Here is a 105,066-nt window from a genome sequence, read left to right on the forward strand (position 1 = left end):
CAACATAATCGTCGATATATAAAAGGTGTTAGATTCTTCTTCGGGCTGAGTAGTAGGTGAGTACCTCTACCGGAATTCTTCAACGACTTCGGTATAAATTGATAAAACCACTTCCTTCCCTTTTGTTTTTTAAAAAGAAACGGTGACTCAAGTGGCACAGCTCAGAAATGGATTGAATTTTAGCCAAAGTGGTGAATCGCGAAATTATCAAACTTGAGAGTTGAAAGAATTCGTTGTTTGATATTTGAACGAAACAGCATTAAGCTCTACGTGAAACAAAGTTACAAGATCCCTTATTGTCAACGCCTGTAGCAGCATCATGAGGACCATAAGGATCATTGAAGATTCGGGAATTCTTCCAGGACATTAAATTCTGTTCGGAAGATTCGGATTAGAAAAAGTTATCAGGATTTGACTTAGAGGCTTTACCCAAGATTCAAATTCGCATTTGTTACAAATTTTTCGAGCGACAGGAAAAAGGAGTAGAAAAAAGTTAAAGAACGAACCATCCTACCGAACACGCTTTAAACGTTCCGTAATAAGATTGACGTTTGCTTTGCAAAAGTCGTTTAAAAATTCTTTAAGAATCGAAACGATTTGACTGCAGCATCTGGAAGGCTTTCGGTAAGGTACTCGATAAGTCCTAACTGACAGTAAGGGACGTCGGTCCTTAACTCCGGCGTCTTTTCCCTGGCCGTGGAATAACAAAATTTTTATGAATATCTTTATATTTAATGAGACGTTGCGAACGAAACGGTTCAAAGGACATGGTCTTGAGCATTTAATATGGTATAATTAATTGCAAACAAGAGGACTTGCGGAAGAAAAGCAGGAAGGTGGTTTGGGTGGGGCAGGGAGGAATGGCGGTGGCGGAAATGCGAAAGCAAATGTTGACTGGCAAAAGAGCAAACCAAGGCGGAGAGAGCCGAGACGAGTTACCGCGGAGAAGGAGACTGGGTTGTGTACCAACGGCATTAAGCCCAACCTTCTCTCTCTCTCTCTCTCTCCGTCATGCTTTGTCCTCCTTTCTCCCCCTTGGAGTACCCACGGAGCTTGCCGCTGCCTCATCTCACCACAGGTGGACCGAACCACTTTCAATCTGCGCTCCAAAAGCCGCGCAACAACCCTGTTTTCCTACAGATATAAACCAACGGGCACAGAGTAAACCCTCCTCCCTTGTCCCCTGCTTTCATTAAAAATCAATTTCATAAACCTCGAAATCGTTGCCGCGGAAACGTTCCCTTTTCCTTCATAAGTCGGTTCAAAGGTAGATGAAAAATTTCGGAGGATTATTAAACCGTTTGATTCACTCTGTTTTCGTCATCGTGTCATTCGAACTGGATCCATAATAAATTTTGTACCTTCGTCAAGGGATGGTGGAGGTATGGGGCTGAAAATCGAGGTAGAAATTCTGATGTTCTATTAAAAAATGTCATCATGACGTTGGAGCTTGGTTTTTACCGACATTTTATCACCGGATAACCTAATATTTTAGTTTTAATAGAGGTAAATAGTAATTCTTGGGGTTTCAGCTTACTCGTGTAACATAAATTGATTCAACGTAATCAATAATATAACTGTTCTACTATCTACACGAGAAAAAACACGGCCAGCTGTCAGCCTGGTTGCATTAGTTTGATTTTTATCACCAGACAACGCATTGCAAAGTGAAAATCCCAATACTCAACGAATTGATAACCTTTGACTATCTACGAAAAGGATTAGGTGTTCAAGGACTGGCAGTAGGTACTAACGCCAGAAGGGTCAAAGACAGAAAAGGTAGTAAAGACCTTTTCTTTTGTCCTGGAGAATCCGTGCTGATGTTGGAAACTGAGTCGGAACGACAAATCATGTCGGCAGTATCTGGCATGGGTCTTGATGGTGTTTTGAAAGAAGCCATCATGCTGTTTTAGATATCTAACTCCGAGACTGCACGATGTCTGGTTATCATCGTACGAGCGTTCACGTTTCAGCGAAGGAACGAACACGAATGGTGATTTGAATTTTATGACAAAACCAAGTTGAACGCGGTTCAAGAAACAGACTCCAATGACGCAGCAGTCTTTATGACATTCGTGCATGGCAGACAGTTTCACGGAAATCATGATGACATATTGGACATTTTTGAGAGGCATTCAATATTCATTCAGACCCCTTGAAGACAGTACCCAATGGGATTTAACGGAGAACTGATTCGGTTCTAAGTATCCGTTTGGCAAATGGATTCTGGTAAATTGAGAAAAAGAGTGGCTACAAGACACTCCAAAAAATCAACCACCCACGACTTGACCTTTTTCAAACTGTTCCTGCACGCACTACGAACTCATCGACATTTAAATTCTTCGGTACTTTAAGCAGATTGTTTAGCGGTGGTGCTCGAGAACGAAATAGACCAAAGAACGACGTATGACACAGACGAAAGCATTTCAATCCCAGTTTTCTTTCCGTTGAAAAGTTTCGTCGTTCGGTTTAACTTTCTTTCTCTGGTCACTTCGAATTGGTCTTTGTCTATGGAATGGAATCCTAACCGAGTATGAGGTGGAAGCAGACGCGACGGATATCCTGGAGCGCAAGTATCGGTGCCTTTCTTTTCGCTTTCCTATTGCATTGCAGCTAGCGTTTGCACAGTCGAATTCGTAAAGGTTTTCTTCGCATGTTACATGTCCTCTGTGCAAATAGTATTCTTACGCACTGGAATGTGGTCAAATGCAGTTCGACTAAGTCCAATGCAGTTAGATCTAACAATAAGTTCAATGAAGTTAGATCTAAGTTCAATACAGTTATTTCCTGACATCCAGTCGAATTCGGTCATTAAATTCTGTATTCAAAATCAGCTGGCTTCGATTGAATTTGGCCGAATTTTGGCAACGGTGTAACAAGGTACCCGAAAAGTACGAGGGTCGTTTACGTTTCACCGAAATTAAAGCAAATCTATAAACCGAATAAACAATTCAGGAGTTGTTCAGCAGCCTGAATATAATTTCGAATCGTGTCGTCATTGACAATTATTTTCCCATACACGTGAGACGTGTATTATAAAATTTGAAGAAGCTTTCGTATTTAAATAATTCACAACGATAAAAACGAATTTGAAAGAGAAGTGATTGATATTACTGTTCTGAGATACCTTGAACGTACCGTCGCGTCATAAGAATTCCCGTATTGAGATTGAGCCGGACTCAATATTTCCTGGATAAAATCCTCAAGGGGAAACGAGAGTTTCATAACATAGAGAGCGTCGTAAATCCCCGGCGGTGACTGTACTCACTTCTTCCAGTAATATAAGAAAGGAATGCTGTAGCAGTAGAGGAAAAGAGTTTACAAAGAAATCCAAGAAAGCGTTGCAGCAGGAGGCTTCGACGTTTGTGCCTTGAGCTTGCGGGCGCATCTAGTCGCATAGAAAACCCTCAAAGAATTTCCTACACAAGTTTCCCGCGGTCTGCGTTATACACGCGTAGCGAAACCCGGCCGATACGGGGGAGAAAGAGAGGAAGATGGACAGATAGAGAAAGAGAGGGAGAAGGCAGTGCTTTTTCCACCCCGAAAGACGCAGAGACGACGACAAGTGTAACGGGGAAAATGGGGCGAAAACTGAGCGAGATAGATAGATAGATAGATAGACAAATATACTTATGTCCATAACAATTTTGGAAAATAAAGTCACAGATCGTTGCAATAAAAATAACCTTGTGACTAAAAGAGATATACGGTACAATATAATACAGTACTTAACTCTTTACGGCACAGCGTTTCATTGAAAAGGTTGAAAAAAAAAATATTAAATTAATAATTGAAGACGTGAAATTTTGAGCAAGAATACAAAAAGAATAGATAAAAATAATCAAAGATTAATTAGGGCTGGAAGATAGAAAAAAAAAAAAAAAAACAATTGGTCAGATGTGAAAATAAGAACATCGTTAGCGTACGATCAAAAGATGATATACAACTAGGTCATATACTGCAAGTATTTCAGAATCAAACTCAGGAAACATGAAAAAATGTACACACTGAGAGAAATTTTTAATTCCGGTTATCGCTCAGTTGTTAACTATTTTAATCTTTTACCACAATCGAAAAATATAGTTCTAGGTAGAAAATGAAAATTAGTTCCGTTACTATTCTTTCTCATTACGATCACTGTTGCTAGATTTTCTTGCGACTGTTGCGAAAATTTAATGCCTGTGCAAGAATAAATTGACGTTAAACCCTTATTTAACTAAAAAAAGTAGAGTAATGTAAATTTTTCTAGTTACTGTAACAAATGAAATTTTTCACAGTGCACGAGTGAATATATAGCTCAATTGTAAGTGAAGAAAACAAAAAAATAGATAAAAATAGCCAGGGCGAAAACGATCTCGTTCAATAATGAAGAGAGGACGAGTTAAGTAAAAAGTAACCCTGAACTGACTAGGATAAATTTAAAAAATAAAATAAAATAAACGTGAAACGAAGAGAGAGAGAGAGAGAGAGAGAGAGTGAAAAGAAGAGGTGCCAGATGGATAGATAAAGGCGAGGAAGAAGCGGCGGTAATTTTTCGCTTCGCTCGGCTGTCGCCGTTCGGCAAAAAGCTCTCCGTGAAACGAGCGCGCGCCGCGATCAGCGCTCGCCATGAGTGAGTGACGCTCCGGGAATCTAACTGTTTTAAGTTCTTGCCACGGCGCCACGCCGGACGGCGAGAGCTGTAACACCGGTTTTCTGTGCGTCGTAGGGAGTAGAGGAGAGCTTTCGGCGTTGCTTGAGAGCGAGAAATTAGGTAATTATACTCGCCAACTTCGTCCCTGCGAAACGCATTATTTTCTTGCGCGTTATTCGGAGACGATTTGGGCTCCGTCTCTTTACACCGCGTAGGGATTCGTTATCGACTCTGAAAAATGGGCGCGATTGTCAGGCGCGTGGTATTCAAATACGAATTTTATCAACCCCTGGTCCGCGACTAGTAAGAAATTTGCCAATTTTCCCGTGAAAGGAGAATAAAAAAGTTTACACAGATTTGAATCATATTTCATTTCGCATTAGTTTCTGATTAATATCGGCGCGCGGCCAGACGTTAAAAAAGCAAGTCCTCCATCCGTGATCTTAGACGTTTATCTTCACTGTCTCAACTGTTTCGTCTGATAAAGCGTTGAAGATAGTGGAAACGTTCTTACCGGTATTTGCGACAGCGGTTTATAAAACCCTTTGAATTTTCAGCCGGACTTTGTCTCGCCGAAGATCATCGTATCGAGGTAAAAATCAAATGGAATTAACAGAATATAGAACGGAGTTTCGTATACCGGGAATTGGATACAGGCTTTCGAATACCGTCAAACTTGTACGAAACTTTTGTAAATGTCAAAGGATTGATCTTCCAGGAATTGCTATGTCAGGAAAATTACATTTCGAAAGTAGGCGAGAGCAAGAAGAGGGTTCTTCGTAACGATTAATCAGTTCAATTAGCAAAATTATTCATTTTATCAGATATAATTGCTAAGAAGTGAATTTTTTACCTTTGATCTTCGCAAATTAAAGCTTGTTTTACTGTTCTTTCATTGCAAAACTTATTTGAATATTTGACAACTAAGATTCAGGTTATAATTTCGACAATTTTGTTTTAACAGAGACATGGTCTAACCTTTATCAAATATCCTGCCAACAATTGTAAAGACCTTTCACCAATTTAACGTAGGTATTTCCCTCTGTACGCACACCATAAATATTTATACACCGTATCAATCAATCAAATATAACTTTATGCATCGGGTTATATTTTAAGGGTTTCGGAAACAACGCCAGATAGACGAGTGTTAACGTAACGTGTATAATGTACCAAAAGTCGAAGTGATTCTAACGGTGAAAACATTTGAAATTTGAAAATAGATGGAAAGATTTTTGTTTTTCTCGTTTCTTAGAAATGTTTAAAGAATAATTTTGCAACAACTGGTGGATAAAGATACAGATCAAAAAATTAAATTAGAGAACACCGCATACGTTATGCAGAATAGTAATTTGTTGAAATAACTCGTTAAACTTCTAAATCTCACATTCGGAACACCGGTGAAAAAAAAAAAAAAAAAAAAAAAGACGAACGAATAAAAGATTCATAAGGGACAAGAAGATTTTACTCCTCGACCTTTTTTTTCGTTTTATTTCTTTTAAATATATTTCGCTTGCCGATTCTTTTTTTCTCATTCTCTCTATGCATATAACATAAAAAAAAACGTATGTATACGTTGTAAGTTATTCGTGCGTAAAATTGTTTGAGAAAAAAATAAATAAAAATAAATACGTAAATAATCCACATTCCGTTTAATTCCGGTGCTTCAGCTATTTATTATAACGTCAGGGTTAAAAACAATCCGAAAAAGACTTTTTCCCAACGATTTTGAAACGATTATGACCGCAGATTCAAAATATTTAAAGCATGTGTGACGAAAATTTTTCGTACCCAAAGATTTTTTCTTCGTTTATTCGTGCAACGATTAAAAAAAAATTATACACTGTATACGGAGAGATGCGGACAAATATTCGCTAATTAATAAGCTCATCAATTTTTTTCACGGGAATGTTTACGCAAGCTTTTATTTGAATTCCGCCCGAACCAGTACACGAAGTTATTATTTTCGTCCAATATTGAGGGCGAATTCTGATGTTAGCCGGTAACTGGACAAAGTAAAAAAACTGAACAACATGTTCGAAAGGATTTATTTTACGTCGATGTTGAAATTTGATGAAATGGGAATGAAATAAAAAATCGTCCAATTTGTAGGGATTTATGAATTTATTCACGTACTGTGAATTTGGTTTTCAATGTGTTTCACAGGGTGACCAACCGCAATCCGTGTGAAAGTAACATGTCATAAATAATCCGGACAAAAATAACCCAAGACAAAATTAACCTAAACAAAAATGAACCGAGTCAAAAATAATTTGAGATAAAAATAACCTAATAGAAAAATATCGTCAGATAAAAATAACGCAAGATAGAAATAACGCAAAAGAAAAATAACCCAAGACAGAGATAACTCGGGAAAAAAGTAACCCAGGGTAAAAATAACTCGAGACAAAAATAATTCAGTACAAAAATAACCCGTGAGAAAAAAATGATGAAAAAAAATTGCATTATATCGTACTAAATTAAATTAAATTTGGCATGCGTTATTTTCATCATGCGTTGTTTTGCGTGGGTTATTTTTGTGTGATTTATTATTTCTGGGTTATTCGGTGCTAGCACCGTTGCACGGATGAGCAAATCGTACATCGAGTCTCGGCGTTGTGCCGACGACGTATCAGAGTGCAAGAGGGAATCAACCATGCAGCTTTACATGTCGCCCATCACGGTGTAGTGGAGATGTTTCGAAACCGCGACAGAGTGCCGGTGCTGCAATGCCGTAATTCAAGCTGCGACCGGCTACCTTCACGGTTCAGAAAACCCGTGACCGTCATATATAGTCGATTACTTCATTCCCCAATATCTAAAATCATCGTTTGTAACGCGCCGCAAATTGAATAAATAATCAAAATATTCCCAAGCGTCAAGTGAGTACGAAAGATGATTTTCAGCAACTCATCGTTTAACGAATTCGACACTGAGAAATATTTTTCGATTGTAGTAAAAAATGAAAATAGTTAACAGGACTGAGCGTTAAACGGAACTAAAAATTTGTCTCGATGAACGAAATTCACAAATCCATGGAATACTCAAGATAAATTCAACTTACTTCGTCAAGTAAAAAAATACTTCTTTAAATCGGTGGACACGTGACTGGAAAGAAAAAAAAATAAGCTGAGCATCGAAGCAATTTTACATGAATTTTGATTGATTTCAGACGATTTAGACTTAATCTTCCAGCAATTGTGTTAATCGACTTTGATTCACGGGCAATGAAGTAAGTGGAAAGAAAAGAAACAACCGCAGGAAAGTTTCGCGAGAACAAAGTTTTCTCACCTATAAATCAACGCTGTTCAATAAATCGATCAATTGCAAACAGACTTCGAATTATTCTAATCACGGTGCAGCGATTAAGCGAAAAAACGATTAATTGAAACAGATATCTCAGATCTAAGATCACTTCAGATAATCGCAAAATTTATCACAAAATATGGTCGTTTCTTTTTTTTCTAAAGCATTTCAACCGCTATAAAATCATATTATTCAATTAATTATCAACTTGATTACATGGTTTTGTGGAAAAAAAAAAAAAAATTACACAATATTTTGTGACAAGTCTGTTATTTTCGTTGTTGATCTAAAAAAAAATGGTAAATTTTTCCACGATTTCAACTTTAATCTTGAATAACTTTTGAAAGAGTTTAGTTGTGAAAGAATGATGAGAAGACTATTTTTTACAGAGCATTAAATTCCCTACAAAAGTATGTGCATTTCCTCGTTACTGAGCTAAAAAATTTCAAAAATAACTAAAATCATTTTCTCGTGTTAATTAAATGGAAAATAGAACCATTAAATATTAATATTAAGGGGTAAAATTAAAACAGGCGTCTTATTTCCTCTTTCTGCAACTATCGAACATGTGACATTGAAAAAATGAAAGTAGTCGTTTTTTTTTAACCAGTCTAGTACATACACTGAGAGAAACTTTTAGTTCCGGTTACCGCTCAGTCCTTAACTATTTTCATTTTTTACCACAACCGAAAAATATAGTTCTAGGTAGAAAATGAAAATTAGTTTTCTAGCTTTTACCGGAAAGTCTAGTATCCGTTGCTATTCTTTCTCATTACGATCGCTGTTGCTAGATTTTCTTGCAACCGTTGTGAAAATTTAACGCTCGTGCGAGAATAAATTGACGTTAAAGCTTTGTTTAACTAAAAAAGTAGAGTAAACCTGACAAACTGATTTTGCGTTGCAATTACCGCAAAAGGATCGACAATAGCGCAAAATGTTTACGCGTACCTCGTTTATCGTAATTCCAACAATATTCAAACACTTTTTTTTAACCATACCGGTTTTACTGAATTTTTCTAGTTACTGCAAGAAATGACATTTTTCCCAGAACTTGTATTCGCACTGGTTTAAACTCGACGCACAAAGGCCGGGGGGGTTGGATGTTGAAAAATCGGTTCCCCTACGAAGCGTACAACCAAGGCACCCACACCATCACCCCCCATAAATAGTCGGGATACCTGCGCGTGGGAAGTGTGTGCGTATACATCACCGGGAGGCGGTAAGTGTTTTCTTACAATCTCACTTATGCCTGTCCCTCTTTCGTGCGAGAAAAGGGGGAGGAAACCGCCGCTTATATAGGACCTGCACCCCAAGCTCCGCTACTGAAAGGCAATTTCGTTTTTATCAAGTCACCAACGCGCCCCAGGCGATTCTGCGTTGTGTTGGCTCCGAGTTTCGCTTTCGCGAAATCGGGTATCCTGAAATCTAGTTTTAATTATGACGAAGCTTTTGCACTTCTAAAGTCACGTCGAAAATCCGTCGAATCAAAAATGTGACGAAACGAATGTTTAACAGGATTCGACCGAAACTGACCGAGTTGAATCTGGTTCAAGATAATCTCTGTGATCCAGAAAAAAATGTTTAATTACCGAATTTCAATTGTTAATACCTCGTTATTAACAATGGCAGAGAAATAACATCGTTTCACTGTTTTTTCACCGAAAAATCTGTACATATTTCGTCTGATGCTAATAAAAAATAGCTCGTTTTATTAGTAATTGAATTTCTTAGAAATTGTGTGAGACGGATTTTTTCTCGAGTCGGTCAGTTGGCAAAAATAAAAAATCCGATACGTAGAATCGTAATAATTTACAGATGTTAAACTTGTGATTCAACAAAACATACGTTGTTGTTAACACGACGTGACTTGGACGATCTGTGCGGAATTTATTTACGAATGAAATCAGCTATTGTTCGTTAGAATCACGTAACCAATATGGATTTTTACCGTGCAAAAATGGGATAACGATAAAATTTCTATGACATGGGTCAAATAATAAAGTGTTATAAACTTGAGTTTCAGTGCTTTAACATTTTCTCCTTTATCACGGAAACGTTCATTGTTGAATGTAACTAGATTGGTGATATAATCAAAAAAGAAGATATTGCTTTACGATTCTTAAATTTCCTTATAAAATCGTTCTACCAAAAATATCAATTATCCACCGATTTTTCAATTCTAAAATTTGAATTTCGACGTTATTATATACGACAGGACTTCAGTCCATAGGATATTATTCTGAATTATCTGAATTGCGATCTAAATCTTTAGATTTCACCCAAAAATTTCGTATCGCTGAAATAATTCCAAAGCCACCGTCGATGAGTTTTGAAAAATCGTAAAAATCAAAAAGAACGGTGGAAAAGCGAATTCCCTAAGATACTTCAATCGTCTTTGTCAAAAGTGGAAATTACCGCGTCACACGATTCTCTCGACGTTATCCCGCAGCCGTTGGAGATTAAGGGTGAAAAACCCAGGGTGGAAGAGGGTAAAACGCAAACACATAACGGCTGCATTTAAGTATAGTGTTACTAATGGACACCGGAGTACAAACAGGGTTGCCTGGATGGCTGGATGGCTGGTTCTCGCCTCCGGCAGCAAGCGTCGGCCCTTTTCACTGATAACTCGATTTCGCCTTCACTACTTTGCGAAGGTCCCGACAGAATTGCTCGTGAAAACGAGAACCCAGGGCTGCGCCTAATTACGTATTAATCGTAACTAGATTTTAACCAAAACGATCTCTCCTTCGGCGTCGCTTCGTTATACGGATAAACCGTTTTTTTATACGCCGAGCCAGCAATAATTGTTCGTAAAAATTTTTGGCATTTTTTTTTACGACGTTAATGAGAAAGAATAGTAAGGGATTCTAGACTTTCCGGCAACAGCTGTAAAACTAATTTTCATTGTGTAGCTAGAACTATATTTTTCGATTGTGGTAAAAAATGAAAATAGTTAAAGGGACTGAGCGGTAACCGAAACTAAAAATTTCTCTCATTCTCCGATTCAGAAACGAGATTTACTTGGACTTCCGATCGATAAACTTTAATCAGAAGCTCAATTCAGTGTTGATATTGAGATTCCATGATAAATATTTGAATAATTACGGAAACTTTGGTAGCTTGAAACTCTGCAAATAAGCTCGATCGATCAAAACTTCGAGTATATAAAGCGATATACGTAACATTGAGTGCTCGGCGTATCGAACATAGTCGGCTGGATAAAGTCGAAGTAACAAAGTATATCTTGCGAATTGTAATTAATCTTCTGAGATATTGTACAAAAACTAATGAAATAGGGATGTATAATAAAAATAGAAATCAGTGGAGCAATTTTTCAACGAATTAAAAGCTCACTTCGTATCAATAGAAATTATTTTACGGGCTGAATTCACGTTCGGTATTTATTAAATTGCAATACTTCGGAACTGAATATGTAATAAAAATAGAAATTAGTGGAGCAATTTTTCAACAAATTGAAAGCTCACTTCATATCACTGGAATTTTTTTTTCCGGGGCGAATTCGCGTTCGGTATTTATAAAAATTGCAATACCTCTGAACTGAATATGTAATAAAAATAGAAATTAGTGGAGGAATTCTTCAACGAATTAAAAGCTCACTTCGTATCACTGGAAATTATTTTACGAGGTAAATTTACGTCCAGTATTTATTAAACTGCTATATTTCTGTACTGAATATACACAATAAAAATAAAATTGACTGGTGAAATTTTTCAAAAAATTAAAAGCTCACTTCACGAAATTGTAAAATTTGCTAAACTTTGCCAGACTTGTCCAATTTCACTCTACGATCATGGCTAATTTTATTCGAAAGACTATTCTTGATAGATTTATTGTAATCGACTCAAAAAAAACTTTTTTTCTACCAAATCACTCGGTTATTTAATTAATATTAGACATGTTTTCGAACGTTATTCGAATAATATTCAGTCTTAAGTTCCTTACTCTCTCTGCTCTATTTCTCTTTGCATTTAGGTAAAAAAATCACACGTGCACGATATTCGTTTGAAAATTGCATTTCCGTAGTAACTTTCTGAGAGTAAAAACCCGAATTTTCAAACGTAACATACAAAAATTATTCAACGATTTCGTACAAAGGAATAAACTCGTTTTTTTATTTTACGTTATTTTATTTATTTTTTTCATTTCCGAATCGATTTCTGATAGTTTAAGAAAAAAAAAACTCACCCAACCTTCGCTACAGAGCTAAAGTTTCATGTATTTTCAATCAAAACGTTTTTGCATTCTTCGACAAAATTTTTCACCTCCCGTCCTTCTTCGTTAATTTTCCATTCATCTCTCACGTCACGAGGACGGATATCGCGTTGTGCGAAAATCCAATAAAAAGTACAAATTTCAAGACTATCCGTACGCGGAAGGAAATGCAATCCGATCCAACAAGCTCTATCGCGAAGCATCAATTCTATTCACTGACTTCACTTACCCTGGAAAATGTCTATAATATCTTCTCTTTCTTTTTCTCTCCTTTTCTCATCCCTCTCACGCTTCTTCCTCTGAATCTCGTTAGTAAGGCGATACTTTTTCCTTGACAAGGCATACAAGTCATCCTCTTGAAAATTTTTATCCTTCCATTTTTCACATTATTCCACTTTTCTCGCACTCTTTGCTCTCTCTCTCTCTCTGTCTCTCTCTCTCTCTGTCCCCATTTTTTCTTTCTAGTTGCCTTCCTCTCGCCGTATTTTAAATTAGGTATACGTATAAGGGTGCGCGTAGCTGTGTAGAAAGTGAGAGAGAGAGAGAGAGAGAGAGAGTCGAGTGACAGTGAGAGCTCTGAGTCTTCTTACTGTTTCTTGAAACGTGGAAGAAGAGGAAGGATTGAAGGAAGGAAGGAAGGTGGGCGTAGGTAATACGATCTCGCAAATTCCTTACGCTACCTAACACTTTGCGTATTGCTTGTCGTAACGCGGGAGCGACTCAGAACCCTTCTCGTTACAGCCACGCGTACCTCTAATTAACAATAAAGGAGAACCTGGATCAGCGGAGAAATTATTTCTGTCAAAACTCGGTGAAAAACTTTGGTATAATTATGAAGATGAGATTCGACGAGCGATTTCAGACTGGCCACCGGCCAGCCCTCGAGTTTCCACACTGAGAGAAATTTTTAGTTCCTATTAACTATTTTCATTTTTTTACCATAATCGAAAAATATAGTTCTAGGTAGAAAATGAAAATTAGTTTTCTAGCCGTTACCGGAAAGTCTGGTATCCGTTGCTATTTTTTCTCGTTACGATCGCTGCTGCTAGATTTTCTTGCAACCGTTGCGAAAATTTAACGCTTGTGCAAGAATAAATTGACGTTAAAGCCTTGTTTAGCTAAAAAAAGTAGAGCAAACCTCGCAAACTGACTTTGCGTTGCAATAACCAAAAACGGATCGACGATATCGCAAAATTTTTACGCGTGCCTCGTTTTTCGTAATTCCAACAATATTCAAACAGTTTTTTACAACGATACCTGTTTTACTCAATTTTTCTAGTTACCGTAACAAATGAAATTTTTCCCAGTGCAGACGGAATGTGAATTCGATTTTTCATCTCCGCATTTCCTTAATTACATTTTCTGACTTCTTCGCTCAGCTAAATCAACTATAAACGAAGATTGAAAATCGGAAGCGGAATGAAGACACTGCTATTTATAGGTATAATATATACACAATCTAGCGATATCTGTAATCGAATAAGCGGTTGCGTAATGCCGGGATTATCGATTATCGATTGCCGCCTCGAGTCTGAGCCTCCAAAGCTCCTCCGGCTTACAGGCGTTCCTGTAACTGCAATGTACACTAAACATACACCGTCAGATATATTATATATGTGCATAAATCCATGTATACATACGAATCCGGGTATCGCTTGGCGGCGATCAGCTGATTAGTGTAAATTTTTGTGTTTTTTTTTCATTTTTTTTTTTTTTTGCATCCCCGATGCGTCTGCGTTTTACTGCGCGTTTTTACGATCGATAATAAGAGCGTAAAACCGGGGTGGCAGTAATTTGGAACATATTTTTTCACTCTTACCCTCAACAAGCCAATAACCGTAAACCCGAATCGGGAAAACGATAAAACGATAAAAGATAAGGAAAAAATAACATTCTAAATTTCCTACCAAAGTTTATTGGTAAATTGATCGAAAAATTCCAAATTCGAAAATATTCGATACGAATAAAGCTGGAAACTATTGAAACGATTTGGTTTCATGTTGCTTCGAACAATTTTCGCTCTGACAATTTTCTTTTCAGTCGATTGCGTGATTTTGCCTTTTCCACATATATTTCGATTTCCGATAAGACAGAAATTTCGAAAGTGGTTAATTTATTTAATCGCAGAAACTTACCGACTGTTACAAAAGAAAAAAATTAACAAAAAAAAAAAAAATGGAATAACAACAGTTGGTTACCGGAAAAAATTGCACATTTTTTCACAACTGGATGAATAATGTTTATGAATTTTTTATACTGTGCTTTTGGAATACGAAAAATAATAAACCAATGAGTAAATGATCATTATTCTGTGTTTAACTTTTTTTTTTTAATCTAACAAAAGTACAACAATGCGTAAAAAAAATTTAATCAAATCAATCGTTATTTTATAAAAATAAAAAAAAAAAATGTATAAAGCGGGTGATTTTCTGGATGTGTTTCGAAAATTCGATAAATAACTCCAGACTCGAATTGGCCGTTAATTGAGTCACGGTATTCATTGCGATTCTTTCGCCAATTTTATTGCAAAAGATCAAAGTATGAGAAGCGTATACAGGACTTATATGGTGAGATATTCGCTGAGTTCATCAAAGAAATAACGTTTCGACGAATGCTCGATATTGCGTTGAGAAATGAAAAGCAAAAGACAGAAAGCGAAGAGAAAATGAAATCATCGAGCTGATTTTCAATTCTCCTAAACATTCGACGTTGAATTTCCAATTACAGGTTATAAGAGAAGAAAATGCGAGGACTGGATATCGAGTTTCAATTGCGCCAGGAAGAAACGCTTCATTTTTGACTGGGCTGAATGGCGAGCTGTGGAAAATTTGGAAAATTAATGCACCGCATTTTTGCGGGTTTGCAAAAATCGTTTTACCTGAATTTCGTCACTAGATTTTGGTCTTTTTGAGATATTTCACTCAGGAATGAGCGGAAATTGAATTTTGCACAAGCGGGTTTGTTTTAATCGATTTTTGAAGAACGATCTTTCATGACTAAATAACATAGACATTGAAAATGTAGGAATTAATAGTCGAACCTTAATATTCTGCATTTTCGAAAGAGGAAAGATGTAGATCGTTAAAGTGTGAAACAGTCGAAACATGCAGAATTCTCGAAATGTTAGAAATAAATGTAGATACGTAAACATTTCGAAGGTTTGAAATAGAATTTCCAAAAAAATACCAATAGTTACATGTATGTATAATTAGATAGAGTGAAAAAAAGAAAACAAATCGAATTATCATACGAAACTTTCGAACTTCAATTTTTATAAAAGATTTCGCGATGAAGGAGAAAATGTTAAAGCACTTAAGCTCAAGTTTATAACACTTTATTATTTCAACCATGTCATAGAAATTTTATCGTTATCCCATTTTTGCACGGTAAAAATCCATATTGGTTACGTGATTCTAACGAACAATAGCTGATTTCATTCGTAAATAAATTCCGCACAGATCGTCCAAGTCACGTCGTGTTAACAACAACGTATGTTTTGTTGAATCACAAGTTTAACATCTGTAAATTATTACGATTCTACGTATCGGATTTTTTATTTTTGCCAACTGACCGACTCGAGAAAAAATCCGTCTCACACAATTTCTAAGAAATTCAATTACTGATAAAACGAGCTATTTTTTATTAGCATCAGACGAAATATGTACAGATTTTTCGGTGAAAAAACAGTGAAACGATGTTATTTCTCTGCCGTTGTTAATAACGAGGTATTAACAATTGAAATTCGGTAATTAAACATTTTTTTCTGGATCACAGAGATTATCTTGAACCAGATTCAACTTGGTCAGTTTCGGTCGAATCCTGTTAAACATTCGTTTCGTCATATTTTTGATTCGACAGATTTTCGAGCCGACTTCGCGCGTACCAAACGTCCGTAAAATTTACCGGACGATCGGCCGGCCGATAAGAAGCCACGAATCCTGGGTCTTTCTAAAAAATTTCTTCAACGGGAAAAACGTAATATCCGCGAAGCGAAATAAATCCTGAAATTTACTCGCGCGGATTTCGGACTCGCGAAAGGACTCGAACGAGAGCCGCGGAGAGGAAATTCGGTCCGTTTTCGACGCGAGGAATATCGTCGTTTTATCCCCGAAACGAGGGAGCGGATCACCCGTCAAATCGTAAAATCTTATGGGATCGGAGGAATTTCTACTCGATGCGTGTGCGACTTCGGACGCTCACCGATTGCTGGACCACGGCTCTCTCTCTCTCTCTCTCTCTCTTTCGGATGCTGCAAGCCTGCCGAACCATCATCAGATCTCAAGATCGAACCGATCTGCAGGGTTTACGGCTAGAATGAAACGCGGGGTGTTCCCATATTCACCCTCGCCCTCTCGTATTATACATCCGATGGGGACTTTTTCATCTTTGATAGCTGTCAAATACCTTGGCAGAATCACCGAAATAGACCGGAATGCGAATGGTTCGTGGTTGATGCAATTTTTCATCTTTCGGACGATTAAATTCCGCGGAATAAGTGATTTTTTTACTAGCGAAATTTACTTTTTCTTTTTTTTTTCTTTTCTAACGATCTTCTTGAATTTCGATGATTTCGTAATCAGACGGAGAGACGTTTGCTTTGCCTTGGAATAATTATTCCCTCAAGTCCATTTTTCATTCTTAAATATTCCCCCAGTGAGGTGACAAATTTTTTTTTGCCCTGCAGATCGCAAAAGAATTGTTCATTTTTCCGCAAACTTTATACATTTATTGATGAATTGTAATCCTGAATTTGAACACCTATTTGTTAAATGAAAAAAAAAAAAGAAAACATGCACGTACCTTGAAGATGACTCTGCCATCAGCTGACATTCTGCAACTCTCATCGCTGATTGATTTCACTCTGATTTCACTGAACACACACAATTAATCACTGAATCAAATTTGAATGCACTATAATTTTTATTAAACTCGTTCAGTCAGTTCATAAGATAATTAATTTTACACAGAATTGGAATAATGCTTTTCGATTCAACGAAGAAAACTATGCCGAGGCAGATTTCAACATTTTTATTTTGTCACCCTGCCGATTGTCGATTGGAAACTAACTTTGCAGTGAACGAACGATATTCATCTGCAGTTGAAATTGCATGTGGCAAGAATAAACCGAATAAAGTATTCAATCGAATTATTACCACATTGCGAAAGGAATCTTTTTCTTCTTTTTATTTTTGTAGCTCAAAAAATTTTTCACCATCTATTCATCAACGTCACTGTTTAGACAACCGACGAAACACAAAATTCCTCACACTTTTGCAGTATCGAAAAGTTTTAATAATACTTCCGTAAGAAAACGTTCCTTCGAGTTTGGTGTCAAGTAATTTTTATTCCGTTAAACGAATTGAATTATTAGTTTATATACCGAGAAAATATCTTGAAAGTTTGCAGCCCGTCATCACCGACTCGGCATCAAACAAGTTCTTCATTTGTTTCTCGCAGGTTGGCCCACCCATTTTTAATTTCAAACTGTGAAAGATCGTAAAATTATTGCATCGACGACACAACGACGATTATGTTTCAATTTTATTTACTGGGCATTCATTGTCAAAACATAATCGTCGTCTTTGTCGATGCAATCATTTTACTGTCTTTCACACGTTAAAACTAAAGACGGGTTGGCCAGCCTGCGAGAAACAAACAGCCCCGAGTGGGTGCCGAGTCGGCTGAATTATCGAATAAAATGAAGAAGAAAAGATTCAATTTCTAGGCATGCAGGTTACTTTAAATCGTTCAATGAAACTCGCAACCCACCTCACTGTTTGAAAAGAAAACAAATATGTGCGTACGTGACGAAAGTTTACGATCCATTGAAGCCGATCATAACATTGACGCGAGTCTCGAAGGACGCAGCGATGTAAACACGCTCGAAATGTTGACCGATAATCGGTGCTTCTGATTCGAAATTCAGTGTTCGACTGAAGCTGGCTTCGAACGCATGTAGATACCGAAAATTATTCTCGTACTACGTGACTGTACAAAAACGGGCCAAGTGTATAAGCTCAACGATTTCTGTTACGTTGTATTACGTAATTGAAGGTGAATTTCGCGTCCCGAGTGTTAATTGTTTTGTGCAACTTCCTGTAAACCTGAGATGCTTCGAGAACTACTACATGTAAAAGTGTGGAGCAGCCCAGATTCCAGGTAACGATACTCACTTGATTTATTGATTGATAATTCGATGTCGTACATTTGAAGTCGAACTTTTGTTGCAGCGTGCAATGCGTCAATATTAAACTAGACAACGGTAATAATTGATTTGAAAACTGAAGAGCCAATATGCTAAATTAATCCGGGCCTCCTTCTTCGTTCCAACGTGCAACTACTTCAGGTCGTGGCGAATTGAATTCTCGACTCTCGGCGTCGCGTGTCGTTTGTTATTGTTTGTCCGGCCGACCTTCGGTGAGTGCGTAGCTGCATCGTTGGCAACTTCACTCACAATCAGTCCTTTGAGGCAAGCAGCTACGACGCGAAAATTGGAATCAAGTTTAATTATCACGCTGCAGATTTTTAGATTTTAGCTTTCCGAAGCTTGCCGAACAGGCTAACAACATATGGAAATTATTCTCGGGCAGACTTTTGACTCGTCAGAAGCGTTTTGTGACAACAAAATACTCGGATAATATTCCGTTGCGGTTTTCTTTCTAATATTCTGAAAAAAACGGGCCTTGCGGAAGGTAAGCTTCGTTTGACAATGAGTTCGTAATGCAATTGTAACGTATTTATCAGTGAGTGGTTCATTTCGGCGGCATTCTTTTTGTATAAAAATAAATTATCGGTTCGTCAACCGAATACGGAAGTGTGTTATTATTCACGCATGTGTAGCTGTGTCGTTACATGTTCGTCACTTCGGAGGTTTGTCTTTCGGTTGAACTTTATCGGTGTTCGGTCTTTGATTATGTTTTGTAAAAATGATCGCTAATTTTCAATAGCGCGTGTATTTATTTGGAACATGGAATACTAACAAAATTTTATCTCTTATCTGACTACAGGGACGGCCTACATTTCAGTGTGATTCACCAAATTTAGCAACGATCCAAAAGATTCGGCTGGATCGATTGATCTCTGGAGATAGGTGAAAACTAGACCATCCCCTACAGTGGATAAAACCGGAAGGTACGTAATAAATAGGATTCTTGATTACATTGTCGCTTTTGGTCGTAAATAGTAGTAGCTGTTACAGGCCTTACGCATGTATATTCGATACTTGTGTCTATTTAATTAACTTTCTGTTATTCATTTATGGAGTTCATTTATTAACACATCGGAAACCACTGAAATGTTGTGAAAAAAAAATTATTATTATTTTGACACACACAGTTTGTAGGGACATGAAATCTGAACCAAGTATGTTCAATGAGTAATATTCTGTTATATTCTTATCGCAGTGTAAAGAGTGCGTCGCTTCACCATTCGACCTGATTGTGAGATGCTACGCGACTACTACATTTCAAGTGTGGAGCAACCCAAAGGAGGTAAGAATACTCATTTTAATGGCCGTTTGATTGTTCAAGGTGGTACATTTGAAGCATAATTTTAACCCTTGCGTAATCTGTAAACAACGGTGATAATTAATTCGACAACTGACAATGCAGCTTTGTACATGAATTAATTCGGGCCTCCTTTTTTGCTTTTCCAGATTTAAGCAGAGACATCCGAGCAACTTCTCCATTACTCGGCAACGTCGGTGAGTTTGCACGTATTTAGGTTACGGGTATTTCCCTGGGATTCCCCTGTCACGTGGCGTGGCGGTAACAATTGTTACGCAAATCTTGGATTTCTTAGCTGCATGGATAGGCTCATTAGCGATCGCAACGTGCTTGACTTTTGGTCGGATAATTTTCGTTTCGCAATTTAATTAGCGGTAGCTCACTTGAAGTTAGAAATTTTACACGTTGCTAAAAGCGGAATGAGCATCGCGACAGGTAACCATCGCTTACTCGGCACTCGCGAGATCGAATTGCGTTTCGCAACTGATGTAATAATCCACGTTTGAATTTACCGACGATGTCCTTTAAGCGGTGGGTTCACCTGAGGTTTTAACGTATTCGAATATTCACATTATTGTTATATCGATCAAATTCCAAAGTCTGGTATAACGTAACGTAATCAAATTGCATCTTATATTATACGTCATTTTCAATATTTTAACATTCAACAAGTATCGATCAAATGCTTCTTTTTCTTAGCTCGCTTAGAAAAATGCTAATTGGCATACAGGATGTTTTTAATCAATTTTACAAAAGGTTGATGTACCGAAAGTCTGCCAATATTTGCTAAAACGATACATGCGATATTAGGGTTTGCGGGAAACAACCGCGATACTGTATTCTGAGTAGGCAGACTACGATACAAAAACATTTTGCTCCCGACAGGTAAACAACGAAATGTAAGTCAGTGACCACGGCGCGAATGACGAAGAATGACGTGTGTTGGAAAGAATGGAGAATCGTTTAGATCGAATATAGGTAACCGGGTAGGTAGGCGAACGTTTTGAGATCCGTCGCGGGGTTTGTGCGTGTGTGTGTGCGTCTCTCTTTTCCGTTGGGTGGTTTCGTTGGGAAACAGGCAAGGGTAGGAAGGTCGCGATGTACCGCGATGTTGCTAACTTTTGTAATCCACAGCGTCGAACGATCACGGAAATTTTGTTCCCAAAAGAATCGGTATTCGAGTCTCTCGACCGTTTGTAAGCGTTTGAATAATAACGAGATAGAATTTTCCATTTCTTGTCACTCTGCAACCATTTTTCCATTGTTGTTCAATTCAATCATTCAGTGATCACCGATCGTTATTCCATTCGATTGATTTCTGTGATCGTCCGAATGGGCAAAACGCATCTCTCGACCATCCATCGCGTTCCGTGGTACGCTGGATGGCGAGATGCTGAGCTCGAAGACTTCGCGTCGAAGAGGAACGCCGACCGTCACGCCACACAATATAGGTAAAATGCATGCCCTCCAACCTCCCTCCCGGACTTGACCCGCATCTCGGAAGAACAATCCGCATCGCGACGCGTCGGATTCGAAAAGACGCGGATGCGGATTGGCTTTCTGCAGAATTTTGCGACAAGTCCTAGATATTTAAGGTATTTTTACAGGTAAATCGGTCGCGCCCTTTTGCGCGTGTGAATTAATCACGGGAATCGGACGCGCCTTTTGCGCGATTATTAATAATCAGGGTGGCGACAAACCGGGAAAACCGGAAGTAGTCGGAGAATTTTGTCCATCGGGAAAAGTCGAGGAATTATGACGAACCATGGGAAAGAACGCACTTTTCTATAAATTGTTTTCAAACTTCAGCCGTGCTTTGTAAATTCAGCCAAGCTAACTGCCGGAAATAGAATTGTACAATTTCTAATTGTTCGTGTGAGACGAAGTAATATTATTTACGTTTTTTAGATCCAAATTAATATATTCAAGATGTACATTGTACAACTTCCGGAGCTGTAAGATCGTAAAAGCTGTTCAACAATATTCAAGTTTCGTGGGAAAACGTCAGGGAGTTCTGAATTTTTTTACGGGAAAAGTCAGGGAATTTTATTTGAGCACAATCGGCGCCATCCTGCAAATGATCCAATGATCCAGTGATCGAGGGATCGGTGGGATCCGGTAATCGACTCCATCCGGTGGTTAAGGTGTCCAAGGTGATCCCAGTGATCGAGTGATCGAGTGATCAAGTCCGGGAGGTAACGACAGATTTCGTTGCACAATTTTCGCGAGCTTCATTTTTTTTGTCCGAGTTATCCGTGTTACATACAACAGAGTAGCACGAACGTCTTCCAACGCGCCCCCACGACGGGGGTGGTACACGACGCTTACAATTACTGCAGAAAATGAGGAAAAAAATGCATGGCGGAATACGCGAAACTTATCGTAGGCATTAATTGAAACGTAAGAAGCTTAGAGAATATCGACGGTTGCGTAGAATAACCGGCTATCTCGAGTTAAGTTCAAAAACCGGCTATTTCGCGTTTGAAATTTTTTGGCCGCAAATTAAATTGGTAGCACTGTCGGGCTGAATACAAAATTCGTCAGCGCCTCACAAAATTCATACAAGCTCCGTTTTGTGAATGTAGGTATTATGTGTTTATCCACAGAATTATAAAGCAGTGATGAAAGTATAAAGCATCAGGCGTATGTTGAGATGAAATTAAAGATTATCATTTCGGCATAATGACGTTAAATTGATAGTGACATTAAATGTGTAAATACCTGCATTCACAAAACGGAGCTTGTATGAATTTTGTGAAGTGCTGGCGAATTTCGTATTCAGCCTGACAGTGCTATCAATTTTATTTGCGGCCAAAAAATTTCAAACGCGAAATAGCCGGTTTCTGAACTTAACTCGAGATAGCCGGTTATTCTACGCAACCGTCGATATTCTCTAAGCTTCTTATGTTTCAATTAATGCCTACGATAAATTTCGCGTATTCGGCAATACGTTTATTTTTTTCAATCTATTTTGCTGTAATTGTAACCCCGCCGCAACCCCCCGCCGTGAGGGTGATTTGACAGACGTTCGTATTAATATTATATGTTACACATTTAACTTAAAAAAGATGAAGCTTGCGAAAATGACCCGCAAATTTTTGACGCTGCCTCCGGGATTAATCGAGTGATCGAGTGATCCAGTGGCCCAAAAATGGATGATCCGGTGACCCGAGTGATCTGAGTTTCGATTCGAGTGAGCCAGTTGAATCGAGTGATCGAGTGATCTAGTGATCGAGCAGCGTGGTGAGAGACTTTTAAAACCGGGAAAAGTCAGGGAAATATGATCGACCAAATGGAGAAACGCACTTTTTTTTTCACAAAAATCGTTATCTATTAAATCTTGAACTATGCTTCATAAATTCAGTTAAACGGACCTTCGGAAATGTAATCGTTCAATTTCTAATTATTCGTCTCAAACGAAGCAGTGCTACGTGTTTTTTAGATCCAGCTTAATATATTCAAGTTGCACAACCTCTGGAGCTGTGAGGTCGTAAACGCTGCTCAATAATATTCAAGTTTCGTGGGAAAATGTCAAGGAATTCGGAATTTTTTCACGGGAAAAGTGAGGGAAAAGTCGAGGAATTATGCTTGAGCAAAATTGTCGCCACCCTGATAATGCGAATCGAACGATCGCGCGTTTTGCCTAGCGATTTCGTAAACGGTATATGAAAAAGTAAAGAACTCTCGATGTGTTAAGTCTGCAGCTCCTCGATCAATTTTTTTTTACCAAAAACTGAGTTTTCAAGCTTTAATTGACCGCGCCTTTTGCGCGTCGGCTTGGGGGGCATCCATTAATCACGTGATGCCTTTATAATTCATTTTAGACCCTCCCCACCCCTGCCCCTCCGTGATTACACATGAGGTTTTGGTGAACCCCCCCCCCCCCCCTTGCCCGTTATCACGTGATTTTTCAAGTACCCCTCCCCCCCCCCCCCATCGTGAGTCTCATGTGATCAATGGATGCCCCCTTGATAGTTCTTGGTTCTGAGAGAAAGCGCGGCGTTTCCAAGCCGGTGGTCAATTCACGGGGATAAAAATCGCGGAGTGTGTAGTGATGGTGAAGAATCTTGGCGTAAGTATTTATGAAATATAGCTGAAACATACAGAAACACTCGTTTAACCGATCGTATTATTTTCTGTTTCAGGGCAACAAAAGCAATTTGTTAACAGATGCACTGACAGTGGGAACTATGGAATGTTCAGTCAAAAAGGATATTCACTGTAATAACTTGAAGCACAAAGAGATGTCGATTCAAAAAATTTTGAATGTTTTTCGTTCATCGATACAATTAATAATCGAAGCCACGAATAATAAAGCGAATATCATGTTGGACTCGATCCATTTTTTGTCAGTGTATGGACTTACGTGATTGTGCTAACCATACCATCGGTTGTTTCAGGTAATAAAACTTTTGCTCATTTCAGATAATCATTTCTTCATCCTATTCAGCTGATCGAACCTTCATCTGTTTCAGCTAATAAAACCTTTGTCTGTTTCAGTTAACCAAATTTTTTATCTGTTTCAGCTAATCAAACTTTTCGTTTGTTTCAGCTAATCAAACGTTTTGTTTGTTTCAGCTAATCAAACTTTTCGTCTGTTTCTGCTAATCAAACCTTTTGTCTGTTTCAGCTAATCAAACTTTTCGTCTGTTTCTGCTAATTAAACCTTTTGTCTGTTTCAGCTAATCAAACTTTTCGTCTGTTTCAGTTAATCAAACATTTTGTATGTTTCAGCTAATCAAACTTTTCGTCTGTTTCAGCTAATCAAACCTCTTGCCTGTCTCAGCTAATCAAATTATCTGTCTGTTTCAACTAATTATTATGTCTATTTTTTTTTTTTTAATTATATATTTTTCACCTATCTAAGCTCGGTATATTTTTGTCTTTATCGACGTATGTCACTGATTATATTTTCCTCTGATCCAGGTGACTGAGTTTTATTGACTATGCTGAAAAATTAACGTTTCATTTTTTAGGTGGAAAAAAAAAAAAAAAAAAGAGTCATTTGCAATTTTTCGAAGAACGTAAGATCGATCTTGCAAGTATTCTCCGTGGACTAGGCCTACTGGGGAAACCACGTAAAAAAAAAAAACGCGCCGGGTGCTCCACCGCTTGCGGTGGTGTGGAAGCGAGCATAAGTGAACTTATTTTCACTGGTCAAATACTAACATATTGTAATTTTTCAAATAAAAATTTTATTCTTGCGTAAATTTAACACATTGTCAATAAAACTCGTGATTCGATAATGTGTAACGCATGTGGAAACGTAATACCTTAGGATTTTTTTAGTTTAGTCAGAGTGAATTTCACGTAAATACATTTTACTTTTTGCTAAATTTCGTTTCTTAATTAAAGTTTGGCAATTTAGAGTTAATCAATTCCAACATCTTTCTCCCCCGCTTGAACTTTCGCCGTCGACACAACTTGTTGCAATAAAACATTTATCTATATTTTTGAAAATTATTAAAAACTTTTCATCACAAATTTATACACGCGCCTGATTTCTAGATCACTCAACTGAATCTACCGTTGAATACTTTTTTCAAAAATTCATTACCGTCAGGTATATAAAAAGAAAGGCAATAATATGATAACTTGCATTTTATAACATTATTAATTGATTTCTGACTCGATTAAGAACCACAAGTTGACAAATGTTTTGTCACAGTATACATATAAATTTATTACTTTCGACAGAAAGGAAGTGATCCGTCAATAACGCAAATCGAAAATCAGTTGGAATAAAAAATATGACTATTTGAGTGGGAAAAATTTTCAACGGGTGATTATTGAACAATACTTGCAAGTTTAATTCCGTGGTAAGTTAGAGGCTTTTTTTTAGCGATTTATACACCCCAGAGATTTTCCATTCAATTTCTAAACGCGTTATTTACCGGCTTTGAATTCAATCGCCGCATGAATACGATCGACTTTTCGAATGCGTTATACGTACAGTGTCTCGGTGTGTTTGACGCGCATTTAATTAACGCACAAAATGCTGAGAAAATACTTACATAAATATTTTTAACCGTGAATCTAGCTCTTTAAAAAATCGTATCACATGAATATTTTCAATATTTCATTTTAGAATCGTAAACACGGTTTAATTCTGCATTGTTAATTTTTTTATTTTTTTTTTTGGAAAAACCAAATTGGAATAATTTTATAAACACACGTTACGACATAATATATACGATGGAATTTTTGATTGCGTTTAAAAAATTCATAATCTTTCAGTGAGATTTAATTTGCTGAAATCATTTTATTATATTTATCTGAAGTAAATTTATCTGTCACGCATAGAAACAGGAAGTGCTAAAATACGGCGATAAAAATAAGGAAGGGAAAAAGTAAACGAATCGAGTATAATCACAAGTTTGGTATAATATTTTCATGAATAAATTTTCATTTCAAATATCTAGAATAACAATCGGGACGACGAAGAGATTTCAGTGACACGTTTTCGCCGTGTAAAATTTTGCTCTCGCATTTTTCATACCTTCGCTTTTCAAACTTTGTCAGTTTTTAGGTTTATTCGTGTAGGTAAAATACAAATAAAACGAAACAGCCGAGGAAAGAGAGAAAGAGCGTAAGAGGAGAATTGGTGAATTTGTGTAGCAGGGTGGTTAGAACCTCAAGTCGAGGTGATAATCGTGTTCCACCGAATTGAAGTACCTTTATACCTTCGTTAAACTGAGGGTAGTTTTGCGGCGCGTGGTTCAATCTTCCTCTGGAAACGATCCTCGAATTTTCATCAGGCATAAAATTCACCGTAAATTTCATTTTATTCTGTCGTAAGAATTATTTCGTTTCACCAAGTCAAATCATCATCAATTCACCCGGACATTATGAACACAAGCAAAAAAAAGAATTTAATGCGAATGAAAAAAAAAAAGAAATGAAGACGAGATATTGACGACACGAGAAAACTACGAACAAAAACGGTTTTTGCATAATCACACAACATCAATTTCAACCACTGAGGTCAATATTTGCTATCTTTTAAAACGTTTGAATTCTTCCGAAAAGACTTGAAATTATTCGAAGTGAATACCAAAGAAATTTTCTTTTGCTCTGTTCACTGGTCAACCCAAAATACGTGAAAAATAAGAAAAGAAAAAAAAAAATCTCTGTATGTTTGGCCAGAATTTTTTTATCCTAAGTAGTTTTAGCGATTTGAATTATTCAAATTTTCTTTTTTCTATTTTGTGTTCGTAACTGAATTATTGAAGAAAAAAGAAACTATTTCACCAAAATTGCCCAGATGTCATCGATAAGTATAATATTTTTTTTTCTTAATTTGTTAGTCCGACTCTGTTTTCAACATATGAAGACATATTTAGATATAGAATTTTCCGCTCTGCACGATGATCAATTAATTTTTCATATGTCGATATCAGTCTTAGAGGGTCGAAAACCTTGATAGTAAAAAACGCCACCATATCGCGAATATTTTCAATTCAGACCTATTTTGACCGGACTACACTGAGAAAAATTTAATTTGTTACAGTAACTAGGAAAAATTGAGTAACACAGGTATCGTTAAAAGAAACTGTTTGAATATTGTTGGAATCACGAAAAACGAGGTACGCCCAACCATTTTGCGCTATTGTCGATCCTTTTTTGGTAATTGCAACGCAAAATCACTTTGTGAGGTTTACTCTGCTTTTTCAGTTCAACAAGGCTTTAACGTCAATTTATTCTTGCACAAGCATTACATTTTCGCAACGGTTGCAAGAAAATATAGCAACAGTAATGAGAAAGAATAGTAACGAATACTAAACTTTCCGGTAACAGCTAGAAAACTAATTTTTATTTTCCAACTAGAACTATATTTTTCGATTGCGGTAAAAAATGATAATAGTTAAGGACTGAACGGTAACTGGAACTAAAAATTTTTCTCAGTGTATACTTGTGTGTAGACTAGACGAAACGAGATATAAGGGTATATCTTGCAGGCGGTTGGAGGGTTGGTGGTTAAGTTGATATCACCGCAGCTCGCAGCTAGCGACGAGAGAGAGTGAGAGAGAGAGAGAGACAGAGGCCGAGAAAGGGGAAGAGAGTCTTGACTCCTGCAACAATAACAAAGTTGCTATCTTCGCGGAGCAGCACCAGCACCAGCACCAGCAGCATCTCGCCTCTCCCTCTTGTTCCCGAGGCTCAAGTTCGTCTTTCTCCTCCCCTCCTGCACCCTTCGCGTCCCTCGTTGTCCTTCCGGAATACGTGCGGGAACGGCCTTACGTGCAGGGGACGGGATATGGCGTATAAGGGAAGTGAAGACACCCCGCATCCACCAGAAAGCAGGAGTTACCGTTCTATCATCTGGTGTATGGGGACGATGAGCGGGCAATTACCTGCATCCAGACCATTCCGCAAAAGCGTTCCCTCCCTCTCTACCTATTTACCCACCTACTCAGAGGAAGTCTTGATTTGATATTTGTGTCGCTTCTTCGCGGTCAGAGACAAAATCTAGAACAGTAAAGTAATGGAACCCGTCAACGATATAAGTTTCTTCAAAAATTTAGGAGTTTATTATCAAACGAATACGTGCAACACAATTTTTTTATCTATTTTTTTTTTTTTTTATAAAATCGATTTTCACCCAGACTGATTCTAGATATTTCAGACAATTATTGCAATTTTTTTTTTTAGAGTTTCTCGAACCTCGTTTTCCAGGCTTCCGTCTCACAAGTTCAAATATCACGAATTCCTATATTCTTATTGTTTATTCCAGTTTAAAAATCACCGCCACTTTTCAGTACTGATCAATAACTCCGTCTATTTTCTAATTTTACAACATTTTTACATCCGTGTCTCGTACATAACTTTAGATCCGGAATAAATCATAAAGAGAATTATTTTCGTCGTTGAAATTTTTTCTCTCATTCCGCCATCTCTGTTTTGTTTTTTTTTTCGTCTCTTTGTTTTTACCTTGCATTTGTTCGACTTTTTTTTTAATATCTTTTTCTTTACTTTTATGCTGGCTGATGCTTTTTACACCGAAATTTTTTCATTCATATGCAGACGGAGATTAACGGTCGCCGTTTCGGGTTCAAACTTCTCCCCCACTTTCCCCTTCCGAGTGGTTTGATATATTGTTTTGACAAGCGGACACTCTTCTCCTGATGGTCGTACGGATATTATGTATATGTAATATAACGTAACACAGGTGCAAGTAGAACAGTAATTAATTTTGAGCTGAAAGTTTTGTCAGTATCTGTTTGCTCAATTATTTTCTTCGTTTTTGATAGCATGTTTTTTATTTTTATTATTCACAGTTGTTTCATAAATTTTTACCTATCTGATTATTACGTCTATTTGTAGAAAAAAAAGTCGTTCGGAGTTGGAAAAAATATGTGTGCCTGAAACGTCGAAGCATTCTTATGGCCCACTAATGTTAAACCAATCAGCAACTCTCCGTATTACATAGACGATCCTTTCTATACTACGAGCTAGTAAAACGGCAACTTTAGTGTTTCAGAGCCGCGAAAGTGTTGGGAGTGGGCCAGGCACTTGGTTCATAGGTATAAACGGTCGGATAGAGAAACTCTGAGCACGAGAAATAATTCTGAAAACTAATTTCGCAAGAGCGGGGCACCGCCAACGCTCCAGGGCAACAATATCCTCCTGGTGGTGTGGCACGCGGGTAATTCCAGGACTGGAAGTAAATGCCGGCTCGGTGAGAAGGAAGGAGGGAGTTACACAGCAGCCAGGCTATCCCACCGCTGCCACCAGAACTTCGCACCAAGTTTCAACGCCTAGTCGGAGAGACCAGAATCTTGTCTTACGGCCACCGGACGTATTGCCGGTCGCTTCTGTAGCTCGGAACATCGACTTGTTCGTACTTGGTAGATGCGATACGATTTCGAACACATTTGCGAAAAACATTAAAGTCTGATACGTGAAGGATTTTAGAATTAAAGGAACAGTTGTTATGGAAAGTGTGCTTCTAACGATAATAATCACCTGTATTATACCCTTATGTTATTGATGATGTGACAATTGCCAGATTGCTATTCGCCTTGTACTTTGGGAAGAGAATTATCTCAGCTAGATCAAAGCATAGCCGATGAAGACAGGAGGATGGTCTTATTATGAAAAGCTCGGGGATCCGAGTCCGTTCTTTGGCGTTCCAAGACAAGATGAAAGCACGTGGGACGTGGCAGTCGATCACATTCCTCTCAATGGGGTGTTCTTAGGGTGGGACTAATTCTCATCTCGTATTATTCGAGTGTCTGTCACCCAGGAAGGGGTACGAGTCGTAGGGTGTGACGACGCAACGCCTCGCTTCGCGTGTGTTTAGATTAGTTCCAGGTTTGCTTGTAATCAAGACCGCGAATACGAGAATCCTAGGTCGTAATTTCACCCACCCTAAGCAAAGCGTGTCTGTATACTCGGTGTGTTTCAACTTTCAATGACGCGTCACGCGTCCCACAACTCTCAGTGTTCGGATCTCGACGTACATATTCACGTAACATGCGCCTTGGTGTAGAACTTTTCTTTTGAAATTGTTCAAGACCTTCGAGTCTACTCCGAGCTGTAAGATCCTCAGTGTGTTCGTCGATTTTGATTATCGCTTCACAGTCGATGCGATCTTACCTTCATTTTTCTTCCAGCTGTTGTTTTCCTGGAGTGACAGATTCACTGACGCGATCAGCTGGACTGACATCAAGATCCATAAGTTTAACGAGAACCAAAACTCTCAAAAATGAATTCTGGAAAGGAAGCTGGTCTCCGTGAGACTGGTGGGAGTTTAGAGAGATTCACTGAAGGGGTCGAAAATGGGGGTTCAAGGGGCTCGGAAGACGAGCTTGGTCCAGACCAAGATCAAAATGATGGCGTACAGTATGCGGAGCATGAATATCCAGAGGAGAGTAGGGGCGAGTTCGATGAAGAACTGATAGGCGAACCCTACCCGATGGATGAAGGTGAAGATGAAAATGAAGATGAAGAAGGAGATTTGGAGGCTGACGAATATCTGGGGTATGAAGGTGAGCCGATTTTTTAACTTTGCATGATCGGTTGGATGTCGAAACTAACCCTTCCAACAATCGATCGAAGGCGAGTTTTCGGCTCTGGACTTGGCCGCGACTTCCCAAATGCCTGGGACAACACGTAGCGGAAAATCCATCTATGAACGAGGCTCCTTCCTTGGATCTATTCCATCTTTTGTCGAGGGTGGTTCATCCGAGTTTGAAATGAGCATGAAGAGGAATTACCGAAGGTCAACTGCATTGGTAAGTTGCATGGAATAAGCCGTTTTTAGTGTGATTCCTGTTATTTAGAGATCTCAGTCGGGCGTGTAGAGATGTTACCATAAAATTTCCTCTTCGGACTTTCGTAGCCCGAGAATAAATGTCAGAGGCTTTTACTTTTTTTAGGGTTTCGAGGGAATAGCTCGAATCGACTTGTCACCCCTGACGCAAAAAATCGTCGGCTGCGTTATCGGTGAAAACGTGACTACAGAGTATCCATGGATGTATGTGAAGAAGGAGATAATCGAGGACAACATTGACTTACATGACGAGAGCAGCGACTTCTTACCTATCAAGGACGCTGTTACCGAGTTTCCCGGTACAAAGATGCTGATCGGTTACGCACCTTCGAGCAGCGAGAAGGGCCAGTTTTACGTCTGCGTTACAGAGGAAGCTCAGGATGCGGTACTCGAGAACATAGAGGCGCTCAGAGCGGAGCAGGAAAACCGCGTGCGTAACGCAGTTTATAAAACTGTTCGAAAATGGACTTCACTCGGAAGTGAGATCGAGGTTGACAGCGAAATTGACAAGAAGACACGTCCACTTTATGAGATCGAGGTACGGTTCATCATACCATGTCAATGCTTACCCAGGTTCTTTCCATAGAAGTTCTTAGACTGGTTCGGAACAGTTTTTATCTTCTTCAGGTCGAGACGACTTCGGACCTGCTGAACCTGGGGATGAATTTCACGGACCGCGGGGTCGACGATCAGAGAGACGGTTACGTGGAGCTCGTCTCTGAGAGGGAGCACTTCGAGACAGTAACTCGCAACATCGTTGGACGTGGGGATCAGGTGAAACCCTACTTCAAGGACGTGGAAGCTCAAACTGACCCATCGATGCCGAACAACATGTGGACACAGTACGAGTACAAGTGTCCTGTTATAGATCCAGCCACTTTCGACGAGGAGAAAAGCACCGCGTTCACTGATTTTGTTGAGAAGTACAAGGAGGAGGTCTGCGATTACGTAAGAAAGTTTCCGAGATGTGAAAGGACATTAAAGCCTTAGCTAGACATATTGTAGGTGTCCATTGGTTGCCAACACTAAATGTTACTGACAGACAGCTTGAGCTATCTTGTAGGTGACGGTTAACGAGAATTGGGACGTCTACTACAATGACTACGTTAGTCTTGTCCGTAACAAGAGGGACACTCACCCTCCGGAAGTGATCAAGTATCTGGAACACCAAAGTTACTCGGCTGGGAAACTGTGCACGGATCGTGTGATCAACAGCCTCAATTGGCATCCACTCTGGACTGGAACAGTAGCTGCTGCCTACACCCATCATAGCAAAGTGGAAACTCTAAGTGGACCGGGAGATAGGGACGAAGTGAGATGACTCGATATTCCCATTCGTTAACGTCTCTTATATCTGCATAGTTGAAAATTTTGAAGAATGACTCGTGCACGTATCACGAAAGTTGCAATATTAACAAGTTGGTGTTTTTCTGAAAGTATGATGTGAATAACAAAATTTGAAAAAAGTTTTATCGATACTAAAACCAAAACTCAGAACCTCTGTACTCGGAATATCTGACCTCTGATACCAGCCTCGAAAACCAGGTGCGCCGGGCGTGCGAGGGCAACAACAAGGTGCTAATATGGTCCTTCACGGACTGCCTAACTCCCAAGTTGGTGCTCGACTCGCCACGAGAAGTGACGGCAATCTCGTTTTGTCCGTTAGACGGTAACGTTGTGGTCGGAGGATGTGCGAACGGCCAGGTGAGCAGATAAGTTTGGGGGTGGTAAGACAAAGGGAATTTCCCAAGAGTGTTCGCATGAGCAGGAAATACGTTAACTGTTCTATCAGGTGGCGATTTGGGATATAGCCGGTAAGATTGAGCAGGTGGAAACTGTTGAAGTCAGAACACCAGCTCAGGTTAAATATCGGGTCGCGATGCAGAGTCTCATGACGTGGATGAACGAAACCATGTCGTCATCCACCATCAGGCCAGCCGCCATGTCGAGTCTGCAGCATGGCCAGGTCGCCCCGATCACTGAAATTGTGTGGCTTCCGCCGTACAACAAGCTGGATAAAAACGGGCGGATTCAGAGTCTCCCGGCCGACACTGAAGTCTCCGAACTGACCTGGCAGTTCGCGACATCAAGTGAAGATGGGACTGTTGCCATATGGGATCTGAAGTAAAACCATTCAGCGGAATCGAGATACAGAACCAGTGTTTTACCGTTTTGACAGCCATCAACAATGTTCGTTTCAGGTACAAACCATCTGACGTTGGTGACGGCACGGCGAGGACCAAGGTTAAGAGGCAGGTACCCCGACCAGAGCCACTGGTCCAGGCGATTTCACCGTACAAACAGTTGGACCGAGTATTCAAGCCGGACTACAAGCTCTCGGTGAAGAGGGACGATGTTTTGGTTCCGCTTTCCACCGTCAACGTCTACTTCACTACATTTCCGACGATCCAGTTGACCGAGGAGGTATCTCGTATGGATATTACGACCAGGCGATATCACGAGCAAGTAATCCAAAAGCCGGATTACGAAATGGAGCCCTTTATGGTGGTTGGAACCACGGAGGGGGATCTCATGCGGATTACGTGGGATGGCTACGAGTTCTCCACTGGTATGATGGTCAATGATGAACCGGCCGTCATCGCCGCAAGGAACAAAATTCACGACGGTCCTGTCACCGTCGTTGCTAGGTCCAAATACCTCAGCCGGATCCTTATCACCATCGGTGGAAAAGTGTTTGCTCTATGGAGGGATGATTGCATGGATCCGATCATTTGGCGGAAGAGCAAGATCAAGTGAGCGTGGAAGTTTTACTTCAACGCGCTTTTCCCACTGCCATTAATTAACTCTAGTCAGTACTGTCTAACCCTAAACCGAGGCTTTGATCACCTGGACATTCTTGCTAATACTGTACAGTACTGATCTTTCAGTTTTTTTTTTAAATAGATTTCACCAGGTTTCACTCAGCTTCAAGTAACTTTCATCAGGTACACAGCCTGCTGCTGGGGTTCCTGCAGACCGACGTTGTTTCTCTTGGCACAGAGTGATGGTACAATTGAAGTATGGGACCTGCTGTGTCAGAGCGAGAAGCCAACGTTTACTCAGAGCGTTTCGGGCAGGAACATAACGGGGCTAGTCACGCACAGTCTCTACTTGAACCCTCGTTGCATCGCCTTTTCCGACTACAATGGCACCCTCAGAGTCTTCACAGCCCCTGACGTTTTGATGCACTTTGACGAGAGTGACATCAGGTGGCTGGAGCAATTCGTTGACCGAGAAGTCGACCGCATTAAAGAGTTCAAGGAGTGGCAGACTCGCTGGAGTGCTACCAACCTGGAGAACGTTGAGAGGAAGCGAAAACTCGCTGACATCGATGCCGAGAAACAACGACTTGCCGAGGATGATAAAAGAAAACGGGAAATGGAGGAGGCCGCCGTCCACATTCGCGAAAGTCGAGCTAAGAGAAACGTGAGTTTATTCATGTGGTCAGCATGCTACTCTCTTCATCTTAAAATCACTTGTGTACAAGGCATCGGGTCTCGTATTTGACATTTACTTACCAACTACAATTGATAATTTGGGTTTAAGAAATTGATATGTTTGTGTGCTAGAAGACGATTTTCTGTTACTTGAGAATTTCTGTCGCAGATACGAAGCAATCCTGAAGAGTTTCTGGCGCAAGCTCGAGAGCGTTGGAAAGCGATGGAGCTCCGTCGAATGCAGAGAGTGATACTTGACAAGAAGGGTCTTCGAAAAGACGAACTTGAGAAGCAACGAGCGCCGATGATGATGCTGAGGGAGGAGGTTCACCGGAAAAAGCGGAAGATAAAGAAGATCCTGCAAACCCAGGACAAGATATTCGAGGACTCGATAGCTTTCCTGTTTCCCGATCAGTACCGGGAGAGAAGGCCGACAGTTTCGTTGAAGCCACCGGCTGCTTCGCGCGAGAAATCCGTACCTGAAGAGGCCGATGAATTGGCGCAGCTGCTGAAGGACAAGGAGGCCCAGCCGCCCGTCACCCAGTTTCAGAGCCAGGAAGAAAAATTCATCTACGAGTTTCTCGAAACCCAAGCCGAAGCGCTTGAGATGATACGACGAAATCCGTACAAGCCGACGTTCGTGTGGAGGAAAGTACTCACCGAGGGAAAGTACAGACGGAAGGTTATGGACCTTCAACTCACTAGGCGCAACGGACATCGCAGGGACTACATGCATATGAAAAGCATCAAGGAAGCTGCCAGAGGCAACGCCAAGGCTGGAATTGTTTGGTTTACCTCTGAAATCAAACACTACGATACCGATGACCAGGAACAGGAACAGGATCAGGATCAGGATCAGGATCAGGATCAGGATCAGGATTCTATTGGTGAGTTACCTTTTGTTCATATCTCACGGTGCTGCGAGAAGAACAAGTCATCGTTTTTGGAATTGGGTATCTAGCCATGTGGTTTTTTACTGACGTTGTCAACCAACACGGATGAGTTCGCTCTGGACTCTTTTTTCCCACTTGAGGCTTTTCAAAATGTTTCGAACAAATTCAGGTAATCAGTTTCAGGTACGAACTTGATATTCCAATAGTTTGCACAATGAATCTTTCAATCAGTTCATTAGTAAAAATTGTTAAAGAATGGAAAGTTCCCGTGACATCGACAAGTGAGAAAGTCAGGGTGGACGATATCGTCCATGTTGGCTGGTGGAGGGTTAACTATCAATGCTTCAGGCGTACGATCTAAATGAAAAAGTTTCGAGAGAAAAGAAACGATGAAAAAAGAGTTTGAAAGCTAAGGCAGTTGTAAATGGAGTTTGAATCAGGTTGAAGGATATCTTTTTCGTGCTGGAAAGATTTTTAAAGTCCAAAATTGAAACTTCAGAAGTAAGAGTGATAATTATTCTCAATCGGTTTCACAATCCTATAATTTTTTTACATCAAAATCAAATGGTTTCTGAAAAACCTTAATAAATTATTGTTTATTTTCTTTTGCGATTGACTTTTTCCTTGGCTTCTTACAATCATCTGATCGAAGAAACTTTTCGTTAAGAATCGTTGTGGATGAGCTAACGATGTGATGAAATGGTATCGAAATTTGGAGAACGGAAAAAGATTTGATTCGTAAAAAATGAATAATCGCTAAGAAAATAGTATATAAAAACAAAAAAAAAATCAAATTCTGAGATTTAACGGAATATTCTTGATATGAATTTTGGGGTTTTTTTAATTGTTGTGAAATATTATTTTTTACAACAAACGAATACTCTTTTGATAAAATTCACCTCAACGAACTCCATTTCGACTTTCTGCGACCTGATTTCGTCATTTCTTTGTCGCGTCGATACCTTCTTTGACGAAACGCTTCGCGCGCAATCGATCACAAAATTTGCCTCAACTAGGTGAAAATGACGGGGATGAAGTCGACGAGACGGAGGAATAAATCGAACCCCATAGTATCGGGAAGGGAAAGAAGAACAAAAATACGGCGGAATAAACGCCTCCCAAGATCGACTCCACGGAAGGAAGAACGCGTGCATAAATTGGCGTCGCGTTTCTGTAATAATATATATAAACTTTGCGGAGTAATACGGTAAATAAATAATATCGTGTTACGCCGGGTCACATGGGTCACAGTTTTTCACGATTAAAACTATTTAAAACTCGCGTATAAATGAATTTGAAATTTTCCAACTAAGCTTTTCAACTCTCTCTCTCTCTATCTCTCTATCTCTCTCTTTCGACCCTCCCGCCCTTCTTCCTGCACCCAAACCGTAATACTGTTTTACTTTAGTACTATTTCTCCCACTGCATTACCGCATTATTATTAACATTGCTACTCGTTGCTCTCACGCTCCTTCTCTCAGACTGTCTCTCTCTCTCTCTCTCTCTCTCTCTCTCTCTGTCTGTCCCTCGCACTATATTCCAACGTCGTAAAATATGCCCCTTAGCCTCACCCCTTTCCGCCACCCCTCTCTGCCCGCAAAACTGCGCCGCCTCCCCACTGCCTCTCATTTCCCTCGAGTCACGTATTTTCCACCACCAGATTCCACGCCACCACCCCCAAACCATCCGATCCAACCCAACCCAAGCCAACCCAACACCATCGTGGCTTATATATTAAATGTCTCTACTCGTTTATCAGCCATAACACTGGATCGCCTACCTTTCCGCGTAAGGGTTTGTTCCTGACAACTTTTTTTCACGCATGTGTGTTACTTACACCGACCCCCAGTCGCAGGATTGATTCTATTATGCTTATTTAACAGCGCTATGAATATTATATGCACGCACTTATTTCCGGAATGTTTATCAACCCTTTGAGTCATAGTCGTGAATATCTTTACCACTTATTTTACATATACATTTTTTTTACGATTATGAGAAATTTTCAACATGTTTCTTTGCGGTTTTTTGCTAGTCATGATAGCATACTAAGAGGTTTTCAATATTCCAGAGTAATTATTGCGATATTATGTGAATCATTATTGTTAGAAATAAATTGATTGAAAAACATCGTGAAAATTGAAGGAATAATTCATTTTCGAGAAAGTTATTCCTCTACACGTATACATGTTTTTCATAAATTATAAGTTTTCGGGATAGCTGATTACGAATTTGAAATCTGATTTTGAAAATTCAAGGTGGCGGATCCAATATGATGGACGAAAATTTCAAATTCGATCAAATCCGGAGAAAAAACTTTGTCCAGGGGTTTTTGGGATCGCTGATTACGAATCTGAAGTCAGATTTCGAAAATTCAGTATGCAGAATCCGATCAACGACCCTAAAAACCCATGCATACAATTTTTTGATCGTATTCCATTAAATTAAAAATTTTTATCCACTAGATTGGATCCACCATCTTGAATTTTTAAAATCTGATTTGAGATTAGTAATCAGCTGCCCCAAAAACAATTAAAATTCAATATTTTTATTAAAGTTGACTCAGTACAATAATGTGTGACAAAAAGGGTTAAATCATTTTTGTATTACGGGCATGTGTTTTTACCATTTTCAATTTTTTTTTTCAGTCAAATTAATTTTTTTAACGTTAATTCTCGGATTAATTTTTATCGCTGTACCGATTTCACAATTACTGTACGAAAAACCAGAGGATTGCTAATTGAGCTTTAGAAGACTTTGAGCGAAATTTAATTTACACAATTTTATGATTCGCACAAATTATAGAATTTTTCTTCTGTTTTACTTTGTATGTTCGATCTTGCACCGAAATTCTTTACTACAACATTTCACATACCTGTCAAAACTTGATGATCAATATCTGTTCCTTTTTCCCGTTTAAGCTTGCATAAAAAAAAAAAAAAATTTTCCCCTGAAATAAAAAGCACAAAATTATGTCACATTCTTTTTTTCTCTCTTTTATTGTACGACGTTTTCTTAGATTTTTCCGTGTCTGAGTTAGCGTTAATAATTCTTCAGCGGGAGGTCCTGCGGTCAGGTTTCCCACCGTAATTGAAAGAGCCGATAGTGTTCTCGAAATATAGGTACCCACATATATAACGAAATACGAGAAACAGGGTGAGACGGTAGACCAAGCATGAGGCACATAAGTATGTTTCAAACTTGGGCAATAATGCCGCAGTCAGTTCCAGGAGTCCAAAAGTCCTGCGGAAGGACTCGTCGAAACGGCGAGGACGACCGGTTCTTGAGCGGTTCGAGGCCAAGAGAGAAAAAGAGAGAAAGAAAAAGAGAAAAAGAAAGAGAAAGAGAGAAGCGAGAGAGTTTGTCATTGTGTTTCTTGCCTCGAACGAGAGGCGTTTCTGTTATTTTTTCCCATCTTTTTTTTTTTTTATTTTTTTTTATTTTTTTTTTTTCCGTTGGGTAGTAGTATTGTTTTTTCACCCTTCCCCATCTGTTTCGTCTTCTCTTCTCTCATCCTCCTCCTCCTCCTCTTCCTCCTCCTCCTCCTCTTCTTCTTCTTCTAATTTTTTCTTTTCTTTTTTTTTGTTCTTTTTCTTTTTATAACTCGTTTATTCTTTTATTACGTGGACTTTTGTAACAGTCCCGAGGCGAGCTTCTACGCTTTATTTTTTCTCCTCGCACGCCGAGCCGGAGGACTGACGAAATTAGTACCGGGGGTAGTAGCTGTGAGTACGGGAAATGTTTTTTTTTTGGGGAGGGGGGGGGGGGGGGCATGAGAAAAGAAAATTAAGGAATGATGAAGATTGAAGAAAAATGGAAAAGAAAATACGGGAATAGAAACAAATTTCCTTATCGAATGAATATGTGGTGATGAACTGAAAATCAAATCAAGGACAAAATGTTGCTACTAATTTTGTTTAACTTATTATTTTAACTTATTGCATTATTTATTATTTATTGAGATGAAAAATTTTACGCAAGGTTTTCGATAGGATGTTTTGAAAATTCAACAAGTTATTTATTAACGTGAAAGCAGATTATATTGAATTATTTTTCGTTTCTTAATATATCAATTTTGTAAAACAATTATCAACAGCTGCGTGAAATTATTCTAATTATTGGAATAATTGTTGAAATTTTTTTTTATCTCTCATGATTAAGTACTTGACGGAAAAGTTATTTTCTATGCAACATAAATTATTCGCAAGTTAAGAGAAGTTGATTTTAATTTCTTTAATCATATTTTGTATGCAATCCATTTTTAATAGCTAGTTTCAATCATGAATTTAATCATTCATAATCACGAAACAACGGGTAATCAAATTGATGAGTTTCAGTTGTATTTTCACTTGATTCTTAATGACTTTCTTAAACTGGTTAATCGGATGGAAAATTAATTACAAATTTATAAAGTGAGGGGTAATCGAATTTTGTTACGGCTGAACTGCGATATTGCAAATATTGAGTTTCGCTGTCAGGAATGCAATTATTTACAACGAGTCTATCGGTTTCACCGCGATTTGATATCCTGCAATCGACATCCAATACAACTGGCGAAATATTAAACACAATTAAGTTAAAATATATAATGTATAGAATTTGATGTCTGGGAAATTAAGAATATGGCAAATTTTACTTTCAAATTTGATTGAGCTTTTTTTGAGGAATGGAAAAAAAAACAAATAAAGGAAACCGAGAATTTTTTTTTACGACGCTTTTGGACGGAATCCTTATCACGTAGAATTTAACGTCTGTAAAATTAGAAGGTTGGATAATTTTACTTTCAAATTTGATTTAGCCTTTTCATACAACGAAAGAAAACAAAAAAAAAGAATGGAAACCGAGAAAATTTTTCCAAGCCCTGTCATTACTCATTTCCGGCATGCGTCGAGAGCAGCGTGAAAACGAAGATGAGCTTGCGATTGCAGGAGTTGCGTAACGTTGGTCCGCAGTGCTGATACACGCGTGTCGAGTCAAAGAAGAAAAAGAGAGAATGACACACGTGAAGGTTAAAAGAGAAGAGAGAAGAAAGGGAGTGGAAGAAAAAAGCGAGCGAGCGAGCGAGCGAGAGAGAGAGAGTGAGAGAGAGAATAAAATAAAAAATATAAATAACTGAAAAGAAACTGGGGTAAAAAACCTGCGCTTCTTTCTCACTGCTCGCCCTGTGTAAAGACTGAAAAGGGCAGCTTTGATCGAGAGAGAGAGAGAGAGAGGGAGGGAGAAATTTTTCGTTTGCATTTAAATAACGCGAGTCGATCCACCCTTCTCTTCGTTCGGCGTACGTGGGTCGGCATGAAGAGGGTGGGAAGAAGGCGGGTATGTATATAATCGTAATTTAGTTGGAGGAAATGTAATTTTCCAGGACGATAATTCAATTTTACTCAACCTTCGCCTCACCGTCGTTCAATCTCCTTCTCCTCGCCTCTGCGCAAAACTAAGATTAATAATCGTCCTGATAATAAACTGGGGGAATATTTATTCAGGTATATCCAACGCCGAGGCATGTATGGAGGTATCTGTTATTTACAAACCGTATCGTATACAGAGTGTGTCTGTGTATGTATATATATACATATACATATATATACGTGTATTTGCTTTAACGTCGTTATGAAGTGATTAACTGCGGCCAAGGCTCTTTCTCAAGACAAGATATTATCTAATAATTAACAAGCGTGTCATTGTAATGCGAGCTGCAAAAATTTGACGCGAATAAAATGGACTACACTGAGAAAAATTTAATTTGTTACAGTAACTAGAAAAGTTGAGTAAAACAGGTATCGTTAAAAAAAACTGTTCGAATATTGTTGGAATTACGAAAAACGAGGTACGCCTAACCATTAACTATATTTTTCGATTGCGGTAAAAAATGAAAATAGTTAATAGGACTGAGCGGTAACCGGAACAAAAAATTTCTCTCAGTGTATAAAACGCGAATTTTGTTAAATTCGTTCCCACATTTATTGGAAACGGGTATTTGTAATGGTTTGAAATGAGTTACTAGCTACGGGAACAACAAGATACAAAATCGCGCGATTCTTTGTCCTGTAAAATCATCTAGCTTTATGAAATAAATTTAACCAGAGATATTGTTACACTGACATAGAAAAATTAACGCGTGAGAAACTTTAAAATTCTTATTCGCATGTAATATACATTTTTATTATTACCGTTTTTCTTATTTATCTTCAGAACTTATAAAATCTCCAACTTCCAATAATTTTGTTATCTTTTATAGCAACTTTCAGAATTATTTCAGATTTTAGAAATTGTTTTTTTTGCTCACAATCTTTTTGTTAATTATAGTTCAGATACTCTGTGTCAAGTAATCTTGATAAAAACTGCGATTACGTTTTTCGTCATGTACTTTGATACAAAAAATGATAAAGCTAATCTGAGACGTCGAAGTAGAATCTTGATCGAGATGTCACGGAATGCCCCGTATACACAAGTGGTTATATTTTTGATCCCGTTGATACATGTCTACCTTTCAAAAATCCTCACACGGTGCATCCAACCCGCGAGTTTACTCTACAGCGATGAGTTATCGCCCCGGTGAAAAGAGCCGAAAGGAGACGTCGATAAATTGGGGGGGTTTTGCAGGGGCGGATTAAGGGTGGGGGCCCTTGAGCAGCCCGGGGGACATTTTGAAAGGTTCGTTTGACAGATCCGCGGGCTGGTTATTCAGGCCGCGTAGCGGGTGTCGGCGGCTGGATATTGTTATTGTTGTTATATTATATCACGTTCATTATTATTTATACCTAGTCGTTATTGTTATCTTCGCTTTTCCCCTCGGGCCGCTCTCGTATTTCCGGTATCGCCTCTCCTCTCCTCTATCCATCCTCACCCCCGTTTTTCTCTCTGTAATTATAATAACAACCTCGGAGGGATGGCCAATCGTGCCTTGGATGACAATAATCGTTACTCCGTCTCACGGGTTGCTTCGGTACTCCGGAGGATACTGGTTAATAGGAGCGGGCAGAGACAGTGAAAGGAGTCATTAAATAAAATCATTATAAACGAAGAAAAGGAGAGCCCCGTGGTGTAACCATTATGATAATTATAAATCGTCCCGTCTCAGCCTCTAAACGCGACTCCTTCTTACCATCCTTTCTCTCACTCTTATACCCCCCCCTTCCCTTCCTACGGCAAAAAGCTCCAAGAATTATTGCCTCTTATATAAGCACCCATACTCGCCCAACTCGTATCCATTAACGAACCTGCGGATACCTCACCAGGAACTTATGTACAGGGTGTACGGTAACATTCACGTCTCTTCCCGTAACGTGAGAAATTTTAATACTTGTGATTATTGCAAGGGTCTTAAACCTTTCAGTCACAATGAGATGCTCAGCGTCCCGTCTGAAAAATTTCCATGTTTCTAGCCTTATCACAGTTCATTTACAACTTCAAACGATCCTTGTTACTTCATATAACCCTAGAAAACTTCGAGCAACAAGTTTCGACAAAAATCATGGAATTTTTATATTTTTTTCTGATTTTACATCGGCCATATTTGATCCGCCATCTTGGATTTGGAAATTATTATATTCAGACTTCAGATTCGTGATCAGCTACCCCCAAAATTTTCCCCGAGTATGAAGTTTCGGCCAGAATCATCGATTTTGATAATTTGTTTCGATCTTACATCCGCCATCTTGGATTTAATATTTAATCAATTCTGAATTCAGATTCGTGATCAGCGACTTCAAAAAGCCCCCGAGTATCAAAATTCAAGCCAAGATATCGAGTTAAAAAATGTGCGACCGAAAGAGTTGGAAACATTTTCATTTCTTGACATAGTAGAAAAATGTGCAGTTTTGGATTAAAATTTACTATTACTTTTTTTGTTGCGAACAGAATATTTAAAATTTATTACATTTATTACTCATATTCTTTTTGATTTCAATGTAGGCCACTTGTACTGGATTTTCCTGTAACTATAGATTCTGAAAATTTTCTCAGTGCACAAAGGACTGATTTTTCACACTCCTTTGGTGAAACCGATTAATATATACTGAAAAAATGAAATGATATTTTGACATACCTACGTTGGAAATACCGGTAAAAGATTTTTTATTCAAATTGTAAAAATTTGAATTGTATGATATAAAATGAGAAAAAAAAGACTCGAGCTCAAGTGGTAAAAATTTTTGCACAGTCTTCGCTGAATATAACATTTTTTTCAAAAGTATTTTTGCGTGCAGCTTAGGACTTTTTGTAAATAATTGAAATCATATAAATCGATCGACTCCTTTTCTTTTTGGTAAATTTGATAAATTCGCTATTTTTAAAAATACCATAAAAATTCCCGAGCATAGCTGTCAAAATATGTTCGCTTATTCCTTATTTTATCTTTTCTTGAAAATTTTTGAACACTCTGTATACATAGGCGTGAATATGAGTATATATACTTATTTTTTTATATAATGCATGTATATAAGCCCCACCCTCAACGCTGCTCAGCCAACGGTGGCTACCAGGGAAAATATAATTGTACAAAATGACGTCGCTTTATTTTCAGCCCTCAGTTTCCCTCGTTTTAGTTCTCTCTCTTGATGCCCTCATCCCTCTTACCTCGCACTGTTATCCCCTCGGGTTTCTCATCCTCCGCGAAGTAAAAGGATATACCTTAACACTCCTAATTCGCGGAGTCAACCTTCTACGGTACCTTATTCGTTTCGTTCACTGCGTTCGCAGGCAGTCGGTTAGTTGATACAAATTAGGTCTGATGCAGAGATGGTGTATCAAAAAATGATACCTGTGTAGTCAAAATTGGGAAGAATTTACGGACCTGTATGAATATATTGGATTCAGTGGCTGGTGATTGGCTGGGAATGGCAAATCTTTGATAGTTTAATCTGACAAAGGCTCTCCTGATACTTTGAAATACGGAAGAAATAATCAGATTTGTTGATTTTGAAATATTCGCGACTTATTTCACATCTGGTACGAAAGTGTAAATGAATGTTCCAAGGGAAGACGGTGGAATATTAAAATTGATTGAGAAACATGTTCCAGATAACACAAATTAAAAAAGAAAAAAAAAAACATGCCCAAAACTAACGAAATTAAATATCTGAAAATATCTAAATTTGACGTTGCATGCCTGAAAGAACGTATCAAAAATACGATGAGAAAAAAACATGCCCAAAACAAATATTCCATAATAAAAAGGTCGAAGCAGCGAAATATTTTTAGCTAGCAAAAATATTACAACTCGTTTACGCGTTGCTATTAAAACTCTCCTGAATTTTTCATTCACGAATATAATTTCAATCGGCTGACGGTCAAACTGAGCAGACGAACAAATCCGAACATGTAACGGAAAGCTCGCAGTTTGACGCGAGAGGCAAGCGACGATGATCCTCCAGCTCTTTGATCACTGATCATATTGAGCGAAGAGAATCCGGCTAACTTTTGGCAAAGACACAAGTGAATGCAGCAGCTGCCGGCGGCTTGTGTGAAGGTAGGAAAGAGGCGCGTTAACACGCTCGATTTGAGCATGAAGCAACGGCTGCATGCGAGCTCGGAGGTCAGAGGGAGTTTGGCGTTTTAACGAGCTTCACGAGCTTACGCCGCTCGTTTTCCGGGCGTCGAGTTTTGCCGGGCCTGAATATGGCGCAAGCACGCCTTCCACCACCAACGCGGAGGCTCCTCTGTTCCGGAAGTAGTTTACACGGATCAAAGGAAAAGTCTTTTCCACGCTCTGCCGACCCCATCATTTCCCTTCCACGCTTTGAGATTTTCGTAAACTATATTTTACTACTTATGTAGAGCTTTCGGGTCAGCAAAGTTCTTTTCCGTGCCTCGTAATCCGGGCTGCAAAGGCACAGCAATTACAGCTGTGCTTTGTTACGTCTCTACTTTTTTTTTTTTTTTTTTTTCAAGTAGCGAACGTTTGATCGGTATGAAATTTGACTGGGAAAAAATTCGTACGATCATTTCTCAATTTTCATTTGTACGTAGATGTACGTAGTGTTCTTGAAATACGTCTGGAATCGTATTTCCAATTATTATAGGTTCGTAATTCAAGCGAGTAGTTTTTTTTGTTCAAATTTTTGTTTCATATATTACGATGCAGAGAAGGAAACGGGAAAATTACTACTATGGATGAATTACTGCTTCCAGGTCCCTACACCCTCTGAATACCTTGAAAGTTTCACGTTGAAGTAATTTTTCAAGTAAGAAATAAAAATTACTGCCCGACGGCGAAATAATAATCGTATCATCGATACGTACGTATATAGGGAATCCCATGCTAACCCGACCAACCTCCGACCCTCGCCATTTATGGTTTTGTTTAAAAAAAAAATAATGTCTGCAATTTTTCCAATTCCGAAACGGTACCCTGAATTTTTTCAGATTTTTTACTCAACCGCTCGGTTATTTATAAATATATATAGTGATTTTGAAAACGACAATTTTTTCAAATTCTCGGACACTGTATTTTCTATTCCAAACGTTTCAAAACAGGGCCTATGAAGGAGCAATTTTTCTTCAACACTTTCAATTTTTTAGTCAACTGAAACATTTCTGAAACGGTATGAGAATTTCCGAAAAATTCTCAAGACTTCCATTTTTTTTCACTTGGAACATTTCGCGTGGAATCCCCCATACTTGAAAAAATTGACGAACATCGGTACTTTACATTTTTTTTTTTTGTCTTCAAATCTCCCGCGCGTAATAAACGCGTACGCTTACGGCAAAAAGGGCCTAAAATTCATTGGCACGGACGTCGTTATACGTGCGTATTTATGGGACCCATACGCGTATAGTCCATGTTATACAGAGGTGGGTGTGAGAAGACCGCACGTACACGGGGGTAAGCCCAAGTCGGACCATAAGTCAGAGACGAGTCAAATAAATCCTGGATCGGTAGTCGAGTCACGTCCAGCACCGCCGGCAACTCGCAAGTATAGAGACCTGCACCCTCGCCTCTCCTTCTTCCTCGTCTTCCACCCCTCACCCGGTTTCATATTATACCAGTTTTCCTCCTTTCCACTTATCAACCCCCTCCTCGACCTTCTGGACTCCTTGATCCTGGATTCGGAAGGACAGGACACACATTGAGAAAAATTTAATTCGTTACAGTAACTAGAAAAATGGAGTAAAACGGGTATCGTTAAAAGAAACTGTTTGAATATTGTTGGAATTACGAAAAACGAAGTACGCCTAACCATTTTGCGCTATCGTCGATCCTTTTTTGGTTATTGCAACGCGAAATCAGTTTGTGACGCTTACTCTACTTTTTTAGTTAAATAATGCTTTAACGTCAATTTATTCTTGCACAAGCGTTAAATTTTCGTAACGGCTAGAAAAATAATTTTCATTCTCTATCTAGAACTGTATTTTTCGATTGTGGTAAAAAATTAGAATAGTTAAGGACTGAGCGGTAACCGGTACTAAAAATTTCTCTCAGTGCAGGCATCGAGGGTAACAACATTCGGGAAATTAATGATTTCGTTACGGGTGAAGTCGAATAAATTAGCTCAAGGTGTATGGGAATTAATTGGCTCGTGGTAAATTGTTGCTTTTCATGTTTAGGACAGGTTTCGATTTTTTATTTCCTTTTATTTCTCTCTTCAACAGATTCGAAGTTCGTGTTGACGTATTCAATCGAACGTTTAATTACAGTAGAGGTAATTAATAAAAAAAAAAAAATAAATAAAGAGATGTAAACTAGGAACTAGAAACTACTGATTAGAAGCATTAAAAATTGAATTTTTCCTACAGCTTATTTTTAATGTGTAAAATAATATTCAGGGAAAAAATTTTTTTAACGAAAGGAAAAAAGAAAAAACATTTTATGTAATAATGATTGAACAGTGTTTGAAAATCAGACGAAAACTAGAACGTAATATCATAAAAAGTATCTTAAATACAGTAAGAAGTGAAAATGATACGTAGTTACAGAAACTGAAGCGTGTATTTAGTCTTTTACTAAATTGTAGAGTAAGTTGAAAATTTAATCAGTGAATATACGCGGTAAGACGGATAGTAAAAATAAAAGTATTGAAAAATAAATAAAATGCGAGAGGAGAAAAATAAATTGCCCGAGAATCGGTAAAGTTGAAGTATTTAAAACCGCTGGAAGCCAATTTGTGAAAATGCGAGGTTTAACGCAATATCTTCGCGGATTCTATTACCATTTTTAAAATGTTGGGTAGTCCTGCAGGGCGCCTAAATAAATCCTCGAAAGATTGGAACGACCGCCTCTTTCTAAACTTGATAACAACTCGTGTAGTAATTTCACCTATAAACCGCACACGTCATCACGACCTTGGATTATATACGATAATTTTGTCCGCGGGAGTCTGCGATAAACGAAAGGTTGAAAAACTTTCGGGATGGTGAGTACGAAAAAAAAAAATAACACGTCTGGGTGTAATATTAATAAGAATAATTTTCCTGGTAGATAAAATTATCATAAATATGTTCAAATCCAAGTATTGAATTTTTTTTTCGTTTTCATATCAATTTGAAAAAGCTCTGAGAGTGTTTTTTTTTTTTTTCTCAACTTTTACGTCACATTCACCGATTCGTTTGCTTAGTTCGCTGCAGCATGTCAATTTACTTGAAAATTTTCAATCACGTACCGTAAATTTGTACCGTAAAAATGAAATTCTTATTCACTCGAGTTTTTTTATCTTTTTTATTCTCAAGTGTGGACAGGACGTCAAAATTGGTGATCGACTAAAAGGGGTACGAAAGAAAAATGTTCGTTCGTCGAAGCGTTTTTCATGTTTTGATCAAGTTTAAGGGTACGTCGAAACTAGGTTTCAGAGTTTCCCGAGTTGGCATTCACTTTCGGCCATATCGACTTCCGGTGGTTCCAGAATTCTTCTAACAATAAGCTCACGTGCAGAAACGTGAAGAACGAAATTGCTATTGATTAATTTTGTCGGACAGACGAACAACACTTCTCTGAAAACTTGTTTTCCAGATTCCAGAGTTTCAAAAACTTCAAGAGCGAAATAAATATTTTTCCCGTGTCAGCGAAAGGTGATGAAAAGTAAAAGAAGGAAACAAAAAAGCTCCGTAATTAAGCGAAGAAAGAGAGTTTTTAATCCAAAAATACTTGATTTCGATTTTTATAAATTCCACATCGTGAATTAAAAATTTTTTTTTCAATGATTATAATCTCAAATTTCTGAGCTTGCGAAATATCCCTTGAAAATATTTCTTGAATAACATCGGGATAATGTTTATTACGTCGACGGTGCAGTTTCTTCTCGATATTTGTCGTTGAATCTCTGCCACCCTTATGAATCGGTTAGGGGTTGAGGGAGGGTAACGACTAGACAGAGCCAATTCTCAGACGAGGGTGTAATGGATGCCTCGCTATAAGGTAAGACTGCCGCCCATCCCGCGTTGTTTGACTTGTCGAATTATACCTAACTAAGTTTCAATTGATCCGATCCTCCCTCGCTTTCCATCCCTCCCATAGATCTTCTCCCTCGAGTTGTCTCTCTTCCTTCGTCGGAGAATTCTCATCCTTGTGCTCCGAGATCCTACTCATCCTCAGACCTGGATACTCGAACACATCTGAGGAATTAACCTGCACGCTTTGCTTCAGGATTACGCGCGGTGAAAAGTCACTTCAAATTCACTTGATTGTTGAACTTTCAGTCGCGTTGAGTCATGCGATTAATTTTATCAACCTTCGGATTCCAGTCATTTCAATGTATTTATGTTTGTATGCTCGAAGTTATCTGACGACGTTTTAATCGACTTTGACTTGATTGAGTTCGTGGATTTCAAGTAATTACAGAATTTTGAATCTTAGGACACGACGAGTCCTTTCGAATAAATTTTGACAGACTTTTTCATACTCGTGAAAAATTCACTCCAAGTTTTTTTTTAATCAATTACAAGTCACTTGAAGTCGTGCGAATTTAACTTCGAGTTACTTGAATTCAATTTAAGACGTACAATTTATGTCAATTATGTTATCACTTGTATCTGATCAATTCGCTCTGAAAATATGGGATAAAATTTTTCCAGTCCGATTCTAATATCGAATTCACTAAATAACCGCGAGTTATTTTCTTTTCGCAAACGTTCCGGACGTGCAATAATGAATCCGTGAGTCTACGAGTCGTTTTTTTCAGGCATCGAGAAAAAAAATTTTCAACGGATCGAAGATTAATTTCCCGTGAAAAGTAAATTAAGATAAGAAAACCAGATTGAGAAAAAAAAAAAAAAAAACTTTACACACGCGAATAAAAATAAAAAATTCAGGTACTTAATAGAGATTTGAACGTTTTACGTTTTTACGTCGAACCTTTCGGCGAAAAACGAGATAAAAACAAGCCGAAATCGATTCCTGAATTTTTATCTTCCATATTCTCTCCCTGTAGAGGAACCTCCAATTCATCCCGACCAATTTTTCCCCCCTCGTCTCTCTCCTATAGATTCCGTTTGTCGTATTCGCGGATATTCGCATATAATCTTTCGCATCGCGGCGGGCTCTTTGGCTCGTAAAACGCATCGTCGTCGTCTGAAGTAACGGGTTGGATAGAAGGAGGCGTCAGGATAACGATTCGCACTTATACTTTTGTGTTTCAGTTCGTCGATGGGCGTTCAGCGGTTATTTCCAACCTAGAAATCGATTTACCCGTAAGGTTGCGATTTTTTTTTCCACTTCTTGAATTTTTCACATCTCAGCTGCGATCGTAAAATCGGTCAGCGATTCTCAGGGATTAACGTTTCATCAATTTTCTTCCGTTTCCTTCTCGCTGCTTTCGATTATTATTAGTCATCTTTTTTTACTCTCTTTTCACACTTAGACGATTATCAATACGTTCGTGGGTTAATTCAGGAAATTAATTTTGACAAGTTCTCAAAGCGCCTGATTCCGAATTTTATGCTGGCGAAACTTGAAGTTGAGAATTTGAACTTTGGTGAAACGACAAAGTTTCGAATCGGCGGAAACCCGACGGCTCAAAGTTCCAAAATTCAAGTTACGAAAAGTAAAGTTTCGATTACAGAAAAATCAAAGTGGTGAAATTTCACTGAGTCACAAATTCACAGAACTAAAAATCTTTGATCACTCAGAATTTTTATTCTTCAGATATTGAAATATTCTTATTTTCTCCCTTTTGGAACTTTGAGATTCTGGATTCGGATCATTTGAAACTTTGATATGTCGTCTAAGTTTGATTTCCTTACTTTAAATTTCGCGAGCGAAATATTCGAATTTTGTTGTTATAGGATGTTTTCAAATTCGGAATTTCAACAAATTTTTTCCACCGTACTTTTTCTTCAATTTTCCCTTTTCCTTTGTCTTCGAATTCGTATTTTTGTTTCCCCTTCTCTTCCGAGCAGGTTTTTTTTTATTTACAGGTATATCGGTCGGTGCGGGATATATTTTATGTATACCCACTTGTATATAGATTATTTTCTCTTCGGAGTTGGGAGCTTTATCGGTAGAAGTGGAAAGCCGGGGGTTTGATAAGCTCGAGTCACCGTAAATACACGATTCACCCATTACTGGGGGAAAGGGATTCGCGTTCCACTCCTTTAAATCCGGCCAATTATGTACGCCTCTCGAAATCAAATCACCTTCTATTATCCCCAATTTAAATTTCAAACGTACGTTCCCTTTTCTCTTACGCATACCTATCATGAAAATCTAGACGCTTGCTTCCTTTATACCGTACACCGTACATTATTACACCCACAAGAAAACATATATCCCAAGTAAATGTATGAATCGAGATTTCGGTACACTGTAAATGGTTTTTGTCGATTTGTTAAAATTTTCCGAGGTCGAGGCAAAAGTGAAGAAAAGTTATGGAAAATTATGGACCAGTTTTTTGAAAGGGTTTCTCGCAACATATTTCACGCACAGAACGACTAATAAAATTTTACCTGCTTTTCATCTTCACGATTGAATCTATTAGTTGAAAAAAATCGAGCTGCGTTTCACGGGAATAACAACAAATATTACTGATTTTTTTTTTGGCAATTATTTAATCTTAGCACATCAGCTACTTGGCAATTTACTATTTAAATTCAAATCAGTGATAAGTGTATATTTTGATAGAGATTATAATGATTCATTTCGATTTTCTCATACATATGTTTCCCTGCAAGTATGTAATTGTGGGTGACCGATCTTAATAACCCGTAGAAAAATAACCGGAGAAAAGAATAAGCCAAACAAAAATAACCCATAACGAAAAATTGTGAAAAAAAATCGACAAAACATCAACGTGAATTAAATTTTCAATTAAATATTTTGTCATGGTTTGATTTTTGTTTTGTTTGTTATTTCCGAGTGATTTCGTCCTAGTATTATAATTATGATTTATTACAACGAGTGTTTATTTTTCTCTTCTATCACGACTAACTTCGAATGTCTGTACGCGTAAATCAAACCTCCAGGTATTTTTTTGCATCACTCTGTGTAGATTGTAGACGAAAGATACCGCAGCTCTGAGCTCCCAGCTTAAACATTGCTGATTTTTAATCCTGAAACGGTCTCGTTTCTGCTTCTGCGATTTAAAGAGGATGTTTGTCATCCCGACACTCCAATCACAAGCTGTGAAAATTACGTACCTTGTTTAAGGAAGCAGTACAGGGTGTAGAATCCGAATGAATAATCTGACAAGAAAAACAAAATCATAGTAAGAAAGATCAATTCTATTCGTAAAACATTCATTCAACGTTTAGACAGAAAAGAAAGCATTGTAATGCAGGAACTTCATCTGTAAAATTGTCAGTTTCAGTAGATTTTCAGATAATTATTTTACAAAGTAAAATTATTACTGATATATGAAAAATGAAAACCAAAAAATTGAAAAAAACGTACAATTTTCCCAGAGTTAATAAAAATTAAACTTTCGTTCTAATCGAATTTTTGATTTTCCAATATTTTCTTTGCATTGAACGCAAGTAATTGTTTATTTCACAAAATTTAACTGAATCGACTTCAGTTTTACTATTTACATTATGATTTGATAAATTTTTCTGTGTTAATTGCTTTTGGTTTTCAGCAGACTGTGTTTTGAAGCTTACGTTGTTTCCCGTTTTTTCTTTTTTTTTTTCACACCGATTTTTTTTTCCGTCTCAGTCTCTCTTTCACCGTAAATTATTTACCCCTTTTCGTTGTTGTTTTTCAAATATTTTTCGCACTCCGTGCCGGTTTAGCGATCGTTGCAGCAGCGAGTGGATAAAAGCACGGTATTCGTCTGGCGTGGGCAACTAACGAGAAAACTTTTGGTACCGCGGATAGTTATATCTCTATATGTGAATTCATGCACAGCAACGCGGCCGGGGAAACTTGAAGATAAATTTACGGAACGATGGGAGACCTGCGATTAATCACAATTTGTTTAAAAGCACCTAAGCAACCCTCCAGACTCTCCCGCCTTGGCTCTGAATCGAACTCCTTAACCTGCAAGCTTTCCCACCTGTGGTTACTTCTCGATCGAAATTTCTCCCCACCGTAATCATCATGATCGAAGTGAGAAAGAAAAAAGTGTGATAAATGAGAAATGATCGCTGGAATTAATCGGCTGATTATAGAATGTAAAAAAAAAAAAAAGCAAAAAGAAATAGGTGAGACGAGTTTTATGACACATTTGCGGTTAACTTTGCCTCATTTTTCATCAAGTTTTTAAACAGGTCTCGATTCAAAAGCCGGAAATAGGCCAAGTTTTGTGAAAAGCTCGATTCCGCGGTTCTCTCATATTTCACGATTATTTTTCGTCCGATTTTTATCTAGACGTGCTTGCAAAGCTTTTCGCCGGTTTTGAATCTCGTCGCACGGAGAAGATTCGGGAAAGTTTAAAACGTTCGGTATATAAACTGATGCGAGAATTAGATCGCGTGATGTCAGATGCTGTGCAGAAGGCATCGTTACAGAGAATTGTGTTGGAAATTGTAAAAGTTTCTTTTGTCAGGTATTTCACGTAAGATAATTTGTTTCGAATCAACGCTTCGCTGCGCGATCGTTTTACTGAAATCTTGGGATGCAATTATTGCAAAAAAAAAAAAAAAAAAAAAATAAATTAAAAACAAATAAAATAAGAGTGAAAGAAACGTGACGAGATAAAGTGTAAACACTTTCAAAACTTCAAAAAAATTAATGAAATGTGACACAAGTCAAAGTTTTGGCTGTAAAAGATGAGAAAAAACTAGAAACTTCGTTGCACTTCGTTGCATTTAACGGTTCAATAGTTACAGCATATTTGCTGAAATTTTTTTTTTTTTAATCGTTATTCAAATGGGAAATTTCAAATGGCCAACCACACTTTTTAACATTGAGCTAGAATTTTTTCCTCGGTAAATAGGTCCTTTTGAGACCATAGATTCGATAGGTTATTTTTTTTTGGCTCACCTTAATACATATATATGTATATATATATATATATATATATATATATATATATATATATGTGCAGAGGAAAATTGGTATGATGGAATTTGATTTCAGATGACACGGGTGAAAAAATGTTGAAAAGAGTGGAAATCGAATGAATGTGAGTCGCCGAATAAGCCTTGGGGGGGGATCCTTTATGTTATACCTAGGGTGCGTAGTTTCTTCCACCTGGAACGCTGGAAAATGTTGGTTCAAGGTTTATCGCGCGTCCTTCCATATATAGAAAGCGGAAAAGTTTGAAAATTGCAAAACGCCCACGTCGCGTCGCCAGCTTCCGTATAAAATCGAATCCTCCCGGCATCCCTGCCTGCAGCCTATAGCCGTTTCAAAGAGTTGACGTTATACGTTTCGTATAAAGGTACCCGTGTCACCGGATGAAACCCTCGCACTATTTTCACCCCTCGTCTTCTTCTCCGTTCCTCCCTTCCTCCGTCTTCATATAAATTCCTTTCCCCTTTCCCCTCTTCATTTCTTCGGTAAGTTTTATTTTATTCTCTTCTTTTCTCTCCTTGATGCGCGATGCTTGCTTGGATTCTCTTGTTTTCGGTCATCATTGAGCGATTTTCTTTCTCACAATCTGTATCTAAATTATTCTTGTCAGAATCAGTGACGATTGACTGGACGGAAATAAGAAATCGATGTCAATATTTTTCTGGAATTATTTCACGTTTTTTCTCCACGAAATGAAAATTGGACCGAAAATTTAACCTAAGGAAATGAGAACACAAATTGAGAACAGTTTTTTGAAAGGTTTTCTTGTACGATGTTTTTCATGCTCAGAACGACTAATAAAATTTTTCCTGTTTTTTATCTTCATTGGATTTATTAGTTGAAAAAAATCAAGCTGCGTTTCACGAGAATAACGTAAAAAAATTAGTGATTCGTTGTGGTGATTATTTAATTTCAGCACATCGGCTGCCTGACAATTTACTCTTTAAATTTATATCAGCGAAACGAAGTATATTTTTATAGAGATTAGAATGATTTATTTCAGATTTCTCATAAATATATTTCCTTGCAAGTATGTAATTATGGGTGACCGATCTTGATAACCTATAGAAAAATAACCCGAGGCGAAAATATGCTAAAAAAAAACAACCCGAACAAAAATAATCGAAACAAGAACAACCCAAGCAAAAATAAATGGAGACAAAAATAAGCTATACAAAAATAGCCTGAACAAAAATAACCAAAGATAAAAATAATGCAAGTCCGAATGATTTGCTCGAAGTTATTCGAAAGAATCTAAAATCGTAATCTAGTTAGGCTTGAGTCAGTTTGAAATTTGATTTTTTAACCTCCGCCTTGTGAACGTTTTTTTTTTTCCGCTCAATCGACCGGTTAACACCTGGTTTAAAAAATTTTAAATAATTATCGGGTGTTTGATCGAGCGTTTTCAAGTGTTTGGAAAAAAATTGTGTGAAGAGAATCGAATATCGGTGGAAATTCTGCGGTTCAGGGGACAAGGAGGGTCCCGTATGCAGTGAAGCTAAATGCCTTCATGGAGTTGAAACCGGGCTCTGCATGGTATATATATATATACACTCGATGCTCGGAGAACATACGATATTCCGTGGATACTTGGCCGCAGCCTTGCAGACTCTGTCGCTGTGTGGAGGAGCGCAAAAACACACAGAAACACGGAGACACGGATTGGACGAAGCTAGGAGAGGAGGGTGGCTGTGCAACGCTAGTTACGTGTTTGTGTTTATGCTTCTCATAGCCATAGCTACTGCAATGCCCTCAGGAGTAGTTTGCACGCGAGGCAACACGGCTGGATGTCTGGATCCTGGGATGCTGCTGTGGCACGAGACTCCGGGTCACCAGCCCGAGGAAAGTCTCGGCTTTGCCATCGGGAGTCGGGGAGTTTATCCTGAGGTCTTTAAGCCTTGTGAAACCTCTCTCAGGATGAGGAAGAAGGTAAAGAAGAAGAAGAAGAAGAAGAAGAAGATTAACTCTGGAACGATAACTTTGTTATTATTTTTTTTCTTTTTTTTTTCACCCATTTTGATACCAGGGGATGAAAAAATGCCCCAATTCTGTAAATTTCATCCTTCGGGTACGTCGTATCGTTAAGGATCTCATTTTCTTCGTTTTTTTAACAAAGAATCATATTGTGGGTCAAAACATTTTTTGTCCAAGTCTCCAAAAAAAAAAAAAAAAAAAGTGGTAAAAAATTAATTTGTCCAGAGTCGAAAACTTGAGCCGTTCTCTTGCGGTGGGGAATTTTAATTCGCGTGGGGTGTTTTTTTTTTTCTTTTCTCTTTTCTTTTATGTCACTCATTACCGTTCTAGGATAAAAATTAAGATGACTAGTACGTCCAAACAATCAAAAATGCTCTTTTTTCAAGAATTAATTACGGATCCATTGGTGCCTGTAAAAAACTTTACTTTGACATAATGTTTATCGATGATGGATTGAATAGTATGAAACAATTTTTTTTTTACATCACGTGAAGTTGATGATTGGTGAGATAATATTTTTAAATATTTTTATGAACTCGATTTCTTGTCTGTCTGTTTGTTTGTCTGTTCGTTACAAATTTTGGCAACCGATTTTAAACCAATTTTCCGACGAGCGAGAGCAAACTTGAGCTGATTGGAATAAGAGTTAAAATTTTTTGGTTTTGTGCTGAAGTTTTTGAAGTGTACGATATTTCGAACTGCACAAAAAAAACAGAAAAAAATCAACCACAAGACTAATTGAGACCAATACCAATTGAGTTTAAAAAAATCGGTTCTTGGGAGTTTCAGGAAATTACTAACCATGGAAAGGTTAAAAAAAAAGAAAAAAAAACTGGCCATGTCTTGGAAGTGCCGAGGTTCAAAACTCGATAATTTGTCATGGAACGCCTTCGTATGAGCTTTTTTTCTACATGTTGTTCAAAACCACATCACTCGAGCTTTAATTTTGATTACTACTCAAAGGAATTCTTCGAAATTGAAATTATAACAGGAAAGAAAAGATTTGTCAAACAATTCTTTTCAAAATCGAATATGTCTATTTAACTGGAGATACCGTATTCCATTTTCCAATGATATCTACGACCGGATCAGAGGTGGGAAGTACCTTGAATACGAAGCTGATGAAGATGGAGAGAGTACTTAGAAACGTACCTGGGATCGATAGATTAATTAATTCTTCGGAGTGTAGAATCGGCGTTGGGTTAGGTTAGGTTAGGTTAGGTTTTAGGGTATAGAATCGGTGTTAGTTGTTAGCTGATTGTATGAGCGTGTTTTCGGCGTGGGACTGCCGAGAAACGGATGGGATGGGTAGTTTAGAATCGAATGGGAAGGAGGATTAGATGCGGTAAGGAAAAGGATAAACTCTGGCCTGGCTGACAAACGACTAGATTAATCACGTGACGGTGAAGCAGGGTCCGCTTCCTTGCCGAAGGACTCTCCGACTATTTCAGGAGCTTCCCGAAGGATAACCTCGTAGGGATACGTTCAAAACGGTAATTGTGTCCCCGCAATTTTCCCTCGCTTCGATTCGAAGCCGCGTTTAAACCTCTCAAGAAGAAACTCGCAAATTTTTACCACCCTTGATTGGAATGTGGCAGAATTTAGCTGCGATTCGCACAGTTGCGAAAAATAACCACCCTTAGTCTTGACATTTTTTTTTTTTTTTTTGACAATTTTAAGCTGCAAGCTTGATGCGACTTTCGAAGACTTCGAATGAATGACTCCCAGTTATTTCATTCAATTTTTTACACGCGCACAGGTTTGAAGGGAATTTAACTGGATATATATGTGACTTGAAGTGGCTGTAAATAAAACGCTCGGAAATTCAAAGAGCTTTATCGAGAATTGAAATGAGTTCAAAGACTTCGCATTATTTGACTTGAGTTTTAATATCTTTTGAGGTGAAACTTGAATCGGATAAAATATGAATTCCAAATACTTCAAGTAGTGAGTTCGGAAGAATTCATCGATACTTTGGATCTTGTAAAAAAAACTTCACTTCACTGACTTGAGATTAAAATTATTTCGAATGGACTTCACTGTAAGAGACTTTGCGAGACCCAAAGTAACTTTGAATGAACCTGAAAGGTTGGCCGAACAATTTAAATGAAAGTTTCAAATGAATACTTCGAATTTGACGCAATTGAATTGAACTTCAATATGCCTTGAGTGAGATAAAAAGACTTTGTCGATGTTCAAACTAAATTAAAAAGTCTCCGATAGACTAGAATTATAACTTTAAATGAACTCTTAGAAGTACCAGTGATTAAATCGAGACTTGATGAACTGTTTGAAATAAATTTGCAAAACTTTATCTAACCTGAGACGACTTAAACTGAACTTTGATCGGTTCAAAAAACTTTACGTGACTAACGCAAGTCAATTGATCAAAAACTCTACAGGCACAAAAAAATCAGCCTAATAAATTTGTCGCAATTTCATATGACTCAAATTAAATTCACGCATGCTTGAATTAAACTGAAACAAAACAAAGTCTCAGCGAAATTCCATAAAACTTTTACGTGAATCAAGATAAATTTCAGTAACTGGGGAAAAAATAAATTGAACTCAAGTTTCTTTTTTCTTTCTTTATTTTTCTAAAGGTTATATATTCGGAAATAATTTTTTCTCGGAATTCTTCTAAAGAGAAAAAAAGAAAATCGTTACACAAATCGACTCGACTTAAAATATCGTGAAAAATATTTCTTTCGTCCGATTGACTCTCTGAGAAAATAACGAGAGAGTGCGAAACGAGACCTTAAGTCGAGATTATCGGTAATATAAATTTGCGGTTCTTTTGACAAATTCGATTCGATCGGTGGATAGCTTCTCGATTGGCTCTCGATCAGGGAAAATGGGTCGAGCAGTGGACCCGGGACAAGAACTGAGAAGATGTTCGCCGGTTGGGGCGACTGGCTTTAAGGAAATGTAAATCGCGTTAGCTGTTACCGAGGTAAAGAGAAAGAGAGAGACGGAGAGACGGAGAGAGAGAGAGAGAGAGAAGCTGGACGATCCGGTGCGGAAAGGATAGGAACAGAGTCAAGGCGAGCGGTTTCCTTCGTTAGTTGCCCGACGTCGAAACCGCCTCTTCCTCTTCTCTTCCTCGTCCTCATCATCATTCTCCTCCTCCTCATCCTCTAGTGGTCCAGAGTCTGGAATCTGCCGGCTGATTCAGTTGCAAATAAGATCGATTATATCGGACGCGCCCCGCCTGACAATTTCAGGAATTAAAATGTTCCGTTTCCACTCTCCCTCTCTCTCTCTCTTTATCGCTCTCTCTCTCTCTATCTTCCTCTCGTTTCTTCGTTCACAGGATTATCCGACTCTCTATCCCCTGTCATATTAATCTATTAACCTATTTTATTCTATTTTAACCCAATTCATGTATTTATGTTTTTTTTTTTATGCACCAATCGTTTCATGCGATATCTTGTTCGAATGCTTTAATGTATATTTTTATTTATCTATTTATTTATTTTCGTATAATTTACTCGTTTAACTATAGTTTTGTTTTCCTCTTTTCTCCTACTATCTTAGATCAGTGCTAATTTTAATTTTGTTGCTTCCTTACTATTTAGCTTATGGGTTTTTAATTTTTTTTTTTTAAATTCTATTTTGTATACTGTTGATATTCCAGTCTAAGGTGACTTGTCCCAGGGCGAATAAACGCTTCTATATCTCTCTCTCTCTCTCTCTCTCTCATGCTCTGAACTCTAAAAAAAATCTCGCCCCAATGGCCAGAATTTCATCCTGGGTACGAAATTTCCGAGTCAATAATACACATTCGATAAAACATTATTTTCACTTAACCAAAAAGTTTGATGGATTTTATCGTGAGAAGGCAACAAAATGTTTATACATAATGTTTAGGAAGAGGTTTGTGACTATAATCTCATAGATTCTGTCACGATTGCGAAATGAGATCTACAGAGTGAGATCATTTTCTGAGAATCGAAAAATGATTGCTTTTAATTTGGGGTTGATATTATCGCTGTCATAATTTCTTAACAGTGATAGTATTAATAAATTGCAAAGTTCTTAACATTTTCTCTGTTCATCATTCGCTCTGTTGGAATTCTCTTCTCCGTTGTCTTCATAATTATCTTAATTAATCGCGATAGTCGATCGACGCAATTTAACGGTTTTTTTTTTTTTTTTTACTTCTTTGCCATTTCTTTATTCTTGCTTGGAATAAGAATTTTTCGACCCGTTGTTTTTTTTTCAGAATAACATGCCTCTCGTAACATTTGAGATCCAAAGACTCAGATATTTGGAAAGATGTCAGTATACGTCTAAATCGAGTACAGCATTACCTTAAAATAGCAAATTTCAATCACTTCCGGTATTTCGAGACATGCTTTTCTTTTCGCCAGCATATAATATATACAGAAATCTCCGTCGGTCGACATAAAATATCTCATTCCCCAGCTATGGCAAAAGCTGACTTGTATCTTTTTCCGTGAATATAATAAAATTTCACCCCAAACCTTTTTCCCTTCGTTCAGCCTTTCGCCCCCCCCCCCCCCCCCTTCTTTCTCTTCCCTATTTCACGCCCTCCTCGGGCACTTGCAGAGGAAATATGGTCACCGTAATAACGATTTCTAAGCTTACGCAAGGCGCTCCTGTATCACACATACATTATACATAGTATTTTATATAAAAGTACCGTTATAACATTTGCGGAATTTATAGAGTGCAGACTTGCACGTATGTGAAATAATCGAATGCGGGTAAAAGTAGAAAAAGAGGTACACCTTTTGATTTCGAGTTCATATTTTGACAAATGTACACGTGTCGAGAATTTCTTCTACTGAAACAAAAAATAAAATTTACTCTACTGTCTTTGAGACACGATTTTTTTTTAACCACAATTTGAACATGTTAAAAATTTTCGGAATTGATATTGAATGAATATAAAGTATAGTAATTTCAGAACATCCTTCGGTGAATCAATTTCACCGAGAATCGAGTCGAATCGAATCCTCTGTGATATTGGTTTAAAACAAAAAATGTACCAATTGACTCGTAAAAGAAAAAAAAAACAAAATCGGAAGAAAAACTCGTTCACGAGTTAATGTAACACTGTCGTGAAAAAAATAATATACTTGAAAAATTCACCGACGATTTTTTTTCTCAACTCGTGAAATAGTTTTTAAAATACGGTGGAAAAAATTCTCTGTTCGAAAAATCATACACTCAGAGAAATTTACTAGAAAAAAATTGAGTAAAACAAGTAACGTTAAAAAAACTGTTTGAATATTGTTGGGATTACGAAAAAAGAGGTACGCGTAAACATTTTGCGCTATTGTCGATCCTTTTGCGGTAATTGCAACGCAAAATCAGTTTGTCAGGTTTACTCTACTTTTTTAGTTAAACAAGGCTTTAACGTCAATTTATTCTTGCACGAGCATTAAATTTTCGCAACAGTTGCAAGAAAATATAGCAACAGCGATCGTAATGAGAAAGAATAGCGACGGAAACTAGACTTTCCGGTAACGGCTAGAAAACTAATTTTCATCTTCTACCTGGAACTATATTTCTCGATTGTGTTAAAAAATGAAAATAGTTAAGGACTGACCGGTATCCGGAACTAAAAATTTCTCTCATTGTCAACGCACGACGACAATAAAGAAGAAGGATAATAACAAGGGAAAAAAAAAGAAGGAAGAAAAAGAAAAAGGGGCTGAAGATACCAGCTTCTCAATGAATATGTATATTCAGTTACCACCCTCGCTCTGTCTCACACACACACACACACACACACACACATATATTCGTATTGTGTGTGTGTGTGTGTGTATATGTATACATATATTCTGTTTATTCGCATGTCATACATACTGATCTCTGAAGCTAGAAGGAGGCAGTAGTCCCACTATTCTGCAGGGCTGTTTCATTCCCCTTACGAGCCCCTTTCTCTACATCCCTCTGTCGCTGTCTTCGCCCATTTGCATCGCTCTGAATTCGAACTCGAACTCTGCCGAGAGAGGCGAGGATGTAGGGAGGGATGCAGGGAGCCACCGACCCGCTTCAAACTTTAACTTGATTCCCGGTAAGTGCTCGAAAACCCGAAATACATGCGCGCATACCGCGAATCGAAAGCCGCACACAGGCTTCGTGGGTTAAATCAAAGTTGAAAACAGTCCGGGTTTCCGGATCCTTGGGGTAAGATTCAATTTTTCATCTCACTTCTCGGACGATAACTATTTTCGAACTCTTTGCCAGTTTCCTCTTTTCCAAATTTTCATTCGCTGAAGTTTCTTGGACATCTTTTTGAAGTATTTTTCTTTTTTTTTTTTTTTTTTGTTTTTCTACTCTTTGCGAAAATCGTAACGCAGATACGTTCTGCCGGTGATATTTGTTCGAAAAATTAGTGCGACGAAGAATTTTTATCCATGTATTCTAATTTTTGTAAATTGAAAAGAAAAGAAGAAAAAAAAAATATATATATCTCGGATCAGAATGAATCGTCTCATTCGTCAGCCTTGTTTTTTAATTAACTCGGGGATATCCGCGAGGGGAGAAAAAATTTGAGGCAAAAATAAAGAAAGACGGAATTTTGAGGCTGGGAGGATGATGAGTCGAGTAACGAAACGCGAACGGAAACTATACAATAATAATTGGAGGGATGTGCAGCGGGGCTTTTGTCCGGGGGAATATTTGTCACCTTGCCGGATCTGTCTCTGTGTGTATGGTCTTTGCGACAATGTATGAGTGCTAAGAAATGAAGATATAATGCCGAAGAAAGGGAATTAGCCACGTGAAGCGTGTCCTACACGTGTGGGAGGAAACTCTTGCCCGGATGACCTAACTCGATTATATCCCTCACCTTTATCAAGCTACATCATCGTTACCTTACTTATAACCCAACCCGACCCGCGCCCGGGAGCATCTATCATAACGGAAGTGGGAAAAAGAATGGGGCGAAAAAAAAAAAAAATAAATAAATAAATAAATAAATGTAAGAAGAGTGCAAAGAATGACAGAACGGTTTAAGTTGTCGCGTCGAGTAATCGCGTTTTTTATTCCATTTTAAACGTCCTCCGGAAGTAACCGCCATGGAAATACGATTTTTCAAAGGGATTCAAATAAATGTCACAGATTTTTCAGTCCTTTTTTCTAACGAGGCTTGTATCTTTTTTATTTTATTTATTTATTTTTTTTTTTTTGGGAAATTTTATTCAATTTTATTGCTTTTACTCATTTTATCTCACCAGATCAATTCAATGATTTCGTGATCGATAAAGTCAGTCAGAATATACATCCCCCACCTTGGAACATTCTAAAGAAAGGTTCGTGTCTTGTTTAAGTGTCGGTAAAGTGTCGGATAGGAATCTGTGCCCAGAACTCTTCTCGTTTATCTACTTTGATGTTTTTAGGATATGTTTGAGTCTTTTCTTCTTGATGAAATTTCAGAATGAAATTATTTCACTGCGATTAGCGTGTGTTAATGCCGAATCGGTTCGGGGGTTTGAAGTCAGAGAGCCGTTTGCGATTAGAGAGATTGCCGGAAACGTCTCGCGCATCGACGGTTGGTTAATTTCCAATTATCCGGGAGGCGCGAAGCCGTTTTGCCCGCGGGGCGTGAAAGCCCTTCAGCGTCGAGCGGCGATCGTCCTGCAACAGGACGAAATCGGTTGGCTGCAAGGCGGGTGACGTCATAATCGTCCGACAGCCTTGGCCGCCGATCACGTAATCCAGGATCCCATCATTTATGCTAAACGGACTTTCGCGGTGGGAACTGCCTCGCTGATTGCCTCGAATGATTATCAAACCATCCCGCCATTTACACCTCCACCCGAGGATCAGCGGCACGTACCTGCTGCACGTCGTCCTAGCTATCGAAATTTAATCACCGCAATATCCACAGCCACACTTTGTCTCTGCCAAAGGCACCGCGATTAATTTTCTCCCTAATATGACACCGTGATTAGCAGCCTTGCAATATTCGCTCAATTTTCATCCCGCGTTGAAGCTTCTTCGATTATATGTTATATCCTGCGGATACGCGGGTTGACGATTTTAATTTACCGATACTTATCGTCTGCAAATTATAAGAATGATACAAAATGATGGATTATTTTTTCACGATTAATCAAGTTTTTTTTTTATTTACAATTCGTTTTTGTTTCTTACAAACACGAAAGAAGCAATGCAGTATCAATTTACGTGATTAAAGTATCAATCATTATCATTACCATACTTATTTAGTACCTATTTGATGCAATAAGTGAAAGATGAATGAATATTTTCACCTGAAATTGAAAAAAATTATTGAACAAAGCTACTAATTATCAAAAAAGTTTTCCACCATTCACGAAAATTTGATTTTGAATTTACGGTTTGAGAAAAAAAAAAATACAAAATGATTGACTAATCGATTAACTTTTACGAATTTAATCGAGTCGTGTTCGATCATTTTTTTGAACTCGATTAATCGATGCATCGATTATTTTTAGCTTAGAAGCCGAAATCGCTAGATGTCACTTACACCCGTTTTGTTAATCGAAAATTTTGAAAGGCTTCGCAAATGCGACCTTTATTGGATTTTATTATAGTTATAATAATGCCCTACAATTATTGTGAAATTATTTGTTCAAGTTTCTAGGTTTGGATGTGGGGTAAAAATTTAAAAAGATTGGAAATAATGAAAGTATCACAATGTCGAATTTTCATAATAGAAAGTCTACGTATAACAAAATCAAAATTTATAAAGTCAAAGTACAGAAAATTCGTAAGAATTTCGATTATTCTATATTTTCACTGGCTATATTTTTATTCTATCTAACGATTCTGTATTTCGGTATGGTTTCAGGTTTGGAGGATGAATTTCAGGCATCGGCTGAACAAATTTGACTGCTTTTTGAATACTGACAGCAGCGTGCAATGTTCCAAGTGAAATAATATCTCGTTACCACTACAGAATTATAAAGTGAGTGGTATTTCTTTTTTAAAGAAGTCTTTTTCCCTGCTATATACCTTTCTTCTTATTATTCACTCCTTTTCGCTTCGTTTTATTCTTAAGGATTCTTTCAAAACGTGCAGGTACCTTCGTTATAAAATCGAATATACGCGCTTATGAATTATTCGCCGTACGAGGTTCGCCTGTGTCTTGGGGATTTGTTGGTTGATAAATTGCCGGGTCGAAAAAAAGAGAGGAGAATTTTCCACTTTCAATTCCAGGCGACCTTACGCTAGATTTTTATCCAACATTAAGTTACGCGCATATTTTTTTTCTACCCAATAGAATGTAAAATTTTTAAAAGGCTGCAAGTCGATAGCTGTAATTGAAAGCAGAAGTGTTTAGGAAAATTTGCCTCATATTTTTCAAGACGTTTGTCAATATTTATAATCAATGAGTCATAAATTTCGAATCTTGAGTTTATTGAGATCAAGGAAACTGGAAGAAAAATCTTGTCAAGAAGTTCGTATAATCTTGAATCCGTAGATTTTAGGAAATGTTTGAGGCTTTCATTCTTGCTCAAATATTTACTTCTTTTTCAAACTTCTAATATCAATTTTTCTTTCCAACAGCTCTTGCATCGAATTCCGCGTCATAAGGCAGCTGATTCCTATTTAATTCTTGGATAAGTGCTCCTTTGAAGTCTCTGCAAGGAAGTAAAATGTACAGCAGCAGCAACAGCATAATATAGCAGCAGAATCAGCAAAAGCAGCGGCAGCGAAGTGTTGAGCAAAAAGGTAATTCCCTTCTCCTACGATAATTAAATTCACCTATTAAATCGAATCTAGCAGAGGTAAATTGAACCCCAATTTATCCATCCATCCTGGATCAAACAAATTACCTGTAATCGTTTAAAATTCACTCCAATATATATATATATTTAACCCGCAATTAAAAATGCAATTTTTATATCTAGAATTTTTTCAACAGTTTTTTTTATCAAAAATTACAGTTTAGAATTTTCTTTCTCGAAAAAGGATTAGAAATATGCTATTCAAGGATCTTTCCATTCCTTTCGTACATAAACAATAAATTTTGTTTATTCGCTAATTTTGCTCCTGGAAACTATTTCACGAATATTTTCAGTCAATCAACTCTTATTCAAAGTTTTGGATCCTTTTCTTATTCAAACCAATGATTAATTTCCGAACAATAAAGAAAAGAAAAATGGTTTGTAGAAAAATTCGAAACGAATCACGGTAACCAATTACCTAATTTTTAAACGTAAAACAACAAGGGTAGCTGCAAGCTCTGTTCAAGCTTACACAAATATCGTCAAACGGGAAGGCTCAAAGCGGTTGAAAGCGGGCAAAAAAAATTGTCAGTAATAATTTTATGAACGGCATGCAGCTGCCGGCAGCCGGTGCGTCAAAGTTGATACGGTTAACCGGAAAGCCATTATCCAGAGTGCAATATCTGTCGCATATAAAAGCCCCGCGCTGCGCAAGCTTGCCCGATTTTTCCGCACGTGTCGCTTTGTTCATGGAAAACTGACCCCTGCGGAAACATCGCTCCGAATATTTGTAATCCTTTGTGTACTTCGTTGCGTGGTTTGTATATTTTTTTGCTGTTTTTTTTTTTTTCTCTTCTTGTACATTTCGTTCCCTATTTTTTCGTGTTTTTCAATTCGTTCGTTTTGTTTTCCTCGTATTTTCATTACCGTTTGACTGCGGTAGCTTTTCTTCGTATTTCCCACGCTTCGAATGCTACTGGATGAAGAAAAAAAAAAAAAAAAAAGAGAGACTCGACTCTCTCGGATCAAAGTTATAGTATGCCATTTTAAAGCGATGAATTGTTTTTTTATTTTCTTTTTTTTTTTTTCAACTCCTCTCTTTTCCCAACAGATACAAAATCGTTTATTTTTCGTAACTGTTTTGTTTTTTTTCTATCTGCTTCATACGCGCAGCTTCGACAAAGTATAGAATTCTACGTTTCTTGCAGCAGCGGCAGCATTTGAAAATTTTGCTAATTTTACGTCTTTTATGTTTTTTTTACCATTCGTTTCATTCTACCTATTTCATCATCACAGTGTTTCTGCTCGATTGGGAATTCCGAGCTTTCGAAAATTCGAATCTTGCTGTACGTCAATTACCCAAATTTAGACGAATGACGATATTGAAATATGAAAGAGAGAAAAAAAAAAATAAAAAATCATCCCTAAGCTCCATATTCTGGAATCAGAATTATTCAGGAGTTAAAACTGACGTATTCGTATGTATCAATGTATCCGGATCTCGCAATTTTGCTATAAAATCTTGTCTTCTTTATACCCCATTTTTTATCCTCATAATTCTTATCTTTCAAGGCGACGTAAAAACTTAATCAAGATTTGTGGCCATAACTAAAATATGATTTTCATTATTATATCCTCTTATTTTCATTTTTCTTTTCTCCTCAGTTACACAGAGCGACGAAACGGCAGTAACTTTTATTTATTACCGACGCCCAGCGTCCTATTAATATATACCTATACTTATGCGTATATATACTATACATGTATAATATATATATGTATATACATATATACACGTGGCATTAGGGTACCTATATTAATTTCACCCGAACGATATAACAATAAACCGTTAAAACGCTCGCACACATATGCACAAAACACTCACACACACACACGGAATAATAATATACGAATACGATGTCGTGGGTATTATTCAGGCCCCTTCACCTCTGATTTACTCCGTCCCAAAACTGTCGTTAAATCTCGATTAAACTTTATCGAACTTCCCATGTATAAAGCCATAAGGCACCCATAGACTGGGTGCTGAATCTGCGTCTTAAGACTATAGATGGAACGATATTAAACATTAGGTGCTTTGATTGAAGACCGAAATGTAACAATTATACGCACCAGGGTTCGAAATGCAGTGTAATCGATCAGGCGAGGAGAAAATACCGGCTGATAAGAAAGACGATCCGGATTTGATTGTAAGAAACGGTTTTGACATCGAGGCTAAGATAAATTTGAGATATTGTTAAACCTTCGAGATTGCGCGATGAACTAATAACTGCTAACTGAATAATTTAACGAGTAAGAAGAGCCTTTTGCCTCTTTGTGTGATAAAGAGAATCGGATAAAATGGCTGGAATTGAGTTGGGAGTTGGAAAAGCAAAGTGAGAAAAATGGAGAAACGGTTACTTTATAGTTTTTTATGAAAATAGACTCGTCGAGAAACGATAATTGTTTTAAATCTTGCGACTCGCGAGAGATTAAGAACGTAACGAATGATTGGTTATTCAATTTTAACGAGCTAATTAATTTCGCGATAATTATCTACCACTGTTATTTTTTGCTATACAATTTTCCCTACTCAGCTCGACGATTTTTATTGTTACTTTTTTTTTTAGAAAAATTATTTCATTTCCAATTTAAAATTAAACTCTGCTCAATTAATTTCATCTCACCTTTGTAAGAATCTTTGCTGTAAATCACTAAAGCGATTCAAATTTTCACCTAAAATATGTTTACTAAGTTCATTGTTACGTTATGTTATTTTACGAGATAAGGATTAATTTGGAATGATTATACGGATATCGATGTAATAAAAAAACAAAAAGGAGAAGGTATAACCGTGATCGATATAACTTTACAGAACAGTGTTCAAACAATCTCTTAACTTGGCAATACTAGCAATGCATGTTCAATTTGCAGTAATTCGCAGGCAGCGATAAAAGCTCATCAACTGTAGTGACTATGCATCATAAACAACAGCCAAGTTCGTTTGACCTTAGAACCTGATATGCAACGGATCAAGGTAAAAACAGATTGTGAAATGATATTAAAGAAGTCAAAAACGAGAAAAAAAAAAAAAAAATTAGTTAGATAACGAACTTTTATTACGAAAGTTTGTTTTCTGTGTAAAATATTCTTTGAATTACTCATCTTTAAAAATATTTGCAAATCTTTAGTCACAATCAAACCTTGAAATTAATTTGTTTCTGTTATCACTTTGTCGTTGAATAATTAATGAAACAAATAATCGGTGTACCCGTTAGTCAATCGATTGTCTACTTTTAGTCAAAGAGAAATGGCGCCAGATTCAAAAACGTGTATTCGAGTTCACGAATATCAATGACAAATTCGCGTCCGCACTTGCATTCACGAATACATAAGAATTTAAATATGCTACATCACTATATTGTGTCGTAAATTGAAGCTGTCGTCAATTTGTTAGGTGAAAAATTGGGGCCGTAGTCTCGTATATGCTATAGCGAAGCGTACATCAACTTTGATATATGCGAGTCTCGTTCGGATGCGCAGTTACATACGCCTATTTAAGTGTGGACTGGTAATCAGTCCGTCAGTGAGCTCGGAGTCCAGCCATGGATCAGACGTACTGCATAATCGGTCTAATTTTGGTGGCAGTCTCGCTTCTGTATCGGCATTTGACCAGCACTTACGGTTATTGGAAAGAAAAGTCTGTACCATGTTTGGATGGAGCTTTACCTGGTCTCGGACACGTCGCGCCGATGATTTTTCTGCGGAAGCAGATGTCTGATTTGTACCGAGAGTTCTACAACAAGATGCCGGATCGCAGTGTAATCGGTTTCTACAACTTTCGAAGCCCGTCTTTGATCCTGCGCGATCCGGAACTGGTGAAGTGCGTAATGTCGAAAAACTTCAAGGATTTCTCCGACAATAACTTCGATATAGACAAAAGGATGGATCCTATACTTGCCGCCAATCCCTTCTTCACAAACGGAGATCGTTGGAAAGCCTCGAGACAGCAATTGAGCTCAGCCTTCACCTCGGGAAAGCTTAAATATTTATTCGAGTCGATCAGGATCGCTTGTGCCGAGCTTGACGGGTATGTGAATAAAAAATGCAGCGGGAAAGGTCACCGCGATACAGCCGAGCTGGAATTAAAGGATCTATTCTCCAAATACACTGCTGAGATCGTCGCAAGCTCAGCCTTCGGTGTCGACGGTGACAGCTTTAAAAGTGACAGTAAAGACGGACCGTTCAGAGCCGTTGGACGACTGGTGTTCGAGCCGAGCATCGCGAAGGGTCTGATCCAGACCATCGTGCTGTTCGTACCGATGCTGTCGAGGATTCTGAAGATACGTTTCATACCCAAAGAAGTGGATCAGTTCTTCAGGAAGATCGTCCAAGACGTTATGAAGCACAGGGAAGAGCGAGGCGTAAAACGTCCGGACTTCTTGCAGCTCATGATCGAGGCTAAGAAGAACTCCAAGGTCGACTCGAGCTTGGATCAGGTCTTCGATGACAACGTCATCACCGCTCACGCTGCCTCCTTCTTCTTCGACGGGTACGAAACTGCCAGCATCACCTTAAGCTTCCTGGTATTCCAGCTTGCCGCACATCCCGAAGTCCAAGATCGTCTCCGCCGAGAAGTCGTAGACGTCGTTTTAAAGAGTGGTGGCCTCACTTACGAAGCTGTCCAGGAAATGGTGTACATGGATCGAGTCATCAACGAGTCAACGCGCCTTTTTCCCGTTGCCGGAGCTCTGCTGAAACGGTGCACGAATGACACCGAGCTCGTAGGTTCGGACGGAATCACTTGTCCCGTCAGTACTGGAACTTTTGTCGTGATACCGATTGCTGCTTTGCACACGGATCCCGAGTACTGGCCGAAACCTGAGGAATTCAATCCTGAACGTTTCACCGAGGAGAACAAACAGCAGCGACACAAATTTGTCCATCTTCCGTTTGGAGAGGGGCCGAGGATTTGTCCTGGACAACGGGTCGCCACGCTTATCATGAAGGCTGCTGTCGCGACGATCATTCAGAAGTACACATTCGAACTTTCGTCGCGTACCAAAATTCCCATTCAACTGGACCCGAATTACTTTTTGACGACTGCTGTTGGCGGACTTTGGGTTAAATTCACACCGTTGTAAAAGGAGCTGCTTCTTCATGGACTGATAATGTAGGGATCTTGGCCCCTTTGGCCTCGAAAGTCGAATCGGTAGTGATTCCAAGGTCTGAGAAATTATGAACGTTTTCAGTTTCACTTGAGTTTTTCTTGACTTGGTTTTTACAGTCAGTATGTACAACATTCACTTCATTAAAAGTATCTCATATCATCCTTTCTAGTCTCTGTTGTTTCGAAAATCTTGCTTGTTAACAACGGGAGAAACAAAACGGTTTACGCAATTGCAGGTAATTTTGTATGCCAGAAATTAGTTGTGAAAAAAAAGTCCAGTCCTTATTCAGTCATAGTCCGTCTCCTACGATTCCTGAACTTTACATTATAATAAAGATTTTCAACATGTATCAGGTTTGGTGATGGGATTTGTACAAGTAATTGTACCTGAAAATTTTTACGGTTGTGATTTGAGGTGTTTTGCATTCAAGTAGAGATATTGGATTTAGTATTTATGTATAATAACTATACCATACAATTATCGCATAATATGAACAACTCTGACCTGGTACAATCTTATCGACAGACTTATAATAATTGGTTTGAATGTAAACACTAACCGCCAGACGAGAAGTTACAGTTCTCGATCATGTTTTCAACCTTGGATATGTATCACCCAGCGAGTTACTGCCAATTTGCGACTATCGCCACTTGTCGTTATGACCTACTTTATTGCGAAGCTCATTTATCCATTACCGCCAATTTAAATAGCTATCATTGCTCAAAGTGCGATATGAGAGAATTTTTCTTCATCCAAAAATAGTATGATTGTTTTTTTTCCTCGTGAAATCAACGTAACAGTCTTTTTAATTGTTTGAATATGACGGATTTGGTAATTAAATTAAGATTGGGGCCAAAGACAAGCTTAATGATTAATCGAACAGATTTTTTTCATACATGAATAAGAGATTCAAAAAACCATTGCCCATTGACGATAACTGTTGAAGAAAGTGATACGATGAATAAAATTCTCCTAAATCGCATGAATAATTTTCAAATTTGTAAAATCCTGAAAACTATCTTTATATACCTAATGCTATATATGGGGCATTCCATGTCAAATTCACCCCTCTTTTCCCGCACCATTTTTGATTCGTTCCGCGATTTTTTATACGCTCCGTTTCAAAATCACCCTCATTAATTACAACAAATTGAGCATTTGAATAAAAATTCCGAAAAAATTCGTGGTACCGTATAAGAGTTGGGACAATTTCTGAAAAAAATTTGAACAAAATCAAAAATGGTGAGGATCAGGTGTCGGTTGGATTCGCATGGAATTCCCCATAAGTATACATATACTCGGGGTGAACTTATACTTATATGTATGTATAGCATGCACATACCCATCCACATATATATATATATATATATATATATATATATATATATATATGTATTGCGATTTCGTCAAAGGATCGTAGGGACGTGTGTCGTACGAGGCGTAAGTGTCTTATAGGTATTTCGAAACGCCGGTCGATCGGTGTAGGGAACTTTAGACCGCCCCGCTTTTTTCCGTATAAGGTACGCGTATATACACACATACCCATACGTGTACGGTGAAACGTGGACGGAATTCCTGAGCGGAAAAGTGAAAAACTTACCTCTTTAAGCTGCCTCTAAGCCCGGCTTCCCCGTCAGATATCCAAACGTGACAACTTATCCCTCCCCCATACCTTAACCCATTCCCTTTTTCTCCTCCGGAAACACCCCTCGTGTATTATGTTGTTGCCCTTTTTTTCGGGCAGAGAGATGATGGAAAAAAAGAAGAATAAATAAGAGAATAAAAATAAAACATGAAGAAAAAAAAAAAAAACCACACGCACACACACACTGGACGGGAAAAGTTTCGCAACGGTACTCGTCGTATCCAATTTCAAGACTATAAGTCAATTTTGAATCGTATAATTACTTTTTGCTTCTCATTTGTCGGTCTCCTAATGTTTTTTTTTTTTTTTTTTGTGTTCAGTTCTTATTTTTTTCTCACTTAACGTTGTCTTGTAACGGTTGTGGAAACGTTTCTACGCGTAGGTATAATTTGATTGTAATTTATACAAAATTGGTGAAATCTGAACATGTATTGTAAAATTGTATAACGGGCAACAGCGAAATTTTACCAATCAACGAACGAAGCTTTCCTCAAGGCTGCTTTCGCTGTACATCCGCTACGCATTACTATCCGTAGGTAGATGTGTATAGTATATATATACATATCCATGCATATTATGTATATGTATAATGTATGTGTACGCAGATTGTGATTAATATTTATTACGTCCTACCCACGATTTTCCAACACCGTTTAACATATACAAATGTATACCATACATACGTAATACATAGTTTATTATGTATCGCGGCAAAATTCACGTTACACAGTCAAAACTCTCTGCAAGATTTACCTCCTCGGTGTAAAAACTTACGTGAATACAAATTTGAAAAATTAAAAAAAAATAAATAAATAAATAAAAAATCGATCATCGTACAAATTGACGTTACTTGTATATTTATATTGAGGAAAAAAAAAACCCCGGTTACGAAACTTCTGTAAAATTGTCAGTCGTTACAAATTCGTAACGAAGGGAAGTTAACGATTGCGAAAAGTTGAATCTCCACAATTAAATATTTATTCACCTTTCCATCCTCTTTTAACAGTTTGAAAAATACGATGTTCGGAAATCTTTTTTTTTTTTATTTTATTTTTTATTTATTTATTTTTTTTCTCCCTTCAAGGATCGAAAAGATTTTACCCTCGTCGATTTCCGCGGACATTTCTATGAACACGCGATTTATTCAGATTCTCGGGATACGTCCTCCGATACGGGTTTGGAAAGGGAAAGGGGGGCGGTCAATTTTTCATACAGGGGTAGAAGTTTCTTTACCTTGTCCTTTATTTTTTTTTTTTTGTCTCGTCTTATCGTCTCTCTTTCACCGTTCCTTTTATATATATATATATATATATATATATACTTTTCTGTATTCAATTTGCGTCGAAGCTCTGCATCTATCCTCGCTTTCGTACCTCTTGGCTTTCCTTCTCCGTCCGAACTCGGTTCCCCTTTTTCTTACCTACACCTGCCGTCGATGTACACACCTTTACGTAGGCCAACCCGCTACCCGGTGCAGATCGAGCAGCCCCTTGATGGTAATAAGATGTAAAACGTATGCGGCGCGTATTAACATAGCTCGCCTCGTGTACCGTCAATATACACCCCCTCCTTCTCTCTCTCTCTCTCTCTCTCTCTCTCTCTCTCTCTCTCTCTCTCTCTCTCTCTCGCTCTCTCTCGCTCTCTCTTCACCCGGACCCGAATCTAGCCCAAGATAATTCTGGGACACCCCCTCACTCGAGCATAACGGAATGGGTCGAGTGTCTGCTCGCGAGTGATGGATTGTGTGTTTGAATCTATTCGGTGTATATATGTATATATATATATATATATATATATATATATATATATATATATATATATATATATATATATATATATATATATATATATATATATATATTGTATGTATATATACGCGCGGTTTTCGTCTTGGTGTGTGGATTTTCACTCGCGGTTTCTACCGACCCATCAAAATTTTGGTAGATGGATAGATTTGCATTCTGTACGTGCGTGCGTGTGTGTGTGTGTGTGTGTGTTGTTATGGCAACACTGATTATATTATTGTTGTATGTACGCGTGTCTGTGTGTTTGCCTTTTATCGGAATTTCCAAATATTGGTTGAATATTATACTAGAGCTTTTTTTTATTTCTAGTTTTACCGAGTACCCATCATAGCTTCTAAATTTTGTAATTGGCAGTATTCCTGTTCATTTTTATTAATATTAAATTCAAATGTTTCATTATTTATCTAGTTAAGTTTCGTCGATTTTTTTTTTTATTTTTGTTTTTTTTTTCTCGCTACTGACAAGGCAATTTCGAGTTTCGATCTTTTGGTTTTTGATTTGGTAAACATCGGATTGTAATATTTCAATTCTTAATATTTCGGGTCTGTAATTATCGTTTGTCGATTTGTATCTCAATGCGTGAAATTAAATCAAAATATTATCGTTCACTTTTTAATTACTCAACATTCAATATTACGGAGAGTTTTCAATCTCCAATTCCTCGGATTTTCCTTTTTCAACTTTGATTACCTGATTTCGGGCAATAAGATTTCCGTTTCATGTATTGTTATATCACGGATCGTGATGTTTGAGTTGAATATAAATTTCAGGAACGGAATAACAATTAAAGTGCTACAACGTGTTTTTTCGCAAATTCAAAAAATGTGAAAGAAAGAAAGTGAAAAATCAAACGAGCGTGATCTTTCACATCACGTATTTTCGCATATTCTTTCTTTCAGTCTAAATAAAATTTTCAGGGTTTGCCACGGTGGAAAATCCCAAGTTAATTTTTTCCAAAACGCCCTAATGCCTACTAAAAATTGAGTAAAAATGTTTATATATTTGTATATAAATGGCAAATTTGTCAGACCTTGCGAGAAGGTTTAAAAGTTTGAGATAAATACCTGTGCTTTTTTATGAAATTTTCATTTCTTAATTTGAAACAAACATTTGGAAGTTGCATCTCTTAAAAATTTGGAAAAAGTAAAACATAAGGACGATCCTCGTACAGAAGACGTGTAGAGAAATTCTTTGCCAGTTATCCAGAGGCGATCTTCTCAAATTCGTTTCGTTCTCCGAATCTTTGTCCCTTATTCTCGCCGGCGCGTTTCCTTCGCCCTAACAATTTCTCCCGCTTAATTGGACACAGCTACTTTATGCCAGGTGGATAAATTGGCGCACTTTTTCATTCCCGTTAGGTACGCGTCGTGTTAACCGTACAAGAGACGCGTCTGCTAACGCGGCAGATTCTCTCTGAAATGAAAATGATGCAGAAAAAGAGCGAGAGGGGATGAAACGGGGGTTGAAAAGGGCCGGCAGGCAGAGAGCGGCAAAGAAGAGTGCCGGCACCGAATCACGGGGTGGAATATAGGCGCGTGTGCTTTATAGGTGCCGTGCCAATTTGGCTTAGGCCTAGCCCTACGCTTGTTAAAATTAATTAATTTCCTCAGAGAGAGAGAGAGAGAAGGACGGAGAACGCGCGGAAAGCGCGAGAGAGAAAAGAGCTGGAATTGAGACGAGAATGCGAGAATTATCCTCAGCGAAGGAGGGGGGGGGGGGGGGGGGGTGAAAGGTAAGCACAAATCAGAGCTTATCTCAATTTCAGATACTATATATGATCGTTAATTTTCGATGTGTTAGATTCATATCTGGAAGAATTAAATGACGGGCGAATTCCTTGGAGAATATTAAAAAAAAAAAAATAAAACGTTATCTCGTCGTTGAGTATATATGTATATATATTTTTTCAATTCACACTCTTGTAGATATTTTACACGAAAAATGAAATTTCGTTCCAATTATTTTCACTTTCATTACATCGCGACGACATTTGTTAATATCCAATTATTTTTCGTACAATTTTTGGTATTGGTTTTTTTTTTTTTCTACGATATTTTTACATACCGTTACGTTTGATCTTGACAGAAAAAAAATGTGCACCGATCAATGATGCAGAATTGAATTTGCCTAAAGCTCGAAGAAACGTTCAGACAAACAGGTTGCATTTTTTGTCGTGTGAAGACTTTTCGAAAAAACTTTCAATAATTAATTATTGGTAATCGTAATATAGAAAGTCCTGATGAAGTTTGATAAAACGTAAGGAATTAGTTGATGCAGTAATTTTATAAGGATTGAATTTACCCAATAACAAATAATCTGGATTGCAATCTTGGTAAAAATATTTATATCTGCAATGTAAGTACAGTTCGAGAAGTAGGACTTGATTCGAGGTCAGGAAGATCGTTTGAATTTTTTTTTTTTTTCTATCGCATATACGTGTCTACACTTATCAACCTCATATACATACGTGCCTACAACTTATCGAGCATATGGTGCAAACGAAATACGTCCAAAAACGAAGTCCAGGTAGCAGACCCACTTCAAAATCCAATTACCATTTTTCGATAGTTAGGAAGAAGTTTGAGGTTGCGAAGGTTCGAAACTGGAGGAGTAGTAGGTATATACCTAAAGTGAGAAAGAACTTTGAGTGAAAAATAAATTTTCCACCCTTTGAAAAAAAAAAAAAAAACGGCTGAATAATTCGCGATGAGTACTTGAAAAATTGCCGGTGAAGACTGAGGAATGAAGAAAGATCCGAAGACGGTGAGTTAAGTAGGGATGAAATTGTTGCGAATAAAAGAAAAAAGGAAATTAATAGGAATAAAGTAAGTTTTAGATAATATTTTCGTATTACCAAATTTGTCGGTGGACAATTCGCAAATCGCGTGATGATTGTAGAGCAATTTATTCGTAACCGGCTTGTCATTCTCTTCGTCGCATACCGCAACTGGAGAAAGTTTTGTACAGGTATAAAAGGCGCCGCGCCAAGCGATCAACACCTTCTCTCCTTTCAAATTATACCCGTGGGCTTCGAGGGTTGCGTTTTAAGGTATAAAGACATTTACAAGCCTTTGATGAAAAACGATACTTTTTCATTGCTAACGAAATATTATACTCAATATACACGGTGTTTCCTAGTAAAATGCCGCAGCTTGTTCGGTTGCCTTACACCGAGGGGCTGAAATATCGTTAAAAAGATCTGCAGAGTTATCGGTAGTTGCCGCAAACCTATCGATAACTGGGTAGGTCTGTTTTGACGATATTTTAGCCCCTCATTGTTAGGCAACTCAACACATTGTGGTAATGACTCGGGAATATCGTGTAGTTGCAAATGATATGCCGTGAAATTTGACCTGAAGTTTAAAATCAGTTTTCTCGATTTGCTGATAAATAATTAAAACTAAAATAAAAAGTGTGAACGACGGAGTCTTCGGGTAATTTTTTGCACATGTTCAGGATGTTAACGGAGTATAAAACCAGGGGCTCAAAGGCGCATATAATAAGAAAGCGGGATTAGGTATGTATGTATACGTATATAGACATAACACGAGGAACAGGCTGCGTATATAAAGTTTTTAATTATTAAAGGTAATATTTTAAGTTTCCTAATTACGCCGTATTAACTTAACACTGGGAAATTAGTTCCTGCCCCGGAACTTTTGTTCGCGTATCCCTGTGTATTTATTCTTACCAACCGCGGCAGCGTTTCAGGCATCATCAACAAACAGCAACCTGGAATCCGGGATAAGGCTCATTCCCGAGTCCTGCAGGACCACGGGAAGACTATAGATGCTCGCCCGGCTAGATGAGTCGGCCCGAAAACACCTCAGCCAACTTTTTTACGACCCTAAATTTGCCCTCAACCATCTCTGGCATCCCCTTGACTTTTTATAAAACTCTACATGCCGCAGACTCGCAATTAGTCAAACCTTGCAGGTTAAAAATAAAAGAAAATTTCATTTACTCATTCTCATAAATTTTTTTCATCGTATTCCTTTGCATCGTACGAAGGTTCTGCACTTTTATCAGATTTTTCTCTCTCGGAACAGAGATTAGGCTGCGTACAGGGCATTCCTTGCCAAATTGACCCGTACTTTTTTTTTTCTTTTTTTTTTTTTATTACATTTTCTCACATAAAATGAAATCATTTTTTATCAGCTTCTGTGAAAGTCGTTTCAAACTTAAATACAGTTACATCATCGTTAGCTGTAATTTGAAGAGAAAATTAAACGACGTAAAATCGATTAAAGAGAAAAGCTATGTGAATATGATTATTGCGAATAATAAAGTCGACAAAAGGGTGATACCTTTATTTAAAAATGATCGGAAACGATGCTCGTTATTATTCAATTTATTGCTACCTCGCGAACAATTATTTTGACGTTCATTCCTTTGTGTATCCTTTACTCGCGTGTGATGAAATTATGAAATTGTGTATTCGTATACCTCTTTTTGATGCTATTGGATGATCGCGAGGCGGGCGAAGCTACATAATCCAGTCGAATTCATATTCCGTACGCTGCGTCGTTTATAATGAAATACTGAAATTATCATTTTACACATCCCAAACGGGTGATACAACCCATCATATACGTATCAATGTGTACGCATTAGGTATTGTACAACCAGACGAGTCATATATTCAAATATAGTGTATTCTACAGGGTGTTCTATGCCGAATAAAACAGATTGACGAAATATCTCAGCTACGTTAATTTTCTAATAACGAATAAATTATCGCGAAAGAACGTTTTCTCGAACGTAACTTTACTTGTTTTAACGAAGACAAACGCGGACGCTGAAAGTTTTCCAAGAGATCTAATATCATAATAATTTATTCTAAGTAATAAGAAAAAAAAGCCACTAGATACAAAAGTTCTAGAAAATTTTTATAATTGCAGTAATACAATTTTTATTCAGAAACAAAGGTGACAGAAATTTCATTGCGTTAATTTTATCAATAATTTTTTACAATTTCGTTTAATTACGGCAAATAGATCTTTCATTTCGTTTTGTCCAATTTTTACAAAACTATCCGACGATAATTTGTGAAGAAAAAAATGTGACGCCTGAATGCGATAAGAATACGTGAGATAAAATTATCGTTACACAATATAATCTTTGGTCACTCGATTCTCGTAGTTTTTGAAACGCTTTCTTCATTAGGTTTGCTGAAAAATTGACACCCTTTACATCGACAAAAAAAAAAAAAAAACTCGTCGGCATTAGTAGCAAAAAATAAATCAAGGTTTTTCTCATAGAGTTTCATCTCTTCATTAGCGTTGCCAAAAATAAAGAATAAAAATAAAAATGTATAAAAGAATTAACAAAAAAATAAAATAAAATAAAATAAAATAACAATCGACGGCAATAAAAAATCCGATAAAAAACGCTCCCACGGGGAATTCGTAATTACACAGATTCGTTGGGGTAAATTTTCAATTCGAGTATATTTGGTCAACTCCCAGGATCGTCGTCCATTATCAATTCGACATTAATTTAACCGCATATACAACGTCAACATTTCACTCACACATTGCCATAACAGCTGGTATAACGAATCGTCGATGGGTTTGAGAGTTTAAATTTTAATCACAGCTATGAGAAGAATTACAAACGAGTAAGAGTATTTTTTTTTTTTTTTTTTCCACCATTTGTTTTACGTTCCTAGTGAGAGAAAATTTCATTTGGTTCCATTTTTTAACGTACGTAATTTTGAAAATTGTACGATTTATTTTCACAAAATTATTTTGAAAATTGAACAACGATACGCACTTCTCAGAGTGCTTAATAAGTTTGAAGTTCTGTCGGTTTTGAATGAATAATTTACTTGTTACGTACACCGTACGTATAAAGTCAACCGGGTTAAGAAACTTGTGTGTAACAAAGTTTCCTGCAAGCAACTTTTAATACCCTTCTGCTCTGCAGAGATGAAATTGCCGTAGGTAAATATGTATAAATATGTATACATACATAACATATATATATATATATATTATATATATATGGAAAAAAATAAATTTTCGCGTGTTTCTCAAATGGGAAATTTCAAATTGCCACCAACACCTTTTAAAATTGAGCTAATAATTTTTTTCTTAGTAAATAGGTCCTTTCAAGATGATAAATTCGATAGGTTAATTTTTTTGGCTCATCCTAATGCGTGTACTACTATTTTTCAATTGATATTTTATCCTCATATTTTGTTAAACTTACTTGTATCATTAATATTATTATCGTTGTTGTTGTTGGTGTTACTTTAGAAATTGATAACAATCTTTGAAATGCTTGGATTTTTATTTTCGCACTTGTTTCCGTGTTGGACGTATTTCCACCCCATTTCAATTATAATATGAAAACTCTTTTTCACGGTTTACCGAATTTCCTGCCCGAGTGAAATTTTTTTTAATTTTCACTTTTCGTAATTCATAATTATGCTTTATACTTGCGTTTTTCTTTCCCGTTACGCGCCGGTTTCTTTCGGGTGAAAAATTAAAAGTGAAACAGAAGAAACGTAATGATAAACTATTAACTCGGTTTAAAATGGTAAAACCTACCTGTTGGAATTATTTTTTCATCGTGTTTTACTGCTGAGAAGTTTTTGTTTCTTTTTTTTTTTTTCTTATTTCCCTTTTTCACACAAACGTTGGAACGAGACTCATCGGAAGTTTGCTGAAATCAATGTTATTTTTAAAAAAAAGTTTCTCGACTTTGATTGCGTTTCTTTCTCTCGTGATATTACATGTTCCAATAATTTATTCACTCAAAAACAGAGGTGAAAAGATGCTTTCTAATTTATCGCCACATATTTTTATACGACGTAAAAAAACTGCCGCGTAATTATTGTTAACAATTTATAAAGCTGGCTTTATCCTTAACACGATTTTATCAATTAAATTCTGTTAATTAAATTTCGAGAGAGAAATAAAAAAAAAAACGTTTTTTAAATTTCGCAAATCCGTTTTTACAGAGCAATTCGCGAGCTTGCGGAAAAAGTTTTTCAGGTCACGTATAAACTTTAACTCAAGCCGTAAAACTTGCGGGTAAAAATCACGATGAGGAAGTTTGTGTGCTTTTAGTTTGTTTATTGGTCAATGGGGTTAAACTTCGTTGTATGTACAGGACTAGAGCAGAATGTCGCGCTTTGACATTTCGCCCATTGTTCATCAGCTACAAGCTGCATATTTTTAATATCTATGAACTGAAATGTCCACCTCATAAATTCACCTGTGTCTTGATATGACCTTATTTATGTAATTAGTGAACTTGGATATGTAGTAGCTTTGTTACATGTGGACGATTGGTCATTTTCAATGAATTACTTCAATAAAAAAAGAAGAAGAAAAAAGGTTCGCAAACACGCGAATTTTATCCAATGAGACGAAGACACGCAATTTTTCTTACAACTTAACATAAATCGCATTATTTCTAATCTATTTCGATTAATCGATTGTTTCGAATTTTTTTTCAACGGTGCTTACGAAATCAAAATTTCGTTAATTTCAGTTCGTAGTTTCGACAAGGGAAAAGTTTTTTTTTGATAATTTGTAGTTTCGTTGAAAATATTTTTCAATTTCCGGTGAAAATATTCATTTATCTTTCGTTTATTATATCGAATGGGTATTTAGTGAGTAAGAAGATGATAATAATTAATACGTTATTTTACGGTTGTGTAAAACAAAAACCGATTATGCGGAAAAATAATTGCTTGAATCGAAAGTCGGTTATTTTTGGTCTCTTTTAAATATCACAGCTAGAAACGAGGTCAGCTTCATGACTTTGGCCGACTATTAAAAATAAAATATATTAAAAAGGTTTGCTTCGTGGAATGGGAAAAATCGTGGAAAAATATATATATATATATGTATATATATATACATAGCTATCGCTCTTGTGTAAAGAGTGGATGAACACAACACACAGACACACACACCGAAGGCGCCTTCAGTTTTATGGGAGAGGCGGATATTCCCAGTTTCTCCCGCAGCACTTAGCGAGAGAGCAAAAGCTGTTAGCTTCCGGTTGCTGATGTTGTCTCAAGTAAACCGGACAAGCTAGTTCGTTATCAACGCACAGCCGCCTTTCCTCCGCCCTCCGGCTCATCCCTTGTACTGGGACTGTACAACATATCTTGATTTTTCTCGATTTTTCGACTTTATGGGAATTCGATGTCGGGCTCACTTTGGATGAAAGAGGTCCAATAACGCGAAGACGGTTAGGAAGAAATTTGGTGAAGAAGATGATCTGAATTAACGGGAAGATACGGTAAATAGGGTAGACGATGCGAGAGAAACGAAAGAAATTTCCACGTCTGGAAATGAAAAGAGTCTTAATCGTCAGACCTTTTTTTTTCAATTCGAACAACAATGATTGTTCACTTATACAAATTTATTAGGTACACTTGTAATTAAATCCTAAAATTACAATCACGTTACTTTCAAAGTTTGTTAAAGAATCAATTTTTTATGAATAGTGTTTATAAATTGAGGGTTACTTAAGTTTGCAAAAACTAATAAGTCTGATTACAGGCTCATGAGAAATGACTGTATTAGAATCACGAGAAAAACAACGAAACCCAATATATTTTCTAATTTTATCACACTGATACAATTTTCCTGTTTTCAGCCGGATTTTTTTTTTTAAATTTCTATCAATGGCACCGTTTTCTCTATGTCAAAGCTGAAGTTTTGGTAAATTCTTCCCGTAACAATTTCTGGAATTCATCAAGGCGTATACAATTTCGATTATACATTCAAGTATAAACGGCAGTTAATTACTATTCCCATTGTTTTTTAGATTTGACAAACAAACACGAAAATTTTATGTACCGATTTCTTGGCTTTTTGAAAAAAAAAAATCCTTATCCATTCGATTTTATCATTCTACAATTTTCGACTTCGTATTTTTTCAAGTCCATTTTCTTGATTTTTATATTCTCGCAAACTTTTTCCACTCGCCTCGTAACTTATTTTTTTTTTTTTTTTTTCGTTATTTAACAAGAACTCTGCAGCTGGCTTTCGGCTTCACGCTTCAATGCTCGCGCGAAACAATACTTTCCTTAGCAAACGTGCGCGGATGTACGTTTACCGAGAGGTTTTAGACTGCAAGAAGCACTGCAGAGAGTCAGAGACGCTGTTTCGATGGCTCTCGAAAGCACAATGCAACCTGTATATATATATATATATATATACACTTACGTTTTTCGGTTTATACCCACCTTTTATCAAGCCTCTATATTCTAGAGCTTAACGGTTGAAAATACAGCGCGAACAAACTCAATTTTTCTTCCTTACTTTTTTTTTCAATTTTTCCCCTTGTTGAGGCTTACGCGTGCAAAAAAAAAAAGAATAAAAAAAAAAGAAGTTAATAAGCATCAAGAAGAAAAACTCAAACTAAAAGGAAAATGTAAAGCACTGAAATCGTTTAATCATATTATTTTTATCATATGTAGCGGAATAAATTTTTACCATACATTTTTCTATACGCATATTATATACATATATATACATATATATATATACACGTTATTACGAACTTTCTTTGAAACCTTTTTTTGTACAAATCATTTGACTCGATTTTTTAGTCTCTTCTCCGTGATTTTGATTCTTGTATGAGTGATGGTAGAGTTTTCAGGCACACCTTGGTTTCACGATCCAAATCAGACGAGATCGTTGATTATTTTTTGTGCATGTGATATATAAGCCAAGAAGGGATACAAGCTTGTCCGACGGTTTTGTGCATCTTCAGGCGAATTTGTACATCGTAATATTTTTTTTGAAATTACCTGTAGTTAATTTAACATAGGCTATATTCGATTGCATTTATGCGATTTCAGGGTATATCTGATCACAGTCGGCCTACATTTCGGCAACCGAGAGTATATTTTACGGATGTTGATAATATGTACTCCGAATTCCATAAATACAGGCGCATTTTGTTGATATGTACCCTGAATTCCATAAATACAGGCGGACTTTGTTGACGTGTACTTTGAATTGCATAAATGCAGTCGGATATTAATGAAATATACCATAAATTGCACAAATTCAAGCGGATTTTTCTTACGTTAGATTGCCGAAGAAGAGTTTGGCGTGTAAAAACGTCGTTCCTGCCTACCTTTCGCTCATCTTGCTCAGTATTTGCTCGAATTCAATGCAATACCGGCGATCTTCCTGAAACGGAGAATCGAAAAATGGATGGAAAATGGTAGAAAGAATAGTCTGGTTACACTGGCTGCACCTTCTATTTGAATATAAACAGCCCGTGAAAATGGTACGTTCTAGATTCGCATAGATGGTTTGGGTGCGCCCATTGTATTGCGGTTATAGCGTCCCCGCCCGGCACAGCATTCATGCATCTATGTATTGCGTCTAGTCTGCACAGAGTTCTTCTTGCCCATCCCGTCTCGATGCGTGGGTGTACACAGAAATGCACTTATCTATGCTGATCGACCTGCAAGCTGGTGGTTGAATACCTTGTCGCTTGCTGAATATTTGCATATTTTTTAGTTCTCCATTCCACACTGCGAAAGATTTCATTTGTTGTAGTAACTAGAAAAATTGAGTAAAAAAGGTATCGTTGAAAAAACTGTTTGAATATATTGTTGGAATTACGAAAAACGAGGTACGCCCAACCATTTTGCGATATCGTCGATCCTTTCTTGGTAATTGCAACGCAAAATCAGTTTCTGAGGTTTACTCTACTTTTTTAGTTAAACAAGGCTTTAACGTCAATTTATTCTTGCGCGAGCGTTAAATTTTCGCAACGGTTGCGAGAAAATATAGCAACAGTGAGCGTAATGAAAAAGAATAGTAACGGATACTAGACTTTCCGGTAACAGCTAGAAAACTAATTTTCATTTTCTACCTAGAACTATATTTTTCGATTGTGGTAAAAAATTAAAATAGTTAAGGACTGAACGGTAACCGGAACTAAAAATTTCTCTCAGTGTATTCTCATCTTACGCTTCTTACTGTATTTTGCGGCTGGAGCGCAATTACAATTCACCCTTACTGTGTTTGCCAAAAGTTGGAATATGCAGAGTGTGGAAAACTGCGATCGTCAATTTTTAACTTCTCGTTTCTCTGTTTTCAGTGAAAAAAGAAAGTTATTTTAATCACCCGGAGAATGATAAGTTGAGTTTTCACTAGATCTAGAAATTATATCTTGAGAATGGATGAATAGATTTGAATGAAAATTGGTAACGTTAGATTTTTTGGATCGTTGATCACGATGGCTGACTTTCAGCCACCCTAAATCCGTTTGTTTTGAAAACTTTCAGTTTCTCGCAACCTTTTTTTTATCCTCTTCATACACACTTTCTTCACACATGTATATATGAACTCAAAATCGAAGCTGATGAGTGAAATGTGGGCGAAGACCGATTTCAAAAATTTCTAGTGATTATCTCGTTTCTGGTGCAGTATAATATTTTAATTTCTATACAAATATTAATCACGATTCAGAATTTCTAAAGAAACGTAAGCGAATTGTTAGGAACTGTATGTTAATCCAATTTCTTTGCATCCAACTTCGTATTAAAATCTCTTTGTATTTTCTACGAAAGCATCAACTCTTTGTTTTCCTTTTAGTTAAATATTCTTTCTTGACGCAGTATTTTTCCGATTTCTTAGAAACTGCAGTATTCAGTACATTCAAGTGAATAACGATCGCATTATAATATAATAAAACGAAACGGAGGTTGAAGTACGCGTTTCCTGTCTTTGTTTCTATGTTGCCCTTGTTTTTCTCTGCGACACAGAGCTTTCAAGCTCGAAGAAAATTCGTTACCGCCGAAGCTCTCTATTGACTGTAAACGGAACTCGACGTGAATCCATTGATACCTCTTATATTCCTACTTCTTTTTAGTATATTTTCTTTGCTTCCGTTTTCTTTTCTTTTCTTTTCTTCTTTTTCTCCGCATTTCTTCCCCGTTACTTTTTACCTTTTTATTATACATTGTCACTTTTCATTCACCGTTTGCTTTATTTTTCTCACCTTTCCTCAGTCCTTATATTCGCGGGTCACATTTTTTTATCCATGAAAGGTTTCGTCACACCGTCTCAATTCTCTTTGTTACGCGATATCGTACCGTTTCCGCAAAAGGAAGAAAGAAAAAATGTCACGGCCGATGCTGTTAATATATATTATAAATATCACTGTTCAAAATAATTGTCCTACGTGTTTTATTTATCTGGATAAAAACGAAAATTCGATCAACAAGTTGAAATTTTTCTGTTATAGCAGTAACTTGTTTATGCATTTCTTTCTAATTTTTCTCTAAAAATATCCTGAGATCTTTCACATTTTCTCAAGTCGAATTTTAAAACACGTCAGAAACAACTCGTCCACCTGCATTCCGATACATCGACTCGTAAAAATTGTATAAAATTTCCTTCACGTTTGAGTTAATTTGTGGAATATTACTTGGCGTATGAAAGACGCGAAATAACGACTCGAAACAAAGACAGTCGGACAAAAAAATAGCTCAGTGGATCACATCGAGGTCTTTGCACCCGTCCTGAAACATTAGCCGAGATAAAGAAATGCTTTTTGCAAAATTGGACTTCGATAAGCCAGAAAGAGATCTTTTAGCCTGACTCTCTTCTCTCCTTCCATTCTTCACTCACCCCTGCAGTGATCGAGGGATTCGCACCATCTCGTTGTACTCGTATTGGTGCGAGTTCGTGAAATAAATTTCTTCAACTGCCAAATTAAATTTTATATCAACAATAGAAATATTTACTCGTAGCTATGTAATACAGAACTGTTCAATTGCGTTGAGAAATTTTGAGTATATCTATATCTATTTATCGATGAAAGATATTTCAGTGATGAATCTTACCATTTTCAGTTTCTGATTCAATCAACGTTGGCTGTTTCAAATCAGTTTCATCATATCCAGTAACAATATTTCTCAACCTTTGTTTTTTCGAAATTATTCGAGTTCAATCAATGAAATTTTCATTCCACTCACAGGGTAAGAACTCGAATTTACAAATTACATCGATCAAATGTTTTACAAAGAAAAAAAAAACATTACTTGTTCTGAGTCAACAAAAAAGTGATCAAAACAATAATACCTGTTTCGATTATTAAATGAAATTTACACATAATTCATTCAAATCGACAAAACATTTCTTTAATCGCACTTGATCGCCATGTTTGTTAAATTATACAAAAAAAAATAATCAGTAAAAAAATTTCCCACATCTCGGGATCCAGTTCGCGATTTTTCTCATATTTCTCTGCAGCAGCGCCGATGTGGAAAGTAACGCTTCGCAGAATCTGAAGGCTGGCTCGACGCAAAGAAGTCTGGGTCGGAATTTCGCTAAGGCAGGCATGCGGCTAGGCTGCGTGTAGTACAAGGTATCGTGGAAAAGTGGCTGATTGAAATTCAAAAGCACTCCTTAAAGCACGGGTGTAGAGACGGTCTCAAGCGTCAACCTCATGCCTGTACCTAACCGTAATTTCTTCAGTGCTGTAGAAATTTCACTGACTCGCTGTAATTTTACCCGTTTGCATCGCCTCACAGGCGGGAGTGCAGAAAAAATGCTGCGACTGCGACGAATCTTTGAGAACGAAATCTGGCCCTTCGAAACAAGGATAACTCACGAATTTTCCTCCATAATCTTAATCATTTGTTAGAATCCCCGAATTCGGTTAATCGAGGCGGTTTAATCGATACTTTGTTTGGTCATTTATTACAAGATTGTCAACGACCAAGTATTTGTCAAATTTTTATATTCGTAGGCTACGGTATTTGTCCTAGAAATGTAACAAAAAAGGGGGCATGAATTAAGAGCACGAGCTTAGATGCCAAATATTTATTTCAAACATTTTAGAAACCTGAGAAAAATTTTGCAGAATCGTTCAATTTTATTCAACGATTCATCGTGTCGTTTGGAAAACTGTTTTTTCACCAATTTAGGAAACCATATTTTTTATTTTTTCAATACTCAATTCAGTATTGCTATATTTCTTCATCGAAATCAATATCAGTTGCGGGTTGGAAAAAAAAAAAAACTTTTCAACAGTGTCTAATGTTATGAAAAAACAAAAATTGTCATGCAGTGGGATTGTGGAAAATAATCTTCTGAATAAAAGAATTTGTCGCGGAATGAAATCAAACACATTTGCTAAATTCACCGTTTTAAACCGGCTTGAAACAAATATTCGATATCGAAGCTCTTGTTCATAATTTAATCCTGTTTTTTATACTTTTTATTTTCTTTTATTGTTGTAGAAAACACTCCAGCTTACGAATTCAATAATTTTACAATCACTCGACGGGTGCCCGTTTCGCAATAAAATTATCAATGAAATATTGACAAGTGATTATAATTCCATGCGAAATACTGAATTTTTTATTTATTCATCTTTATCAACATTATACCTGTTATCAATAATGCGAAAAATATTATAGCTCTGATTTTAATTGTCGTATATATACATATATATATATATATATATATATATATAGTGTATTTTTGCAATAAAAATGGAATTGTTTTCCTTCACTGCGTTATTGTAAATATGGAATCAAGTGAAATTCAAGATAATATTTTCTTAACTCTTTATCGTAACATTAAATTTAAAACAATACCCATCATTCTACGAAAGAAGAATTCATCCATTCGTATGAAATTTCACTCGATTACGGAGAACAATATCTTTCTTCTTACCGTTTAAAATTACACGCTCCTATCAGACAAACAATTCAAACCAACTGCAAAAAATCGTTCGAGGTTTTAAACAGGGCTATTTTAATGAAAAACAAACCGGTGAAATTATAATAGAACAGCCCGGGCATTAATTTACGGTCACAATTTTCATAATTTTATTTCTTACAATTCTCATAACTGCGTATTTCAATTTTAATTTCCCTTTCGACCGAATTCTTGCGACTCGAGCTCCCGTATTTAAGGTCACGGATTTACCTCCGCCTGTATTCCGGCGGTAATGTAATGTTGTGGTCTGCAGACGGCAGCTGCAGAGCCGGTAATTTTTACTCCGCGGATCCACTACTGATTACATAAATAATTCAACGACCGCTGCACGCCGTATATATAATACATATATATATATATACGTGTATAAATCTATGTACATTATGCGTACGGTAAACGCGTGTATGTCCTACAGATATCGACAAGCTTCGTGGCTCGTTATTAAATGCCTAACGATCCGTCAATCAGTAATCAGATTTTCCACCTACCCGCACCGTCCAAATTTTACCCATAATATATGCCAAGTTCTAACGATTTTGCATATTGGGTAAGCATCGTAATATATTATGCGCTGATATATTTATCATAATGTAAATCGAATCCCAATTTTTTTTTACCCATCCCTTCACGTCACGCACAGAATCAGTTTTTCTCTCTCGTTTTTTTCTTTATTTTTATTTTTTTTTTTTTTTTTTGTTAACGTAATATTTTTTCATATTTTTTGCATATTTCGTTCGTTGCTTTTTTCATTTCACAGAACCGTTTTCTTTTATATGGGTAATTCCATGGCCCTCACCATTTTTCATTTTGTTCAAATCGTTTTTTGCAATTATCCCAATTTCAAACCAGTGTCTTGAAATTTTTTCGACTATTTCAATGAACCGGTAAATTACTTATAAATATTGAAAGTGATTTTGAAAAGGACTTTTTTTTTAAATTCCCATTCCTCGTATCAACATTTTTTTGGCCGGAAGTAATTTCTAATTTAGCATTTTACCCGTTCCTTAATAACGTCTTCTCATTTTGCAGCACGTATTCCGGTAGTTCTTTGATTCTTTTTTTTTCTTTCTTTTTTTTTTTTTTTACCGTCTCTTTATTTCGGCAGAAATTATTTTCATCGGAAAAGCTGAGAGTTGTGAGGAAACGTGGAAGGATGAGAGTGCTTTTAATCTGAAAACGGGGTGGTTGGAGCACAGGGCGTAATTCGATGAGAAACGATGAGGAGGATTCGAGACAATGGGAATCAGCTTCCGCCCACGGTTTCATATAATTACCAGAGTTTCTCCTTTCGAATAATTACCTGTCGGTTTTCAAATTCTGCAGCTCTATTTCTGGTCTTGATACGCTCGGTTTCATAATTCATTTCGATCAGTTTAAGTTCATGTAAGTTTTAGATTTTCAGCTCACGAGACTGAGCGTTGTAAATTTTCAAAAATATCCATCGTTAGTGAAACCGAGGATTGAAAGTGAAAAAGAAATTTCTGCTCCTTGACAATTTTCTTTATACGAGTAATTCGTTATTATTCATCAAAGATTTCACTCTTCTTCATTTCGATTTGAAATTTCATCTTTTATTCACTTCTTTCATTTCATTTTCTTCAATTAATTTTAATTCATATTTCTTATTTATTCACAAACGAAACGAGAGCTTGCGGGTTGAATAAGACTGAAAACGAGAAGAGAAAAATTTTTCTGCATCGAATGACGAACGAACTCAGACTTTCATCTTCAATTCCAGAATTGAAAGAATCTACGATTACTAATCGATCAGTGATCTATGTTTTCTTTTCAATTATTCAATTCTCATATTTCTGTTAACGGTTGAAAAGTAAAAAAATATATATATGGATTAAAAATCCATCACTCTTTTATGATCAATCTAAAATTCACGTTTTTCGAATTCGATGTACCGATCAACTTCTCGAACTGTAAAGAAAATTATACTTGAAGTGAATGAAATTCCGTAACAAATCGACAAAATTTATTATTTCAAAAGCTACAGTTAAATGTATATATATATAAATATATATACCGAATGCAGGTGGATGTATAAAAATACATAAAGATAATGTGTATTTGAAAGCACTGTTTTCCATTGTTTTCGCCTCTTTTTAGAAATAACAACTTTACCAAACTACGAAATGTATACGTTCGAAACTATCGTCGTTTATAAATATGTATATATGTAATGTGTAGGTATATATGTTTTGAGAGAGAGAGAGAGAGAGAGAGAGAGAGAGATGCAGCGAGTATATGAGCTAACGTGTGCTGATCGTTTGCAGAGCAACAGCTGTAAATGCGGTTTATAGCTTGGAAATTCGTAACTTTCTGAAACGAACGCGATTCCCCGGCGAGTTTCAAGCCACGTTGTTCCCCACCATCAAGTCGTAAAATGAACGCTGCACGGTATAATGTTCGATAGTATAATAGCAACGTAATCAAGTCAGTACGGCGTCGCTGCCTGGATACGTGTGTACATTTATATTATACAAAACTGATTTGATCAGAAACGCGAGAGAGTTACGTGATCACTGTAATATCCACACGCACCTAATTCATTACGGAGAGAGCTACAATTGATACGGGAGTTGGAAAATGTGAAGAACAAACAGAAAAAAAAAAAAAAGAAAGAAAAAGAAAATAACAGTATTTATTATACGATTTGGAAATTTTTTCAAATAGCTTGACGAAGCGTTTGCTTTCTTTTTCTTCTTTCAATCCGTATTTCTTTTTTTTTCCCTTATCTAATCGATATTACTGATTTCTAATCATACAAGCTTTGGATGAATTATTCAATACGATTCTCAAAAATATAATGAGAAATTAGAAAACAGCTCATTACTTAATCACACGTATGTACTTACTGTATATAGGTTTTTTATTTTATTTAACTCTTGGACTCCGCTTTGCTTTCTTTTCTTTGAAATTTCGAAACATGTTTTTATTTTTCTCGAAGAATAATTTCGATAAAAAATAAATAAAAAGATTGAACGAAAGTTTCTCCCAGCTTTTGCGAGCGGCGAACAAGAAAAACAAAAATGAATTAATAACCCTGGTGAAGTTTTTACGTGAGAAAAATATATCGTGTCTCTGAAAATATAATCTTCTATGCATTTTCGAAATAGAAAAAGCTCTCAGACCTTTGTGTTCTTTTTTTTTCTTTTTTTTTTATCAACAGAGCGTTAGAAAATTCTGCATTTCAACGAACGATTTTTCTTCCCCGTTCGCTCGCAGAAAGTACGATAAATTGCTTCTTATTCAAACTGTGCAGTGTACATGGGTAAATGGGATGATCCTTGAAAATGGAGAAGCTGCGTGCCGGAAGAATATAGAGAATCCGTGATCCTGAGCTTTTTTCGCTGCCCGGAAACTAAGAGTGTGATTTGAAATTACTGAAGCTCAGTTTTCAAATTTATTCTCTTTTTCTTCTCCGCGAATCGCGCGAATTTTCTTGCCGATTTTTGAGAAAACTTTTAGATTTCCGGGTGACAAATTAGTCGTTAAAAATCTTCGTTGAAATCTAGGCTTGGAAAATCCAAAGGATACATGAACAATATTGTAGCCTGACTGAAACGAGGATAATAAAAATTTCCAAGTTATACGCAGGTGTAAAATTCTTACAACTCTGACTCTTTCTCGATCGAGAAATAAAAACGTTGCGTTACTACGTCCCGTAACGATATTTCCGGGTGAAGCTCTGAGCAAGGATTACAGATGTGTGTTAGTTTCTTTTCAAATCAATAAAACGCTGTAATCAACAACCTCCCGTCTCTTTCGTTCTGTATATTTTTCTTGCACCGCTCAGTGCTCGTAATATTTTATTTCGACCATAAAATACGTTCGCTTCCATTATTCGGTTACAGTAATTCAAAAAATTCACTTCAACAGATTATTTCTAGATTTTTGAAACTTGCTCTACACGCAGTTTCCAGGGATTCATTGTTTCGAAAATTTCTACCGTAAGAATTCAATTTTATAACACGTGCAAACATACGACTGATTATTGTTACATGATTTTCAATTTTAGATTCAAATTTATATTTATTTTTTTTTTATTCACTTGAATAGTTTGAAGAAGGTTTCATTGTGGACAATTTCAGAAATAGATCGAAATCATGGATTAATAGACAAAGAAAAAAGGGTCGAGTTTTGTGACGTATTATTTTGGGCGGGTCTGTTTAAACGAAGTATTTCTTACATGGGGGTGTAAAAAATTGTCAAAAAAACGCGACCGTATTTTTTAAATGGCCCCTCTCAATTATCCTTGTTCTTCTATAATTTTTTTTTTTTTTCTCATCAAATGCAATTCTCATCATTTTCAAAGTCCCAAAATCGTCATCAAACGCCTTTCAATCAGTGACCCGAGTAACCTGATTTTGTAACGTCTACAATAAGCCGACTCATCGCTTCCGAATGTTAATTGTAAGAGAGCGTTGAATTAGGGATTAATTAGCCGCGGACCGTCATTCGTTTGCGAGAGAGAGAAAGAGAGAGAGCGAGAGAGAGAAGCGAGCTACACGGAATTTCGCGTTTATTTTATTCGCAAATTAGGTACCTTTGTGTTTAAATGTACTTAACGTGGCTGCTGAGCGTATTATAGGTGTACGTACATATATGTATAAAAGCTTGCGAACGCACACGTTCGAGTCTCGCAAAGCTCTCAATACCTTCCTCCATTCAGCTCCGTTGAATAGACGCAATTTCTGCACTGAATGAGACCTGAAAGTCGGCTCCTTTTCCTGCAAGCTCCGGAAGGATTTACGCACAAAATAGCATTAAGACCGGTACACATGCACTCATTATAGTCTGCATCCTTGAATAATATAATATCTACTCGCGTAAGAAAAATTTTCCCGAACGAATTAAATTCAGAGCTGTTGTTTTTTTCTTCTTCTCGTTCTCTTTTTCACGGTTTATATTTTCAGTACATTTTTCACCAAGTTTCTTTGCGGTAAGTAAATTTCAATAGCGATTCAATTTTGCGGACGATCGAACCGATAACTCGGTACGGCATTTTAATTATTGTTCGGTAACACAGAGATTTATTCTCACCGAGAAGCATTATTATAATAATACCCTCTCAATTTCCAGGCTCAAACGAGCCGTGAAGAAGAACGTGATTTTCCATCGATTATAATATTCGTACAGTGTTATTTTCACCGGCTAAAAGTTGGCGAACCGGCTCCTTTATTAGCACCGGAGTTTGAGTGGTTCATTAATTTTCTTGAAAAGCGTCTTAAACAACTTAACGAACTGTTAATAGAGAGATCATTAACTCCTTCGAAGAGGTGCAGCGCAGATCTCGTTCCTCGGTTACTGGAGAGCCAATTTTTCCTCCACCGCTCCCACAATTTTCCAACACACACATTAATAATTTAGAACGAAAATAGCGGCTGCAAACCTTCAGCTTTATAATATATTCTAATTTTTAGACTCCGCGATCGATGCAAAAGTTTCAAATCCTTAAACCAAGGAAAAAGCTTGCGGACTTTACTAAAATCAATCTTTGATTATTTGTCTATTTCTCGTACAGATATTTTCGACTTCGAGGTGAATTATTTCCGGCAACGCTTTTATCGTTTTCGGGATATTTCGTCCTGGAATATCGTACTTTAAGGTTGGAACCTGCACTTTCTGCACGCGGTACCTACTCGCGTTAAATATCTATACCTATGCAAAGCTTTCTAGCTGAGTAACGTCGTCGTGCAGTTCTTACAGTTAAAAAGTTGCTAATTCTTTAAAGTAATTTAAAGTTCGAGCTTTAAACTGGATACAAGCAGCCGGGTATGGCTAGGAGAACGGTACGTATATGTATAAGTAGTTACAGCATTACCTGGATTACACGTTAATTTGTTAATGTCATCCTCTGTCATTTACTCGGGAATAGAGGAATATTCAGAGAGTCTGAAATCCAGAGCTGCAGGATTTTTCACATTCTCAAAGATACCGTTTGTAAGAACTTTTTTCAATCTTTCTTTTTCGAAACCGGTTCCTCAAGATAAAAATAAAACCATCTCAAACTTTCGTACACGTTTTGTCATTTACACGAAAATTTTCCATAAAATTTCAGCAGCTAAAAATTTGTACGCAACAAAGGTAAAAAACTTTGTATCCTGGATTAGAAAAATTTTATTTCACGCACGAGTGCGGGAATGTGCTTCTATTCGCACTAGGTTAGAAAAAATAACATTCCCAACACTATTTTTCCTAACAATTGCGCAATCTACTATAACAATCTCATTTTTCGGTATCAATCGTCAATTCCATTTCTTATTAATTCTTTTTTCACATTCTTCGTAGAACGAAACTTAATTAATCTAAACTCGTTCGTATAAATGTCCGACGAGAAGTGTTGGAGTTTTTGAAACATTTGAAATTGCGGTTAAGTTGAACAAGTGTTATCAGCCCCAGAATCGAAAGTAAAGTTACTTTTCTTACCGATTGGCTTCATCTTCATTTCTGTCTTCAATCTATCTCGTTCTGACTTTTCGCCGAGTTATATATCTATCTTGATTAAAAGTAACTGTTATTACCTCATTAACGGGGTTGCCTTGGCGAGTTTGAAATTCAGGGCGCCCTTCGAGCGAGATGAAAATGAAGCTCGATCGGCGGAAGCGTATTTTATCCGGTGAAGAGAGAAGCCGGAGCACAATATATATATATATATGTGTGTGTGTATATATAATATAAATGTATATATGTATATATGTGTGCTCGTGCGTTCATCCATCCATCCTTTTAAACGCAGGGTCTAAATTAATCTCTCAAATGGTCGTAATTCATTTAAGCGCTAGCCAGTTTCAGGGATTTTTCAAGGGTCCATAAAACGGACTCGATGTATAATAGCCGGTCTCTCATTCCACCCCAAACTCGGGGTGAAACCCTCCATTAGTATCTTTAAATTGAGTCTTGTAACTGCCTACTACCTAATTTTCAGACCCCTTCACCGATGTGCCAAATATTGCAGACCCTCGATCGTCGAATGTGTCGTTTTACATCGTTGGTGAAAAATGATTTCAAAGAATTTTTTCATCATCTTTACAGCCAATGGTCACAGATGTACCCGTAAGAAGATTCAAAGTGGTTTGAATCAAACTTACGAAATATTAAAACAAGGACTCGTGACGAATTTTTCGCATACGATTTATTCCATTTCTTGAAATAATTTCGCACGGTGAAAAAGCACGAAAAGAAAATGGACAAACCCGGAATTGTCGATTTTTTTTTTTGTACGAATAGTCTTCTGGCCACTAAATGAAACTATTCCGATATTCTGATTTTGGCGAAACTACAAATTGAAATCTATGTTTAATGAAAGAAAGCAGTGTTCAAAAATTGCAATGATCGGTTAAATAGTTACTCGTACCACGTTTTTGTTTAATTCTACGAGCTTTTGTATTGGAATCGTTATTTTTATAATAACTTATGGAATTTTTTCGACAACTATAACGAGAGATGAAATTCCTCTCTGTATTCCACTATTTCCGATCTTCTTCTTACTCGTATCTCGAATTTCATTCCCGGCGAACCGTCAGCTGACAATATTGCAGGGTAAAGTGGACTTCCGGTTGGGACCAGAGCTGCGGCCGCAATACCACCCAGAATGGAATGTCCCGGGTTCGCGTGATGGGACGCCATTCCCAGAAACGTCTATCACACGGCACAAACGGAAATGCCGAACTGTTTCTATATAATTCTCTCGCGTTTTCAAACGGCCGGAAAAACCGTGCAAAAATAATATCTATTACTATTATTCATATCGTGCATAAAATGTAACATCACGCGGCTAGTGTCGATCATAATATTGGGTTCAAGAATAATCGAGCTCGTTTTTCAAAATATGCCAAAAACTGTTTTTGCCTATTTGCAAAAAAAAAAAAAAATTTCTCTTTACCAGAATTTACGGACTTGCAAAGTCGATAGATATTCTTTCGCGGAGTATTTTATGAATATATCAGAGATAATCTACAAAGGAAAGTATACTGTCAAAAATATTCTTTACGATCGATTTTTGCGATATTTGAATAACTTCACTACACGGAGTCAAATTTTCACAATTTCGAAATGTTTTGATCTCTCTGTGAACGAGAAAGTTTCTTTGTTTTTTATTTATTTATTTTTCTTTTTTTCGAAACGTCGAAATAATTGTGCGAAGAATAAAGTAGGTAATGGGAAATAGAATTGGAGAAAAAAATTAAACTATGCGCGCAAAAATTGCGACGGGGTAAAAAATTAAATAAAAAAATATATATATATATATATATATATACGACGCGATTAGTTTTTCGCGATCTTTTGACACACACTCAAACGTATGAATATCCGTTCTGCACGCAAGCTCCGAGTGACGAATAGGGTGAGCTTGAGATGTGCGTTTTCCGCTTATAACCGAGGCCACGGCCACATGGCTGTACCTACTACGTAGGTATATAATATGATGTAATAACGCGTCCTTATTTTTCGGGAGAATCGATGACCCCGTAAAATTGGTAATTGAGTGAAGCGGCGCAGGGTTGGAACAGAGGAACGAGAGAGTGGGAGAGAGAGAGAGAGAGAGCGAGAGAGTGAGGGAGGGAATTTGTGCGTGAGTCTTCGTATATTGGGTGTGGATAGCACACGCCATCCCTCGAGTTTCCGCTACGGCCATTTCGTGGAGCGTGGATGGATACGTGTATGGCCTATTCCGCGACAAACCCTGACCGTCTTGAACTCGATTTAAAATTTTTTTAAATATTTTTTATACCAGCTAGTGCGGCGTTAAATGTTTTTTTATTTTTTATGAATGTACTATTTTATTTTTGTTTAGTTGTATAGATTTTTTTTTTTAATTATTAACTAATATCTATGTTGATGATATTTGAAATTTTCTAACTTTACGAGTCTGATTCACAATACTTTTTTGATAGATCGACAAATAATTTCATAAGCTTTGTAAACTTGGGTGAAAAGATCCTAAAACATAAATACGGTATTAAAATAGTGATAAACAGTGTTGTACGAGTTAGCCGGCCTAGTCAGACAAGACATTCAACTTGGCTAATCAGCTGAAAGTCTGCTGGCTGAAGCAATTAGACGTCAAAAAAAGTTAACCGGTTAACAGGCTGAGCCTGCCAAAATAGCTAATCAGGCAATTCGAACCGGCCAAACTTAGAAATGCAGAAAATAAACAAAATACCACATAAACACACGTTTTTCACTTGCAATTAGAGAAGTTTCTGAGCGAATCCAATTATAATGTTACCGAATAATATACTAACTACAGTTGGGAAATACTACGTATTAAGTCATTCGAACATATGCAGAGTTTAATAAATGACTTTAAAACGTTGATCCAAACAAGTAAAACGATTTTACGAACGTTGATATTTATTCTTAGCTCAGCTGGTTATTAGCGATTGACCAACTTTTTAGGCACCTTGGGCAATTGGATGACAATAATTCTGCAAAGTGAATATAATAAAATTAACTCCAGTTGCAAGCTCGAATCTGAAAGGTAAAAAATTCATTTGCTTGTTGATTTTGTACATTTTTAGGTTTGGCCGTTTGAAATTAGCTGATTAACTAATCTTGGCCGGCTATTTGTCTTCTCTTTTTTTTTCGCTCGAGAAATAAACGATTCTTATTCAGAAACAGGATTTAATAAAGAAATTTGACCAAAAAATCACGAGAGTCTTAGAACTGAATGATTAGTGGACTTTGAACGGAATCGCCCATATGTGTAACATACTTGCGTGTAAACAATTGCCATCGCATGGTTTTCCTCGAATCGATGTCTGGCTTAGGCCTCCACCTTATCCTTCGTCCTGTTCCAGTTCTCACCTGAAACCAACTTTGCTCCCTTACAGTCTGGTTCGAGTTGTTCAAGGCGATTAACGGCTTAACGATCCTCCTCTTCGGACCGCATATTGAAACCCATTCAAATCTGGATCGATATTCTCAAAGATCCCGATCTGCACTTTCTCAAGGATCGCACCCTTCCGATACAGGTGAATTCATCACGGCGACCATATTCGTGCTCAACAAATCTGTGAAACTCAAAAACAATCGTCTGTCAAGTTTCTGAATTTTGAAAATATGTTTTCACGGAAACAGAACGATTTTTGAATAAACTTCCGTACTTCACTACTTTTCCGTAGTGACGATAATATCACATTCTTAGAAAAATATTCAAAAAATTGATACAAGTTATAATAACTTTATACTCCATCAAGTTTTTTGATTTTTTGCATAGTTCAAGTTTTCATCAAGTTTTTTGACCGACAAAAAAACTCCTCGAACGGAGGATCCTAATTGAAACTGATGAGAAAATTTTTGAAACCGTTGATCTCTGCTCGATGAATTACAAAACGACGGTACTTTTCAAAATCAGAGTCGAGAAATTTGAGGTTCGAACTAAAAGCGGAGAATCAGCATTTTCTTTCCTTCACCCTTCAATGCTGCTTGCGCTCACCCTATAAGGTTCATAAATTTGTTCAACAGGAAGCAGCGTTCAGTGGTTGGAAAAAGTCGGGAATAAGTGAAGACGGCTTTTGGACCACAGCCAGAAAACCCAACGAGCCTAATAACAAGGCGTGAATTTAATGTGATTCCGTAAAGATTTGACACCCGTGGAGCGGTTCAGTTTGCCGAGCCGTGAACGATTAAAGTTCGGATTACTCTCCGACTTCTTTTTTCGCGTCAATTTTTTTATCCTACTGTATTCGTTCAAACGCCGTAAATATTTTTTCCCCATCATTTTATACGTGTGCTTTATTATCTGTGCTAAATATTAATATTTAGAGGTCGCTTTTTTTTATCTGGAATTTTGCAGCTCACAAACCAATTTTAATGCGATTAAAATTTTTTTTTCCAATAAATGAAATGGAAAATTTTAAACTACAATGTTTGAAAAGGAATTTACCTTTAAAGGCAGAATAGATATCATTGAAAGCAGAGCTTTACAAATTAAAAATTGTTAACAGACTTCTTTCCTCATAGAAAATCGCAAACTATAGAATTTTTAAGAAAAATTTGATGATATTTAGTAATAAGTTTTAACATTTTGCCATAAACTAAAAAAAAAAAAAAATAGTCGACTTTACTATAAATTGCAATTTGAGCTTGAATAACTTTAGAAGGCGTCAATTTATCAAAAAAATGATAAGAAACACTTTTTGTAGAGCGTTAGATTTTTCATAAAAATATGTACGAGTCAGTTGGATTTGTTTATTGGTTTGTTAGCTACAAAATTCTAAATAAAACAAAACATTTCCAATGCTATTTAAATGGAAAATAAAAATTTGCGATGAGCGACCTTTTTTTTTATATATATATATATATATATATTATAACGTATACACGGAAAGTGCCAGCATGTTTGCAATTATACTACCGATACATCTTTTTCTTTCTACCTCGATATTCGAGGTTCTAATTGGCAATGAAGTCAAATTGCAGAACGGTTTCATATCGAGGGCAATTTTAATTAGCTAATGGCTTCTGCGGTAGGTCCAAGTGAAAAAAAATTAGGGGGTGAAAAAATGAAATAATGAAAAATAAACAAAAACCGAACTGAATAGAAAAGAGAAGAGAAAAAAAAAAAAAAAAACTGGAATGAGATTTATCCAATAATTTGAAACTGTACGTATAATACGGAGCGCGGTGAAAATGGTTTTTCCCGTTTACGTAACCGACTGGACTAATTAAGTAAATTGACGGCTGTCTGCGTAGTATCGCTGTTCGGTCATCGAAAGTCGATATTCATCCGCTCCTGGCGATATTTTTCATCCCCCGTTTATGCATCGTATTAGAATATTCGCTCGACGTTCGAATTAATAAATTTGCATTTCCCGTATTATCTCACTCTCAGATTTTTCTCTTATTAATAGAAAGTTATACTATTTTCAAGACGGTTTAAGATTGGTTTAAGTATGCAAATGTGCAGAACATGGTCGATATCCGCAAATCTGGTCGCGTGGAATGGATTTTACGTCGTTGGCATCGATTTTTTTTTTGTTTTTTATGTCAAGATGAGAAATGTAACGTGTGTTTTCAAAATTCTATATAAATATATATCGCTCCAATTTCCTGAAGTCTGTAAAAATTATTATTGTTTTTTTTTCTTAGGTGATCTATTCCAAATGAATATCGTGACGATTTCGTTCATTTACTTATTTTTGTCAGAATATTACGACTCAAATTATTTAACTGATTCGTTTTTCATACACCTTAGTTCACAATCTTGGTTTTCAATTTTTACAATTTTCTCGAGATATATCGTGTATTAAATAATTTATAATCAAAATTTTCTGACAAATCAATTGCCGTCAATTATTTTCACTTCGCGAGAAAAACGGAAATTTTGAAGAAAAATAAAGTGGAATCGCACCAACATTTCTAAAACATTTTATAATTGTCGAAAAGGTGATTTTTTACGCGAATAAAGACATTTTGAGTTAATCTTTTCATTTTAAAGCGAACAGGTTAATTCCGAATGTTTAGAAATCTGAAAAAAATAAATAAATAAAAAAAATGTCATGCACGAAAGTATAATTCAGATTCATAAATGAAACCTTCGTAGGTGTGTAAGCGAAATCGTAGGAGTAATGTAACACGAGGAAACTTATCGAGCGGGACAATTATACGAGGAGAGTAAAAATCGGAGCGTGTTGCAGGTGGGTAACACGGCTCTTGGTGCCGAGAAGGAGGAGCAGGAGAAAAAGGGGGAAACCGGAGGGTAGAAAGCGTCGATAAGCATTATCTTGACGATGGTTTATGGATAGAAACAATAACGGCAAGGCTCGCGTGCCGCCTTGAATCCATGAACACTGCAGGCAGGTACCTACATGCTATCACGCACACGTCCGGGTGGTCCTCCCGGTGTTTTCCTGCCTTAGAATTTAGATACCCACGACGAACGATTTTTATCAAATTCCGACTCACTGCTCGCAAATTCTCCGAATAAAAGGTTGCCGACTTCGATTTTTGTTCCAGGATAAAGGAGAAAATTACCGATAAACTTGCAAGACAAAATCACAAGTTCTCTGGATTGATGTCGAAGCCCGTTACACGATAAAGAGAATCGAAGAAGGGTCAGGGATATAAAATTCACTGAGGTAGATTGAATTATTGATATTTAATAACATTTCGTAAGAATTTAACAATTTTTTTATAATTAAATTGGTACTTATTCAGTTTGAATCAGTATCTTATTTGCCTTTTTTATTTGATGTAAATGGATCGGTACATATATATATATATATATATATATATATATATATATATATATATATATATATATATATATATATATATATATATATATATATATATGTATATATGTATATATATATATATATATATATTTTTTAGAATAAATTCAGTGAGTCGAAACTGAATAAATACATTTGTCAAATCAAGTTAATTCTTTGGAAAATGCTTTGTTTTATACAAGAGGAGAAAATTTTCATTCCTGCATTCTGTGAAATTGGAGAGAACTTTGCTTTAGATTATACGAAGAGATTTGAAAGAAAATATGTTTTCACCCTACTTGGACAATTTTTTGTTTTTTTTCTCTAAACTTCTAAATTACATTTTTCTGAATATCATACAAGGAATGAAAGTTTATGACCGGATAATCACTTTTATATTCTGTTTCTTTTTTTAAATCAATTTCTTTCTTCGCGCTTCAAAACTCATTCGAGCTTAATAGCTAGCGATCAGGTTGAAGGGTGCAATAAAAGGTTTTAAGTAGCCTGTTGACACGTGACTTCACATATCGCTGGCAAACAATAACGTTTACTGTTTCCTCTTCAGGAAGACGATCTGGGAAGTGGCGCGGAGGAGTCTGGCTGGTCTGGCGTTCTCACCCCTTGATTTTCCACCCCCTGAGAGAGGGCACCGAAACGTACCAATCTGGAATCCCGGAACGAGAGTGGAGATCCAAACGACTCGTCGTTAATAGCGGAGGACGAGGCTATAACCTTTCAGGAGTTAATTGAGACCGAAACTGCTCCGGCGAACAGGTGGCGCCTTGAACAGCCGGAAAAACGGCTCGGGGATCCGGAAGTGCGTTTTGCAGTTACTCGCGACTCGCGCATTTCGATTATTATAAGTGAATTGTTGCTACCAAAGACAAAGAAGAAATAAAGAAAAAACGCGCGTAACATCGCCTAAAGTGAGAATGTTTGCCTAGTGAAATATGTCGGATTTATTTAATACAATAATCACTACTGTTTCTGTTTAACAGTTTATCTTCCATGAAAAAAAATTACTAATTTATATGTAAAATTGTGTTTAATGATATACACGACTTTTGTTCATTGTCAGTGTACGATATTTTTATGTAACTTGATGGACGACCATTGATTATTGTTCTAGATTTAGTACAGTCAAAAATGCGATTATTATTGTCTTAGTTGTATTCTGTATTTTATCATGATTAGTGGTACAATATGTAAGAGTATATGGATTGTAAATTATTGGAGTCACGTGAAGTTGATATAAGTATTCATCGCATCTTTGTAATGTGAAAGAATAGAGAAAGTCGAAAAACAGAAGCACTAGGACTTTGATAAATCACTACACTTACAAAGATTCGATATTAAAGATGCGTGTTTCGAAATTATTCTTGATATTCCTTGAGAAAATGCCTAAAAAAATGTATTATTGTTTGCGATGATTTGGGCGATCATTGTTACCCTGACTTTTTCTTCTACCAACAAAACACATATTCGGGAAAACAGCACAAGCCGTATAACTTCAGACGGCAGATAAATCTCATCAAAAGGACTTACAGCTTGAGAATATAAAAATCGCTACGTTCTGGATCTCCTTACTTTCACTGCAAACCTAGATGAGATTTTGTGCAAATTCTTGGGAACATATTATCTTGAGCAATCAATAAAACAATGGATGAATTAGTCAAAGTCGTCAAAATTTTCTATACAAATGTAAAGGGCTTGTTTACTTTTGTTGTCGGGTAGAAAATCTTCCGTCTCGAAATCATTTTGTGTCATTGTTTCTGGATTTCTAACTGAACCACCGGAAACGCGAAAAACACATCTAAAAGTGCCTGAGACCAACAAAAGAAAAATTATGAATCAAAAAACGGAGTGATCAATTTATTCATCACTTATTTCAAAACAGGTTACATCATATACTAATAAAAAATACGATAAATATCGTTTCCTGCAGAATGTCATTGTACTTGCACGCAGGCCAAATCACAAACTGTACTGACAAACTACAATGAAAGCTATCTCGTATAACATTTTTCACATTCTGCTTCAGATTATGTATACTGTGAAGATATATATATGTAAGATGTTAGGAGGACATATATCAGATTTGTAATGTGATATTTGATTCCTGATGAAAATTTCTTGTTGTCTTCCATCACAATATTAGTTTGTAACTTGTAATAAAGTACACACTGACACCAAAATACTTGTACACTGTAAGGATGAACATGTAAGTTGTGAGAAGGACATACCTAAGATTTGTAATGTGATATTCAATCTCTGATTAGAATTTCTTGTTGTCTTCTACCACAATACTAGTTTGTAACTTGTGAGAACTGAGATCAAAATACTTGTACAACGATTAAGGCATATTCAATAAACTGAAACTAAAACTTTTAAACCAATCAATTATTCATTTATCTTCACCTCCTCTTTAGAGATAAGGTATATGTTTCATTTTTTCTGGACGTCACTCAATGTTTTTGGTCGACCTCCTCGGCTCAGATGGGCTCCTGACACCAGGAGTAATTTTCTGCTGAAATTTCTCCGATTTGCTCTATTCTAAGTGGTAGTAATATAAAAGTCAGCGGACACATGTCCTCCTTATCAAGCAGGTATGCTTCAATCGAAACATAGTCACTTGGACCTTGAGAGTGAGAAAAATTCAGAGATTCCATCCTCAGCAGCAGGATAGATATCCAAAGATGCGTCTATATTTTGTACGACGTTGATCGACCAGTTTACTGTGTATACTTATTTTTCGTATAGCAAGCTGGAAAATGCTCCTCAGCACGACCATCTGATCATCACGTTGCTCTGAGATTTCGAAGTCCTGAAGCCATGTTTTTGCTGGAAAATTATTTGGCTGCGACAAACTAATTTGTAAAAATTTGACCGAGGCATCAAGGGAATTTGCGCCTGTGTTAATCAATCATAGTTCCAAAGAATTGTTGAAACATTTGTTTATTTCAGGATATCCAGCTTACATTTTCAATTACTTACATTATCATTTCACAAACCAGTATACTTGAGATTAGACTAACCCTCCGGTCACTCGACCTCAAACTTAAGGCTGACGCCGACTAGACCGCGGCGGACGGCGGCGGACGGCGGCGAAATTTTCGCTCATACAGTTATCCATATAGGTGTTCACACTAGACGGCGGCGG

General features: G+C 37.1%; 2 protein-coding genes across 2 annotated transcripts; both read left to right on the plus strand.

The window, feature by feature from the left end:
- The first annotated feature begins 29,826 nt into the window (after nt 1-29,826).
- LOC124308645 (dynein axonemal intermediate chain 3-like) lies at nt 29,827-104,087 on the plus strand. Its single transcript, XM_046771531.1, has 14 exons — nt 29,827-30,668; nt 30,739-30,914; nt 31,059-31,490; nt 31,580-31,900; nt 32,016-32,264; nt 32,498-32,656; nt 32,745-33,076; nt 33,154-33,705; nt 33,898-34,378; nt 34,559-35,276; nt 64,454-64,570; nt 65,173-65,337; nt 101,650-101,771; nt 102,472-104,087. Exons 1-11 carry the CDS (start codon nt 30,386-30,388, stop codon nt 64,492-64,494), a joined length of 3,744 nt encoding a protein of 1,247 aa, XP_046627487.1. The 5' UTR covers nt 29,827-30,385; the 3' UTR covers nt 64,495-64,570; nt 65,173-65,337; nt 101,650-101,771; nt 102,472-104,087.
- LOC124308646 (cytochrome P450 9e2-like) lies at nt 68,900-71,487 on the plus strand. Its single transcript, XM_046771532.1, has one exon. It carries the CDS (start codon nt 68,936-68,938, stop codon nt 70,472-70,474), a length of 1,539 nt encoding a protein of 512 aa, XP_046627488.1. The 5' UTR covers nt 68,900-68,935; the 3' UTR covers nt 70,475-71,487.
- Nucleotides 104,088-105,066: the final 979 nt, after the last annotated feature.

The sequence above is a fragment of the Neodiprion virginianus genome, chromosome 7 (genome assembly GCF_021901495.1).
Source record: "Neodiprion virginianus isolate iyNeoVirg1 chromosome 7, iyNeoVirg1.1, whole genome shotgun sequence".
Taxonomy (NCBI): Eukaryota; Metazoa; Arthropoda; class Insecta; order Hymenoptera; family Diprionidae; genus Neodiprion; species Neodiprion virginianus.

Excerpts from the sequence above, each read along its gene's own strand:
- LOC124308645 (XM_046771531.1), top strand. The coding sequence starts at position 30,386 with ATGAATTCTGGAAAGGAAGCTGGTCTCCGTGAGACTGGTGGGAGTTTA. Across the intron at positions 30,669-30,738 it reads CGAATATCTGGGGTATGAAG|GCGAGTTTTCGGCTCTGGAC; the intron begins GTGAGCCGATTT and ends AATCGATCGAAG. Across the intron at positions 32,657-32,744 it reads GAGGATGTGCGAACGGCCAG|GTGGCGATTTGGGATATAGC; the intron begins GTGAGCAGATAA and ends CTGTTCTATCAG.
- LOC124308646 (XM_046771532.1), top strand. The coding sequence starts at position 68,936 with ATGGATCAGACGTACTGCATAATCGGTCTAATTTTGGTGGCAGTCTCG.